The sequence below is a fragment of the Protopterus annectens genome, chromosome 4.part1 (genome assembly GCF_019279795.1).
Source record: "Protopterus annectens isolate FY-2018-M chromosome 4.part1, PAN1.0, whole genome shotgun sequence".
Lineage (NCBI taxonomy): Eukaryota > Metazoa > Chordata > Ceratodontiformes > Protopteridae > Protopterus > Protopterus annectens.
The window spans coordinates 427881003-428025181 of NC_056734.1; positions in this window are offsets into that span (position 1 = coordinate 427881003).

The window sequence follows — 144179 nt, forward strand, 5'->3', positions numbered from 1 at the left end:
GAGAATCGAATGGGGGAACCTCTTGCTGTGAGGCAACAACACTACCGCTGCACCACCATGGCTTTGGAAATAAGCTGTTTATTTCAACCAGCATGTCTGACAGACCATCACCTGATCAAAAAGAAATAAAGTCACCACTGGAGCATATCCAGGACAATTATGTTCAGACCAGGGTCAATTCTAGATTTCAAAACAATTCATGCTTGAGACAAGACACCACTCTGACATTGTTATCTATTTCTTAGTGACAGTATTTGCAAAAGCTGGCTTGCAAAGGTATCATCCAAATGAAAATTTCCAACTCCTGTGCAAATCACTGTGTTCCTGTTTTGTTTCTATGCCCAGTTATAAAATAGATTTCCTTGCAAACAGTCAGGTTAACCATAGCAGTAAAAATTGCAGGTACATACATGATACTTCTGGCATGCCATTTACAGCGTGTTGACTGTATAGGCCTGAATGACACATGTGAATAATACACTGGTTCAACAGTGGACATGCAGCAGAGGTGGTGCTGGTTCATCTCTTTACCAGTGCGTATGAAACATTTATACTCCCCCCCCCACACACACACACACACTGGAAGGTTAGCACAGCTGATGTACCACTGTTTGTTATAAAAGTAGTTTAATTGTACAGAGCCTAAAAGGGTAGTCTCATCAAAATACAAAGTAATAGCTGTGATCTAAACAAAAGTAATATGCAATATCTTGTAAAAACGTGGGTACTTAATGCAAATACAACAAAATACAAAGTCTCTGGTTCTGGTCTTCTTCTAGGAATATAGCAAAAGGCCTCTGTTCTGGCAAGTCATTCTGTGGTAAAATTTCTCTTCTTTAGAACTGACTGTGTGCCTCCATCCATTTGTTCCTTAATGAGAGCAGATTCCTCTGGTTCTTTGACTTCTGATGTGGGCTACACAGCCTCTTCTTTTTATACGTCTTCCTCTGACACCTGTGTTTAATTGCCAGCAACACTTTGAATTCTTGTTAAAATGGATATCTGTTATATACATATTCAATGCAATACTACCAAAAAACATGAAAACAGACATCCATGTACTATACTGTTGACAGCATATATAGATATATATATATGTATATATATATATATATATATAGAGAGAGAGAGAGAGATAGAGGGGAGTGCCACACATAATTTAAAATACACAGCACTGACTGCAATAATAACAACTGCAAAAGGTCAGAAGCAATGTAATAGTATTATGGATGTGCTAGGAAACACCCCAAGTGCATACAAAATCTAGTTTTGAAAAAAAAACAAACACATTGTTTTTTGAAGGAGGGCAAGCCTTTTTGCTTTTGTTTTGTTGGCATTTAAGAGAAAATCTAAGCCTTTTGGATATTATTAATGAATAGTAATTTATGTTCATGAATTTGGATAGTAGACATAAGCTGATCGTGGTTGAAAGGAGATAGCTTAATGTTTACAAACATATGTAGCAGACCTTCAGAGCACAATATAACTGTCTGACTCAGCTAAAGCCATTCCCCTGGATTTTGCAAGCCTTGTATGATGTGCAAGACTAGTGCAGGAGCTCCAGAAGGTAATATGCCTGCCGTGCATTCCAGGAATAAGCTGTACGGATGGGCATGAGCGCTCCTGCATTAGTCCTGCACAGACTCAGCCCCTGTATGCAAATTACCCCATTTTCAGGAGAAATCCATGCAAATGAGGTGAATTTGTGATCCAGGAAGCTGGAAACCGGCAATGCAGGGCTGGTGTAATCTGCAGAAATGTACTCCGCCAGTAACGGAGTACATTTCTCCAACCTACAAAATGGAGCCATGACAGCTCCAAATAAAGGGTGGATATCATATAGAAAGCATGGCAATGGCCAACTATAAGGCCATTGGCATGGAAAACAGTTGCAAAAATTAAAAAAATCAACTATTATTTTTATTTTAGCCGATCTCGGCTGTTTACGCGTAGGGCAGTGGCACGCAAATGGGATCGGGCGGAAAATAAGAAAAAAAAAACCATAAGATATGCATTCTAACCAAAATCACTATTTTTCCATTATAGTCAATGGCAGGTAGAAGACAATATGGACAGTGAATAGTGGTTACTAAGGGGGGAGGCTCATTGTGGGACATATAACTATGCATCAGCAGGCAATCCTATGCAAATGAGGGGAATGATACTGAATCCCAGATTTCCCCTGCATGCTAGTTAACACCCAACAGTGTAAGAGCAGGAATAGCTTGGTGCAAGCTTAGGAGTTAGCTGACATCATAGGGGTGTGTATCAGGCATACTGTAAGTGGATTGGAGTCCTGTGACTTGGGTTTGTCCTTAGCTTAGCAGAGCTAAGCAAGGGTGTGTGTCTGAGACTGCTTAGCACTGTTTACATTGCTTAAGTGGGTGTGAGCGCCGCGCACCGGGTTTTAAAGGAAAAAAAAGTAAACCAGGAAATAGCATCTCTGTGCACATTTGAGCACTGTGCTTGCATGGCACGCCCCTGGGCTTAAACAAGAAAGCAATGGGAAGGGAAAACAGCAGTAGGAAGGTAATCTATGAGAACTAGCATAGCTGGCAGGTGAAATGTATCAGAATCAGCCAATTACACAGGCAGCAGAACAGCCTAGCCCAGAACACTACTATAAACTATGTAAACACCTTTTCCTCTGGTTTTCCCTACATATTCTACACGACCGGTGTATACAAGAGGGGAACTTTTAACAAACAAAACAACAAAATGATAGGGGCTGCAATAGCTATCATACAACAATATGTGGAAGAGGCTGAGGGTGGTGAGGATGTGAATGCTGTCGACCAACCTACAGTGCAGAGATGTAGAAGAGTGTACAGACCCAGGGTAACCTACCAGTGGCTACATGAGCTGGAGATAGTGGAGCACTATAGGGTGGACAGGGACCTTCTACAGCAAATTGTTAAGCTGTGCCGGCCATACCTGACAAACAGAACTAACAGAGGGGAACCCATCCCAGTGGATACCAAGGTATGTGTAGGTCTAAGAACACTAGCTACAGGTACCTTCCAAAGGCCAACTAGGGATATGATGGGGATCTCACAGACATCAGCTTCCAGGGTACTCCACCAGTTCCTGGATGCCATGTCAGCGCATGCCGGTGAGCACGTATATTTCCCCAACACCCATGAGGCATTGGCCAGCAATATGCATCTGTTCCACCAAATAGCAGAATACCCTGAGGTAGTGGGTGCTATAGACTGCATGCACATATGCATCAAAGCACCACCTGGTGAGCAAGGTAGGGTCTACATCAACCGCAAGGGCTTCCTCTCCATCAACTGCCAGGTCGTGTGCGATGCTCAGGGCATAATAATAAATTGTGTGCTGGCTGCCCTGGAAGCTATCACAATTCCCACATCTGGCATTTGATGCAGCTATACCAGAGATTTGCCATTGGGGACATCCCTTATGGTCACCTAGTGGGGGATGCTGATTACGCACTGGAGCCGTGGCTGATGATACCCATCAGAAATGCACACACACCTGAACAAGAACTCCATAATGAGGCACACACACAGACCAGAATTAGAAGCTTATGTTTGGGATGCTCATGTCATGGTTCTGGTGCCTGGACACATCCAGTGAAGCCTTGCAGTACTCACCAGCTACATGTACCCAAATTGTCATTGTATGTGCCACACTACATAATATGATCCTGCGGAAACAGCTGCAGCAGGAACAGCACCGGGCAGGGCCACACAGCCCTCCACCATTGCCAAGGCCTGCATAGGCACAGATTGACTCAGAGAAGGAACAATCTGAGCCTGTCCCAGTGGGCAGAAGGAGGCATGCCCAGTATGCCCTGGCCTTGACAAAGAGGCAATGCATAGCACACACACTGACACAAGAGCGACCCAGGGAATGACACTTCTCTCTGACTCGCACATACAGTAAAAGGGATGCCAAACATGACACTACCTGTGCTCAACCATGTGTAGGGAGTGTACTATGTGCATCCGACATAGGCAGCCCTTCAGCACCACCCTCAATACTGGCAGACCCACAAGGTAAGTCACTCAACTCACCAATTGCCAAATGCAGTAGTATGTGCTGTTACCTGTATCTATGGTATGGATGTGAGCATGCAAGGGAATCAGGTGGCTAAATGTGATGCCAGCAGATAGTAGACAACTACAGTGGCAGCATGAGATCTGTAACAAATACGGGTGTCACCATAGTAGCCAGTACTACACATGGCAACAAAACCCACTGCAGGAAATGTGCTGGGCCACATGTGTCCATATGACACACACATACCAGTCAGGGAGGTTCACATACCCAACAACAGTCGGAGCCAGCAGGACAGGTGTAGACACACACAAACAAAGGCTGTGCTATGGCCACTGAATGATGCCTATGGGTAACCTCCTCCCCCAGGCCTACACAGACAGACTACATCATGTCAGGCAATGGGATGTTAGTTCTGAAGGATAGGAAGTCAGAAACTAATATGTAGGTCAATGAAACATAAGACCTGTAGTACACTGACATGCCTCTAGTCAGCATGATAGGTTAGAAAACATAATGAAATGGAGTACCTGACATACCAGTGCAGTCATAGCAAATGTGTACAAGTGTCAGGTGCACCCTCCCAATCCTGTGTAGCAATGTAGAAACAGTCAGATGTGCCCCCATATCCTATGTAGACAGTAGTAACAGTCAGGTGTGCCCACCCCCCAATCCTATGTAGAAATGTAGTAACAGTCAGATGTGCTCCCCCAATCCCATGTAGACATGTAGTAATAGTCAGGTGTGCCCCCCAACACTACTTAGACATGTAGTAAAAGTCAGGTGTGACCCCTCCAATTCTACGTAGAAATGTAGCACTGGTCTGGTGTGCCCCCCCAATCTGATGTACACACATTGTAAAAGTCAGGTGTGCCCATCCAATACTATGTAGAAATGTTTTAACAGTCAGGTGTGCACCCCCAATCCTGTGGAGCAATGTAGAAACACTCAGGTGTGCCCCCCCATATCCTATGTAGACATGTAGTAGCAGTCAGGTGTGCCCCCACAATCCTAAGTAGAAATGTAGTAACATGTATGTGTATGTAAAATACCAGTGGAGCAGAGATGCCCAGAGGTGGCCAAGGTAGCAGGACAGATTGTAGCATTTGCACAATATGCAAGTATGTGTGTGTTAGGTTGGTATGTGTTTCATATTGTGTGAGAGTGGTCAGTATGTATGCATGATGAGGTATGATCTGGTGGCCATTGCCCACTACTGCTGATGACAGGCCCAAGTCCTCACAACTGCAATGCCAAAGACAATTACCACCAGTATAACACATGTTAGCAGTAAACCATTGTAAATGTATGGTGGTAATATGTGTTGGGCTAGATATACAAGCAGTACACAGGGGAAAGTACCCGAGACATACAGTATATAATGTGTAACTGTGAAATGGACACACCCTTGGAATTGTACATACAGGTATGTATCACATTATCTGGGCCTGTAGTAGGGGATACCGGTGTCGTCTGCCCAAACACTTGCAGATCACAATGGTGGTAGGACTGATGTACTGGGAAACAGCTGATGTATCTGCACATGCCAGCATAACTGGAATGCCCCATGCATATCTGTGCATCAGATGCAAGTAGTGTCCATGGCACACATGCATCCAGATCACCCAAACACCACCCACAGGTACCTCTCTAGTCGTATCCCTGCTGTTGGGAATGGGTACAATATGACCCCACCTGTATATGGCAATAGCGAAAGAATGCAGCATGCAGTGCAAGTGTCCCATGCAGGTGTGTCCCTAGCCATAGGTAACACCCTGCCAGCATCCACATCATCTGATCAAGACTGATAGAAAATATTGGCATGAACACCTAGCACACCTACCCTGTCACCCCAGGGGAATATACTATATGGTGGTCTGAGACTGTAGGACTGACATAATGCAACAACCTGCCACAGCTGGCCTGCATCAATACCAAATGGCCTACAAGCCTCGGCCAAAGGCCTGTGTCTCACATGTACTGCCAATGCATGTTATGTCATGGGCACCCGAATAACAACATAACACACTCCACATAAGCCATATGCAAGGCCATGTGGATAACCCAAGTAACATGTCCACCATGTCCCAGTGCATGAACTGTAGACCAACACCAAAACACAGCTGTGATGAGGTGATAACCTTAGGGGAAGTATGAGAGAATGTATGCATAATGCATGGAAGAGGAGAGAATAATGGGGGTGGGTGGGAGCATGGGCAGCATGGAATGTGCAAGGTCCGACACACTATCCCTGGCTGCAAACACATAAATGGGTGGCTACATACCTGCCCATACACCACAATAGGGGTAATGTCCTGACTCATGGCCCCTGCCTCTGGGTAACCTGTGAGAATCTGTACAGCTATGAGGTATTGCCACAGCAAGATAAAGCCATACTGTCATGTCGATGGATGTACAAGTATGGGATTCTCTGCCAGCACTGCATCAAGGTGCTGAACTGGACACAGACCCAGCAGCAAGTGTCCAGAATGGCATAACTTACCATGAATATTTAGGCATCTGCCCACAATACCAGACACAGCTGCAGTCACCATTGTCCCCCAGGACATCACTGTGAGCAAGAATGTCCACCTGACAGTACATGAGGACATAAAACATCACAGTGTATAACAGTATACATGTCTGAATATCTCTGCTAACACCAGTACCATGCAGCAGAAGCAGCACAGACACAATCACCTAGAGTACACACTATTCCCTGCACAGTTTGTCCCCATATTGCCAAATGATCTACAGATACCCTGCAGAAACAGTTTGCTACATGTAGGTGTACAACACAAAGGTCTACACTGGAATACAAACTACCTGGAATGGATCCACACATTCAATTCAGAAGGGCATACTGGGCATGCTCACACACTTAGAGAACTGAAGGCAATGTCAGACAACATACTGAAAGGTCATACTGGGCATGCTCACACACTTAAATGAAGCCCATGTCTGCAAACAACAGTGGACCAAAAATATCTGACAACTGCAGATGTGCACCAGTCATGCTTTGCACACACAGTGGATAGGAATACAGACATATATCCAAGGACAACACACTATAATAAGCCAAACGTAGACTTACATAGATGTGTGAAGACTGTGACTGTGACAAAGAGCCATCCATCATGAGTCCTGTCCCACCCAGCACACAGCCAAATGGTTGCAACCACATGATGTGTAAATGTCACTCACTGTAGACATTAGCCACCAGTATCCATCAGCATTACAGACTATGTGGTGCAAGTGCCAGCTGTGCAACATGACTGTACAAAGCAGTAGTCATCTAGCAGCTGTATACATGTACCTGCGGAATATAACCCTGTGTGTGCCTGCATGTGGTGTGTCAACCTCTAGATGAATGGGTTATGGCCCATGCACACACACTGCCCTCCCCATAGTCCTACTATGAAAAGCCTACTGATGTCATCCACTTTGAAATGCACCTTTGGGAATGGAGTAGCCCAGTGATCTCTGCGGCACATCCTAAAACTGCACAATGCTGTAGTGTAATAAACTAGTTAGGTAGGAGTTCTAATCCCAGACATGGCAACTGTGTGTGCATTTTTGTGCGTGTGTTTGTGTGTGTGTGTGTGTGTGTGTGTGTGTGTGTGTGTGTGTGTGTGTGTGTGTGTGTGTGTGTGTGTGTGTGTGTGTGTGTGTGTGTATGTGTGTCTCAGTCTGTGTAGGGGGCAATCCTTTTTAGGCTAGTCACGCTCACTACAATTCAAATGCCCTACTTTGGCAAGGCTGCTGATGTCATTGACTGTGAAATACACCTTTGGGAAAGATGTAGCCCAGTAATCTTTGTGGTGCATCATATAACTGTGCATTGCTGTAGTGTGTTAAACTAGTTAGGTAGGAGTTCTAATCCCAGACATGGCAACTGTGTGTGTGTGTGTGTGTGTGTGTGTGTGTGTGTGTGTGTGTGTGTGTGTGTGTGTGTGTGTGTGTGTGTGTGTGTGTGTCTGTGTGTCTGTGTAGGGAGCAATGGTTTTTAGGCTGGTCACACTCACTTCAATTCAAATGCCCTACTTTGGCAAGGCTGCTGATGTCATTCACTGTGAAATACACCTTTGGGAAAGATGCAGCCCAGTAATCTCTGTGGAGCATCCTATAACTGCATACTGCTGTAGTGTGATAAACTAGTTAGGTAGGAGTTCTAATCCCAGACATGGCAACTGTGTGTGTGTTTGTGTGTGTCCAAGAAACAAACAATGAAAATAAGCTAGTAACAAAAAACTCAACTCCAAAGCAACAATGAATTACTTGTGCAGTCCAGTCGACTCAACACAACTCCAACAGACTAAAGCAATTCCAGTAGAATAAAAAAACAGTCACAATTGCTCACAGAGCTTGAAGAATAATTCCACTGGTATAAATGTATCACACTAAGTTAATTGTTAAAACCCAAAAGGTACACAAATAGAAGGTAAGCGCTTTCACCAAACCAAATGTCCGGCTTCCTCAGAATAATATCGCAACTTCGAAATCCTACTAATATAGGTGCTTATTTTCAAATGAGCCAATATTAATGCCTCAATTAACTATTACAGCAATTTTAAAAATACATACCATATTTCACAAGTAAAAAAAAACTCATTTTAAAAGACATATTGCATAATACAGATATGATCTCACTAATACATAAATATTGCAAAGAGATTTTATTTACAAAATATACTAAACATTGTCATAATTTAGTTGATCTCATTTTCAAGACACTGAAAATACTAATGCAATAATTTAAGACAGGGGGGTTTTCCACAATCAAGTTTTATCTACCAGTATAGTTCCCTATACTCCAGCTTACTTTCCCAATTACCACCCCTGGCATCACCTACTATCTGTTCTATAACCATAAACTTAAAATGATAGTTAGGGCACTTTAATGTATGTTTGTTCAGTGCACTCGTTTCCTTTTGTTTAGAAATGTCATAACAATGTTCGTATATCCTTTTCTGGAGATTCCTTTCTGTCTTCCCAAGGTAAAAGCTAGAACATGATCTACACACTACTATATATACCACCCCGGCACTATTATAAGTGTAAAAAACATTACTTCTAATCCTGTAGTTCCTAGATGTTAAAAAATGTCTTCTTTTCCAAGAATAAACCTACATTGATTGCACCTATCACACCTGTACGTGCCCTTCTTACTTTTAGTACCCTTATTGTGTATAATACCTTTCTCAAACCTCTCCTTCAAATTTAAATCTCTTTTTCTAATAAATTGTGGAAAATCTGGAATCCAACACCTAGTTTCCTCATGTATTTTCAATACAGCCCAATGTTTTCTAATAATCCCTTCAGTTTTTGAAGAATTACTAGTAAAGGTGTGCACAAAGGCACTATCATATTCTACTTGGGTGTGTTTATAATTGGTAGAAATAATACTACCCTTACCTAACAATGGAGGGTATTTGGATTCCCTTTCCCTAATAACTTCATCTGCCAAGGTTTCAACCATGACCGTGGCATATCCTCTTTGAATAAAACATTCCTTTATAAATTTCACTTCTTCTTTAAACATCCCATCATCACTATACATCCTCAAGGCCCTGATGATCTGACCCTTAACTATACCCTTTTTTGATAAAATGGGTGACTACTCTCATAATGAAGATATGAGTTAGAAAATGCATGTTTCCTAAAGATGGCAGACTGGAAACATTTCTTGTTTAAATCCTGATATAATATAACATCCAAGTAATTGATCTCCTGGAGGGATATGGTGTGACTGAATTTCAAAAAAGGCGTGGTTTTATTAATGTAACTCAAAAAGGCAGTTAATTTCTCAATAGGTCCATCCCAAAGAATATAGATATCATCTAGGAATCTTGTATAATATATTATGTACCTGAATCAATTAGATTCCATAATATACTTTTTCTCCCAATGGTATAGTACTAGGTTGGCATATAGGGGGCACATGCTGCCCCCATAGCCACACCACTCTCCTGCTTGTAGTACTCACCATTAAAAAACTTATAATTACTTTGCAATGTAGTTTCTAAAAATTCCATGATCAAGTTAATAGCATTGGCATCCAAATATCTGACTTCTGTTAACACTTCCTGGAACCATTCAAGACCTAACCCATGTGGAATGCTAGGGAATAATTCAACCACATTAACTATAACTATAATTACTGTGTCACTGTATTTTTCACCTGTCATATTATGAGAAAATCACATGAATCTTTGGTAATGTGTTTTAATGTACCTACAAATCTCTTCAGATAGTAATCTACAAATATGGCCAATGGTTCCGTGATATACCCTGCCCCAGACACTATTGGTCTAAAGGCTAATTTGTCTATTCCCCCGTGTGTTTTCAGTATCCTGAATATTACCGGAATATGTGGTTTGTCCACATGTAAGAAGTCATACATCTTATCAATTGCTCCCTGTAACAAATGATCCTTTAAGTAATACTGTATCTTTGCACATGCAACATTGATCTCATTTTTGGATGCCAAACTATATTTCTTCTCATCATTTAGAATTTCGAACATTTTTGTTTCATAATCAATCATATACATAAGCACCACCCCTTCCCCCTTGTCGGGTTTCATAATTCTAACCTTATTTTGAACCAATTCCTGAATCAAACTTTTTAACAGTTTTTGATTAGAGTTATTGAAGTTAATGACTAGAAACTATGAAATGCAAAGAGATAATGTTATTAGGGGAGTAAATGTTTTGAATGATAAACTAACATGTGACTGTCTTTTCCAAGTAGAGAAAGTGAAATACAATGCTGTGTTTAGGGATATAGATTCACACTGTGAGAATGTTCTTGCAAGGAAGTTAAGGAAATGACAAAGGGACTTAATTGAATGCAGGGAGGGGAAAGCTTACCCACCCCCAAAGAGGGTATATAACTTTATGAATTTGGAAGGTGAGAACTTGTATGAGGAAAAATTCACTCAGGAAAACAGGAATTCCAATACTGGGCACACTATCCCTTTAGAACCCCCAACCCCAAGGAGAAGCAAGAGAATCGCACAAAAGCAGAGACAATACAGTATGTACAACACATACAATCAGTTTCAGGGGAGAGGGGCAGGGGGAGAGGATGGAACAACAACAACAGAAACTTCATGAGGAAGAACAGTCAAGGGAGAGAACAGTATATGGAAAGGTAGACCAGGGAGATAACCAAGTGAATATGGAGGTCACCTATAATGGTAAGAAAGTGACCCAAAATAATTTTAACATTTTTAATACAGACTTGGAGATAAGAAATGAACATTTTTCATTACTTACCAAGGGTTTCCAGTTTGTACCCAGTAGACCCTTTAATGTGGCCATTACCCTGGTGGACCTCAAGTTATTCTTGAGAAAATTGAACCTTAAAATATTTTTTAAAGGAAATTGTAGGGAAGTGCACGATTTGAGAAGATCCAGTACTTTCAATCCCCCCCAACCATGTTTTGAGAATATTTGAAGAGTTAGTGGAACAAGATATTAGAAAAATTAAGGACTATAAGGAAACAGGGAGAAATTTAACTCCATTGGAAGAAAATTTGATTCAGGAACTGGTTCAAAATAAGGTTAGAATTATGAAACCCGACAAGGGGAGAGGGGTGGTGCTTATGTACATGACTGATTATGAAACAAAAATGTTCGAAATTCTAAATGATGAGGAGAAATATAGTTTGGCATCCAAAAATGAGATCAATGTTGCATGTACAAAGATACTGTATTACTTAAAGGATAATTTGTTACAGGGAGCAATTGATAAGAAGATGTATGACTTCTTACATGTGAACAAACCACATATTCTGGTAATATTCAGGATACCGAAAACACACAGGGGAATAGACAAATTAGCCTTTAGACTAATAGTTTCTGGGGCAGGGTATATCATGGAACCATTGGCCATATTTGTAGATTACCATCTGAAGAGATTTGTAGGTACATTTAAACACATTACCAAAGATTCATGGGATTTTCTCAGTAATATGACAGGTGAAAAATACAGTGATACAGTAATTATGGTTACAGTTAATGTGGTTGAATTATTCCCCAGTATTCCACATGGGTTAGGCATTGAATGGTTCCAGGAAGTATTAACAGAAGTCAGATATTTGGATGCCAATGCTATTAACTTGATCATGGAATTTTTAGAAACTACATTGTGAAATAATTATATGTTTTTTAATGGTGAGTACTACAAGCAGGAGAGTTGTGTGGCTATGGGGGCAGCATGTGCCCCCTATATGCCAACCTAGTACTATATCATTGGGAGAAAAAGTACATTATGGAATCTAATTGATTCAGGTACATAATATATTATACAAGATTCCTAGATGAAATCTGTATTCTTTGGGATGGACTTATTGAGGAATTAACTGCCTTTCTGAGTTACATTAATAATACCACCCCTTTTTTGAAATTCACACCATATCCCTCCAGGAGATCAATTACTTGGATGTTAGATTATATAAGGATTTAAACAAGAAATGTTTTCAGTCTGCCATCTTTAAGAAACATAAATTTTCTAACTCATATCTTCATTATGGGAGTAGTCACCCATTTTATCAAAAAAGGGTATAGTTAAGGGTCAGATCAACAGGGCTCGAGGACGTGTAGTGATGATGGGATGTTTAAAGAAGAAGTGAAATTTATAAAGGAATTATTTCTTCAAAGGGGATACCCCACAATCATGGTTGAAACCTTGGCATATGAAGTTATTAGGGAAAGGGAATCCAAATACCCTCCATTGTCAGGTAAGGGTAGTGTTATTTCTACCAATTATGAACACACCCAAGTAGAATATGATAGTGCTTTTGTACACACATTTACTAGTAATTCTTCGGGAATTGAAGGGATTATTAGAAAACATTGGGCTGTATTGAAAATACATGAGGAAACAAGGTGCTGGATTCCAGATTTTCCACAATTCATTAGAAAAAGAGATTCAAATTTGAAGGAGAGGTTTGAGAAAGGTATTATACACAACAATAAGGGTACTAAAAGTAAGAAGGGTGCGTACAGGTGTGATGGGTGCAATCAGTGTATGTTTCATCTTGGAAAAGAAGAAATTTGTTTAATATCTAGGAACTACAGGGTTAGAAGTAATGTTTTTTACACTTGTAATAATGCCGGGGTAGTATATATAGTAGTGTGTGGATCATGTTCTAGCTTTTATCTTGGGAAGACAGAAAGGAATCTCAAGAGAAGGATATATGAACATTTTTACAACATTTCTGAACAAAAGGAAACTAGTGCACTCTACAAGCATACATTAAACTGCCCTATCATTTCAAGTTTATGGTTATAGAACAGATGGTGGGTGATGCCAGGGGTGGTAATTGGGAAAGTAAGCTGGAGTATAGGGAACTATACTGGCAGATAAAAATGATGCTGGAAAGCTCCCTGGCTTAAATGATTGCATTAGTATTTCCAGTGTCCTGAAAATGAGATCAGCTAAATTATGACAATGTTTAGTATATTTTGTAAATAATAAAATCTCTTTGTAATATTTATATATTAGTGAGATCATACCTGTATTATGTAATATGTCTTTAAAAAAACATGTTTTTTACTTGTGAAATATGGTATGTCTTTTTAAAATTGCTGTCATAGTTAATTGAGGCATTACTATTGGCTCATTTGAAAATATGCACCTATATTAGTAGGACTTAGAAGTTACAATATTGTTCTGAGGAAGCCTGACATCTGGTTAGGTGAAAGCGCTTAGCTTCTATTTGTGTACCTTGTGGATTTTAACAATTAACTTAGTGTGATACATTTATGCCAGTAGAATTATTCTTCAAGCTCTGTGAGGAATTGTGACTGTTTTTTGTTCTACTGGAATTGTTTTACTCTGTTGGAGCTTTTCTGAGTCGAACTGCCTGCACAGGTAATAAACTGCTGCTTTGGAAGCTGTGGTGTCGAGTTCTTCTGTTTGTGTGTATGTTTCTATGTCTGTGTAGGGAACAATGCTTTTTAGCAAAGTACACTCACTACAGATCAAATGTCCTACTTTGGCAAGGCTGCTGATGTCATTCCGTATGGAATACACCTGTGGGAAAGCTGTAGCCTAGTAATCTCCGTGACGCATTCTATCACAGCGTAATGCTGTAGTGTGATGTAGTACTCTGGTAGGGGTTCTATTCCCACACATGGGAAGTGTGGATGCTTGTGTGTTTGTTTCTCTGTCTATGTAGGGAGCAATACTTTTTAGGCTGGTCACACTCACTACAATTTAATTGCCCTACTTTGGCAAGCCTGCTGATGTCATTCACTGTGAAATACACCTTTGGGAAAAGAGTACTCCAGTAATCACCATGGAGTGTCATATAACTGCGTAGTGTAATTAACTAGTTAGGTAGGAGTTTTAATCCCAGACATGGCAGGTGTGTTTGCATGTCTGTGTTTGTCATTTGTATCCTGTGTGGAGGTAGCTGTTAGTGTGTAACAGCTGGACTCATTCTGGAGCTAGTTTTGCAATTTTCTTATGTGAGGGCCCTAGTATATGTCACAATGTCCACCTTACAGGGATAACAAATGTGAAATAGATGAGAGGCTGGGGTGCCAATCCATACCCCTACATGTGACATCAAGGCTTGGTGAACAAAGTTAGCAACCCTTGTATTACCCATAGAACACTCTCAACACGTCTCATACACAAATACACTTGCCTAGGCAAGAACTGCTATGTTGGTAGTACCATGCATATTGCCCACAAATAGTAACCACAGTGTGATTGCAGTGGACTACAGAGGGCATGGTACCCTGTCCATCAGTCCAATAGGCACTTACATGCAGACAGTGCACCTTCCCTATGTTCCCCACTGGACACCGGCAACACCTGTGGTGCCATCACATGTGACCCACAAAGGACATACCATGCCTTAAACACATGCCCTATATGGACAGATGCCACTGACACCAGGGAATACATGTATCATGCTATCAATGTAGGTGCTGGGTCAACCTGCTGTCCATTAACAGTTCCTGCCACATGATGCCAGGACTGGCAAATCTGATGATAACAAACTGTGTACACAACATGGGCCATACACCCCAGGTACAGTTCCACATGTCACTGTACATGCATGTGGGATGTATGTACATCCCAGACACCATCCATGTCATGGACTAAGGAACACATACATGGCAAGCAATGCACAGCAATGGCGACATACAATAGTTACCCAGGTGACTGGATGATGAATACAATACCCACCTGTGTGGTCAAATCCAGACACTATACCCTTGAGCCACACTGCAGACCATTGTCATGTGGACTTATGCCAAGTTATGCCCATCACCTAGCCTTGTATAGCCATCTGGCACAGTTTACCACTACACACCCATGAAGCAATGCACCCATGCATGTCAGTACTGGCACCCTGTGTCTGTGGTGCATGAGGCCTAAGACCAGATTCACACTCACTACAACCCCCATTGGCATACTGAAGCATGATGTCTGATGTCAGACACCTCCACATACCCTTTTCCCATATAACCTTTGGATAGCCCCTGTGGTGCATGTGGTACCTGCACAGAACTGTATTGTGGCAATCTAACTAATGAGGAGTTGTATTCCTGACCCTGCTAAGTGTGTCAATGTGTGTGGGTCCCTGAGAGAGTGTGGCTGTGTTGATGCTGACACCTGTTCATGCGGATAGGCACGTGTACTGCACCTACCATATAGCTGTCATATCACTGTTGCAGATGTCACTCACCATCACATATATGTTTGGAGAGCTCTTCAACATCTAACCTATGTGGTGCATCCAATAACTCCATAGACATGTGATAGCGATACATAGTCAGTCAGGAGTTTGATACCCTATACTGGTAAGTGTGTGATACAAACATGCTTAAGTTTCACTCTCCCACCCCTGCCTGACTCATCTTTGTCTCTGTCTGCCTCTCTCACTCCCTCTCTGGTGGATGTGGAGACTTACACCTGCTTTGCTTAGGCAGCAGCATGTGTTTTGTAAGTGATGCTCATGATCAGCTGATGTTCTCTGCATGAATTGCAGCCCTCCTCTAGCTGAGTGCATGTGGAACAGCTGTGGTAACATTCCCAAAGCCAATTGCATGAAAACACACTCCAATATCTAGGAACATCATGTTGGTGTTGGGCCTTTTCATTTACTGTGAGCAGGATCTAGATCTGTTGTTTGGCAAACAGCATCACAGATGGATTGGGGATTTACCTCAAACAACATACACTGTGGAAACAGGCTAACACACAGGAGGGGGTGTGCCTGGCATGACTACAGAATTTAAGTGTTGCAATTTTGCATTTGGAGTAATGTTTGTTCAACAGGGTGTGTGTGGATATGGCTGTTGTACATGTTTTAATACCTGTCATGACAGTGCTATGTTTCTGAGGAAACCACCATCTGTAGGGTCATCTGCAGACTGGGCAGTGTGTGGTGCCTTTTGTTTCTTGTGTTACCCACAGAGCACCTATCTGTGAACTGCAGAAGCATAGTGTGAGGATTGCAGAAAGTACACGGTGACAAACATGAGAGTTATTTACCTCATATCCCTCATAGGACATATGTTGCAATAAACCCTGTTACAACAGTAAATGTATGAGGTTATCACAGCATGATGTCAATATTGGCCCTGTGTTTGTGCCTCAGCCACAACTCTGTCTACCTGTGTATATATGTCATGCAGTAAGAGGTATATATGTCCTGTACACCATCATTTATTGACATCATATCTGATAACAAGCCAGTGGGATATCAGACTACAACACATGTTATGTATAGTAGGGGTTCTCTTTGAGGACATAACCTGGGCATACTGTGGTTGTGTGTACAGTACTGAGGTCTGTGTACCTATGGTGACTGTCGACAGTGTGTATTGTGAATATGTACCTTTGCCTGTGTACAGACTGTGGTAGATGTCATTGTTCTTGGTCCTGTTCTGTCTGATGTTACATGCTGCTCCACTGTATGTTACCCTATTGGCTTACATGTTTGTAGGGCCAAACACACACATGTCCCATACCACAGACAGACATTGGACTACACTGTGTAGTGGCCCAATATATGTAGGGTTAGTGTGTAAGTGGCACATATGAGGATGGTGTTGATCAGATAGTCCATATACTGTAATATTACGCTAGCTACTATATGTGGCTATGGCTGTATTCACATTGGTTGTGGTTATGCACTTTCACACAGGTGTCTGTTACTCTGTGCTGTGACATGCCTGTAGAGTCTGCTATATATGCAGGTACATGTGTATTCCTCCATAAGAAATGTAGGCCAGTGTTGTGGCAGTTTGCCTGTAGCCTGCACAGTGCTTTGTCACATGCTTAGTAGCTTAGTGTACTTACCCAGTGTGATGTTATGTCCAGATACTTGCCAGATGTACTGCTGCCAGGCCACCATAACAGTCATGTTATGTCAGACAAAGCAGTGGGATGCTGTACAGATGAATGTCACTAACTACTGGGTAGTATGTGGCCATGGCACCGCTGTACCAGCAGTTATTATGTGTCAGGACAGACAGGGGTGTGTGAATGCATAACCGATGGAGGCAAATGTATACCAGTATTTACATGTTATACCCATCTACATGGCTGTTAACATCCACATTGTCAGGCTTGCTCTACATGTCTTGCACTAAGGGGTTCTGTGTATACATCTGGACTGACCAGAGTGTGTCAGACTTTCCACATTTATTGACCATATATCTGCTGTAGTCCACAGGATCATTACTGTGCTAGCAGTGGTACTGTACTATGATGTCCTTAGGATGTCTGTCAGTAGCCAGTGGCACACATGTTCAAAGCAGATGTGACCTCCCACACACAACATGTCCGTGAAGACAACCCCTATCACTGTAGCAATAGTCTACATATATACCTACAATACATACCTGACATCCACTTGCACTAAGAGGTTGGGGCTATTGGGGCTGAGGTAGGGCTCCACTCCATGTTCAGGACATATGGTGGACATATATGTATATATAATTATATATAGATAGATAATTATATATACATATAATTATATATATAGATAGATAATTATATGTATATATAATTATCTATCTATATATATATATATATATATATATATATATATATATATATATATATATTTTATATATATATATATATATATATATATACACACGTATACATATCGACATACATAGATGTATATGTATATATATATATATATATATATATATATATATATATATATATATATATATAAACACTCAGATATATACATATACACAGCAATATATGCCTACACATATACAGATAGAGATACATATGCACATATACTTATGGATATCAACATACAGTGACAGTAGTAGGTATATCAGAATAGATATGTATGCACATATATGTATAGATATATACATATATATCTACATAAATAGACATATCAGTACACATAGGATGTGCATACATATATAGCTATATATACAGATATATATACACACACACACACACATATATATATATATATATATATATATATATATATATATATATATATATATATATATATATATATATATATATATACATATACATATATGTACATAAGAGATGTACACATGGCCATATGTATGTTGCACTATGCAGATGTGTATACAGACATATGCATGAAAATACATGTGTATGTACATGTAGACATATATCAACCTATTATATGTATATATCCATATTCCTGTCGTGTGTAAACCTCACAGTTTTGTATACTCTCCCAGCTGTATCTCACTGTATGTATCTGCTATGTGTACATTATGTCAAAACAACATATGTGATGCAACAGTCATATTAATAACAGGTACTACATGTAAAGGCAATTGTTCAATACTAATCAATATGCGTATTGACAGATATATTGGAAAAACAACAGCTGTCTTCACAGTGGTCATGGTGTAGTGGTTAAGTGTTGTGACTTTAGTGTACATGGTCTTGGGTTCAAGACCTGCAAAGGCTGTTCATTTTGTTGCTGGGCAGAATAAGGGCTGTTGGATACAGAGTGGTTAAGGCAGTTTTGAGCAGCTTTAAGTGCGTTTGCACGGTTTTGCATGAAGCTAAGTGGTGCTAAGCTATGGGTAAATGTACGGGTGCTTACACAGTATAGGCTTTGCTTACCAGTCCACAAATCAGCTTAGCTGTTACATTGGAGCAATGTTGACACCTGTTAAGCATGGCTTAGCCCTGGTAACCAGTTCACACCACCTAGTCTGATAACATACCAGGTAATGACAACTGTAATAAGTGTATGTAATGCCATGTACAATACATGCGCCTATGTGCTGTCATTACAGTAGGAAGGGGTATGAGTGGCATGTCTTGGACACAGACTTATATGAGGCCTGTACAGCACTGTTATCCATGTGACTTTGTTACATACAGGGGTAGTAGCACAGGGTATGTGCTGTCACACTGGAGTGTAGTATATGATGGCAGTACTACTGTTGACAGTGCCTACCCATGCAAGAGTAGAGTGCTAAATGTAGTACTGACAACAGGCACACCTGCAGGCATAGCTGGACTCTGATGCCTCCCTGTTGTATCCCTAGTGTGTGAGCTGTGTCACACTATATAACCCCTACTGGGTAATGATCCAACATGTGGAATGTAACTGTAGACTACCGTCTGTACAGCACATGATAGCATGAGCTCCTGACATGTAGTTATGGCATACATATTGTTGTCAAACATCTATCTGTCAACACATTCATCCTATGGCATAGCTAGTTGCCAAGCAGATGACTGTCAGTCCCTGTACAGATGTGCAGATGGCAGGTATCCCAATGGGATATGTGCAGGCATCCTAAGCTTGATTAACACTGACATGTCTGCCCAGCTGTGTAAGAAATGGCACATTTTGGAGATAATACCCTGTATGCACCACATGCCCCGGGTACCTCCACTACACTACTAAAGTCAATTGAACATGCTTGGGTACAGGTCTCCATCACAGACACTAACCATGTGTTGTAATGCATGTTGCATGCATGTCAAATTCATCACCTCATTGGCCATGTGCAGGAGGCACCTGGCGGAATGGCTGATGCATGTCACTTCCACCCTGAGGGTCACCACAGTAATGTCTGTCATTGGCTTGCCTGCTGCTACATGGCAGGTGGCAGGATACCACTGTACACACAACCCCTACACAAGCCATCACTCCTTGGACAATAGCTAGGTACACAGCTATGACCACCTGCAGGGATGCACCCCAGTACTGAAACATGTGTACATGTGCATGACTGAGTATAGCAGTGTCTGTGTGTTAGCACACCTGTACGTGGGAATTCCATGAGGGCCTTCATAACCACCACAACACTCATTACCATAGCCAGTTGTGGCTGCTGCTGTATGGGACATTACATTTACCTTGTTAAGCTCCTCCCCACACCGGCTACATGAGCCTTGCAGTACCATCACAACAGTGCTGTACAAATGAGTTGATAGGCATGGGATACCCAATGTGTTCTGACAAGTATGTGTGTATGTGTGCATGTCCATTTATCTGTAGGGTACAGCATTCTGAGGCCACATACTCCTATTACAATATTCATTGCCACACAGTAGTACAGATAGTGTAGTTGCTGCCCATCATTGAGGCATAACAATGCAACACCCTGCTATGTGTGTGGCATGTGCTTTAGATGCATATCCCTGTAGTACCACTGTTGGGATCTACAATGGGTTGTATCACAGTTGTGGCCAATGTGTGATGGTGGGTATATCAGAGTGTCATCATGGGTTTCAGGGAGTACAATATCCACTGGGGGATGTGGGTGCTGTGTACACTGTCATTACACCAAGATATACCCGGTATATGTCCCATGTACCACGTTATGGTTACCACTGTCCCCATCAGCCATACAGGTAACTGATACCACATTCCAGGCCAGTTATGTATGTGCTGTGTGCAGCCTACCTGTAACACATTGGACACATGGTCAAGTTAGTTAGCAGCGATAGGCCCTGGTCTCTCAGATGTGTGTCTGCCTGTTGTGTGTCTGTTTATGTGTATATGAAGGTATGTCACACTATGTATTGTCCATATGCACCCATTACACCCCCCATTAGCATACTGTATATGTCTGGGGATGTCCTGCATGTAACATGTAACCTGGGACACACCTCACCCTAAATGCTGTGTGGTGTGTGCAATAAAAGCCACACACTTCAGTATCACTACATATCTAGGTGCGTTTGTATTACACTGTCAAAAACTCAAACTGTCGACAGCGTAATAATCGACATGAAAATGTTGAAACCCCCGAAAATCGAACACACACAAAAAAAACCCCACCCAAACACAACACAAATTGCTCTATGCAGGGGGGCAAGCCCCCTGTGCCCCACCACACACCCACTACTTAAATATACCAACTCTGAGATCGCACTACATTGTAGTAAATGAAAATATCCTCTTAGATTTCCATTTACATGCATGATGACTTTCGCTTTCAACATTTTGGTGCCGACAATATCAGCTTTGATATTGTCAGCCTTCGACAGGGTGAAGTAGACCTACCTAGGTAGGGGTCTAGTCCTAGTGTTGCCAAGTAATAGTGTGCATGTATGTGGATGGGTTTACATCAGGTTGCAGATTATACATGCCCCAGTGGGTCACCTGTCCATGTGGCACAGGCAACAACTGTTATACTAACCTGTGACATGTTCAACTGTACCCCAGATATGACACAGCCATGATGTCACCACAGTGCCATACCCCATTGTGGAATATGACTGCAGACCATCCTCATGCTGACACATGTGCACCTACAACACAAATGGATAATGTTATAGAGACCACAATCAACCAGTGTTACTAACAGCTATAATGCATCATTGCTGGATGGCTACACTACCTGACATATATGCATTACACTTTACTCCTTACAACATGTTACACTGCAGTACTGTGGTACACTGTAGTACAGTCACCATGTGCATCAGAACCATATTAGTTTGTCCCTGCATTGATGGTATGGATGACAGGGATGTGGCACAGGTATCATCATATGCACAGGGTGTGTTGTTGGTTTGCCAGAGGCTAAGGGTGGGCCATACATTTGACACCATGTGTGTGGGTGAGGGGTGTACTGAGGTGAATTGTGTGTGGTGATGTGGTGTGTGTAGGTATGGGGTTGACCTAGGTGTGTTTGTATAGTGTATGGGTATGCATGCACTCAGTTCTGCCATGTGGCTGCCCTACACAGGTGTTTGTGGACAGCTGCAGACCATACCAGGGCAGGGTGTGGAGTTTACTGTTTCCAGCCATGGACACATGGACTGTGCCTGCCAGGGGTTCCATGGCATGTCCAGGTACAGGCCTCAATGTGCTACTCTCACCAGATGATGACAAATGTCCACTGGTACCAGGTCCCTCCTGGGACTGGCCAGGACCATGTGCTTGTGGCCTGCTGTGGTGTGATGTGGACAGCAACCCTCTGCACTGCTGGAGCTGGTACTGCCACTACGGGAAACCCTTGGTGTCCTAACATGTCCACATTGACTGCCAGCTGTTGGTGTTGCTGGCCTGCAGCCAGCTGTTGGTGTTGCTGGCCTGCATCCCTGTGGCCCTCACCACACCCCCACCAAATGTACAAGCATGAACATACCATGGCTGATGAGGGCCATCATCTTACCAGACCATCTATCCATAAGCTCGGTATAAGCACAGATGGCAACATAAAGTTCACGGATGTTGTCACTTGCAGATGTGAGATCAGCTCTCTGCAGACTCAGGCCCTGTCTGGTGTAATGTTCCATACATGCCTGTGCCACCATAACAGCCTGAAACATGCGCCTGCTGGTACCAGCTTTGTTGCCTCTGCCAGGGGCATGATGTCCAGTGGACTACCACGAGCACCCTGGGGCAACTGCCTATGTGATGCCCTGCTAGATATCTGGCTATACTTGCTGCACCAGACACAGTAGGCATGGTTACCACACTTTCCTGTGCACTGCCACCAAACGCCAGCTGTCCCTCTGCTATGGCCACTGGTGATGGGGTATGTATAGGCACTATAACTGTATGCGGGGTTGGGATGGCTAAAAGGGGGATGTCAAATGATGGCGCTGTTTCAGCCCCTGACAACCGCACCTGTGCCTCAATAGTACTATCATCATCTTCAGTGTCTGTATGGACACCAACATCAGATTGCATGCAGGAGGGACCCTGACCCACCTCACCACCTGTGGGGGAAAATAATAAACACACTTTAAAACCTGTACAGCATTGCCTAACAGTACACGTACACACACACACACACACACACACACACACACACACACACACACACACACACACACACACACACACACACACACACACACACACACACACACACACACACACACACACACACACGCACACACCACCGTAATACCTACCTGTCTGTGACTTTACAGACATGTCCCACGTATATTTCCATGTGTTCCTCATCCTGCATCACACTTGGTAACATGCACACATTGATACAACTCATTAACATATCAATCCTCTAAATGCCTAGACAAGTGATCACAGCACAAGACCTGTTACTACATTACCTACCTGACCTGTCTGTAGTGGTTTTAGATGGCCTCACTGCTGTCATTCAGTGTTCACCCTGTGTATATCCAGACATCATGAGCATGGCCCCTATATGTGTGGGCTACTATGTTCACTCCATAATATCACACACTGGTGTGTCATGTGTATGTAATGCTCAGTACATGCCAGATATGCTGCTCAATCAGCCTATCATGTGACAACTGTAATATATGGATACACTCCCTGCTGTTGACTAGTACTCCCCCAAAGCATCTCTAGTGCTGCGTACATGGGTTGTAGGTCACCTCTCTGCTGAATGCGATATTAAGGGTATACCTGGTGTCTACCTTTCCTCTCAATGCCTGTTCCATGCTACAGACCTTATTATACTATCAGCTGTCCTGTGATTACATACATGACAAGTATTCCTGATGTGTAATTTGGTAGTCCATGTCCATGTACTGCATGATCCCAAAGAGAGGTACTGCTGTATGAGTACCCCACAATCACACATGTGCATACATGGTCACCCACACAAACACACACACACATGCACACACACATCCTACATGCATCAACCTCCCTCCACTTCACTAGAGTGACCCTACAGACAAATTAACTACTCACCAGGATGCACACACACACACACACACACACACACACACGCACACACACACACACACACACACACACACACACACACACACACACACACACACACAGGTGAGGTTGTACAATGATAGTACACACAGTCCTCCTAGTACCCATCTGTCAACATGCATGATATATGGTACACAACAGCATGCCGTGCAGCTACAGTCAATCCATGCTAGCAACAGTATACATGTGTGTGATGCATGTGCTGTGTCACAAGGTGATGCCCCTTCCCCTGGATACCACTGCACCCATGTACACGATATTGCTGTGCACCTGTTCTGCATCCTGTCATGTACTGTGCACCACACCTCACAGGTGTACAACCCATTGCTGAATATGTGCTACTGTGTCAGTTATGTCAGCTTTAATGCTATGTTTTTCAGCAAAACATACCTGGGATGATATGTGGACAGATGTCATTTGTGAATGCCTGATGTCTGACTTACAGCTCTCAACATCAGCGAATCATGTATGACCAATCCAATACTCTTACACTGACAGCCATCAGAGCATAGCATGGCTATGTGGGGTGTACACACACTTATTGATATGATGCATTCATCCTTGATCTGCCATGGGACCACATCACCACATATCTTAACAGTACACAAGTCCGATATGTGACATATGTCCTGTACTTTCACATACAGTGTCTACGGAATGTGTTAGGTGTGCAGATGTATACACTCCATGTGGGCATATGTGTGCACACCCTTATCATGATGGTTTGTTGAACCTCTTGCTATGTGTACTACAGCAGTCACTACTTCTGGCAGGGGTATACTAGTCTGGGCCAACTGCATTTGCCAGTGTATGTTCAGTCTGCTCTACACATGTCCCCCTAATCTGCATGATTGCAAGGTCTATTCATGTGCCCATCCCTTGGTGTTCACACACTGCCATCAATATTGCTGTGGGGGTAGGGTTACATCTGTCACAGTTCCTGAACCTGACTATGTGCAGGTACATCCATTCTTAGCATCCTTAGGATCACTGCTGCAGTGCACTGCTGTGTCATGCTTACACCCCCCCTTCTTTAGCCTTTTTGCAGATGCATGACAAGTAAGCCCTACACATGTGTGTCACTTTGCAGTGTCCCATACACTGAACATCACATGTTACAGCCTAGTCCCAGCTGACAATGTGGATCACAGTAATGCCTTATGCCATAATGTAACTCTGCAGCAGTTGCCATTGTCCTACAGGTATATACACTGGTGTTGCACTATATATGGGTGTTGTTCCAAACATGTCTCTACTGTAGGCTATGTCTCCCACCATTATGTTACTCCCTGTGGACACATTCCACAATGACAGGATGTTAGTTATCATGCAGGTGCCTGACATACCTTTCCAATACCCCATCATGGTCACCACTGTGATGCCGTGCATTTAACAGCAACAATACGTGCACATGTACAGCATGCATTTTGGGTAGGTGTGTTAGATGTGTGCATGGAATATACCATTGCCATTACATGTCCAGTGTATTGGCAAGCATCTACATAAACCATACTCACCAGCTACAGGCTGCTGCCTTGGTGGTATCCCGGAGGGACCTACATAAGAGGGTGAGAGATGCAAAGTCAGTGGCCACACCTGTGGCATTGTTACAGGGTGGGTGCAGCATTACAATACATCAACAGTACATGTCCACAGTACTATCACATATACACATCTGTTTATCACTACTATGCAGCAACAAAATATATCTATGACATGTCAGATATGCATGATCTACCTGTACCGATGCGGATGTATACTGAACTGTGGTCTACTGATGTGCCCTGTGGCCTTACCTGCATGCTCCTCAGTCGGTGTGTGGGTGGTATCCACCTCCACAAATGTGTCCGGCAGTTGGTGGCTGGGAAGATGGGCAGGTGCCACGAGGCTGACTAGGAGCTCCTCCACATGAGTCAGGGGGGGTGGATGGCATGGCCCCCCTGTGGTGAGGTGATCCCCCTTGAATGCAGCAGCACACCAACGGGCATTGTGAAGCAGGTCAGAACAATGATACTGGACCTACTCATAACTGCGGTTGTGCAGTCCGACATCATTGACCCTATGGACTAAATCGTTCCACAGGGTGGTCCACTCCTGTCGATCATGGGTGGCCCAGCCAAACAAGATTGCATAGTGCTGTATGAGGTATTTCAGCAGAATTTCATTTTCAGCTGCTGTGTATGCTGGCAACCTTCCATGGGACATTGTGCCTGAAAGACATAAAGATAGACACAGGTGTGAGCAAGTCATGCAGCAAGGTTACCACAGTTCTTAATACACATCACTGTCACCCCCCCCACCATATCAGCAACAACAACAACAAAGTGTACACACAACTCAATAGCTATGGCTACAGCATACCTACCAGTGAGGCAGATATTGTACTGTACCACGCTTTGTGTAATGTGTTTATAGCCATTTTCCCTGTGTGGACACTATCATTGCTGGCCTGTTACAGACTATTCACCTGCATGCCATTGTCAGGGCCACAATGGTTCCATATATGCATGTGGTATGCTTGCTATGTTTTTGCTGCACATCTGACATTCTGTGTTATTGGGGTTATCTATGCATGCTGTTGGACATGTTCCAGGACTGTGTAGACTATTACTACCGACATATCTTTTATAACAATGACACAATAGCATGTATATGTACTATTGGCCAACAGAACCACCTCTCCAAACTCATCTACCCATGTTACCAGGCCACATCACATGTGTGACCCACCCTGGGACCTCCTCATGTACTGGTCCATCAATACCATAAGGTAGAACCAACTCAGAGGATGTTGCCCCCCCCCCCTGGGAGCACACACAGACATGTTCCTGTCCCCTGAGTTCAGGTCCAGAGTTTGTTCCATAACGGGCTCCACAGACACATGTGGGATGTGCTACATCACCTTGAGGCACTCAGTACACATTCACAGGGCCCACATGCTCCTCCTGCTCAGTCTTCAGGCCAGGCATTTTCGGGACGTGGACTGCTGTTGTGAGTACAGTAGGTAGGAGGCTTGTTCCCATTGTGTCCATATTTGGGCCCATGGGGCATCCACATCACAGACCACACACACCATTCAGGGTGTTTACCCACCACATGTGTCACATACCACCCCTGTAGGCTGTCCTCTATATCTACCAACCCTAACCACCTCCACAACTATACCTGCCATACTTCCCCATATTTCCATTCCATACTTCACAGACAAGGGCAATGTGGCCCAGCAAGGGGTTCACATGTGACATACCCATCCATGTTGCACACACTGACAGCTGTAGATATCTGTGTGTATTGCTATGTGTGCTGCTTCCTCACACATAGCATGCAGGACTGTGGTAGTAATATAGGGGACATGCATTTACATACATATATGTTTGTGTGTGTGTTTGTATATATGTAGACATGTGCATATAGGTATACATCTATATATGTGTAGATATATATGATGTTGTATATATGTGTTCATATATATATGTCTACACATGGGTATGTGTATATTTGTGGACATTCATGTATATATGTACTATTGGCCAACAGAACCACCTCACCAAACTCATCTACCCATGTTACCAGGCCACATCACATGTGTGACCCACCCTGGGACCTCCTCATGTACTGGTCCATCAATACCATAAGGTAGAACCAGCTCAGGGGATGTTGTCCCCTCTGAACAGTGTACCTGCACTTTTAAAGTTTGTCCTGTTTGTTGCATATACCTGTTGAGGCTACAAACTCAAGTGCGCTAGCCTGTGTTACATATTTATTGCATTTTCCTGCTGTTTTTTGCAAAAAAGAAAAAAAATGATCCTTGTTTCCCGTCTTTCCTGACCAAGAGTAGTCCAAATACAGGCTTTGCTTTATTCTGGACTTTTGGAAAGTTCCTGTGTTGCCCATTTCCTTTCTTGGATAAAGGGAGGCTTCTTTGTTCACCAGTGGCAATGGGGAGCTTAGAGCAGCCTATCTATCCCTGGAGGAGTGTTCCCAGCACAAGAATCTGATAGTCTATTGGCCGTTTTGGGCCAATTTCTAGCTCTTTCAAGTCCCCCTGTATAAAACCCACTTTGGCACGTTTTTTGCACTTGTTACTACTCAGCCAAGCTCCTCGTGGTCCTGCAGAGTGGTGCTAGCAGCAGAGAGGCTAAAAGAGCGACTGCTAACCTGATAAAAGTGTTTTTTTTCCTGCTACTACCTGGGCGACTGTCCGATCTAGCTAAACTGCAAGTATTTCTGCTTCTTGAACTGTTTTAAACTGTATAAAGCTGTTTTTGCACCTGCACTTTTAAAGCTTGTCCTGTTTGTTGCATTTACCTGTTGAGGCTACACACTCAAGTGTGCTAGCCTGTGTTACATATTTATTGCATTTACTGCTGTTTGTTGCAAAAAAGAAAAAAAAAAAACAAAAAAGAATTATCCTTGTTTCCTGTCTTTCCTGACCTAGAGTAGTCCAAATACAGGCTTTGCTGTATTCTGGACTTTTGGAAAGTTCCTGTGTTGCCCATTTCATTTCTTGGATAAAGGGAGGCTTCTTTGTTCACCAGTGGCAGTGGGGAGCTTAGAGCAGCCTATCCATCCCTGGAGGAGTGTTCCCAGCACAAGAATCTGGAGTCTATTGGCCATTTTGGGCCAATTTCTAGCTCTTTCAAGTCCCCCTATATAAAACCCACTTTGGCGCGGCTTTGCGCGATTTTGCACATAGCGCATCGGGCAGTTCCGCTTAATTGGGTTTAAACCATTCTCGGCTCCACAAAGTCTGCTCTTCACTTTTTCCCTTAGAACTGATCTAGTTCTCATAATATACACCCTATTCCTACTCTAAAGCCTGGCACTTGCTCACTAAAGCAATTATATGTCAGCACTAAAAAATTAAAAGCACTACACCCTCACAGACTCCCCTTGAGTACCTTGTTTCCCATTGGCCCTTTTTTTCAATTATAAAGGAATTCCCAATACTATTCTAGAATGTCCAATGGTCAGTTGTCAATCTCCTCTCCAGTCCGGCTAGTGAATCTGGGAATCTTGAGGCAATGTTACAACTGCCTCATGTAAACAGACAACTCTCTCCTCCTCCCAACAAATTCCAACACATGTGAGAGATGCAACCATATAGCCAAACTGGAGGCTAAGCTCTCTCAACTCAGTACTGGCGTAACCAGTCAGGAGGAGAAGGAAATCACACTCACTACAATTCCAGTCTCACATAGACCTACCACGACAGCAAACCAAACACATAAACACACAAAAACATACTCGGAGGCTCTAAATAAAAATCTGCCTAAAGGCCTCCAAAGCAGACACCCAAGCAACCGCTACCCCAAAACAAAACATGTGCAACACATAGCTCACAAAGCCAGTGTGCCAAACAGTCACAGCCCTTAAGGCTAAACAACACACCTGATACACTTGTAATAGGTGACTCTATCATCAGGCACACTGACGTCCCGCTCACCAGGCTGAACAAGGAGAAGGTCACAGTGAGCTGCCTGTCGGGCGCTAGGATCTGCCACATAACACAAGCACTCAGGTCACTCCAAGGCAAGTACAAATATGACTCAGTCATTGTCCATGCTGGTGTGAATGACCTGAGACGTACCTCCCTGGACTACATGAAAAGAGACATAGAGGAGCTCTCTGAGCATGTAGCCCAGGCCGGTATGACCCTGACCTTGAGTAGCATCTTACCCTCACCAAGAATGATGCCACATTATGAAGACAAGATGATAAATTTCAACAATTGGCTTAAGTATTGGTGTCATTCAAAGGGGATCCAATGCCTATCAGCCTGGGATGATATGCTCGACAAGCCACGATGCTTCGCTAGGGACGGCTTGCACCTGTCTCCCCTGGGCTTTTGGATATTGGCAAAGGCTCTTCCCAACCCCATAGTGCCCTTTTTAGGCAAGGCTCAAAAGACAAACCCACCTCCATAGGTATCACAAGGGATAAGAAACTAAGAGTAATGCTACTCAACGCCAGAAGTCTAAACCTCAAGATGCACGCACCTGAAACTCTCCTTAGCATGGAGAACATTGATATCTGTGCAGTAACAGAAACTTGGTTCAAGGCTCCCAAGAGCACCCCAGCACTACCAGGTTATACCGCATACCATGCTTTTCGGCCCCAAAACTTGGACTGAACCACAAAAGGAAGGGGAGTATCAATATTCATCAAAGATACTCACACCTCCAGGTTGGTGGCACAGCACGAAGCATCAGAGACTATCCATGTGCAACTAACAGTGGGTAAAACTGCCTTCCAGTTTATAGCCTGCTACAGATCACCCTCCCAAATCCAGGAACCCCACTCGGCCTTCCTGAGAACACTGGAAAATATGAAGGTCTCTCCAAACACCATTATATTGGGTGACTTCAACTACCCAAACATAGACTGGGAGCATTACTCTAGCTCCAACACCCTAGCCCAAAGGTTCCTAGAATTTATAAACTCAAATGCTATGGAACAACTTGTTACCACTCCCACAAGAGGGGAAAACATACTGGACCTGATCATCACCAACATGGGGGCTCTATGCTTCAGACCAGAAGTGTATCCCTTACTGGTAAGATCAGACCATAAACTAATCTCACTGGATATTCACATCCCGACTCCATCCCCTGCCCAGAAAACCACAGTGAAAAACTTCTCTAAAGCAAATTTCACACTCCTCAAAACTGAGGTGGAATCCTTCAAAGCCCCCGGGCCTGTGGAAAATACAGCCCAGACCACAGAATCCTTTATAAACGCATTCTATGAACACCTTCAGGAATGCATGGATCATGCAATCCCAAATAAAACCAAGACCCAATCCTCCAAAGGCAGGCGTCCTGTCTGGTGGACCCCAGCCATAAACAAACTATACAATAGAAGGAGGAAGCTACTACATGCTAGAGCAAAATCCCAAAAAGGGAAGGCATCTCTGATCTGTATTAGCAAAAAACTACAGGCACTCATAAAATCGTCTAAGGCCAGCTTTGAGAGAAAAATTGCACAGGATACTAAGGATAATCACAAGGCTTTCTTTAGTTATGTTACAAACCTGGGTGGGAATTCCCAGATATGCTCAGAATTAGTCCAAAATGACAAAAAATACACCGAACCCACAGACATTGCCAACATCCTAGCTGACAGGTTCAGCGCAAAACCCCCCCACACCAAAAGGGCAAATATCTATCCCAGCAGAGTGCTGCCCCCCTGACACCTCAGATGCTCAGGTAAGAGCCGCCCTCTCCAAAACAAAAAACACAGCATCAATGGGACCAGACGGTGTCCCGGGGTGCATCCTACATGAACTCCAAGAAGAGCTAAACCCAAACATAAAACTACTGTTCAATCTCAGCCTTACTACAAGATATGTACCCAAAGAGTGGCGTACAGCAACAGTGGTCCCTCTCCACAAAGGTGGTGCCTCAGTGGATCCTGGAAACTATTGCCCCATAAGCCTGACTAGCTTGGTCTGCAAAGCTATGGAAAGGATCATCATGGACCTCATAAAGATATTGGGGACCTACAGACACTGGATCCTACCCAGTTCGGCTTTGTTAAGGGCAGATCCTGCCTCTTAAACCTGGTTGATTTCTTTGAAACAGTCACCAAGGCCATTGACGAGGGGAAGGTGGTCCACACAGCCTACCTGGACCTCGCAAAAGCCTTCGATACAATACCCCACTCGGGGATTATAGATAAGCTCACCAGCTTAAATATAAACTCCTATGTCACTAGATGGGTTGCAAACTGGCTCAAGGACAGAACCCACATGGTTAGAATTGCTGGAGCCACGTCAGACTCCAAACCAGTTACAAGTGGCATCCCACAAGGCTCAGTCCTGGGACCTCTCTTGTTCGGTATATATATCTCGGAGGTACAGGCCAACACGGAAGGACTGTGGCTGACCAAGTTCACAGATGACTGCAAACTAGGCGCTATAATCGACTCTCCAGCCGTCACAAGCATCCTACAAAAGGGACTCATAGAAACAGACAACTGGTGCCAGAGCCATGGCCTCAAGCTAAATGCCAAAAAGTGTATAGTCATCCCCTTTGGCAAAAACAAAGTGCCCACAAATTACCACATAGGTGGTAATCCATTAAGTAAGGAAGAAGTAATTAGGGACCTGGGGACCCAAGTTGATAGCAATCTCTCATTTGAAAACCACGTGGCCAAAGTGGTTAGAAAAATATTTTATATAGCCCACCTAATCATGAAGGGATTCACATCTAGATCAAGGGAGTTCATTGTGCCTCTTTACTCATCCCTCATCAGGCCCATAATTGAGTACAATGCCCCTTTTGGGATGTACCTTAGCAGACACCTGCAACAACTGGAAAGACCCCAAAAGTATCTCAAGAAGAGGATCAAAGGGCTCAAACAGATGCCACATGCTGCCCGGTTAAAGAAACTCCAGCTCTACTCAGTGGCATACCGCCTGCTCAGAGGTGATCTGTGCCTGATGTATAAAGCCATGTCCAACCCGGAATTAATGGACATGCTGCACCTCAGAAAATCCAAATCCCATCAAGCTACGTGCTCGAGAGACTTGAACCTCAGCACTGAAATAAATAGGACATGCTGGAGGGACAGATTCATAACCCAGAGGCTCCCTTCACTCTGGAATAAAATCCCAGTCCAGGTTAGGCAGAGTCCGTCATTGACTCTCTTCAAGAGGAATCTTGATGAGTGGATGGGAGATCATAGGTTTACCCTGGGTATCACTTCTGTGTCACTGTTAGACAGAGGCACAGTATACTAACCTCAAAAAAGGGCATAGCAAAATTCATTTAAAATGGGTGGTGAAAGCCAAAAACACTCTGGCTAGGCTTATAAATGCCCTAGGGCAGATAGCCTAGTATGAACCTATGAACCTATATATATATATATATATATATATATATATATATATATATGTATATGTATGTGTATATATATATATATATATATATATATATATATATATATATTTATATATATATATTTATATATATTGTATAGTGTATATTTGTGGACATACATGTAGATATAATATATCTTTATATATATATATATATATATATATATATATATATATATATATATATATATATATATATATATATATATATATATATATATGTGTATAGGGAACAACCTGCACTTCCCATCACAAACCAGACAACACATAAAACACAAAATCAGTGTGCCACACAATCACAGCCCTTAAGGCGAAATAACATACCTAATACACTAGTAATAGGTGACTCTATAGTCAGGCACACTGACGTCCCACTCACTAGACTGGGCAAGCAGAAGGTTGCTGTTAGCTGCCTGTCAGGAGCCAGAATCCACCACATAACACAAACACTCAGGTCACTCCAGAATAAGTACAAATTTGACTCTGTCATTGTTCATGTTGGTGTGAATGACCTGAGACATACCTCCCTGGACTACATGAAAAGAGACATGGAAGAGCTCTCTGATCATGCAGCCCAGGCTGGTATGACCCTGACCCTGAGTAGCATCCTGCCCTCACCAAGAATGATACTTCAGTATAAAGAAAACAATGATCAATTTCAACAATTGGCTAAGCTTCTGGTGTCATTCAAAGGGGATCCAGTGTCTGTCAGCCTGGGACGACATGCTCGACAAGCTGCATTGCTTCGCAAGAGAAGGCTTGCATCTGTCACCTCCTAGGCTTTTGCATACTGGCCAAGGCTCTTGCTGTCCCCATAGTGCCTTTTTTTAGGCAAGGCTCAAAAGTCAAACCCACCTCCATAAACAGCACAATTAACAAAAAACTGAGGGTTATGCTACTCAACACCAGGAGTTTAAATCTCAAAATGCACGTGTTCGAAGCACTCCTCAGTATGGAGAACGTCAACATCTGTGCAGTAACTGAAACCTGGTTCAAGGCTCCAGAGACCACCCCAGCACTACCAGGCTACAACTCATACCACACATTTCGGCCACAGAACACTGACCGAAGCACAAAAGGAGGGGGTGTATCCATATTCATCAAGGATACCTACACCTCCAGATTAGTGGCACAGCATGATACCTGAGATCATCAATGTGCAACTAACATCGGGCAAATCTGCAATGCAAATTGTGGCCTGCTACAGATCACATCCATGACCCAGGACCACCACTCCACCTTTCTGGTGACACTGGAAAATATGAAGGTCCTAACAAACACCCTGATATTGGGTGATTTCAATTACCCTACCTTTCACTGGGAAAACTACTCGAGTACAAATTCCCTGGCCCAGCGCTTTCTGGAATTTATCAACTCAAATGACCTGGATCAACTGGTAAACTCCCCTACCAGAGGTGAAAACATATTGGACCTGGTCATCACCAACATGGGTGACAGGTGTTCCACACTGGAGGTCAACCCGTCACTGGTTAGATCAGACCATAAACTAATTACTCTAGTTGTCCACAGGCCATCACTACCCCCAACTAAGGAAACCATAATAAAAACATTTCTACAGCAAACCTCACCTTACTTAAGACAGAGGTGGTAAGATTCACAGCCCCCATGCAAAAGCATAATGCTGCCCAAGATGCAGAAACCTTTACAAATGCACTCTATGAGCACCTACAAGGATGCATGGATTGTGACATCCCTAGCAAAACCAAGACTCACTCCTCTAAGAGAAGGAAACCAGTTTGGTGGACCCCTACAATAAACAGGCTATACAATAGAAGGAGGAAACTAGTTCAGAAAAAAAGTAAATCCCAAGAAGGAAAGACATCCCTGATCAGTAAGAAACTGAGGTCCCTCACGAAATCATCCAAGGCTAACTTCGAAAGAAAAATAGCCAAGGATTCAAAAGATAATCACAAAGCCTTCTTTAGCTATGTTAAGAATCTAAGTGGCAACTCATGGATATGCACTGAACTAGTGAAAAATAGCACAAAATATACTGAACCTGCTGATATTGCCAACATCCTGGCAGATAGATTCAGTGCAAACGTCACCCCCCTCTCGCCTCCAAAAGGGCCCACAACAATACTGGAAAAGTGTAGTGTCCCAAAAATCACAGACACACAGGTGAAAACAGCCCTTTCAAAAGCCAAAAACACAGCATCAATGGGACCAGATGGTGTCCCAGTCTGCGTCTTCACGAACTACAGAATGAACTAACCCCACCACCTAAACACGCTGTTCAACCTCAGCCTCTCCACAGGCTACATGCCCATAGAATGGCGCACGGTAATTGTTATTTCTCTTCACAAAGGAGGAGCCACAGCTGACCCTGGTAACTATCACCTCATAAGCCTGACCAGCCTGGTCTACAAGGCTATGGAGAGCATCATCATGGAACTCATTAATAAAGACATTGGGATCCTCCAAACACTTGAACCAACCCAGTTCGGCTTTGTTAAGGGCAGATCATGCCTACTAAACCTGGTTGACTTCTTTGAGACAGTCACCAAGGCCATAGATGAGGGAAAGGTGGCTCACACAGCCTCCCTTGACCTCACCAAGGCTTTCGACACCATTCTCCACTCGGGTATTACAGAAAAACTCACAAGCCTGAACATAAACCCCTACGTCATGAGATGGGTTGCCAACTGGCTTACAGAAAGAACTCACACTGTAAGAATAGCGGGCTCCAGATCCGACTCTAAACCAGTCACAAGTGGTGTCCCACAAGGCTCGGTCCTGGCACCCCTACTGTTCAGCATATACTTCTCAGAAGTACAGGCAAACACAGGAGGACTACGGCTAACCAAGTTCGCCGATGACTGCAAACTGGGAGCCATAATTGACTCTCCGGCTGACACGGACATCCTCCAAAAGGGCCTTACTGAGACGGACAGCTGGTGTCAAAGTCATGGCCTCAAGCTAAATGCCAAAAAATGTATAGTCATCCTGTTTGGGAAAAAACAAAACACCCATGAATTACCACATAGGTGGCAGCCCTTTTAATACAGAAGTGGTAATAAGAGATCTGGGGACCCAGGTAGATAGTAATCTCTCCTTCGACAATCATATTGCCAAAGTAGTTAGGAAATCCATCTATGTGGCCCATCTAATTACTAAAGGGTTCACATCTAGAAATAAAGAGGTTATAGTGCCCCTCTACTCGTCACTCATTAGACCCATCATAGAGTACAATGCCTCATTTGGGATGTACCTCAAAAGACACTTCCAACAGCTGGAAAGACCACAAAAGTACCTCACCAAGAGGATTACTGGTCTCAGACATATGTCCTATGCAGCCCAACTGAAAAGCTCTGGCTGTACTCAGTGGCATATTGCTTACTCAGAGGTGATCTCTGCCTGACTTACTAAGCCACATCCAACTCAGAATTGATGGACATGCTCCACCTAAAGAAATCCAAGTCACTGTGAGCCATGTGCTCTAGTGAGCTAAACCTCATCACAACAATAAATAGAACATGCTGGAGGGATAGATTCCTGTCACAGAGACTCCCCATGCTTTAGAACAAAATTACAAATTACATCAGACAGAGCCCCTCACTAACACTCTTCAAGAGAAACCTTGATGTGTGGATGGGTAACAGAAAATACACCACTGGGATCACTTCCATGGCTCTGCTTGACAGAGGATCAGTTAATTAATCAATGGGGTGGCAAAAGCCGACACACTCTGGCTAGGCTTATAAATGCCCTCGGGCAGATAGCCTAGTACCAACCTATGAACCTATGAAGCTATGAACCTATGTACACATATGCATACCTATATGTGGGGTACATTCAAACATCAGGTCCACAATCTCACAACACCTTCCTGCACAGCTGCACTGTTCTGCCTTCCTACAACACAGACAGGTGCCACATAAGGACACAGCCTGACATTATGGGGGTATAAGTAGAGCCAGATTACATGTTACCCTATTACACACCTATGGCATTCCTGCATGCTACAATACAGGTTAACCTGAGTATCCTGCAAGAGGTGGGCTATGGAACCCACGTGTCCATCTTTATGGCATTATTTCCACCAACAACTATTGGCCACGTAATATACATACTTCCCATTACACAACACACACTATGATGGCTTACATCTTATCAGTCAGTGCTGCTCTGCGCTGTTGACGAGTATGGCCCACTACCTACAGGGACAGACTCTATTGCCCTTAGCAGTTGTTCAGCTGAACATCATTACGACAACACCTGAAGGCACATATAAATCATTCCACATCATCTATCCCATTATTATGGAACAAGTACTACGGTAAATTACGTAGATATATACTTCACATACCTGTTCTGGGAATGCAGTCGCTTCTGGATGGTTTGCTTTTTTTTTTCTGTGCCTTACACACTCTCTTTATCTCTCTCTCTCTCTCTCTCTCTCTCTCTCACTCTCAGTCTCTCTCCAGTAAATGGAATGAGCTGCTTTGCATAGATTCCAGCATGGAATTTGCAGGTGATACACATGATCAGGTGATGGCCTCTGCACCAATCAGTGTCCTCCCCTTGCTACCTGCATGCAGCATGCTGTGTAGTACTTCCAATTACCACTGTCATGGCAACCAACTACTATAAATCCCTACATCATGTGGGCATGGTCCCATTACCTTTCCTGTATGATGGACATCCTTCCTGTGCGTGGGCAGCATGTTACAGACAGCAGGTAGCAATACCTCTTACAGGAGAACCTGCACACTCAGGCCAGCTACATATTTGTAGGAGGTTCCACAACTACAGACAGAGTGTGAGTAGTGTCATTGTATGCATTGTATAGCACCAGTGTTACAGGGTCTGTGTGTACATATTAGTTTAACTTGGAATGCAGTCTGTCTGCATAGCTCTCAACTGTGGGCATATCCACTTGATAGCCAGAGGTGTGCCTATTATGTTTTGTCTGTCCACCACACAAGTCTTGTGTCAGATATATCACTGGCAGTGTGTGTGTTGAGTTCAATCAGTACATGGCTATTTCATTTATGTTTCTAACTTCATATTCCTGACTACTGGTTTGTTGCAGACTATCCTGTAACACCAGTGACTTGCTTAGTGTATGACAACAGTTTTACACATATGGACCTGTGTTCCAGCCTCTGTCCTCCATCTACATACCAGGCTTTGTACATATGACATGCTTTCAGGGGTTGCTATGTAGTGGGCTGTGAGTATGTCATGCTGACATTCCTGCCATCAGTCCACTGCTGTTGTGTCCCCCACACATACTGTGGGGTTGAGTCCATATATGTGTGGGCTTCACCAACACAATACATGTGTGCCCTTATGCACTCCAGAGGCCAGTGTATGTAACAGTGGTATATGGCCCTGTATTATTGAGTCTGGGGGGATGCACCATAACTAACCTATTCTGTTACATCATGTGGGGGTATCAGGGGTAAGCTGACTTAAGGTATCTGGATGGACATCATACAATTCACCTTGGGTAAATGCAGGCCTACTGTCTCCTGCCATACAGACTGTTCTGTTTGTCAGTGTGATTGTGATGTTGTCAGTTATGCCTTGTTATGTAACAGATACATTCCATTGTGTTGGCTGAGGTCTTTACCCCCTAGGGATTGTGTACAGAGTGTAGATAGAGCCTGCTGGACTATACATCTGCATTACTTACTGTTGATTGAGTGGTATCCTGTGGCCCAGTCTGTCTTTACTATTGTACTACTTGAAGGCCTCGGCCTGGACAGCAACATATGTAAACCCTTCCAGACTACTGTATTGATATAACTGTTTCACAGTTGCATTACTCTGTTTATATGTATGTCAGTGTCTAAACAGCTATATGACATAGCATATACAATTGTAATAGTGCACAAATAAAGCTTTCCCATGTATGCAAACCTGCGTGTGGTGTTATATCCTTTGACGTCTCTGTAGGTATATGTTGCAGGCAACAACTGTCATTTGTATGTGTGGCTCATACATTGTCCAGTTGGTAAGGTGGCAATTGTAGGCATAGTGGCTGTTCTGTATTGTGTGCATCTTCTACATACGTATCTTCCTATACATATCTCTGTGTGAGTATATGTATATATATATATATATATATATATATATATATATATATATATATATATATATATATATATATATCTGTATCTGCATATATGTGTCTGTGTATATGTATCCTAGGAATGTTAATTGCTTCCACATTATACATTCCCTATGGTAGCCAAACTGTACTGCATGATATGTTACTGATACCAGCCTGACGTCATACAGGTGGGATGGAGTACTGTTAACATCTTGTGCCCATGTTCTGTCAGATCCTGGTTATGGGATCTGCAACAGTTGGCAGTGTATTGCAGTGCAGATGTGTTTGTCTGTGGGGGTATCTATACGTACAAGACATATGTTGTTTGGGCCCCCTCAACCCTATTAACTGTGCATGTGGACATACATGTTTTTGTTATGTTCCCATTTTTATCTACAGATATATGTCTGTATATATCTATATAGATATATATTTATGCTTACATATGTATATTGCTGTATATATATATATATATATATATATATATATATATATATATATATATATATATACATATAGATGTAGACATTTATATCTATAGATGTATGCATATGGATGTATATGTGTTTATATATAAATATATACATATATATATATATATATATATATATATATATATATATATATATTTCTATATATAAAGCTATATCTGCATATATAAATATGTTATATCTATTTAGATGTTAATATATATGCACATACACACATACATCTACATGTTGAAATACATTTCCTGTACTGTTGAATGATTGGGCTGGATGATATGTTTGTGCAAACATCAGGGTTATATGTATCTGACATGGCTTAGTGATAAATCACTTTGGCTATGGTGTGCAGGGTCCTGGGTTCGAGACTTGCAAAGACTGTTTATTTTGTTGCTGGGCAGAACAAGGGCCGTTGGATACAGAGTGATTAAGGCACTTTTAAGCAGTTGTAAGTGGGTTTGCATGGGTTTGTGTGAAGATAAGCAGTGCTAACTTTTGGTTACAGTTTTTTTATACTCAGCTTCTAAATTGCTTACCTGTGTAGGCACTGCTTACGCCCATGCAAACACGCTTAAACCCACTTACAGCTGCTTAAAAGTGCTTACTCCTGTGGTAATTTCTTTAAAAGAAAAGAAAAAAGGGTTGATAGGAAAGTGGTGAAAATGGGGCACATAGAGGGAAAGACAGTGGGGAAAATAGCTAGGGATGTGCAGGAGGGTATAGGGAAGGTCCATAGCTGCCCATTTCTTTTACAGCAACAGCTGTGCATATACACTGAATTTAGAGGTAGATTTGGACATTCAAACAACTGAGAGAGGGGTGAGGACAACAATAATATGTTGTGATGCCAGCTGAGGTGGGACAGGTGGGTCTGTTGGGACTCACATTCCCAGATGTGCTATGGTGTTTATGGTGTCTCACCATATGTGGGTCAGTAATAGTCAACATATTCCAGGATTAGGAATAACAGCATGCATATATATTCCCATTAACCCAGACACCAGATATGGAACAGTTGCATAGCAAATGGAACATATGCATATATGGGACCACAGTGGTAATAACACCAGCATGCAGGTACATTGATGGCACCATGCCACCAATGTTGGAGTATTTCAACATAGCGCATGCATAGAAACAGATTTAAATAATTATCAACCGATAGGACATATGTCCCTACATAACAGTGAAGTCATCACGTACCAGCTGAGGTGGGTATTTATTGTATTGTTGGAGATATGGTGGGAAGGAGAAAGATGTCAATTAACAACTAGTATATTACTGTAGTTTGCATTACTTTCCTAGTCACTGCTATCTGTACCTTACAAGTATTACTACACTACCATATTGCCTTAGTTTGGACAGTGATATGGCTGTCAATATCTATATACATGAGCTGGTTTTACCTGCAGTATACACCTCTTACCTGTTATAGCTGTGGGGGAATTGTTTGTTAACACTAACTGTTTCTACACATACTCCCAGATTCCAGGTTGATGTTATACACATACCTGTCCATCTTTTTTTGCTCAGACTCTGGCCATGTCTTGACCACATGCAGGTGAACCGGGACATATGTAGACAGTTGTCCTCTTCAACCTTTAGTGACTTACAACACTCTTATGCAGGATTTTCTACACAGTTATATTATGTAGCACAGTGTGGGTGACAGTAATCAGTGATACCTTATTATTCAGAGCAACTGCAACTCTCACAATTCCATACAATACCAGAGTAAACAGTATCAGTACAGGGTATCGAGCTTTTATTTATCGGCACAGTGTTCGTATCCGATGTACCTGTGGGAGCAATGTTTGTTAGCACTACCTGACTGTTGCCACACAATGTACCAGATTTCACATTATTATTATGCACATACATCTCACTCTGTTACTGTACACACTCTGGTAGCAGCTTGACAACATGGGGGTGTAAATGGGATATACGTGGCTTATTACTCTCATAATATTTTGGGGAGTTGCTAGTGTGACAGGTTTGTTCTCATAGCTGTGTGACATTCAGTTGTACTTCCTGTTTGCTGCCTAAACATCTGGGATCATCCCACTGATTTCCCAGGAGGACAGGGTGACAGGCAGCAGATATGAGCTTGTATACTGGACATTCTGGACTTATCTGTACGGTTGTGGGGTATGATTCTGTATGCAGCCTACTTCCACTCCCAGGATTCAGACCATGGCTGTGTCTGCTAAATCTAAAACACTGTCCATCACAGTTGTGTGTGCTATATAGATATATCTATGTATATCTCCTATCTGATTTCTGTCTTATAATACTCCTGTGGTTTTACATTCTGACCTTGTATTACTACACCCTTATACAGGATTTCCTAGGCAGTTATATTATGTAGTACAGTGTGGGTGACAGTGATGAATAATATCTTATTATTCAGAGCAACTGCATCAGTCAGAATGCCATACAATACCAAAGTAAACAGTACCAGTACAGGGTATCGGTCTTTTATTTCTGGACACAGTGTTTGTATCTGACAGACCTGTGGGAGCAATGTTTGTTAGCACTACCTGTATGTTGACACACAATGTACCAGATTCCACATTACTATTATGCACATACATCTCACTCTGTACTGTACACACTCTGGTCACAGCTTGACAACATGAGGGTGTAAACGGAACATAAGTGGCTTATTACTCTCATAAGATTTTGGAGAGTTGCTAGTGTGACAGCTTTGTTCTTATAGATGTATGACAATCAGTTGTATTTCCTGTTTGCTGCCTATATGTCTGGGATCATCCCACTAATTTGCCAGGGGGACAGGGTGGCAGCAGATATGGGCCAATTTACTGGACATTCTGGACATATCTGTACAGTTGTGGGGTATGATTCTTTATGCAGACTACTACCACTCCCAGGATTCGAACCATGGCTGTGTGTACTAAAAATACAACAGTTCACGTCTCAGTTGTATGTGCTATTCAAATTGTGTTGTCTGTATTTTCACTGTTTTCTGTCTGTGTGTCTCTCAGTTGTACTAAGTGACCTCTGAGGATTACACCAGTCATATACAGACATTCCTACACATTCTATTTATGTTGCACAGTATGGGTAACAGTGCTTAACACAACAGTACTATTAAGTGATTGCAAATCTACATTACTATTTGATACCAGAGTATACACATGCAGTCCAGCAGTTAGACCTTTATTGTCAGGCTATTATGCTTTTATTTACATACAAACTATTTGAGACTCTTCCTGCCATATTCTCCAGTGTATGCAGTACTTGCCTTAAACAATACAGGTTTTATACTGGCAATTAATTTACTAATACATTTAGATTTATTTCGTATGACAGTACATGCAAGAGTATTAGTGACCTGCCTCATGTTGCAACCTCTCCAGGTGACATCCATGGGCCTCCTGGTTCGCGGCCCACTGACTTGCCACTGTGAAGAACATAAGAGGAATATTTAGTCATGCCTATCCATAATATACATGAGCTGGCAATTATTAAACAGATAGTGGAGTGATACTTACACATAGCTGGGGCAGCCTCTGCCATCCTAGCCTCTTGAATCCACTTATCCAAGAGATCCCCCTTTTACTGCTTCAGGTCGTTATAGTGATACCTGACCTGCTCACCAGTTTGGGGTATGCCAGTGGCACTGGTGAGGTCACGGGCAAGACAGTCCCAGGCTTCCGCCTTATATTGGAAACCCTGGTACTGGCCCTGCAGCAGTCTCTGCTCATATCTTTGACAAGGTGTCCTGCCATGACTCTGGACTCCTGGATGCCCCAGCACTGCACCCGGAAGTGCACTCCCTCTTCCATTTCTGCCATGGTGCCTACAAGGAGAACTTACAACCAGTTATGAGATGTATTCCCACCTGTTGGGTTTAAGTAGGGCCGAATTCCTGCACTTTGCCATGATTGGCCGGTTTTGAAAAGGTTAAGCGATGGGCAAACATGCTTACTTAAGGTTGGAATTGTTTAAAGGGGTATACCACTGGGCACATTGAAGCTCGCCTGTGCAATGCTTAGAGTTGCTTAAAATTGACTTTGCATTATATTTGCTTTTTGGCATTGATTTATTATTCATTACATCTTATATATATGTCTGGTATCCATGATTCATGTGTATATACTCTGTATGGGGTCCTTGTGTTTAATAGGGGACTTCAACATTCTATTACAATTACACCTCACATATGGGCTTATTTCAGTACTCCAGTTCACATATTTATGTTATGTAGTAGGTTATAGAGATTATGACTGTATACTGATTCCTTTCACATGTTCAGTTTGATTTTACTATAGTGAGGGTTTTTTTGGTGATACCTCAATCTTATGTACTGCTATGATGGCTTGGTGGTTAACTACTGTGACTATAGGGTCCTGGGTTCAAGATCTGCAAGGCTGTTCATTTTGTTGCTGGGCAGAACAGCAGCTGTTGGATACAGAGTGATTAAGGCACTTTTAAGCACTTGTAAGAGGGTTTGTGCAGGTTTGCACGAGGGTAAGCAATGCTAACCTCTGGTTAAATATGCTTACAGAGAGTTAGCTTCCATATTGCTTAACCTGTGTGCACATTGCTTACCCCTATGCAAACAGGCTTAAACCCGCTTACTAGTGCTTACATATGCTTACTCCTGCTTACTACTGCTTAATAGTACTTACACTTGCTTATTAGTGCTTACTCTCGCTTACCACTGCACTGATTTAGACAGTAATGTCTACTAGTTCTTGGGAAGGTGGGGATTTGGAAGCTGTATGGAGTTATCATTCATTACACATTTTACCTTCCATTTGTATCCATGATTCCTGTGTACATATACTGTATGGAGCATGTGATTATCTATGGACTTTGCAACATTATGACACTGACACCTCACATCTGCATCTAATGCAGTACTCCAGTTCACAAATATGTTATTTAGTAGGTTATGCAACTAAAATATTGGTCATAATGTGATTTGACATGGAAAATGGAATGGGCTGCAGTGGGAGTCAAACTGGGAATGCCTGCTCGTAAGGTGAATGCTGTGCCCACTACACTATTGCTATACTGCTTCATTTGCATATATCTTCCTTTTTATCCTCTTCAGCCATTTAAGCTGCATTAACCGTAGATAAGCGATGGGCAACCCGCGTACCTACGGTTAGATTTAATCAGTTTCATAAAAAAAAGAAAATGGAATATCTTTACATTGTTTGTGTTTACTATTGGTGTTGTACATGTGGGGGGTGTTTTGCTGGGGGTATGCAGACACCTATGAGCGGTCTCACTCATTCTTTTGGGCTTTCTACTGTTCTTCATTGCGGGGGTGTGTATATTCTGACAGCTCTGCTCTCAGACACGCTCCCCTGCACTCATACACACTGCATGTAATATTAGGAGCTCAGGCAGCGCGCCTTCATTAATATGCATGGCCCACTGCTGTCCTGCTTCTAAACAGCCGCTTTCATGCAGGACGAAGCTAGTCTTGCATGGAAGAATAGTAAATCTGGGGGATTGTTTCTGTACAGCGTATAAACTGCATTATGATTAGATAAGCTTGAGAACCATTTAATAATATCAGGTTGACAATGAAGTCATTAAACCTAGTAATGAGGAGAGGATAACTGATTGCCTGAAATGCTTTAGATAAATCTAGAAATGGGGATCTGAAGTCCATTATTATATTTTTTTCTGAGGAGTTTGGTAAAGTAAGCACTGCTACTTTTTCTAGTTGCCTACAAGAAAAGTGTATTATTACTGGACAAAATGTTACAAATATGAAAGTGACATAAGTTACCTAGGTACGTATTTCAGGAATACATTTGTTATCCATCAAATTAAAGCAATTGCCTGTAATTAGAAATACATTTAGGGATCTGTGTTTTCTATCTTCTTATTGGCTCAAAAGTTATCACTTCTAAAAGAATGAGATTTTAAATGTACATTTTCTCTTCATAAAAGTGAAATATTGTCATGGTCATTGTGGCCGGCTACACCCACACCTCTAACTTATATAAGCACACTCTAGATCACCCAGCAGTGATGAAGGGGAGAAACCTTACTTTTAAAAACTCATTATTTTGGTGCGCTGCAGCTGGGAAAACTTGTGATTTCATCACTAGATAGGGTTCTATGAGTTTTTATGTATACATTTCTTGAATATTTTAAACAGCACTCAAAGTAAAGCAATTGCCAAAAATTTGAAACCTCTGAGGATTTGATTCTTTAGTGGAGTGACACACTAATGGTTGCATCCGATCATTTGGTACATAGATTTAACAAGGAGAATGGCTGACCACTGTTGATATTAAATAAATAATGTAGCTGCCTTCTATGGCCAGCCTACAGTACTCTGTAGGCATGTTGTTATAGGTGGAAAATGTATAGAGGTTTAACAGTAAGTTTCAGGAGTAGGGTAGTGAGGATGGGGGACATTATAAAATCTTGGAGCGCTTCTTCTCTAGATGGGATGGTCTGAACTGCACTGAAGATAGCACTTTGTTATAGATTACAGCACGCTATGTGCGCTCTCATTTTTGAGCAAGAAAAAATGTTTTTTTTTTTTTTTTTTTTCTGGAGATAAACAAGGACATAGGCTGTTTCCTAAGATCACAGTAGAAGGTAGGAGACTGAAAAGTATTTTGATTAACTTGTTCCATCCAGTACAGCTCCTTTGGATGTGTACTTTTATCTCTTGGTGGGTGTGGCTTGCATCTTTAAAAAATGAAGTTATCACCTTACAGTTCAAACAAATATTTATATCTCTGGAACTATAAAAGTTACTAGAAAACTGTAAATGGCAAACTATTGAGGATAAATTAATTTTTACATTAGTGGCATTCATTCAGTTTGATGCTTTCAACTGGATTTTATAAGCCAAAATAAAGGCAATGAATATTAACTCTGTAATGTTGTATAAACAGCTTATAATATCTCATTAACTATTCAAGCAAGACACATACTGCCAGCAGGATTTTCTTCATACAGCTCTGAGCTTTCATATGAGACTATGCAGTTCTGTCTGTGTTACCTGAACGCTGAGATATTTAGAGAAATATGAACATTATTACAATGCAAACAAACAGTATACAAATAATATTCAATATTTTTAGCTGCATTAGATAGAGCTCACATTTCAGTATAATTATGTTGGCATCGTGTTTGCTTTAATATGAAACCTTCTGACACCTTGTATGTAGCATGGTTTTGGAATTATTAATGCAACTATGAACAAGCAATATTTGACACCTAAAGGCGTCAGTAGGAGGAAACTTCAGAAATACCTGGAGGCACACTTTGTTGTAATGAGTAAATGTAAGCCATCCACTCTTGATCTCAGAGGGACATCTCTTACTTAATCTCAGAAGTAAACCAGCGACCTAATTTAGTTCTAACTTCTTATTGCTTGACAATAGCCCATCTATTTAGCATATTGTAGAAACTATTAGGAAAGTAATCAACAACACCATCTAAAGTAAATGATTTGGGCTGGAATAAATGGCAACTCTTAAGTAGTAGTATGAAATTTTGTATACCTACATTTTTGTAATCTGTACTGTTGTATATTTTCTTTCTTTCTTTGTGAGTTAATATTTGGTAAGAGATGACTTTTGTTTGTAGGAGTTCTGACAGTTTTAGCTATGTATTTGCATATAATTTTTATTTCTTTTTTTTTTTTGGGTGGTTTGTTTTCTTCCTGCTCTGGTGGTTGTTGGGGTAGATGTTCTTTCAGGTCTCTTTTTCAGATGTCTGAGTATGCAGAAGTTTATATGATTTTTTTGTAATGATTAAGTACATAGTTTTTTTTTTGCCTTTTATTGTTTAATACATTTATGTGATTTTTATTTTACTATTTTCTAAATACTTTGATAGAACTGCATTGTGTTTTCAGGATTTACTCCATGTTTTTCAGTGGTGGTTTATTAAGATCAGCGATTGTATATATGTTTAGTGTAGTTTTAAATTGTCATTTTCTTTTAATATTATTTGCATGAGACTTTTTATGTTGTTCTTTTTTGTGGAGAAAAACTTGTAAATGCTGGTGTTTGCTTTAGATTGTGTTTTAGAGCACAGCTTATGCTAACTGCAGTGTTTGTTCTGTTAATGTTCATTGGCTGATGATGCAGATACCTTGGATATAAATTAGGTATTATGCTTTAAACAGCACATGGGTTATTGATGATATTTACTGAATTCAGTTAAAATAATATTATTTTGGAAAGTTAGTTTGCAAGGTTAGCTTGGAAAGATTACTCAACTTAAGATGAATGCAGCAATAGAAATTGTCCACACACACACACACACACACACACACACACACACACACACACACACACACACACACACACACACACACACAAACATATGCTTTAATATGAAACCTTCTGACACCTTGTATGTAGCATAGTTTTGGAATTATTAATGCAACTATAAAAAAGCAATATTTGACACCTAAAGGCGTCAGTAGGAGGAAACTTCAGAAATACCTGGAGGCACACTTTGTTGTAGCGAGTAAATGTAAGCCATCCGCTCTTGATCTCAGAGGGACATCTCTTACTTAATCTCAGAAGTAAACCAGCGACCTGATTTAGTTCTAACTTCTTATTGCTTGACAATAGCCCATCTATTTAGCATATTGTTGAAACTACTAGTAAAGTAATCAACAACACCATCTAAAGTAAATGATCTGGGTTGGAATAAATAGTAACTCTTAAGTAGTGGCATGAAATTTTGTACACCTACATTTTTGTAAACTATACTGTGTTGTATTTCCTTTCTTTGTTTGTGAGTTAATATTTGATAAGAGTTGGCTTTTGTTTGTAGGATTTTTGACAATTTTAACTTTGCATTTGTATATCATTTTTATTTCTTTTTATCTTGGGTGGTTCAATTTCTTCCTGCTCTGGTGGTTGTAGGGGTAGATTTTCTTTCAGGTTTCTTTTTCAGATTTCTGACTATACAAAGAGTTTATGTGATTTTTTTTTTTTGTAATGATTAGGTACGTAGTTTATTTTACCATTTATTGTTTAATTTGTTTATGTGTTTTTTTTTTTTACTATTTTCTAAATGAAGCAAAAAATTCCAGATGACCACCATGGCTTAAAACAAGTTTAATTAGACAAGCTCTTTCACGTAGAATAAGCTATGCTTTCTCAAGTCTTCAGTAAAACTAACAAATGCCTAAGCATTTATAGTCGAAATACCATCAATTAAAATCAATTAACACATCATTTAAAATCAATTAAAGAATTAGAATACATCAATTAAACCATTATCTAACAATACATCTACTTAAAAGAGTGAGCTTCTAGCTCAGGTTTAATACAAACATAATTATTTAATCCAGGGTGTACATGTGCTTGCAACGTTAATATCCACTTTAACTCAACTTGTTCAATTTGATTATTAAGATTACCCCCTCTCTTATCACTAACAGCAATTTGCTGATATATTCTGTCTCTAAGTCATTTCTGTGTTTTGCCTATATAAAAACATGCAAGAAACGACTTAGAGACAGAATATATCAGCATATGTTTTTGTTGTGTCTTTTGGCTTTTCCCAGTTAGGGGTGGCCACAGCGGAACTCTGGTCCGCTAATGATTGGTAGTTGATTTTTACATGCCGAGTTACCAGCCCCGATGCACAACCTTCAACGGAGGTACGCCCATTCATGCATGTCTCCACGCAGAAGACGCTCTAGCTGAAAATCGAACCAGACAGCATCTTACTGTGGTGACAACGCTACCGCAGCACCACCACCGCGGATTAATATATATCAGCATATGTATGATGTAAAAAATAACAAAAAGTTGAATGCCCTAGCAAAGCATATTATGGAGTTTCCTTTGCATAAGTTCAGGTTTAGAGTTATACAAATTGTTGTTATTGATAAGAGAGGGGGTAATCTTAATAAACAAATTGAACAAGTTGAGTTAAAGTGGATATTAAAGTTGCAAGCACATGTACACCCTGGATTAAATAATTATGTTTGTATTAAACCTGAGCAAGAAACTTGCTCTTTTAAATAGATGCAATGTTGGATAATGGTTTAATTGATGTATTCTAATTCTTTAATTGATTTTAAATGATGTATTAATTGATTTTAATTGATGGTATTTTGACTATAAATGTTTAGGTATTTGCTAGATTTACCAAATCTATGATCACACAACAGTGGGATAAGGGGGAATTCTCATGCATGTAAAACAACCAGCAGGCTGAAAAACAACTGAAAAAAAGAGCTTTTGCTCTTCTAAGCATTCACTCTTATCAACTGCAACCATGTATACATGTATAGATAGGCGCGCGCGTGTGTGTGTGTGTGTGTGTGTGTGTGTGTGTGTGTGTGTGTGTGTGTGTGTGTGTGTGTGTGTGTGTGTGTGTGTGTGTGTGTGTGTGTGTGTGTGCGCGCACCTGTCTGTCTATACATGCGTACATGGTTGCAGTTGGTAAGAGTGAATGCTTTAAAGAGCAAAAGCTCTTTTTCAGTTGTTTTTCAGTCTGCTGGCTGTTTTACATGCATGGGAATTTGCCCTTATCCCACTATTATGTGTTCTCAGAGTTGGTATATCTAATTAGCAGGGTCTGTGAGGTGTTGCCTTCCCCATGTGGGGGAATGCAGGAAAGTTTTCCCTCTGCAATTTTTTTTTTTTTTTTTTATCACAGTTCATTCATTTTAGATTTGCTCTACAACGGTCAGCCTTTTTTCATTCCCTCTTTAAACTGTTCAATGTTTGATAATGTAATATATATATATATATATATATATATATATATATATATATATATATATATATATATATATATATATATATATATATATATATATATATATATATGGGTCTAATTTAGTGCAACAAAATGCTGCTTACCTGAAACCCATATCACCGAGATGAAAACACTGACAACACCAACACATCAATGTCCTGGAAGGAATACTAGCCACTCTAGGTAAGTAAGCACTTAGTTTTGTAGCTGGGGGTTACTGATACAGAGCTTTTTTAGATGGCAGAAAATAATTCAATATTTTGTGATTCACTCTTTTGAGTCATTCAGTATTTTGTGATTTTCTCATTTTTATACCATTCGTGATTTTGTCTTTTGATATGTATATATATATATATATATATATATATATATATATATATATATATATATATATATATTCAAATTATGATGTGATGTACTCGTGTTTTCAAGAACAATGCTTACATGCTCACATCAGCTTTTCAAGGATTAAAAAAAAAACAAAAAAACAAGTGCATTCCCTCAAAGTAAAACATCTTTACATCGAGCCAAACCCAACTAGGAACCTCTGTTTGACATTTTAAAGAGCATGCTAATAAAAAAGTATAGAAGTTACAGAAGAAAAGCACCATTTTCTCCAATGTATGCATGCTTTCTGAACTTGCTGTGCAAATTACACATTTTATTGAATAATAGCCTGCATTATTCAATTCTATTATAATTTTCTGTTGCATTTGCTTGCACCAATGTCCATGGCAAGCATAACATTGCTTTAGCAGCACAAGGCCAAGGTTGTAAATAAATATGACACGACTTTTAAAAACTGTGTTGAGGCATACAGGGTATCAGCAATCTATTCAATATGCCAGGTGAAGCAATGTCACATTAGTCAATGGCATGTTTACCGTTTTCATTTACGGAAGTCATTCCTGATATATAAATAAAGACTATCAGTGACTGTGTGAATGGCAGTGAAGCCCTGTTATATGTCTAGATACTCTACTAGTATGTTGCTTAAAACCCTTTAATAACAAAAATACAATTATTTACCACTTACATTGTTAAATTTGGCCATAATTTTATTCATAGACACATATTTATTACACCTGCAATTGTACTCATCAGCTGTCAAAGTTGGAATCATTTTTATTTCTTGTATTTGTCTCAGGAAGAAAAGCTTTATTTAGGAATGTCCAAATGGGAAGATCTCACTTTCAGTGGCATTCCAAGGAGAAAATCCCAAATAATTTATAAAGAAATGTGAATATCTTAACTGAAATCATCAGTGCAAGAATTAGCAATTAATATGTTGATTAGACAAGTGTATAAGGAAAAATACTTCAGAGTGCAAGAAACAAACTTTCTGGCTAATACGGGCTCATTGATATTAAAAGTATTTAAGTGTATCCAAAGTAATCAATGAGGCTACAGTGCAGAAAAAATAAAGGATTGCACAATAGTTCTATAAACTATTAATCTTTATGAAAATTACATATGTAGTAAAGTAGTCTAATTAGGTTATTAACTACTAATATAGTATGTTAGACATTACTAGGATGTCTATTACTACAATATAAAAGAAAACTTGCAATAAAAAGTTATAAACTTTATATACTTATGATAAAAAGTAATCAGTTCTTCTAATGAGATGCTAAACTCTGATCCCATGACACCTATCAAAAAGAGTAGGGGGAGTTCCCTGATACCCTTGTCAAATTTACCCTGGTAGTATAAATACCACCTCAGGTCTCTCCTGAAAAGAGCCTACTAGCATAGTGTGACTTATCCAGTCAACAAAGGATGGATAAATAAATAAATAAATAAAACAAACAAAAGTAAAAATACTACCACTGAAGGTAGGTAGTGATACTTTTCATAGTGGATTTATTAAAGAAATAAATACATATATACATATAGGGATCTACTTTGACCCATCAAAATTACATTTCAGTGAAACATAATTAGGTGAACTCTTTCGCAAAAGTGCATTTTTTCAAAAATTGTGCATTTTGCCTCTCATTGTCTGTTCTACTGATTTACTTGCTCTGAACTCATTATTTAGCTAGCTGTTGGATAAAGTTGCATATTTTTACACTCTAGAAAGCACTTGTTTTTACATCAAGAGGGCAGTGGATTTATCATCTAGTACACTGGAGTCTATATTATATGTTCTGAAAACTTTGAATCTCATATGATCAACTCCATATGAGTGAAGTTTTCAAACATCGATCATAAAATATAAACAAACTAAAAATAAAAAACCTACCTGAATGCTCTATGCAGGGGGGCAAGCCCCCCTGCACCCCCCACAGCCCCTGCTACTTAAATATACCAACTCTGAGATTGCACTACACCGAAGTTAAGGGAAATACTCTCTACGGCGATCTCCATTGAAACGTCTGATGTTTGAAAACTTTGCTCATATGATGTCGATCATATGAGATTCAAAGTTTTCAAACTTCAAATTTATAATATAGACCCAGTGCACTGGAAGGTTGCCTGGTATGTTTAGATTGGGGAAACACTTGGGATTTTTGCATGTAGTTTTTTAGCTGGAGGGCTTATTAATCAACTTATCTTGTTTTTAGTGCCTTCATAAATTCTGTACAACTGAGTGGCTCTTGGCTCATTTATACAAAGTGAAGACTTTTATTGAATAATCACACTTTTATAAGCTGCTTAAAGTACACTGCTATATCAATATCTTTAAGTTTGTTTGTGGTAGTATTTCCTATCTTTTAAGTTTGTTTGTAGTAGCATTTCACTCCAAACACTCTTTTGCTTTCACATTAAGAAGACTGATTATCCATCCAGTGGCAGTAGGTGTTTACCTGGTCTGTCTGAACTGGGAAGCTTGCAAATGACTCTAAGTATCTTTTTGCATTTCTCTTATATACTATGGCTGTACTTTAACAGTTTCAAAAAATCTGTATTGTCTGCTGCTGCTTTAAGTAGTTAATTGCACTGTATTACATTGTATCTGTTAGTTGTAGGGCTGTTGTAGGTAGTTTGTGTGATCTTGTTATACTTGGGCTCCAAACCAGCTACTCTACATTAAGAAGCTGCTTTTCTTTACCCTTGTGGCAGAAGTATGCTGCTCTAACCTGTCTGAGTTGGGGACTGCTGGTGAAAAGCGTATTGTATGCTTTCCTGATTGGTACTTAGCTTAAAACCTATTTCTCTTTGCTTGCATTTACGCCTCATGTTTGCATGGTGCTACTCTTTGCTTAGCAACAGTGATCAGTTCCCTTGTATTAACACAAAATCCTAGAAGCTCACTTTTTCCCTAAACAGCTGTCAGCGAAATCCTTCCAAGCTTTTCTGCTGCTCTAGGAACAACTTAGTTGTGCATTGAGCAGCATTGCCTTATTGATCAGCCTTAGCCTACACAAAGTATAGGTTGCTCTTGTAGTCTCAGCACTGCCAGTACAGTCATGTCATATTAATTCATTTCCTTCCCTAATAAAACATACAAAGAGATGGGCAGTTTCCCAATATTCTTTCTGATCAGTCTGACAGACACAGGCATCCTGAGGCAATGTAGCAATTGTTTCATGTATACTGACAACCACGTACTCCTGAAACAAACAAATACTTTATGTGAGAGATGCAGTTATACTATGGATTTGTAGACAAGACTCTCACATAAGGACAAATTGAATACTAAACAGGTTGCCAGCACATGCACTTCCCACACTAAATAAGGACACAATGCATAAATCTACATATGTGGAGGTACTGACGAGTAACTTACCAAAAAATCAGGGGCGTCTCAAACAGAAACCACTTACACACATTTGCACACATAGTGCCAAAAACAACCACAACACATAATAACACACACACACACACACACACACACACACACACACACACACACACACACACACACACACACACACACACACACACTCACATCAATGTCTCAACAAATAAGCCCATAAGGCATAACACTGCAATGCCTAATATATTGGTCAAAGGTGACTCCATTGTGAAACACACAGATGCTCCCTTCACCAGGCTGGATAAGGAACAGGTTATGGTTAGCTGCCTGTCAAGTGCTAGGATCCATCAAGTCACTCAAGCACTTAAGTCACTCAACCGCAAGTACTGGTATGACTCTTTTGTAGTCCATGTGTGTGTGTGTGTGTGTATGTGTGTGTGTGTGTGTGTGGGGTGAATGACTTTGAGACATACCTCATTGGGCTATATGAAGATAGACCTGACTGAGCTCTCAGATTATGAGTCACAGGCATAAGCCTAGCCTTAAGGATAATACCACAATACAAAAAAAAAAGGAATGACTTTAACAATTGGCTTAGTTTCTGATGTCAGTCAAAGTGTATCTAATGTCTGTCAAAGACATAGTTGCCAGGCTACGCTGCTTTGCCAGATATGGTCTACACATGTCTCCTGTATGCATTTGGATACTGGCAAAGAGATTAGCCATCCCTATTGTACCTTATTAGGCAGTGTCAAAATAACCAACCTCCTAACATAACAAAATCCTCTCTAGATACATTCAAGTCACTGCTGTGTAATGCTAGGAGTCTAAACAAGAAACTGCACACCCTGGAAGCCCTCCTTACTTTGGAAGATGCTGAAGTCTGTGCAGTCACTGAGACATTATTCAAAGACGTGGAAAGCACCCCAGCTGTGCAGGGCTACAATGCCTTCCTTGCATTCAGACCACAAACTGAGCATGAAAAAAACAGAGGCGGAGGTGTGCCCATCTTCATTAAGGATAAGTACACCTTGAAACTGGTGAAACATGACTATCTTGAGCTACAACATGTCCAATTAACTATAGGTAAAGCCCTGCACTATATCATAGCTAGCTATAAGCCCCCCATCATGAAACAGAAAAAGCATACTGCATACCTGGACTTATTGGAATCACTTGCCATACAGCCCAACACCTTACTCTTGGGTGATTTTAATTATCCTACCATTGACTGGGAAACATACATAATCACAAACATGCTGGCTCAGAGGTTCTTGGACTTTGTCAATGCAAGTGAAAATGCAAAGAAAAGCTAGTCAGCACACCCACAAGAGGCTCAAATGTCCTGGACATAGAACTCACTAGCATGGTAGAGCATTGCTCCCCCCCGATGATGTCTTCCCTGGTAAGATCAGTCCATAAATCAGTCACATGTGATGCAATTATAAGTCCAGATATCCCATTAAGCTCAAAAATACTTGAGAATTTTTCAGACGAATTATCTCCTACTAAGTGATGGTATAAAATGTTTTAAAGCCCCCTTGAATGGAGACAGCTTGGACTCTTATGCAAAGGTGTACACCAATGCCCTGCATAACTAATTAAGCAGTTGTATAGAATTGGCCATACCTGACTGGATTAAAACCAGATATTGCTATAAAAGAAGCCACCCTGGTAGACCCCTAGTATAAACAGGCTATGCAACAAGAGAAAGAAACTAATGTCCAAGAACAAGAGGGAGCTGGTGCAGGAGAGGAAGAAATCCCTCTCTAGCTTAAACAAACAAATAAGAGTTCTTGTCAAGTCCTCCAAAGCTAATTATGAAGCATAACTCGCCCCCAAACTAAGTATAATCACAAAGCATTCTTTAACTATGTCCAGAATCTATATGCACTGAACTGGTATTGGATGGCACAACCCATACTCAACCAGAGGTAATAACCAACCTGCTAGCTGGCAAATTTGGAGAAAACTTCATCCCCTGCCCCCTCCAATTATCTACCAAAATATACCTGTCACCAGACCTTAGCTTATAATCTCAAGAGAGCAAGTCAACTCGCTGCTCTCCAAGGCCAAAGACATTACATCAGTGGGACCAGACAACATCCCAGGTTGCATTTTAAACAACTTACAACATGACTCAGAAGATCTGTGCTTAACCACAGCCTGAGAAATGGCTATGTTCAGGTGAAATAGAGGACAACAACAGTAATCCCTCTGCGCAAAAAGGGACCATCAATTGACCCTGAGAATTATAGGCACATAAGCTGACTAGCCGTATCTGCAAGGCTATGGAAAGTATGATGCCCCCAACACTGGCCCAGTAATCAAAAAGCCTCAATCCTCACCACTGGCAACAGTGGGGGGCATACACACTGGGAAGATGACAAGTACAAACACAGTAAAGTGCAATTTCCCATAACAGCACACAGAGACCATAGTCAGTCTGGGGCTTATTTTTCCCTCTTTCTCCAGAACCCCAATAAGACTCCCCACTGGCACAGCTATACAGCCGAGTCCTTAGCCAGGCTTCCAATCCAAGTCCTCCAACACTCTCTCTGTCCAACCAGTGCTTTGTGTCCCTGCCCAAGTAGCTGACATATAAACACTTTGAGAATTGACTTATATGCACACAGACACATGGGAAAGGCTGGCAGAGGTTTACTAGCTATGCCCCCTTCAGCCCAGACTATAAGGTAGTTACCACTGCCACCAGAACCCCTTATCAGCTATTTTAAGGCTATTAGCAAAGGGGGGCAAATCCTACAGTGTAGTGTTACTATTAATCCAAATGGTAGTTTGACCAATCGCCAAGCTATTATTATTATTAGCTCTGTACCTATACATAGACCCAAAACAATCTTTCCAGTTTCAACCCATCCCTACTAACTATATCAAAAGGCTGCTAACCAAACTTAAACCTACTACACTTGCAGCTGATGGCATCCCTGCTGAATACCTTCAGCTGGCTGCCAATGAAATTGCCTTCCCAGTATCCATCCTTTTAAACAGATCAACACCTGCACCACATCACACGGAACAAATAACCCTCCAGAACATCCATCATTACAGCCCTCACATAAAAACACAAACTACACACTCACCTTCATGGAGGCTCTCAATAGAAATTTACCCAAACAGCAGAGACTTCCAAGGTAGAAACGCAATTGACCACCACAACACAGCACAAACCACAAGACACATAGCTCACCTACACAGTGTGCCCCTCAACCTAAGCCCCTAAGGCAAAACAGCTTGCCAAATACAATAATCATAGGTGACTCAATAGTGAGGCACACTGATGTCCCACTCACTAGGTTGAATAAGGAGTAGGTAACAGTCAGCTGTCTATCAGCTGCCAGAATCCGACACATAACACACGCACTCAGGTCACTCCACAACAAGTACAAGTATGACTCTGTCATTGTCCATGCGCGTGTGAATGACCTGAGATGCACCTCCCTGGACTACATGAAAAGAGACATGTGGAGCTCTTGGATTATGTGGCCCAAGCAGTTATGACCCTAGCCCTGAGCAGCATCCTACAATCACCCAGAATTATACCACAGTACAAACAGAAAATTATTGACTTCAACAATTGGCTAAGTTTCTGGTGTCATTGTAAGGGGATCCAGTATCTGTCTGCTTGGGATGACATGACTGACAGACCTCAATGGTTTTCCAGAGATGATCTGCATCTGTCACCCCTGGGTTTCCAGATACTGGCTAAGGCTCTTGCTCCCCATATAGTTTATTTTTTAGATGGTGTTCCTAAGACCAAATTATCACCATAACAGCTATAAATAAATGCAATCTGAGGGTCATGCTGCTTAGTTCTAGAATTCCATATCTCAAGATGCATTTGCTCGAAGCACTCCTCAAAATGGAGAACATCGACATTTGTGCTGTAACGAACACCTGGTTTAAAGCAGTAGAAAGCACCCCTGCACTACCAGGCTATAACTCATTTCACACCTTTCAGCTCCAGAAGATGGACTGAAGCTCCAAAGGTGGTGGTGTCTTCATATTTATAAAGGATATGCACACCTCCAGACTAGTACCCGAGCATAATGCATCTGAAATATTCCAGGTACAACTAACATTGGGTAAGCTGTATCCAACCATGTCCCAAGAATCTCATTCCACATTCCTAAGCACCCTGGAAACTATTAAGATCCGACTTAGCACTCTCATACTAGGTGAATTCAACTACCCCTCCATCAACTGGGAAAACTACTCATGCACTAATGCACTGGCCCAAAACTTCCTGGAATTCATCATTTACAATGCCCTGGACCAGCTCATTCTTACCCCCACTAGAGGAAGCAACATCCTTGACCTGGTTATTACTAACATGTGTAAAGATTGCTCTACACCAATAGTCAATTCCTCCCTGGTTAGATCCGACCACAAACTAATTACCATGAAAATCCACTTCTTACCCACACCCCCGCAAAGGTATTCACCATGAAAAACTTCTCCAAAGCTGACTTTGAACTTCTAAAAACAGAGGTGGCTAACTTCATGGCACCCATGCCAATGGAAAATAGATGCATGACTGCACTGTACGGACACGTACACATGTACATGGAACTAACAATACCCAACAGAACCAAGACGCTCTCCTCCAAAAAAAGTAAGCCGATCTGGTGGTCCCCTGCCATTACTAAACTCTACAACAGAAGGAAGATACTGTTGGAGAAGTCCCATGACTGGAAAATTCCCTTATTAGCCTCAACAAAAAGTTGAGATCCCTCATCAAAACCAGCTATGAAGGCAGAATTTCGGCAGACACTAAAAACAACCACAAAGCCTTCTATAGTTATATCAAAAATCTCCACGGCAATATCCAGATTTGGTCTGAGTTACTGCACAATGGTGTCTCCTATACTGAGCCAACAGGTATTGCCAACATACTGCCTGACAGATTCAGTACCAACTTTACCACCCCCCCCCAAAGGATCAATCTCAATACTGGAAGAATGTCAGGCACCCAGCATTACTGCAGCACAGGTTAAAGCTGCATTGTCCAAGGCCAAGAATACAGCTTCCATGGGACCCAATAATATCCCTGGCTGTGTTCTACATGAATTACATAGTGAACTGGCACCACATCTGTGTGCCCTGTTCACTCACAGCCTCACCTCAAGCTTTGTTCCTACCCAATGGTGCACTGCTACAGTCATCCCTCTCCATAAAGGAGGAGAGACTACAGACCCTGGAAATGATTGTCTCATTAGCCTGACAAGTCTGATATGTAAGGCTATGGAGTGCATCAACATGGACCTAATTAACAAGGATATAGGGAATCTCCAAACTCTAGATCCCACGTAGTTTGGTTTTGTGAAAGGTAGATCATGCCTGCTCAACCTGGTTGACTTCTTTGAGTCAGTCACCAAAGCTGTGGATGAGGGTAAGGCAGTTCATATCGCCTACCTCGACCTAGCCAAGGCATTTGATACCATTCCTCACTCAGGAATTATTGATAAACTCACCAAACTAGATATCAAACCCTATATCATTAAGTGAGTTGAAAATTGGCTCAGAGACAGAACCCACAGTGTGAAAACAGCGGACTCCAAGTCAAACTGCTGACCAGTCATGAGTGGAGTCCCACAGGGACTGGTCCTGGGTCCTCTCCTATTTGGCATCTACTTCTCAGAAGTCAAGGCCAACATGGTGGGACTCTGGCTGACCAAGTTCACAGATGACTGCAAGCTGGTATCCATTATGAACTCCCCAAGTGATGCAGATATCCTACATAAAGGCCTCACTGAGACCAATGACTGGTGTCAAAACCATGGACTTAAGCTTAATGCCAAAAAATGCGTTGTCATCCCCTTTGGGAAAAACTCAGTTCCCACTAATTACCACATTGATGAGAGCCCACTGAATACTGAAGACATTATAAGAGATCTGAGGACACAAGTTAACAGCAACCTCTCCTTCAACCACCACACTGCCACTGTGGTCAGAAAGTTCTTTTATGTGGCACATCTCATTGCCAAGGGTTTTGCATCCAAGAAGAAAGAGGTCATCATTTCTCTCTACTCTTTCCTCATTAGACCAGTCATAGAGTATAATGCTCCATTTGACATGTACCTCACTAGACACCTGCAACAGCTGGAGAGGCCACAAAAGTACGTCACAAAGAGGATCCTAGGCCTTAAAAACATGTCCTACATAGATAGACTAAAACAACTCCAGCTATTCTCTGTCTCACATCATCTACTAAGAGATGATCTCTGCTTGACTTACAAAGCCATGTCTGACCCATTTCTGTTAGAAATGCTACATCTAAAGATATCCCAATCCCTCCACACCACACACTCTAGAGACCTCACCTTCATTACCACAATCAACAGAACATGCTGGAGGGACAAGTTCATAACCCAGAGACTGCCCATGCTCTGGAATAGACTTCCCATACATGTTAAGCAGAGCACCTCACTGGACCTCTTCAAGAGAAATCTTGATGAGTGGATGGGAAATAGAAAGCTCACCCCAGGGAACACTTCAGTGGCTCTACTTGATAGAGGCACTGGAAACTAACATTGGACGTCACAATGCCAGGGCACTTCTATGGGCTAGGCTTGTAAAGGCTCCAAGGCCATTAGCCCAGTACACACCTATGATCTAGTTCAGAATCCACTATTCCACCTATTTGGAAGATCTCCTATATCATCCCCCTCCACAAAGGCGGTACCTCCACTAACCCCACTAACTATCATCCCATTGCCATCATGTCTCACTAGCTAAAATACATGAAAATTTGTATACCACCAACTCATGCCATACCTACTCAACCTACTTCTCTCCCTCACCCATCATGGATTTCGGCCTGCTCACAGCACCACTATTGCCCTACATTCTTTCACAAACTTCATCAACCAAAACAAGCACACAGGCAACCTAACATCTGACATATTCTTGGTCCTGTCAAATGCACTTGATATGGTCAACCATCCTAAACTACTTCAAGCCCTTACTGACCTGAGACTTAGTAACCATGCATTAGCATGGTTTCAGAATTACCTAGAAGTAAGACAATGAACAGTTTGATGGGACAACAACCTATCCTCACTGCTACCAGTCACCACAGGCATCCCACATGGGTCCTTTCAAGGACCCTCCTATTCTCCATTTTCACCAATAATCTTCACAGCATCTGTCAAGATGCAACTGTTGTTCAATATGCTGATGACTCAATGCTAGTCTGTTCAGCCTGTGATCCTCAGGAACTACTCTCCATCACCCAGAAAGTCTTCCAAACTACTGAAACCTGGTTTCTTAACAAAAACCTAATAATAAATCCCAAAATAACAAACGTCTACTATTTAGTCCAAACAAATCAACCACAATACCCAGCCTATTTAATATTGTGTCCAGAGATGGGACTATTATCTCCCCAGACACTCATAATAAACTGCTAGAAGTGATCATTGATAATAATCTCAAATTTGATCTGCATATAAATCAAACTATTAAAGACATCCACAAAAAGACTTGACAGTCTATATAAAAATAATCCATTTCTAACCCAAGACGCCAGGACAACAATTGTTCAAACTTACCTCCTCTCTATTCTATGCTTCACCAATTTTCACCAACCTACCCAAAACAGAAATTGCCAAACTCAACACCTGCTACAATCAACATTTTCTACCAGTGCCCCCTACTGATCATCACTGCCATTCCCTAAAACAACTTGACTGGCTTGAATTTCCTAATCTCCTAGCCTTTCATCAGCTTTCCTTTGCACAAAAACTGCTACTACTTCCAGATAAAACTTCAGCACTGGCTAGCCTACTAAAACTACAAACTCACCCTAGACACCTATGCTCTAGTGATAAAAAGCTAATCAAGGTCACCAATTAATACTTGGAACTCCCTACCCTCTGCTATTACCTCAACAGACTCAAATGTTACATTTAAAAGTCTACTCAAAGAATACCTAAAACTTATGTTCACCCTCAGGCTAACCTCCCCAACCATATCCACCATATTCTCTAATATCCTGGTCTCTATTTCAGAACTATACCACTAAGAGAAACTGCAGATTTTTTAATTTCCAGCTTCCTCACAGTGTCACCTGTACACTTGGTCTCTCAGTACCTATACATATAGGGGACTAAAACACTGCTAGGCACCATTTTTATAATGTTCTTTTCTTTCTCCATCTTTATACTTTCTTTTATACCTAGTCTAAATATCTCACCACTCAGCTCTGTTGTTTTTACCTACTACTATCAACCTGACTACATCAAACTTGTACACAATCTAACTGTATAAAATTGTAAAATATGCAACTTTCAAGATGCAACTCTCACATTTGTATCTTATTCTGTAATTATTCTTACTTATGTATTGGCTCATTCTAACTTTAAAAAATCGTAACATATGATTTTTTTATTCTATGGATCTAATTTTAATTTTCATGCTTATGTAATGTATATGTAAATATGATTGCTGCTGTTATACTCCTTATAATTGCTTGTAATTGATCTGTGGAGCTTTTCTCCCTGGGCCTCTGCTGAAAATGGACATGTGTCCAGTTGGACTCAACCGGTCAACAAATGTAAAATAAATAAATAAACAAACAAATAAATAAATAAATAAGTAAATAAATATTAGGAGTGGCCTGTACAGTGTCACCAAATAGATATGCAAGTACTCTAAGAGCTTAAATATGTCTCACAAATATCAGCCACAATGATAGGCTTAAATATATCTAATAATAAATAAAAGAATAAGACAATACTCAGTAAGTAATCAGTTACACCAGAGTTCAAAATCACAGGAATTATTTAAAACAACATTGCAGGACAGTCTGAAATAAATAAAGAAAACATCTAAGCTATACTTTACTATATTCCTATCTGAATCTAAAAGAGTTACTATTCCCTAAAAACTTAATTACAGAACAACAAGCAGGCAGGAGTGGTGAGTGGATGTTCTTGTTAGGCCAAACACAAAATACAAAATGCCCTCTCACAGAATACTTAAATTAATATCAATATTACTCCTGGGATACCTGCAGCATTACATCGCTTTTTGTCACCTGACTTCAGTTCCCAAGCTAAACCCCCATTGTTAGAAACTACTAGCATTTAACATCTCCCTGTGAAAAAAATGCAAATCTATCAGATCTTTGCAACTGCTGGAAGACATAAAACAATAAAACACTTGCAAAACAATATAGAAAGCACCACAGTTCCGGACATCCTGTTTCCTTGCTGCATTGAAACTATCTTTTATAGCACAATCATAAAAAAATAATTTCAACTATTTCTTGAACTTTTTCAAATTAACCCTCTATGCTCTAGTTTCCACTGTTAAAACATTTACATTTACACACGTACAATAGTTTATATACATTTCTGCCCTAATCCACCACTACACGCTGTGGTCATACATCCAGGCTCAGCACCATACAAACCCTGTTCAACACTTACTTCTGTACTAGCAGTTCAATATACACAATATACAGCTATAATACATTTGTAAGGCAAACATATGAATCCTGTTAATATTCACAAATGACATACGATTATTTACAAAATAGATAGCTGTGCTGGCAGTATCTCCTTCTGTCACACTTCTACTGTATATAAATCATATTAATATTCACAAATGACTTATGATTATTTACAACATTTCAGCTAGCTGAGCTGGCAGTATTCCCTTTCTCACAGAAAGAATCATTATGGACCATATTAACAAGGACATAGGAAATCACCAAACTCTGGACCCAACCCAGTTCAGATTTGTTAAAGGTAGATCATGCCTGTTAAGCATGGTTGATGTCTTCTGCCTGTCTTTACCTAGCTAAGGCATTTGACACAATCCCCCACTCAGATATTATAGAGAAACTCTCACAACTGGGAATTAACCCCTATGTCACCAGATGGGTAGCTAACTGGTTCACTGACAGGACACATACTGTCAAAAATGGGTGGATTCACCTCTAGCAAAAGACCAGTCACCAGTGACATATGATAGGGTTCTGTGCTGGACCCCCTTACTGTTTGGAATTTATTTCTCAGAAATCTAGGCAAACTTGGATGGCCTGTGGCTGACCAAGTTTGCTAATGATTGAAAATTGGGAGCAATCATCGAGTCCCCCGACAATGTTAATATACTGCAGACAGTTAGCACAGGCAAATGATTGGTACCAAAGCCATGGAGTAAAGCTAAATGCAAAAAAAATGCATTATTATTCCCGTTGGGAAAGCTGGCATCCCTGCTAATTACATTATAGATAGCACCCCCTAAGTGTAGACCCGATGGTACGTGATCAGGGTACTCCGGTTGATAGCAATCTGAACTTTGACCACAACATATCCACAGTAGTAAGGAACTCCTTGTATGTGGCAAATGTTATAAGTAAAGGCATTGCATCTAGATCTAAGGATGTTATAATTCCATTATACTTTGCCCTCATCAGACCAATAATTGAATACAATCCTCCCTTTTGCATGTACCTCACCAGACACCTGGAACACTTGGAGAGACCACAAAGGTTTCTCACCAAGAAATTGCAGGGTACAGAAAACAAGTTTTATGAAGAAAGACTGAAAGCCCTGTCACTGTATTCTGTCTCCTACAGGTTGCTAAGCAGTGACTCGTGCTTGGCTTCAGGGCAGTCTCTGAACCGGCCCTGATGGAAATGCTACCCATTCATAAATCAAACTGCAGGAGGGTCACTCACTCCAGGGATCTTAATCTATCCTCTGATATGAACAGGTCATGCTTGAGAGATTGATACATCTCCCAGGGACTGCCACTTCTCTGGAATAAGCTTCCAATTCACATAAAACAGTGCCCTTCCCTGACCCTCTTCAAATGCAACCTAGAGCAATAGATTGGTGACCACAAATTCACTCCTGGGGTGGTGCCCATGTCCATCCTGGACAGAGGAAGCCAGTATTAACTACCATAGACTGTTACCTCTGCAAACTTCACTCACCTAACCACCGACAATTGGGAAATTCGGGATAAATATGGCAAGGCATGTAACGACTCTAAGGCTGTTAACCTAGTAACCACTTATGAACGTATGAACCTATGATAATAAAACATGTCAAGCCTTTACTGGAAAAGCTCATTCAAATTCTGCCATAGACTGCTGTGAGGGCAAGGTTAGCTTATTTTTCCTTTTTATTGCTTTCTTGTATTTGCATTGTTTTATTGCTTTCTTCTGATTTGTACATTGTGGTGAATTTTCATTAATCTCTTATAATTGCATTCTGTTTTCTACTGCATGTTTAAACTAAGGAAGATGCAAAAGCTGTGTCTCTTGTGAGTCACACAGAAATTAGTATAGATCACTTATAATCACATGCAAACTGAGGGAGGAGCTGGGAACTAATCTGTATTGACAGGGTAAAATAAAACATTTCAAGGGTTTAATGGGAAATCTCACTCAGATTCTGCCTTAGGCTACTTTGAGGGAAAGTTTTGTAGAAGTAGACTTAATGGATGTGATGATAGAATTAATCAGGAAGAGAGATTTACATTCCATTCTGAGAGAGCTGGATCTTACTTTAGCAAAGATATCATATTTGTTTTTCATGAGCATGTGCATCTAGCAGATTTTCAGTGACGGCTTGTTTTTCTGATTAGGATCATAGGAAGACAAACATTTTTCTCAGGGGCTGACCTTCAGAGACACTGGAGACTCCATGTTTATTATTTATCACAGGACTCTTTTAAGGGATGAGTGTGAGATTTACTGAAAGAAAACATCATTCAGGCACACTTCCAGGGAGCATTCAGACCACTGAGGTGTTGGGGATGAGTTTTAAGGAGAAATTGAAGCTCAAGCTTTGGTCATGTACTAAACCACTTTGGGAAGAAGGAGAGTCTAGTCTTCTGAGTTCTAAGAAATGAGAATTAAGCAGGTTGCAAAATCAGAGAAGGCAGGGACTAGGACAAGAATCAGGTTGGTTCACAATATTAAAGAAGGAACTTGAATGAATGGGCAGAAAATGTAATGTTTTGCTCTAAGGGCTGAAATGTCTCTATTTTCAGAAGCCCCTACAATATCAGAGGAGGTTGGCAATACAATTTTGTCAGCAAAGTGTGCAGAGGTTCATTGAAAATTTAAAGGAGATAGCATTCAAAGATGGCCGCCATTCTATAAGCACTGCAGTACTTCAGCTCTCTAAAGACCAGAGAAAAAAATCAACCCTGCGGATGTACATTTGGAGTTAATCAACTAATTGGCAGCAATTAATAAACTACTAGAAGTCAGCGATCTTCTTGAGGGAAAAAAATTGAAAAAAAATACTTGGTGACAACAGGATTGGAACTGATTGCTAGGTTGACTCTGAACAGAGCACCAAACAAAGGACTGAACTACCTCACTTCTGAAACTTTTCCTTGGAAAATATCTTTATCTGCAGCATTACAAAATGTCAAAAGAAGATAAAAATATGGACACTACAACTACTAAAACTAAACTGTCAGCATTACAGTCTCCAGAGAAGGAATCTATAATTAAGAGACAGAAAACAGTTACACAGCAAGAGACTACAAAAACAGGGGCAACAACGAAACCTGATCAACAGGTTACAATGAAAGAAATTAAGTCTGCATTATTACCTATACAGGAAGCTTTAAAAGACCTAACATCCTAAACACAAACATTTAGTGATACATGCAATCGGATTCTTGCAAGAATGGAGAAAGCGGAAACTAGAATAGCAGCAAATGAAGACAATATAACATTGCTCACTAAAAGAACTGAGTCCCATGAGGCTGATATTCAAATGATGCAAAACAAAATTCTGGACTTGGAAGCAAGATCGAGACGTAAAAACATAATCATCAGAGGGATCCCAGAATCAATCCAATATAATGATCTGACCACTTCCATTATACAAATATTTGAAACACTACTTAAGGACTCTGTGGCTGTTCAGCAAATTGTCATTGAAAGAGCGCATAGAGCATACAGGGATTCCCAAGCTTCAAATACACCCAGACCTGTGTATGTCAAAATATTAAACTTCCAGGATGTGAATAAAATACTTCTAACCATTAAAAAATCTGGTGGATCTATAATGTGGCAAAGTTATAAAGTTTCTATAACACAGGATTTACCAACACAAATAAGGCAGTCTAGACAAATGCTGGCTCCATACTGTAAGTTTCTAATTGACAAAAACATTAGATTTCAAATGAAATATCCTAACAGTTTAATTTTTACTCTTGATGGCATTAAATACACTGTAAATACAAAAAAAGAAGCCAGACCTACCTTTTTGAAGCTTTTTAAGGCTTTGCCACCGTCTGAAAACTGAACAGTCTAACTAGGCTTCTTCCAGCATCAGAGTGAATGGGAGCCTTCATTTACGAGGATCCGAGGCTTTAAAATCCTTTGTCTGTTCTTGTTTGTTCAGCAGGCCTGGTAATTCTCCGTTTTATATTCTTATCTCGTCTTCCCAGCTGAAACACGAAGATTCTACGATGTTTTATGGCTCCAACGAGCGCTTCTGACCCACGAGGCAACAGGAAGTAAGGTAAAGGAAGCAAGGGGACAATTTTGAGCGTGGCACAGCTGAGAGGTCCATTCGCGAATTGGTTCCCCCGTCGCGAGCGCGAAGATATGAAAAGAGAACTGCCTGAACTGCTGCAACTGCTGGGAAGAAAGAAGAGCTGGTGAGGAACTAAAACGAAGCTTTTTTGGACTTATTTGATGGTAAAATGACTGTAGGACGATCAATGAGGTCAAGTGTGTCAGGTAAAGACTAAAATGAATGGTTTGGCTGTTGCAGTATGAAATCCTATGGCTTAGTGGTTAATCAAGGTAATGCAGTCTATGTTTTTTATTTCTTTTTTCTTTTTCATGCTTGCCTTCTATTTTACTGTGTTCTGTCTTGTAAATAAATAAGTATCTTTTAAATTTGATCAGATTAGAGAAAAAGCATAATCTGTAACCAGATAGTGATACAGGGACACTGAATTTAATAGAGGTAAGGGATTTGGTGGTAAAAATAAAGAATATGTAATAATATGGTTAAAGATGCCTAAGATAATTTATCTTCCCTCTATTTTATTCTTTTTTTTTTTTTGCCTGCTCTCTTTTGGCTTTTTTTAATCCTTTTTTTTTTCTCTTTCTTTTTTATTTCTTCTTGTTGACTACTTACCAGTACAAGTAGTAAATGTGCATTATAGGTTATGTTTAACTGCAATGATCTACAAAAATTAACATAGAATGTTGTAGGATTGTTTTGGAGAAAAATAGCTGACCAAAATAATTGCATTGTTTTAAACAAAATGTATAACAACTGTGTGCTTATTATGTGAACTGTTAGTTAAAATGTTTTAGAACAAGTAATTACAATGCTAATATGTTATTGCTGAATATAAAGTCTGATAAAAGTGAATTATTTGACATGTCAGGTACAATTAGTTTATATGAATATTGGGGAAAATGTACAGAGCTGTAGTTACTTGAGTGCGGTGTTTAGTAGGGAATGTCTGGGTTAGGCTTTGTAGACGTAGATATAGTTGGTGTAGGTTTTTTGCATGATATTTTATTGTTAGTTATTAGAATTAGTAGATTAGCTACTTGGGGAATTTTAAGCAATGTGAAAAACCTATGTTCATCCTGGTCCGGGGGAATAGTGATAGGCACTGGGTAGGGATGGGATGGCAGTTTTGCTTCCAAAAAATTTACAAAATGCCAACACTTGTCAATTTAAGGTGGAAAACAAAAACTAGATATCATTATTCATCAATGCATAGCTTAGAATGTGGATAATAGATTCCTGGAATGTTAAAGGACTCCAGAACATGAAAAAAAGAAAGCTGTTTTTGCATCTGTTTTTTAAATCAATAGCAGGTTTTATTCTATTACAAGAAACGCATTTGACTAATGACCAGTGGGAAACAATGAAGGACAAGAAATGGATTAGGAAGATTGTGACGGCGGAAGGGACTACGAATAGTGCTGGGGTGGCAATTATAATCAAGAATCATTTTCAAGGAGAAATTTTGGAGGACAAAATAGACAAAGAAGGCAGATGGTGTTTGGTGGTTCTCAAATCTGACAGTCTTGATAAACCAATAGTACTTATATGTGTATATGCCCCTAATGTGAACCAACATCATTTTATAGCTTCAATTTACTCCATTTTACAGTCATATAATAACTGTTACATAGTGATGGGGAGGATTGGAATGCATACCAAGATTCTAAACTTGATAAGTTGGGAGATTCTACAGCTTTTAATAAGCAGGCAATGGTAGCGTTGAAAGAACTGAGAACTGATTTCAAACTGTATGACCCTTTTAAACACACACACATACAAGCAAAGGCAGAGAACTTTACTTTTTATTCTAGCTGCCATAAAATGTGGTCGAGAATTGATTTTTTTTAAATTCCAGAAGTATTCATTTCACTTGACCCTAGGGTTTCTAATCAAGCTAGACAGCTCTCTGACCATTCTAAGATAACTTTAACTTTAAATACCAATATTTTGAAAACTAAAAGTCACTGTGGATATAATTGGTCCTTAAACCCATACCTATTGACCAAAGAAGATATAGTACAGGAAGTTAAGGAGATACTTAAACAATTATTATATAATATTCCCCGTAACAAACATCCAATAGATATAGAATGGGCCACAACTAAAACTTTGTTAAGAGGATTATTTATTCAGAAAGCCACATATTATAAAAAACTGCAAAATAATGAACAACTGGATTTGGAAACCAAAATACAATTACTGGACCAGGAGTTGATGAGGAACTACACTGAACAGACAGAAAATGAGTGGTTAAGATGTCAGAAAGAGCTGTTTCTTATGCATAATAGAAAATTGACACTGTATGAACAAAGAAGTTTAGTTAAATATGCAAATCACATTCAAACTCCCTCGAAAGCATTAGTCCGTATTATTAATCAGATGAAATCGACGCGATTAATTACTGAAATAAATCATAACAATACTTTATATACTGATAAGTCAGATATCATGAAGATTTTTGAATTAATTTTTAATCAGATATATGGTGAGCAACAAATACACGTTCATGATAAAGAGAGAAAAGAGTTCTTACAGAAAATTAATTTTCCCAATATTGACAAAGATTCTCATGGAGAATTAACTGCACTGATTACAGTCGAGGAAGTTTTGGAGGCAATTAAGAAATTGAAGCCCCATAAAGCCCCAGGACCAGATGGTATGACCTCTGAATTCTATAAATCTTTTAGTGTGATTCTGAGCACTGTACTTTCACAGACTTTTAATTATATCATTTTGAATGGCAGCAATGATCTTCACTTTAATGCTTCAAGGACAATCCTGATATTGAAAGAGAATAGTGATCCCAAAAATCCAGACAATTACAGGCCTATATCACTGTTGAATATTGATATGAAAATCATGACATCTATTCTAGCTAGTAGACTGAAAAAAATAATAAATTTGATAATATCAGAGGAACAGGTGGGGTTTATAGATGGGAGACAGACTACGGACAATACATTAACTCTTCATACATTAATATCTTATGCGAAGTATAAAAATATGAACATATATGCTTTAATAATTGATGCTCAAAAAGCATTCGATAGAGTTAATTTGGCATATTTATTTGATATATTATCATATTTCAATATACCTCAGGTCTTTATTTCAACGTTAAGGAAGTTATATAATAATGCATACACTAGTTTATCTATAAATCATGAATGCTCCAAAAGGATTCAAATTAAAAATGGAACTCGACAGGGATGCCCATTATCTCCCATACTGTTTAATCTGTATTTGGAGCCTTTATTTCTTCATATGAAGCAAAATGTTTTTTATAACTTTCCTGTACTTCTTGGGATGAAGGTTAGGATGGCCGCTTTTGCAGACGATCTAAATATATACAGTACTACACCGGTGTCGGATACGGAAAAAATACTAACAGCAATACAAAACTTTGAGAGAATTTCTAATTACAAACTAAATTTAAAAAAAAACAAAATATTCCCTTTAAAGACACCTACACCTTTTTCAATGCTACCATAGATAGGACAAGTAAGGACAGAAGAAAGAATAAAATATTTGGGGATTGATTTCTCAACTGAAAATAGAGTATTCTTTATTAATAATATTAAGGCAACTGGAGACTGAATAACATTGGATTTGAAAAGATGGAGTAAATTGAAGCTACCGATGATGGCAAGAGCAGCGATAATAAAAATGAATGTTCTCCCCAGAATGCTTTATATTTTTAGAGCAGCACAACTCAAAATCATGAAAACATTCTTTAAGCAGTTTCAGATAGGATTGGGGAAATTTCTGTGGGAACCCAGAAAAACGAGAATATCTTATGAGAAACTGATGGCTCCTAAAACTAGGGGTTGGATTTACCGGATTTTGAGATGTATTATACAGTGATTCAGGCCAATAGGATTTTAAGGGTGTCTTACTTGGACAGTGATAATAGAAAATGGACACCCAAATGGGTGCTGCTAAATTCTAAACATATAAAAGGAATGGGAATTAATGTTAAAGCTGTACCATTTTTAAATAAACGAACACTGAGCAAATATGATTTAATGGAGCACATCAAGATATGGGCAACGGCAACTCAAACTCTGTTTGCCTCTTTGAACCTATTAAAATATATGATGATGTTTCAACCGTTTCATGGGAATCCTAACATGACTATTGGTAATCAATTGATAGATTTAAAGAAATTTCCATTTATTAAGGATTTAACTGTAAGTGACTTATACCCCTTCTTAGGAGTAGCGGTACAGGATATCTTAAAAGAGATGAATCTTCCCATTTCTTATTTAATTATAATGAGGCAGATAAAAGATCTTGCCATAAATTATTTTAATAGTTCCGAAATCAAAAAAGAGGAACTAGTTATTTCGCGCCATCTGTGGGAAGCATTGCAACAAGACAGAAAATACATATCCTCAGCGTATAAAATGATAAAAGAGAGAAAATATAATAATCATATTCTTTTATCGAAATACTGGAAAGAGAAATTGGTATCCCTAGACGATAGTATGATAGTAGAGGCATTTAACTTAACATTGAAATCCGTATCACTTCAAAAACTGGTCTTTACTCAACTGATGATATTTAACAATGCGTATTATACCCATCTCACTCTTCATAAATTTGATTCAAAAAATTCACCTAAATGTCCACAGTGTTTAGATCAGACAGCAGACCTGCTACACATGTTCTGGAGTTGCAAGTGCATTTATAAATTGTGGAACTCATTAAAGTTGCAGCTACAAAAAATGATTTACCAAAACTCAACACTCACCTGGGAATTTTTGATTCTACGTATTCCACCGGAGAATTTGGACAAATCAAAAAAGATTGTAATTATGAATATCAGTTTACTAATGAAATTATATATAGCCACAAATTGGTTGAACCCAGCACAGACATCGTGGCAAAAATTCAGGCTGTTAGCGATCAAGCATATTTTAGCGCATAAATTATTAATTAGTAATAATAAGAAAAGTATAAATAGTATAAAAATTTGGGAACAAATCTTTAACATTATATTGGCTTAGAGGTTCCTATCCACTTTCTTTTAGGACATTCTGCAAGTGTACAAACACATTCTTAGACTAGATAGAAGATGTAGAAACAATACAGATTGTTGGCTTGAGTTGGTTTATAATTGTCTATAGTAGATGTTTTTATGTTTATTTTTTACATTCTCCTTTACTTGATTAATACGATATCTATTCTTAATGTATAATGTGGAAATTTGAAATGGAACTGAACATTGGAAGCAATTTTGTATATAATGTAAAGAGTGTGTGAATTGTATTATGGTTTTGAAAAACAATAAAAATGATTATTGAAAAAAAAGAAAATTTAAAGGAGATAGCACTTCTGTTGAGGCAAAAGAAGTTTAGGGTAATGCATGCTAAGAAAGGATGGGGAAGTACTTGAGTGGGTTAAATCTGTCTAACATGGAGGAACAGATGGACTATTCTCTGATAGCTCCATTTTCTTTGGAGGAGGTGGAAGTAGTGATTAAGTAGCAGGTGTTGGGCCAAACTCAAGGATCAGGTGGATTTCCCCTGGACTACTGTTTACAGGATGAACAAGTAATGCTTTCTCTGTTATTTAACCTGTATTTTGAAAGAGGGTAAGAAACCAGAGGTGCTGATCTCCTTGCATCCAATTTCTGTATTGAGCCATTATTACAAATTATTTATGACTTTGTTAGCTAAGCATCAAGCAAAAAGTGTTCTTTTCTTATAGTGCAGATTTGTTGTAGATTGGAAGAAACATTGATAAAATAAAAACTTCTATAGTAATGAAAGATACACAGGATAGCAGAATAAAATCACAGTAGTAAGCACCAAAGAGGCTTTTGATCATATTGAATAGTTCTTTTTTGCCAGGTTCTGGTTTAGTTTGGTTTTCAAGATACTTGGATTAACCTATTTTTTGAAATTTGTAGGGAGGCAATGGTAAGAATAAAAGCAGTTATTGATTGTCAGCTCCATTCTCAGCATTGATGGATACTAGAAAGGGAAGCCGCCTGTCCTCATTAGATGTATCCAGTAGTGGCAGTAATGCATCACTCAAGGTTGCAGGGGTAAAAACTGGCGTACAGGGTGAGGAGAAGGGCTATTTATACACAGATAACATTATGGTACAGCTGGTGAAGCTGGAGAGGGGTGCAATGGCTCATTAAATATCTTGAGGATTTTGGAATTTTCTTAGGTCATGAATTGGGCTAGAATAAAGGTGGTCACTATTAATTAGACTTGTACACCTGAATGATGAGTTTCTTTATTTATGAAAGGTGAAGTTGGTCAAATATTTGGGTGTGTGTTTTAGAAAAAGTTTAACAGATTCAGTAGTAAAAAAATGATTAGTATATTTTGACCTGCTTGAAATGTATGTTAGGCAATGGCAGATTGTCATGCCAGATACAGGTCAAAGGATGAAGCATCACCTTTCTTTGTTCAACAACAAGCATTATATGCCTTTCAGGCATTCTATTCTGAACCAAAGAAGGCTGTAGAAACCATTATTAAGGATTTTCTTTGGGAAAGGAAATACCTGAGAGTGGCAAATTGTAACACATAGTAAGGAGAAGGGGAGCTATATTGCTGATCTCTTAACCTATTATAATGCACCTCATTTGAAGAAACTAAGATTGCTTCAAAGTAAAGAATACCTAGCCCTATGAAAAGACTGTACTCTGGACGTCTGAGTGGATACAGGAGAGATGCACTGTTTCATTTAGTAGCACCTCAAATCAAAGTTTTTCATATATAATGGGACAGGTGGGCCAGCTTTTAAGGATGGTGGTTCAAATGTCTCTTTTTGATAGTATTTAAAAATAAGGTTGGTTAGCATGAAGGGAGGAACTAGATAACTCAATTGGTAGTTTGGGAGCAAATTAAGGACAGCATGATTTAGCTAGACAAGAAAGATGTGAGGGAAAAGTTGCCTAGGCTGGAGTAAATAGGTGTCCTGGAGATTGCTAAAATATTGAGGGCATAGGTTTTGAAAAGAGATTTGCAGCTAAATGACCAGTGCTTCTTTTGAAATTGAAGGATAAAAGCCTGACTTTGTCTGGCTCGATTAGTTAATCATATAAAAGATTGCAAGAAAACTGATACTCTGAACATTGTAAGGGCTTCTTGGACAGGTATAATGGTTAGAGAATTAAACAGAACTGAATGAAAACAAGTGTTTTTGCCTAGATACAAGACTAAGTCAAGAACATTTAAAATATTTTAAACAAATGAAAGAAATATTTTGAATTAAACAACAAAAAAGGCTACAGCCCTAAGTAAAAATCAGTTTATTAAACCCTCTGACACCTCGGCATAGCCTACAGAGGAGGTTCAAAAAAGTACAAACTAGAAAAAACTAAAAGCTAAAAAAAAAAAAATCAAAACAGACCCATAAGAGCAGTAACAGGCACACATCAATCAACAAGTCAATTACTTACAGAATCAGATATTTATAATTGCATTATGTTTATCTCTTGACAATGTAATGCGATATACCTTAAAGTATAAATGGATTTTTTTTTTGTAAAAGTTTTTCTTTTAAGCTAAAAGTAAAATCATCCTTAACCATTACATAAATCTGCTCAAGAAATGCAGCTTTGACACCCATACAAAAAGGAACACATAACAACTCATACAGCATGCACAAACATGCACATCCAATGCTGAAAAAGTCACACACACACACGCACACACACGCACACACACGCACACACACACACACACACACACACACACACACACACACACACACACACACACACACACACACACACACACACACACACTTGCTCTCCTACATTTTTAACAGTTTGGAAGAAGTATTCTATTGCCCTGACCGTGTCTGCTTCATCCTGAGTGTAAGACCATCCTTAATGCCTTGGCGGAATGTTTTATTTTTATTTTAAAGATTTAATATGGTTACATTGCACTCATGTCCAGCATTTTATGTTTTAAGAAGGAATGATACATTGATAGCAGAAACTCAGAAAAAAAGCACACATCTGGTATTAATATTTATCACTTGCTGTCACAGAATGGAAGATTATGTCAGTAGTTTGCCAGCTCACATGACTTTTAAGCCCAGAACTACACTTAACATTGTTCTCCCCATGCTGCCTTAAGCTGACTGCTATTGTGGCATGAATTGTCATTTCTACTTCCTCTGGAAGGTTTGCAGTGGCATTCCCTGTTGCCTCTGGAAGGTTTGTGGTGACATTCCCTATGTTAAAGAGGAGGCACACTTTTAGGAATTCTTGAAATAAATGTGAACTATTGGGCATACTGTTTCAGAATAAATAGTGTTTGCAATAGAACTGCTTATTGTAGTCAGTTTGAAAGGCTGTCTTGAGTCCATAAGGTCTCTACTAGATAGTGTGTCACGGCATGGTGGCTCTCACAACAAAAAAGAAAGAGTTAAATACAAGTGAATAGTACTGTAAATAATATTTGTGATCCCAATGTATGCATAATGGTATAAACAATGTTTGTGATCCCAACACTATCCCAGAATTATGAATGATGTTTCTAATGCAAAATGTGTAGAGTACTGTTTTCTTTAAATATAGTATATGTTTTGTCTAGATGTATGTGTTACTTTAAGAGTAGGGAGAAAACAACCTGTATTAGTAAAAACAGGTTTGCTGAATGAACATTTGGAGATATATAAAAAGAGATCTGAGACAAGCACAGGCAAGAAAATATTTGCCAGTGGTAAAGGGACACAGGATACAAAGCAGTATCTCTAGAAATAACGGAAGTGAAGAACAACTTTGGAAATTAATTTGGAAAATAATCCTTGTAGAAGAAATCCTATGCGAGATTATTTCCCAGCATTATAAGAGTGAATTAAAGGTGTTGATTGAGAGTTTCACATAATTATATTTTGTTTGGAACAGCCTGCCTCATTTGCACTTCTATATAATAAGCTGTGCTGTTTTATAAAATCTGGCAGTTTCAGTTGCATTAATCTTTGGCAGTGATGGAGAATGTGGGCATTTTGGCACCATTTACTAATGCCAGAAAATTAAGATCTATTTTTGTCAATGCAGGTGTAATTCCTGGGTCTGTATCAGCTTATCAAAAGCTAATAACATTGAACACTAATTGATTGACCACAAAAGGTTGGACAACCAAAATAGCGAAGACACGGAACAGAGACTTTTTTCCCAGGGGAAAAAAATCACTGTTCCGCAAAAAATAAATAAATAAATAAATTTTAAAAATAAATAAATAAAACACAACATGAAGTGGGGGGCTTCACCCCCAACAACCCCCAATGTGGGGGGCTGTGCTCCCCACACCCCCTACTTAAATATACTATCTCAGAAATCGCACCACAGTGGAGGAAATGGCAAACTCCCAACAATGGCCCAGCATTTTTTTCCCTGGAAAAAAATCACTGTTCCGTGTCTTTGCTATTTTGGTTGTTCGACTTTTAGAGGTCAATCAACTAGCATTTGATGTTATCAGCTTTCGATAAGCTGATATAGACCTGTAATTTCCCATAGCCAAAATAGAAAGAAAGAGATTTTGCGAGTGTGATAGTGAGAGAGAGATGTGGAATACTGGGAATTTTGTGGCACCTGTGTATGAATCGATGTAGCAAGATAAACACAGCAGAGAAGTTACTACAGACCATATTGGCTGCAGCCAAAGCAATGGTTGCCATAGCCAAGTTTTAGGGTACCAAAGAACTATGCCATTGGTAAAGTAACTTACTTAGGAGGAGGAGGAATTCAAAGCATACCTAACCCCCATTTTAGCAGTATGTCCACAAGAATGGTTGAGATCAAACTAACTTGGTCAGGTCTTATCAGCTCATTTAACTGCAGAACCACTATGAGTCTTAACGGATATGGAGGGGATAGATTATCAGGACTATGATGAAGTCAAAATGTCTCTTCTTCTTAGAGTTGTTGTTACATTTGACACAAAGATTCATAGTTGGGCATTTACTCATAACAAAATAATAAGGTCAAAGTAACATGACTTATAGCATATAATTACTTTATAAATAGATAATAAGGTCAAAGTAACATGACGTGTAGCATATAATTACTTTATAAATAGATCCTGAGAGACACCATGATAAAACTAATAGCATAGAAATAAAAGTAATATTGTTACGCCTATGAACAGCATTGCATCTGAAGAGAATAATGCTAGTGATGATATACTTATGGAGTATGATAAATCATCTGCTCTGATGGTTGGTAATGCATTTATTACTGTTGTACTGTAAAAGTAAGTTAATGCATTTTCTTAACTGATGGCAAAGAGCTGCAGGGACTGTTATATTTCGGCAGTATGATAACAGTTACAGAAGAGCAGTAGCATACCTCTCAACTGTCCAGATTTTTGCAGAATGTCCAGATTTTTGGCTTATATTTTTGGTCTCTTCCTCATAAAATGTGTGGTTTTCTGGAAAAGCATTGATGATTGAAGTCAGTAAATAATGACAATCATTTGAGTTTCAGACTTCATATCCTTCAGAGAATGCACACTAAAACATAACCCTTTATTCTAACAAGTTTCTATGTTTATAGGAGAAATATTAAGAAAATGTCCCTATTTTGGAGCATTTGCCCACCCACCATTATTTTTGGCTTTGTCCTTATTTATTGTGCTACGACATTGGGAGCTATGAGCAGTAGGTATGTAAGAAATAAACTGTCACTAACAAAGCAGTAGAGTAGTATGCATTTATTGTGATGAGAAGCATTATCTTACTAGTCAGATAGAAATATAAATAGTACTTATGAAGGTAATTTGTCCAGTTGCCATCATTCTGAGTTTAACAAATGACATAATGATAGTGAATATTTCCCCACTTTTAAACATTTATGGCAGCAATATGAGGAAGGTACTTCTTTTGGTAGACCATGATATCGGTGCAGGAAGGAAAGGCAGCAAGTAAATAAGCTTACAGATAAACCTCTACCCAAGTTATGGAAAGAGTGGAGCAAACAGTAAAAAATATGGACTAAACAAAAATATAGGTATACTGTTGGAAAGCCCTAAAAGTGCAAATATTCAGCTCAGGACACAGAGGGAGGAAGAGCAAGCACCATTTTATAATATATGTCAACATACCCCTATAAACAAATCATTTTGTATAAAAAGAACCTGCAAAAGGAAAAATCGTTTACATTAAAATACTGCAGCATGCTATGAGACAGCCTTCTACTTACAAGAGCAAAATCAGTAAAAGGAAGACACTCTTACAGCAAGATGTTGCAACCCAGGTTTTTAAAGCAGAAGATGGAAGTATTGTTACAGCCTAAAAATGTTGTAAAGTAGGAAAGGTAAGTGACTAACAGAACTAAAGAGAATGAATTCATCACTGAGAAGGTGCATTCTAAGTCACCAGTGCTAGGAAGTGTGTAGATACACCAGTTTCTGTCAACCTAAAACAGAAAGCTCTAGAACTGAAGAAGTCTGAGCAGTAAGTGAGTGTTAAAAATAACTGCAACAATAAGACAGTTTTTACCGGGATAATTAAAGAGGGTGAAGCAGCACGTGGTCTGTGTTCTAGATCCAATTATGTCAGTACAAAACAGAAAACACAAATAAAGGAAGAATTTTGGTAACAAGTATGGAAAAGTGAGGAAAAGGCTAAAACTGAAGACAAAACATGTCTTTGAAAACCCTTTTCAAAGTGGCAGAAAACCAGAGAAGAAATATATATCAAGGAGGTGGTGCTCAGTCACATTGTGGCAAAGGGAGAGCACTGTACCTCTCAACCATACTGAATTCCTCGGTGTTTACCAGTTTTGAGGTCCAAATAATGGGACGTCATGATTTCCTGAGTGGCCCCCTTAATTCCCGAATTTCTTTTTTGTTTTTTTAATTTAAAAAAAAAAATTTGTGAACTTTTGCTGATGTCATTGCATGTAGGGGCATGTGTGTTGACATCAGCTTTGTGCGCAGTCTGTGCAGCCTGTCAGAATTTGTCTGAGGGCTTCAGGGGTGTGACTGTGCTGGTTTTTATGTTTACCCGGCAAGTTCGGCAAGACGACAACATGTTTCAGCCAGTAATCACAACAGTCGTGAATGACTGAGAGCACTCAGAGCAGCTGACACTGTTTTTGTTTTATATTAATTAATAGACTTTTTTTAGAGCAAGTGAAGCAACTGAACTGACTGAGCGAGCAAGACAAGGCCACCCCCTAAGCCATTTGTTAGTTAGTAGCAGTCTGCACTCTGCAGCAGCAGTCGGACTCGAACAGTCAACTCAGTTGTCATAACAAAATATATCACCACCACCAGTTCTTTCTGTAGCTGTTCCAGCCTCAGTTAAAGGAAAGAAATAGAAAATGCAGTGTGCAATGCTGTGATATTTCAACATTTGGTTGCAAAGGTATGTTGGATAACACATCAGTTTTTTTAAACGTAAATGAAAATGTGGCAGGCAAAACAGTGCAGTACTAGAATGATCTATAATGTTTCAATCAGAATAAAGTATACAGAGACAGAGAGCTATTGGAGAGTTAAATTTCAGTTTATCTGTTAGCTACTGCAAAAAGTTGAATGAAGTAATTTACAGCACTCGGTATTCACTCAGCTCCAAACGTATTAGCGCTTATGATGGAAATGAAGTATCTCCTTATTCCTTGTCAGCAGATAGCAATAAAAGGTAAAATCCAGTAAGGTGTTTGTTTAATGTGTGATATGTATGTGTAATAAGGTAGTGTTGTCTGCACGTTATTTAGTACTTGATTCTTACCACATGGGGAGAGAGGCATTTTGTGTGTGTGTGTGTGTGTGTGTGTGTGTGTGTGTGTGTGTGTGTGTGTATGTGAGAGAGAGATTTTTTTGGACATTGTTGCAGACATTAAACCTTGGAAAGTTTGGTGCCTTAGCAAGCTGCATGCCTCAGTGGCAGTACTGGAACTTCAGAAATAACTCTAAATCACTTTCCTTCTATTTTAAGCCATTATTAGATGCCATTTACTTGATGGCTTTGGCCCATTGGGTGTTAAGGCCACCATATCTGACACTATCATGAAGTTTTTCTTTCTAGTTTGAGATCATGGGCCTTAATAATGGGCAACATGTATTAACAGCCATCTTCATTTGAGACATAAGTGGTGGTCACATTCTTTTGTGTTGTCTGCTAGCAAACACTCAGTTTGTGATGGTGTATTTTAACCATCTAATAAATGGGAATGTTGGCCACTGTGGCATTTAGTATTTCAGGGTATTTTGTTAAAGGTTACAGTGTTTAAAAAAATATTTTTTTAGAATGATGTTCTTGATGGCTTTGTCTTACAAAAACACTCCTGCTTCAGAACAACTGGGTAAGGAGAGGCCCTTTAAGCAGAAATCCATCTTTTTCAATTGCGCTAGGAAAGATTTGTGATCTTCTTTGGAAAATAAAATACTGGCTGCATGGCCTGTCACCTGACTGCAAGTTAGTGAGATGCTGTTAATGTGTGCTGCAGAAAAATAATAGCATTGACCCTTTTAGAGAGAGCCACTTAAAATGGTGACTTTTTCACATCTTCAGTATCCTGTGTATCTGGAGTGGCCATGGTGGTGCACTGGTTAGAGTTGCCACCTCACAGCAAAAGGTTCCTTGGTTTAATTTTCAGCTGGTGTGCCTTCTGTGTGGAGTCTGCATGTACTCCCTATGGTTGAGTGGCTTTCCTCCAGGTGCTCTGGTTTCATCCCACATCCCAAAGACATGCTGTAGGTGGATAAGATTGGACACTGTAAATTGGGTCTAGGTGTGAGTGTGTGCATGTGTGTGCCATGTGTGTGTGTGTGTGTGTGTGTGTGTGTGTGTGTGTGTGTGTGTGTGTGTGTGTGTACCTTCTGTGGAAGGTTAGGTGCCGGGCTGGCATCTCAACACTGTAAAACTCCACTGCCAATCATTCTGCGGACCATTGTTCTGTTGTGGCAACCCCTAACTTGGAAAAAGAAGACGAAGGTTGAACACAAAGATGTACCCATGTTGATTGGGACTTTTTAAATAAAACATAGACTGTGTTCGCGTGTCTGAGTTGTATGTTTAGTGCAAATGTTAGCAGTTATGCAGAAGCAATGGAAATGTGTTAATTTCTTCTGGAAGACATAGAATGAAGAGGTAAATTGATAAAAAAATGTAATAGTGTTTTAAGCTTTTATATTTTTACACTATTTTACAAGACTAGTTAAAATGTACTCCTTTCTGATGTCCTTTAGTGCTGTACATTATTTAAGCAACAGGAGAGGGACTGTCTTGAAGTCCCTGGGGCATCAGTTTGTCTGTGTTTGTGCATCAGTTTAATATTCCAAGAAGGTCATAAGCTACAATGTGTTTGCTGTCATTTTGTGCCAGACTGCTATCTGCAGGCACACAATTTCTCCTCTGCATTATGGAGCCAAGAAGACTAGTTAAAATACTGTATGTGATCTAAATTGCACATAAGATAGTCTTAAAAAAAATCACTGGTTTTAAAGTCTGCAGTCACTTTTTACACAATAGCACATAGACATACAGTACTCTGACGGCAGTCAAAGGATGCCATGCCAACCTGTGGCATAGATATCATTTGCTGAGATGCACAAATACAGTTGCTGTGGCACATCAGACTACATCATACAAATATACATTCCTGGAACCATTTGATGTATTTTCATTCTCTTAGATTTATCTACCTGTGTTGCTAGTCCCTTCCTCCCCACTTTCCTATGATTGTGACACTGTATCCCATTACTGTCGAACAAATACATGATCTAGGCACTGAACGCCTTTCCAGAAACATAACACAGCAGGAGTACATGCTACCTGCTGTGTAATCCACCTGTTTGCAGGCAACTGTTTTCTTAATATGAAAAACACAACATTCCTATATTCTGAAAATAATTTTACGAAAATTATTCTTCTGTTTATTTTGTGTTTCATTATCATATTTTGTCTGTTCTATAGTTTACGTTCAAAAGTTGGTACCCCACAATTCCATCATAGTGGGCGGGGTTGCATAATTATTTATGCAAATTCTATGTTAATCAGTGTACAGATTTGTACCTATTTTTCTGAACCTTTCTCCAGAGTTTTGATGTTTCCAGGTTGAGAGGTATGGAGATCACCCTTGTGAAAAAAAGAAAATTCAGATGGCAGTGTTTAGTCACTCTAAAACAGAAGTTGAGCACATAAAGTACAGAAAATGAGAAAAAAGTGTTAACTTAGAGACAGATTAACATTGAACAAAGCCGTAATGATATTCCTTTTAAATCAAAATGAAGGAGCACTAATCAAGAGTATTTATGCATCAGAGTCATAAAAAAAGAGACAAGAAAATCAAATAAGGCAGAAATAGCAACTGACACTGAATAATGCTGATATGACTTGCCTTTCCAGGAGAAAAGTGGGATACTGAAATTGCACTGCCTGGATTGATAAGAAAAGAGGCAGTATCCTTTTCCTCATGACACAGTGGCATTTAGGAGACCCCAGAGCAGTGGCAGCTCATGATATTGGACTGCAGGACTGCAGGCCCCCAGCTGTAAAACAAACAAACAAAAAATCCCCAGCTGTAAACCAAAAAATAAATAAATAAATAAAATCCCTGAACACTGTGCATGCATGTGTGGAAACTTGAATCTGGACTGCTGTTTAACCAGTCCAGATTTGGAAAGAAGGCAGCAGTCTTCAGATGCCCCAGAAGTCTATGCAGTTACAACCGCATAGACTGGAAAAGGATCAGACTGCAAGGTCTGCAGTCTATGCATACTTGGAATGAGCAGAGCCAGCAGACACATGCGTCAGAGGCAGCACATGCCTGCGTGAGAGCAAACTTTTGAATGGGGAACTGTCCATTGCAGAGAAACAGGAAACTGGCTTGGCTTATTTATTCTGTGGACTATTTATTCCAGTGCCAGGAGGAGGAAATAGCTCAAGTACTCGGGAAAGTGGCTGGGAACTTTGAAACTTATTAACTTTGAACTCCGGTACTTATAGGAAATAGCTCAGGTACTTGGGGAAACTGGCCTGGAACTTTGAAACCATTTGAACTCAGCTCAGGCGGTGTGTGTGTGTGTGTGTGTGTGTGTGTGTGTGTGTGTGTGTGTGTGTGTGTAAAAATAACTGGTGGCTAGAGAGTAACTCAGGCTCAAACCCTCACCCTTGCATGCAAGTAGCAAGAGCTTGAATTCCCTACCCACCGCCACTTGTGAAAAGCATTCAGATCTTTGCCTCATATTTTTGTTCTGTTCTGTTCATCATAAAATCTGTGGTTTTCTGGATTTTGAATTCGCTAAATAATGACAGACATTTGAATTTCAAACTTCATATTCTTCAGAAAGTACATGGTAACACAAAACATTTTATTCTACCAATTTTTTTAAGTTTATAAGATCAATATTTGAAATTTGTCCCTATTTTTGGGGCTGTATTCCCCCATTATTAGCTTTGTGCAAGTTTTTTTGTGCTAAGAGGTAGAGAGCTATGGTGAGAACTGAATTCACTAAATGATAGCTATTGAAGTCTCAGTCTTCCTGCCTTTCAAAGAAGCAGCTCATGTGGCATAGTGGTATGTTGCTTTGACTGTAGTGCATAGGGTCCTGTGTTCAAGTCTTGGCAGAGAAATGCATGGCAGTAGCACAGCATTTTATTCTAGCAACTTTCCAAGGTTATACAAGTAACATTTAAAATGTGTCCCTGGGTTTTTGGCTTTTGTCCCTCCCCTTCCAATAGATTTTGGCTTTTTTCAGATTTCTTGTGCTCATGCATTGCAAAGTTGAGAGATACAGCTGAATGTCGAGTGGATTTTACAAGGAGCTAAGAGCTTCAGGGGAAGAGAAGTTTAGTACTGCTTATGAGAGTCTGCTTGCATTGTTAATAGAACCACATGTAATGCACTTGCTTTTGATGCAGAAGGCTGTAATTTCTACTCCCACAGTATGTAGATGCATTACTGATACTGTACTGTGTTGCACTTTTAAAAGGGATGGATGCTGTAGTTCTGAGAATGCCCTCTTTGGCGAAGATGCATAGTAACTATCAACCTGTTATCAGTTTGCCATCCATTCCCTATTTCAATATTACTAGCTTATAATTGTTTTAATGTAACATGGGTAATTTATTCCTCAAGGGCAACAACACTTTATTTGTAGATGAAATAATAAAATATAAAATTATTTGCTAGCATCAACCTCTTCATTAGTTACAGATCTCTTTAATGTGGAATTATTTAAATGACTTTTACTTCTACAGAGATTGTGCATATTTACTGATACTGGTGGATTGTAGAAATATGAGTAGACTTTTATGATGCAAATGTTCTGAATTGGGCAGTTTTGTCATTATTGATGCATGCAATTTGTTTCATTGTTTACTAGAAAAATGTTCAAAACAATACATTTAAAATGCCCTCTAACAACTGTACTGTATTATGCAAGGAATATAATTTAATACAATCAGGAAGGTGTATCAAATAACACATGTATGTTTCATGTGCAAGGGGCCTATGATTTGAAAACAGACCATAGTTAATCTTTATCTGCCACTGGCCAGATGTATTTTCTTTGAATGTGGGTTTCAATATTGTTTCAATGAATGTGAGTTTCAAGGGCAGAGAAGTTTTAATGCTAAGTCTATTTTCATTGCGGGACTGCATTGCTTTGTTTAGCATATGTCTATTAGTGTTTGTGCTGTAAAATGTAAAATACAACTTTTAAATGAAATCCAAATCATTGTAGAAGTAAAGAAGTATACATATTACAGTGTTTATGGCAAATGGGGTGAAATAGTCTAATGGGACATTGGAATGGCTGCAGGGGGGAGGCCCCATTTGACCCTGATTTTGTGAGGGGGAAGGGAGGTAAACTCAAAGACAGCCCTGGCTGAACTATACCTCTCCACTGTCCAGATTTTCACAGAATGAATAGATTTTTGCTTCTTATTTTTGGTTTGTTCCTCATAAAATTTCTGGTTTTCTGGCTAATCATTTAGGAATTAAGTCACTAAATAATGACAGACATTGAGTTTCAGACTCCATACCCTTCAGAAAAATGCATGCTAAAGCAAGACCTGCTATTCTGTCAACTGTTTAAGTTTATACAAGAGCAATTTTTAGTACTGTCTCTATGCTCCCCCAATATATTTGGCCTTGTCCAGATTTCCTGCAGTAAGAGGTTGAGAGGTACGCACAAATAAATTGCTTTATAGAATTAAGTATATACAAACTTCTCAACTGTCCCCGACTTTGCCTCAAAATGTTGCTCTCCCCCTAACAATCCCTTTGTAAAATGGCAATTTTGGAAGAAAATGTGAAGGGTTTACAATTAAATAATTGTAATGATCAGAGTTATAGATTACTTTTATTTTATAAATGCATGTAGATTCTCTTATTTTGTCAGCTGCTCAAATTAACAGTACTAATATTAAAAAAGTGTCCCTTCTTTGACAGGTTCCCAGCTGTATTGTGTAGCTAGTTTATATTTTTGCATTACATTCTTGGTCCTTTTTTCATAAAATTGTGGTTTTCTGGCAAATTAGTGGCACATCATTAAAGATTGAAGTTAGAAAATAATGACAGTCATTTGAGTTTCAGATTTCATAGTCTTCAGAAAATTCATACTAATGCAAGACCTAGTATTGTACTATCTTTCTAATTTTATAAGAGCAATATTTAAAAATTGTCCTTATTTTGGGCATTTGTCCCACTTCTATTTATGGCTTTGTCCAGATTTCTTGCTCTGAGGTTGAAAGGTATGACAAATGTGTCAGGACCATCACCGTCAGCTAGAGGCATTTCAAATTGTGACATACTTGTTGCACTCCACTCCCTCATGTAGTGACTCTGGATGTTCATAGGTTCATAGGTAGGTACTAGGCTATCAGCCCAAGGGCCTAAGTAAGCCTAGCCAACAAGGTGTCCTGGCTTATGCCACCCAAGAAGGTTAATTCATGTGACCCTGTTGAACAGAGCCACAGAAGTGATCCCCGGGGTGTATTTCCTATTTCCCATCCACTCATCAAGATTTTTCTTGAAGATGCTAATGAGGAACTTTGCTTGACATAGATGGGTAGCTTGTTCCAGAGTATAGGATGTCTCTGGGACAGGAATCTATTCCTCCAGCATGTCCTGTTTATTGTGGTGACAAGGTTTAGGTCCCTAGAGCATGTAGCTTGGAGGGATTGGGATTTCTTAAGATGTAGCATGTTCAACAGCTCTGGGTTTAACATAGCTTTATATGTTAGGCAGAGATCACCTCAGAGTAGGCGATATTGCTACAGAGTAAAGCTGGACTATTTTGAGATGGTCTGTGTAGGGCATCTGTTTGAGGCCTGTAATCCTCTTTGTGTGGTACTTCTGTGACCTTTCCAGCTGCTGGAGATGTCTTGTGAGGTACATTCCAAAAGGGGCATTGTACTTTATAATGGGTCTAATGGGTGCCATGTAGAGGGGAACAATGACCTCTTTTTTCCTGGATGAGAACCCTTTTTTGATGAGGTGTGCCACATAGTAGGATTTCCTGACTACTGTGGTGATGTGATTATCAAAGGAGAGACTACTGTCCACCTGGGTCCCAAGGTCTCTTATCACACATTCGGCATTAAGTAGACTGCCATTTATGTGGTAGTTCATGGGTACAGAGTTTTTACCAAATGGGATGACAATGCACTTTTTGGCACTGAGCTTGAGGCCATGCCTCTGACACCAAGCATCTGTCTCACTGAGGCCCTTCTGCAGGATGTCCATATCATTTGGGGCTCGACTATGGCTCCTAGTTTGCAGTCATATGTGAACTTCGTTAGCCAGAGGCCTTCTGTGTTAGCCTGTACTTCAGAGAAGTAGATACCAAACAGGAGAGGTCTCAGGACTGAACCCTGTGGTACTCCACTTGTCACTGGTTTAAAGTCAGATTTGGAGTCTGCAACTTTTACAGTGTGGGTTCTGTCAGTGAGCCAGTTGGTAACCCATCTTGTGACATAGGGATTTATACCTAGTTTAGTGAGTTTGGCTATAATTCCAGAATAGGGGATGGTGTCAAAAGCCTTGGCGAGGTCAAGATAGACTATGTGAACCACCTTGCCCTCATCTATGGCTTTGGTGACTGCCTCAAAGAAGTTGTTCTGGTTCAGAAGGCATGATCTGCCTTTCACAAACTGAACTGGGTGAGGTCCAGAGTTTGGAGGTTAGCAATGTCTTTGTTTATGAGTTTGATGATGATACGTTCCATGGCCTTGCAGACCAGGCTCGTCAGGCTAATAGGGCGATAGTTCCCAGGATCAGTGGTGGCTCCCCCTTTGTGGAGTAGGATAACTGTTGCTGTGTGCCATTCAGCGGGCACAAAGCCTGACATGAGACTATGATTGAACATGGTGCTTAGGTGGGGAGCCACTTCGTTCTGAAGTTCATGTAAAATGCAGCCTGGCAAGATGTCCGGTCACATGGATGCTGTGTTTTTGGTTTTAGAAAATGCAGCTTTTACCTCCATAGATGTGATTACAGGGACTCTGTATTCTTCCTGTATCAGTTGGTTCTGTAATTTTCATGCCATTGTGCTGTAACTCAGAGCTGTGTCCAAGCAAGACAAGGAGCAGTTATGCAGTGTAAGTGTGCAGAGTATCCCCCCATTCAAGGTAGACACAAGCACTATAGTGGCATTTCATCTGTCCTTGATTTTGCAGAATGTTCTGGTTTTCTGTCATATTTTTATACTGTTGATTTATGCTTCTTATTATTCAGAAAATGCATGTTGTTGCAGTCCCTGTTGCTCTGTGTTTAAGTAGTAATGCTTTAATGACTATCAGGTAAGCTTGTCTGAGATTGTAATTTGCAAGTAAGCTTTAATAAGCATACTGTTAAAAATTACCAAAATTGAAAGCCTTTTTGTTGTTGCCATGCAGAGAATATTTGTATAACTAGATAACGTACAAGCCTTAGGTATTTATTTATTTATTTATTTTTATTTATTTTACATTTGTTAACCGGGCTAGTCTGACTGGATATATTTCCATTTTCAGCAGAGGCCCGAGGAGAAAAGCTCCACATAGACATAGTAACTGTTTCATAAGATACAATTATACTGTGTTAGGAAAATATTATACAAAAAAAAATCAAACTTACTATGGACAGAATAAACAGTTATACAATAGTATACTCATCGTTCTTGGAGGCAGAATACAGACATAACTTTTATAGCATAGGTCAAATATCATAAAAAAATAGATAAGGGTATTTAAAAACAACTATGTAAATAGATTAGAATAGATTAGATTAGAATAGATAGTTTCTTGAAACCTACAGTAAACAAGAAATATAATCAGGAAGGAGAAGGAAAGAGGAGGGGTAAGTAATAGAATGGGGAGGAAGTAAAAACAGAGGGTGGGAGAGATCCCTGAAAATGAAGGGGTAGAGGGGGTAGTGAAATACATAGGTTCAGTCTGGGTTGAGGCAGGGGCAAAGCCAGTGTTTTGTAAGGTAGAGTCTAAGTTTTTGTTTGAAAAGGACAGGAGATGGAATAGAAGTCAGTTCAGTGGGCAATAGGTTCCAGTGTTTACCAATAGAGTTAGAGAACAGGAGTCACCTGCAAGGTTATTGGATTTGAGTTCAGGTTGGAATAAGGGGTGAGGAGGTTAGAAAAAGAAGGAGTGTAGTTTGGTTGGTAAAAAGATCTGTGGATTATGGGAAGTTGAGATAGAAGCAACATGTTTTGTAATTCAAGCCAGTGCAGTTGTTGTAGGTTCAGGCAGTGGTGAGTTCTGAATTGATTCCCAGTAACAAATCTTGCTATACTATTGTAGTGGTTAATTTAGAGAGATTGGTTTTCTTTAGGTTTGTGTAAATTGATGAGGCATAGAGAAGAGTGGAAATGAGATGAGAGTGTGCCATAGTAGCTTTGGCTGCTGGGGATAAGAATGTTTTAATCCTATAGAGGGAGCCCAACTTTCTGTGTACAGTTTTTATAGTATTGTTTATGTGACAATCAAAGGTCAGATTGTTGTCAATCATTCAGTTTAGTAGAAGTGTCAGGTGATATGAGAGTATTATTGATAGAAGAGATAGAGAAGTCCAGAGGGGGGGATCTGGTAGTGGGTTTGAAAAGGAGGAGTTTTGTTTTTTTGGCATTAAGAAGTAGGCAGCGTTTTAAAACCATGCTTCAACCGAATGGAATACCTTTTGAGTAATAGTTTGGAGCTCTGGGGTGGTTTTTGCAGAGCAGATGAGTGTGGAGTCATCTGCATATTGTATGCATGTGCTTGGGGAATAGCTACTTGTAAGTCATTTATGAATAGGGAGAAACGGCAGAGATCGAGAGAAGAGAGGAAAGTTCATTCTCCCAGAGGACAGCTGTTTCTGTTTGTAAAGATAGGAGGAAAACCACTGGATGGTATTTGGTTCCATACCAAGTGATTCCAAGATTTTTAGGAGGAGAGGGTGATTGACCATGTCAAAAGCTTTGATAGGTCAATGAACAGTGCTGAAGATAGGGTATTATTATGGTTTTGTTAATGTAATCAGTGAAGGAAAGGAGAGCAGTAGTAGTGCTATGAAAAGGTCTAAAACCATGTTGACAATGTGATAGTATATTGTGTTTAGTTAATTTTTCCATGATTTTTGCTAGTGGAGAGAGGAGGGCAATGGGTCTATAATTAGAGTATTCTGTAGAGTTTCCTTATAATATGTGAGATTTTCCAGATATCAGGGATGCTTCCTTCTTTAATGGTTCTGTTAATGAGAATAGAAATGGGATAAGCTATTTGTGTGGCTGCTTTTGAAGAAATTCAGATGGAAGTTGGTCAGCTGATGGAGTACATGGCTTAAGCTTTTGAATACATTTTAGGATGAAGGTGGTAGAGATGGGCTGTATAATAAAGCTTGGTAAGCTAGTAGAGGCAAGTTGAGGAATATTAGAGTTGTCTGAAGAGAGGTGAGAGGCTAGTGAGTTGATAGTATCAATGAAAAAGGAGTTGAAAGCATTGGCAGTTTCAAGGGAAGAAATTTTTTGTGATCCAAAGGGGGAGGGAGTGGATGTTTGTCCAGGGTGAAGAAGTTTGTTCAATGTTGCCCAGAATTTTTGGGGATTGTTATGATTAGATTGCTGTAGGTTACAATAGTAGTGTTTTTTATCAGACAGAATAGCTTTTTTGGTAATGTTTCTTAGGTGTCTAAAGGTTTGATGATCTGAGGGTAGTTTACTTGTTCTCCATTTAAGCCAGAGTTTGTTTCTGAGTAATACTTTCTGTCTTGTGTCTTTAGACAGCCAGGGGGCTGGTTTAGATTTTATTCTGATAGTTCCATGGCAATCTAAGATTGTTAAGAATTTGTTATTAAAGTATTGAACTGCTTCATTAAGGGGAAGAGTTTTTAGTGGATTCATTTAGCTCAGATTTAAATAGAGTAAGGTTAAAATATTTCTTGCTACGTATGGTCCTAATTGAAGGGGTATTTGTAGTGATATACTTTTGCCTTATGATATAGGTTATGGTCACTGATATCATCAGGCAGGGTCCCTGCTAGGTAATTAAGTTGGGGTTTGTTTACCAGGATCCAATCAAGTATACTTTCTTTGTTGTTAGGTTTATTAGTTCTAGTCGGGGTGTTTATAGTTTGTGTAAAGCCATGGAGATTAATATGGGAGGCTGGGTTGTTAGAATCTACAGAGGACCAATCAAGGTTAAAGTCTCCAAGTATTATAGTTTCTTGTGGGTAGTTTGTTGAAGCCCAACTAAGAATACTTTCTATGTTATTGGAGTTATTGCCAGGTGGAAGGTAGGTACAGATAATGTAGATGGCTTTATTAGGGTTAAGTTGCAGTTTAGTTAAAAGGAGTTCAGTGTTGGTGTTTTCCGGGGGGTCATAGGGAATTGTGGATATATTAAGTTCGGTTTTAAATATGAGAGCTACTCCTCCGTAAGATGTTGTAACCAGGGGGAATGATTTCAGTATCCTTAGTGTGGGGTTTTAACCAGGTTTCTGTTAAACAGAGGATGTCAAAAGAGTGACATTGCAGAAGAGAGTGTAGTTGAGTAATTTTGTTACTGACACTTGAATATTTAGGTGTCCTAAGAGTAAAGTGTTAGGTTTAGAGATTGGTAGTGGAAGGGGTGAGTTAGAAATAGTTGTGGTGTCTTTGGTAGAGATCTTTGAGGGACCAGGGTTTGGGTGTATATCACCATCTGTTAGGGTAGTAGACTTGTGTACTGAGTGTGGTTTAATAGTTAGGTTAAGTTTATCTTTTTGTTTCCTTGACATAGGATTATTGCATTTGGAGTGGGATAGTCTGTGATATTTCGCTAGAAGATAACAGGAGGTAGATGTAATATTAGAGTGAGTTTAGAGATGGGAGTTCAGAGGTAGTTTGTTTGGAAGAGCCTGTAACGTGGTACTTAAGTTTTATTTCATAAGAAGTCAGAAGGTAGAGTACTAGAGAGATAAATATCAGGGCTGCTAGTTTAGTTAAGATGTTTTTTGTTATAAAGGTTTTGGAAGTAGAAGTGGTAGTTGTTAGAGACATGGTTAGAGGAGGATGGGAAGAGTTAATAGTGCTAAAGGGTGGGGTAGGTGTATTTATAGGAAGAGGAGGCTAGGAGGTAAGTGTTATAGGATAAGTCTGGGTAGGAGAGGGAAGTAAGATATGAAGGCTGGGGAGGGATTAGGAAATAATTCTGAAGGAAGAGTCACCACTAGGGAAGTAGTACCTGATTGGTGAGTTAGGAGGGGGGTGTGGACTGTGAGAGAGACTTTGAGATCAAAGAATTATACAATGCTTGACTTATCAGCTTTCCTCCAGCAGAGTGCAATGTGGTTACATTTTTGAAGTTCAACATTCAACAAAGAGAGTGCAAGCGTAAACTAAACAGACAGTATTTGTAATAAAGGAAAGTATTACAGTATTTTCAGAAGCTCCATTACATTTGTTGAAGACTTGCAGTCATCTTTGCAGGCTTTACCCGTAAACTAAACAGAATGTCAATCTATTGTGTGATCCTTAACCTGTACAGTAATCCTTTAAGCAATTTATCTTGAGGTTATTTCTTGTTTGCTGTTCATTTGTTTTACTTTGATCACATTTTCCCTATGAAACAAGTAGATAGTTTTTGTCAGGCAGCAGGTCTTTTTTGGATAAGAAACATTTTTACAAGTGTGAGTGTGAAGATATGTGAAGGCTGCCAGCCTAGCTAGACAGGATTTTGAAGATAATTCTGTCATTTGTAAATATTAATGCAAGCCACATGCTTGTTCTCTTTGTTGAATGTTGAACTTCAAAAATGTAACCACATTGCACTCTGCTGGAGGAAAGCTGATAAGTCAAGCATTGTATAATTCTTTGATCTCAAACTTGGAGCCGAGATGTCTGGATGAAGGAATTCTTGCTATTCTTTTGAGATCAGAGTCAATTGCTAGAATTTGCATGTATAGTGTCTTTTATTGCTGTAGCTTCCTGACCAGGTGCAAGATCAAAAGGGCTGTTACACTCTGGGTTTCTATTAGCCTGGGAACCAGAGAGAAATGATGTAATATGAAATTAGTCAGTAGTACTGTGTTATCAATTTAAGGACAGAGAGACTCATATTTGTCTTGAGAACATCCAACTCACCAGCACTCTACCTGTGCTCTATATGTAAGTTTATTTTAGATAAACCAAACAAATATGAGCTGTAGGAATCACAAATTCAAGGCTGACGAAATAAATTTAATAAAGTAAGCACACACTTTCAGAGAGCTCAATGGCACTCCTTCCTCAGACAAGGAAAAATCAGGATTCAAAAAATAAAAGCACTTATATATGCACATGTTTACTTTATTAAATTTATTTCGTCAGCCTTGAATTTGTGATTCCTACAGCTCATATTTGTTTGGTTAATCTGGTCCGTTGGTTTGCTCTTGAGTGCTTTTTGTTTATTTATCTTTTTTTAAGTTTATTTTAGAACTGTGTTTTCTCTCAGATATAACTAGGAAACAGGAAGCTTAGACTAGTTGTTTTTTCTGTATTGATGTCAGAACTATTCTACTGTATTATTTTAAGCATTTTCATGTGATCTCTGAGCTCTTGATTAGCACTGTGTAGTAAGAAGTATTGTCTTGTGTTCTTATTTATTATTAAATATTTTTAAACCTTTAAACTGTGGCTGTTTTATGTAGAGATAATTTAAGCTCTAGAGTACATTGCATGTTTATAGTGATACTGTCCAAGTCACCCCAAATAAGCCTTGCTGTTCGGTCACACTTACCAGATGGATAATAATATTGCACAGTAATAATTGGACACCCTTTGATAAGGGCCTTGTTAGTAGCTGATATTAGTGGTTGGTGGTGGTGATTGGTACCTTATAGTCTGGATAGAAGGGGCATAGCTGGAGAACCTGTACCAGCCTCCCCCAGGAGTGTCAGTGTGTTTGTGAATAACTCATATCCCAAAGTATGTGTGTGTCAGCTACTTGGGCAGGGACATGAAGCACTGGTTGGACAGAGAAGGTGCTGGAGGTTTTAGCTTGACCACTAAGCTGAGAGCTGGACCCTATAGCTGTGCCAGTGGGGACTCTTATTGGGTATCTGGAGAGAAAGGGAGAAACCAGCCCCAGACTGACTGTGATCTCCGTGTTCTCTTAAGGGAAATTTTACTTTACTGAGTGTGTATTTATTATCCTCCCCTATGTGGATGCCCTTCACTGTTGTTAGTGGTGAGGATTGAGGCTCCTTGATTGCTGGGCCACTGCATGGGCATCACAAGGGGTATCTCAGAGACGGCTACTTTCAGCATGTTATGTTGTACTTTTATAAAGCTGAATATAAATTATAATTAGAACTGCAGTGCAAGGAGAAGTGGTTTGAGTTGAGTGCTGCTTGTTTTTTTATACTTGATTTTGACTGGCATTCCAGTAATGTATTTAAAAAGTAATTCATTTTTTATGTTTCAAAACCTTTTTGTTTCTATCTAGATATTAAGTAAGCTGTCATGTAGCCAATGCATTGAAATATCTTTTCTTCTGCACTTCATTTTGTCTTGACTGGACTCTCATAATGACGGTTTGGTATCCAGGGCAGTGTATTTAATTAAAGTCCCATTTTTTGTGGTTGTGAGCATAGCTCCACCCCTTTCTAGTTGGCCACACACCTTCCAATTGGCTCCACCCATTCAACTGTCTCCTGCAGCCCCCCTTTGATTTGAAGTCACCAGCTGCCACTGCTCCAGAGTTAACTGACTTGGAGGTATGTAAATCAAATTTTAAGCAGACAGAGTGACAAGATGACATTTTGAGCTGAGCAAGGAAAACTATAACTGAAGTTGTAGGAGAAGATGTAGGGAAGAATTTATAGAGAATCTTCCTACTCCTTGCCTGATTTGAGTTGCAGACTTACTTGGCATAGACAGTAAGTAACCTGCAATTAGAGACAACAGCTGAGTTTTAAAAAAGCTTACATGTTTTGGCCAACCCACTGAAAAGGCAGATTGCTTATGCAGACAGGGTATCATATTCCTCAGTGCAGCAAGCCAACATCAGAATGAGATGGTGGGGGGATCAGAAGAGTGAGAAATCATAGTGCATAACAGCCCTGCGTTTTGTACTGGATGAAATGTAAAAAGTCTAAATGACAAGGCTAATAGAATGAAAACTACAGACATCCACAATATACTTAGGACAGAAGAATGCATTCAACAACAAATGGATTAAATACATTTTAGGCAGTGTATATACATCAGTTATGTAGAGCAATGTCTGTGAGGATAAACATGAAAATGTCAAAGTTACATTTTATGACGTTGATATCACAGCACAAACAATTGATGGGCAATGATAATGCAGTGAGTGTAATAAAAAGTAGTTCAAATGGGCAAGATAGAAGAATTTCACATGCGATAGTTGGTGTCCTAAACAGCACAGTACAGTGAGCTTACTTACAAAAGTATACAGTATGAGTAAGGCAAACATCTGGAAGCAAAGACTTTAGACAAAACATGTACTGAGTGGTATTAGGAAATATCCAGAAACTCTGGAAACATAGCACACAAGGATGTGATCAGATGACAGCAGTGCTTTGCAGCATAAAATGCAGAATGTGTGTACAGTTTTGTCTAGGGAAGAGGGGAATTGTGGTACTATTAAAGTAAGTAGCTATTTTTATTTATCTGCAGACATTAAAGCTGAAAATTATACCTTCTCTGCAGACAAGATATATGATTTAATCAAATGTGCAGCTAAAAGATTTCAGCAACCAAACATGCTTGCCATCTTTTGAAAGGTCCATTAATGAGTACAGTTTTTCAGAGGAAGGGAAGTACTGCCATGTCAAGTTGAAAGTAATTTAAGTTCTCCGCAAAGAATATACAATAGAAACAAAATGGCTAGGAAATTTACAGTTGGAAACCACATGGAAAGAAGCAAAAATCTCTGTAGTTAGTTTAACACCAGAGTTTACTGAATATGATAAATAAAGTAAACTTACCTCTGTGCCTGCAGTTGTGGTAAATAACATCACATCTAAGCCACAGAAATAAGAACTAAGGAAAATTCTGTTATAGAGCAGGGGCACTTTCAGTATTGCCCAACAGAGTAAATCTGATTCAAACCATGCTAAGATTATTTCAGGGGACTATTTTAGGTCACAACCCTAGAGAGTACCAGCACTCTGGAGAAAAGACACAGACTCCTGATCCACATAAAACAAAGTTCAATCCTGTCTATAGTCAAGCACATATTGTGGTACTATTAAAGAAAGTAGCTATTTTTATTTATCTGTAGACATTAAAGCTGAAACTTATACCTTGGAAATTCACCCCAGGACTGCCTCCTGTACTAATAAACAGAGTCAGTTCCTAAATGCTTTATCCCATGCATGGGTCCTCTCAAATTATCTATGTTATGATCCCAGTTATTCTCAACAGGAGTAATATATAATTATTGGCCATGGGATAGGTAAGGCCAATCTCTAACCAAATAGGATAGTTTAATTTGAGCACTAAAAAGGAAACTGGCTAGACTTAAAATGGGCTGCAAGCCAGCTTGCCTAGTACTTACCTATGATCCTATACAAGCAGTAAGAAAATGGCTTAAAGAGATGTAATAGAGGGGACACATGGTGAGTAAAGAAATGCTGTGTTAGTCTCAAGGTCAGAAGGAATGACTGGGAGCTGTGTTGATTGTGGGAAGCAGGACAGAATTGTAGATGGTAATGGTGGTTCATTGCATGGACTGAAATGATTACTAGATTGACTGGAGGGTGCAAGAGTTTTGACTGCTTTAGCCAGATATGGCCAGTCATGGCTGGAAGGCTACACTGGCCAGATTTGGGTGGGAGTAGTCACAGACCATCCATTAGGCATGAACATTATAATGCAAAGTGGGGGAAGTCATTCCTGCTTAGTGTAATGATTTTTATCAAAGAAAAGTGCACAAGTAACTCAAATGTATGCAAATAGTGGAGTGAATTATGTTTGTGGCCCAAACATAAGGACACAGTGACCACAAAACTAGTTCTAAGTGGTGTAAATAATGTCTGTGACCCAAAAATTCTTTTATCACAATATGTGTTTTGTTCAGCTCTTTGAATGAACATTTGAAGATATATGAAAAGAGGACTGTAGCAAGCCCAGAGAGAGAGTGCCTGCAATTGATAGATGGAATTTAATGTCTAGAGCAGTGGGTGTAGGAGAAGAAACTAACCACAGTGAAGAGCAGGCACTGGAGAAGATTATGAGAAATATTCCTGTCAGAAGGAAGCCATAGAGAGATACTATTTGAGAGTGCTCCCATCAATATAAGATTGAACTAAAGGTATTGGTTCTATGTTTTAGTTAAAATTGTTAGAATATTTTGTTTAGAAGTAGCTGTCTTATTTGTGCTTATAGATAATAAACTACCAGGGGCAGCTCATGGTATAGGATTGTTGGGCTGCAGCCCCCCACCAAATGTCAAAACAAAAAAAAAAAAGTTTAAATATTTTTACACCCTAGTAGCAGTGTGAAATGCAAACTAGTGTGTAGTGTGGAAGATGCGATGATTCATGGAACTCAGAGCAGCGTGCATGCGTGCTCGATTTCCGCTTTAAAAAAAAAAAAAACAGTCTGGATTAAGAAGACTGAAGGTATCAATGAAGATCCCCAGAAGTCACTGTGGTTTTAACTGCAGTAAATTGGAATCTGACTGGACTGTTATGTCAGCAGCCACGTCATGTAATCTGACATGACATGGCTGCTGATTAGTCCTGTTGCTCTTTCATTCTGTTCCCATGCTTTAAGTTAACTTAACAGTTAATTTGCAAAGGAGGGAGCGAGAGAGACGGATGGACTATATTAAGATTCAAGAAGAAAAATGATTAAAAACAAAATGTTGACTTAGTCTACTTAGTGGATAACTGGTAAGTAAAGGATCCATTGGCAAGGAAGATGTTTTCTAATCTACTGTGGAAAAAAATCATGAGTTCTGAGTGTTTTTTTTTTTTTGGCAGGGCTAAACAGATACTTTATGATTTTTTTTCCTGACAGGGTCAACCAGATGCTTTCTCTATTTTTTTTTTCCTGGCTGGTTTGACCAGATAATTTATGTATTTAATTATTATTTCCTGACAGGATCAATCAGATACTGTTTAAATGGTGCAGAACTACTTGAATAAATTTTGTTTCTAACATCCTGGGCCTGGAGTCTGGCAGGATCAACCAGATAGTAGTAGGTAGTGTATGTGGTTTGGGGGCTATTGATTGACGACTTTCTTTTTTTTTAAATTTACTATCCTGGTAGGGTTAACCAGATACTAGGGAGACAATGTGTTTTGGGGACTGTTGATTTTTTTAATATAATATGCTGGCATGGTCAACTGGATACTAGTGGTCTATGTGTTTTGGGGGCTGTTGATGACTTTCTTTTTATTTATTTATTTGTTTTTAATATAATATCCTGGGAAAAGTCAAAGAGGTACTAGGTATGCAATGTGTTCTAGAGGGCTGTTTGTGGATGGTATGTTCTTCCTTTAATCTAATATCTTTTTGTAGGATTAGTCAAGATAAATTAGGACTGTTTGTCAATGTTTTGTTGTTGAAACAAACTGTACTCTTAAATGAGTACAGTGTGTATGGGTGAACTGAAGTAAGATCACATACAAGTTCTTGGCTATGTGAGGTTAAAGAAATGCAATAATGTAACCATGGTGTTTTATTTTTGTTATTTAAAACATCGTAGGCTCAAAGCAGATTCTCTGGGTAGGCAGCTGGAATGGGGGCAGTGCCTATGTGTGAATCAAATGACTGCAGTTCTGGCTTGCTTTGCAATAGTAATGTGCATTTGAGTGAAGTAAGATCAGCCATAACTAAGCTCTGAACTCTGGGTATTGTTTATGTGAAAAAAAAATAATACTTACCTTAATAATAGTGTTGCCTTCAGCTGTTGTTGTTGTTTTGGTTTTGGTTTTTAGCCTATGTTTGGGGTTGTCAGTGGAAACTGGGGCAATGTGTGAATGGAACAATTGGCTCTGCTGCTTACTGTTGTTCTAATTCTAGCTTTGCAAAACTACACTACTTTTGTCTGTATTTTAAGATGAATGTAAAATAATTAGCAAGTTGATGAGTAATTCTTAATATATATTATTTCATATCTGTTCATGTATACTGAATGTTTGTTTAAAAATGTTTATAATATGTTGGAGCTTTTCTCCCTGGACATATACTGAAAAGTTTTTTTTTCAACTAAAGCCAGTTACAGAAACCTGGGTAAACAAAAGTAAAATATAGAAAATGAAATGTGTACTTGGCTGGCACACACAAGCTCTGACTAATGTTTCTGTCAACAAAATGAAAGTAATGGAGGTATGCAACTCAACCATTATTATTATTTCTACTTTAATCCTGAGAGGTAAAAAGCAGCTACTTTAGTTAGGTAACGGGGGGTGCGAGGTTGTGAATTAAATTAGTTGACTGGCCTTTCTGTTTACTGTTGTAATTGTGGCTTTGCAAGATTAAGGTGTATTTGGGTAAAGTCAGCTGTCATGCAAGCCTGTGACAACTGTTTCTGTGCAACAGACTAAATTAACACAATCATTGATATTTTTGTTTTAATCCTGGAAGGGTCAAAGCAGATACTTTAGGTTGCCAATTGATATGATGTCTGTTTGTGGATAAAATGTTTGGTATGGTAGCTTTGGTGTAATACCTCTGACTTTGCATGACTAATGTGTATTTGTATAAAATAAGACAGAATGTAAACTCTGACTAGGTAGTACAGTGAGATCTCCAAATCTCCTTATGTTTCATTTGGCATTGTACAAAAGGCAGATTACTTCATACAGTACAGTGTATGTTTACTACATCATGTGTAGTCATAATAGATTCGTGCATGCAATCAAGACCAACCACTTTTTCATTCTTTAGAAAAATTTGCAAATTTGCATCGGACACTACAGTAATTGGCCTTATCAAGAAGGAAGACAAGGGGGCCTACAGGGAATAAGTGAATAAACTCGTTCATTGGTGCACTGACAACAACTTAGCACTAAATGTTGGGAAGCCAAGGAAATCATCATCGATTTTAGGAAGAAGAAAAAGCCACACACCCCTATCATCATCTATGGTGTAGTGGAAAGAGTAAATAGTACAACATTCCTAGGGGTACATATCTCGCAAGACCTAAGTTGGGGCACAAACACTTCCTACCTTATAAAAAGAGCCCAACAATGTCTCCATTTACTTAGGAGACTTCATAGAGCTAACTTCCCCCCACAGGTCCTACTCACCTTCTACAGAGCCATGACTGACAGTGTACTGACAAGCAACATCATTGTCTGGTATGGAAATTTCTCTCAAGCTCATCAGAAGGCACTGGATAAGATTGTTAACCAGGCCACAAAAATCATTGGCTCCAACCTTCAATCCCTACAGGACATATATTTAAACAGATGCCATGACAGAGTCCAAAAACTATTGAGGGAGATACACTATCCGGCTCGTGGACTGTTCAAATTCCTGCCAACAAGGAAGTGCTTCAGAAGTATTAGATGCAGAACATCCAGATTCCATAACAGCTTCTTCCCACACGCTGTCAAACTGTTATATAACAAACCCATAGTCTAATGTTCTACATGAGTAAAACATTTGGGTGCAATATGTCATTGTTGTTTACATAAACTCTCTGAATAGCTCACTTCATACATCTCTCTCTGCACAAGGAAAACTGTGAACTGTAAGTTTATGTATGGTATAAATTGGTGGTGGGTAGGTTTTCATGTGTCCCTCTCTTATTTATTATAGTACTGTTTTTTGCATATCCTTATATTTCTACTGAGTCTATTCTTGCTGTCGTATTTGTTGTGTTTCTGATGTAAATAGAGCTTTCAAATTGGTTTTACTTTATTTAATTTTTGTTTCTTATTTTTTTATTTTTATTTAATTTAATTTACATTTTTTATTAATTTAATCTATCTTCCTTCTGTAAACTGCCATTCCTATGGTACGAGCCTGAGTATTGAAATTTGATGTACACTTTTTCCTGTGTGTTGACAATAAAGTTTACTTTGACTTTGACTTAGAGGTGTTACAGCAAAACCCAAACATGTCATGAACTCTGAAATGTGCTTTAGTCCAGTATTGGTTGGTAGAATATTCAGCATGTGCAATAGTGACTGGATATTTATTTTATGTAAATTGGTAAGCATGGTCAGGTGTTGATCCCACTGTAACTTAGCTCCACCCCTTTCTAGTTGGCCCCACCCATTCAGCTGTCTATTGCAGATCCCCCCCTTTGATTTGAAATCACTGGCCACCACTGTAAATTGCACTTTTTTATGAAGACTGGTGTTCTCAGCTGCATTCATCTTCTACAGTAAGTTTTCACATACTTTAAACTGTACTTTACAAGGCAAGACTATGTGTTTCATTGTGCTGTGCATGCATGGATGCACAGGCAAATTTCATGGCACTTTGACCTTCATTTTCCTTTTCCTGAGGTGCGAAAAGAAATATTCTTACATGGTATTATCATACTGAGGCTGTGCACACAACTATGTAAAGAAACATTTAATAAACTAGGCTTAATGTAAAATTGGTGACAAGACAATGGTATTTAAACAGTTTTAAAATACTCAATTGCGAATGCTGGATCTCTCACTTCAGAGCTTGCAGACGCCACAGGATATGGTATTGAGCTCCACTGTGTGAAACTGAGCAGCAGTATGAGAAAATATGTTTCTCAGAGAGAATTATGTAGAAGCCTGGAATGAACTTTACCAGTGGTTGTGGAGTCTACAGCGGTGTAGGAATTTAAAGAAGTGAGGGATTCACACAGAGCTGTCATTGAGTTCAAAAGCAGTTACTGTGTGTATATATATGTGACAGCATGCCAGAGTACATAAATCGTATGGTTCTCATTTGCCTAAGATGTTATGCTTCTGTGTTTCTTACACACACTCTTTTCTCTACTAAAATATCCTGTGACAGAGTGAGAATTAAAAGTAGTGTGCTTTTAAGCACCTAAACATTTTAACTAGTTTGTCAAAAAATGGTTTCACTACAAAATGGTGCAAGTGACTATGGGAGACAGCAGATCCCAAAAATTGCCAGTGTTTGTGTGTAAGAAAGTTATAATAAGTCTGCTGATAATCACATTCTTATTAGTTGCATTTTATTTTAATGGCATGTTTTCTGCTACTAGCTGCATACATTTTTTTTTTCTTTTTAAACTTGATTCTGCCTTCCCCTTCCTATTCACAACCTCCCAACCTTTATTACAAAAGTATCACTGTTTTATTACTGTATGCAAATCTTAGCAAACCATTTCTCTTGCTGCATGCCTTTCCAACACTGTAGAATGACTTCCCATCATCCATCTTCCCCACTTGTTTGATATTCCATTTTAGTTCTTTTCTTTACATACCAATTAAACATCTGCACAAGCAAACAGCCATTTAGCATTTTTTTGTGTAACCAGCATTATAATCTTTGGTTAAATTTAACATGTTAAAGATGTGAAGCACTAAGTTCTAATTTTGGAGGAGACTAAGGTCTCCAGTAATGTTTGGTAAAGAAAGGAGTCAGTAGTTCACTTTCAGTTTAACTTCTGATTACAGTCCTTAAACTCCCCTTGTGTTTTTTTATATATACTGCCTTTTTACTATGTTGCAGATATAACTAAACAGAAGCTTATAATAACAAATTTCTGAGAAAAGACACTTCTTATGAAAATATGGCATTTAGCCGCACTTTCTGTACCCTCAACCCGTACAGACAATTTGTACTTTTAAAACTCAGTGTAAAGTAATTTATTTTTATTCTTGTATTATGTTCATGTGATTAAACTACAGTTTCATAGTTTTCTGCGAAATTCACAGGAACATCAGATATTTCCTTTGATAAACTAAAAAAGCAATTGTAATTTATGTAGTGGTTTTATTTGACACACCTACAGAAATCAAAAATACAGAATGTGACTGATACAATATTTTCCTGTAAAATTTTCTGTGAGATTTTAAGAACCAATACTTAAGAATACTCAAATATTTGGGTAACCTAAGGGTGGACAAAGTTTGAACTCTTGAGCTCCATTTGCCTGAAATTTACACGACAGAGGATTGTAGTTCTGCCATAGCAAATCACTGTTGGTGAGTTGTGCCATTAGTGAATCTCTTTTTGGAGGTAATTCCTCCATTCTTCCAATAGTTATGACCTTAAAGTTGGTATGTATACATTTGGAGGTGTGGTGAACTTGTCCCTGAAACAAAAAACACTTAAAATAGAGTTATTTTGGATTTTTTTTAGGGAATGTTGTTCAGGGATTTTGATCCTTGGTTGAGATTCTTTTGCTCATAATAGAACCCTAACGTTCACCTTTTCTTTTGTATTTTAAACATTATTACCCCTTATACATTGCTGTTTAATATGTAGTTGAGGTATACTTTTCTACTTCCTTTGACTAGCTGCTCCAAGGTTTTCTTCCACAACCACCATCATTTCTATAAATGAATGACATAGCTGTATATATAATTTTTCCCAGGTTGTTCATTGTTTCTCAACCAGAACAGATTTTATAATCCATATTTATTAAATCACTTGACCATTCTGTATGTTTTTATCATGCATATGTAATGTTTACATTATTTTGATGGGTGGGTGTACTTACTTTGCTTAACAGCCCATTGGGCAGCAATGCATAACTGCCTTAAGTAACATGTGCATGATCACGCACTATGAGGGGAAATTCTTATTTCTCTTAGGTACAACAAACCCCAGAGTTGCAATACAAAGTAAAGGGGTGCAGAAACAAAGCCCAATGTGTAGGAAATGTGTGTTGGATGAAGGCTTTGGCCACCATAGAAACACTTTTTGTAAAGAATGTTCAAACCTCTGCTTTGAAACAATTAAACAATATTCAGGCAATATTTTTTTGCCTGATTGACCTCTGTTTCTTGAAATGCTTCTCATTGATCTTTTCTGTATCTGTTCTGTTCTAATCTTTCAAAGGTGATGTATCTATAACTATTCTAAGTTTTCCATATGTTATCTCACCAATGCTGTCCTTCCTCCTCATTGTAATAATCCCAATTATCTTTCTATTTTCTTATTTTTCTTATCTAAATTGTGTCTGCAGTTACGATCTACACTTACAAAAACATTACTATACAGCTCTTCATATTCTTTAAATAATAAATCATGAGTAATGGCATTATTTAAATGATCTACCTCCTTAAAAAGCCCTTCTGTGATGGAATAATTAAGCTTGATAATCTTTTCTATAAGTTCTAAACCAAATTAATCAAACATATTAAAAAAGAATGTGCGTAGTCACCATGCATGGTAGAAGTGAAACTTCTGTAAAGAAGTGCAAAGGAAAGCAAATGGTACAGATCTGAACAGTTAAGAAGTATAAAGTCTGCTTTCATCCACAGTCTAATATATTTTCTTTTCTCTCACTTTATACATGTATTTAATTATGCATGTGTGTACATATTTATGTATGCATGCATATATTAATTTATGTATTAGTTTGTCTATTTATATAATTATTATTTTATATATTTTTTTCCTTTCTGAAATATTGACTTTCCTTATCAGAGGCATCAGACAACAGAACTTGTTTTCTTCTTTTGTTTTACTTCCACTTTTTTGAATTGGATTTACGTCTCTACAGCCACCAAGCACCAATCATGTCTGTAGTGGTTTAATGGAAGCAGTTAGCAACATATCTCCCAACTGTCACAGATTTTCAGGGATGTCTCTGATTTTAACTCAGATTTTAGGTCTACCCATCTTAATCCATCTTAAAACTGGTGACTGCTGGAAAAAAAGTAGGGAATTGCTGTCAATAAATAATGATAGTAATTAGAGTTACAGACTTTTTTAGTTCAGAAAATGTATATTAATTCATATTCTCTGAACTAAAAAAAGTCTGTAACTCTGATTACTATCATTATTTAGTTCAGAAAATGTATATTAATTCATATTCTCTTATTCTGTCAATGTTCCAAGTTAATAGTGTTAATATTTGAAAAGTGTGCCTGATTGTCCCTGAATATTTCTCGATTTGTTCCTGATTGGTTTATAGGTTCATAGGTTCATAGGTAGATACTAGGCTATCTGCCCTAGGGCATTTATAAGCCTAGCCAGAGTGTATTTGGCTTCCGCCTCCCTCTTAGATTAGCCTACTGTGCCTCTGTAAAGTAGGTCACAGAAGGTACCCTTTTAAGATTAGTTTACTGTGCCTCTGTCTAGCAGGGATGCAGGAGAGATCCCAGGGCTGAATTTGCGATTTCCCATCCACACGTCCAAATTTCACTTGAAGAGGGTCAGCGAGGGGCTATGTCTAACATGAATTGGGATTCTATTCCAGAGTGAGGGGAGCCTCTGGGAAATTAATCTGTCCCTCCAGCATGTCCTATTTATTTTTGTGCTGAGGTTTAGGTCCCTGGAGCGTGTAGCTCTAAGGGACTTGGATTTTTTGAGGTGGAGCATGTCCATTAATACTGGGTTTGACATGACTTTGTACGTCAGGCATAGATCCCCTCTGAGTAGGCGGTAAGCAACTGAATAGAGCTGGAGTTTCTTTAGTCGAGCTGCATAGGACATCTGTTTGTAGCCCATGATCCTCTTGGTGAGGTACTTTTGGGGTCTCTCCTGTTGCTGCAGGTGTCGGGTAAGGTACATCCCAAAAGGGGCATTGTATTCAATTATGGGCCTGATGAGTGACGAGTAGAGGGGCACATTGACCTCTCTTGATCTAGATGCGAACCCTTTCATGATAAGGTGGGCTATATAGAAGGTCTTTCTAACCACTTTGGCAATGTGATTATCAAAGGAGAGATTACTATCTATGTTGGTCCCCAAATCTCTAATTACTTCTTCCGTACTTAATGGATTACCACCTATGTGGTAATTTGTGGGCACCTTGTTTTTCCCAAAGGGGATGACTATGCACTTTTTAGCATTTAGCTTGAGGCCGTGGTTCTAGCACCAAGCATCCGTCTCTGTGAGACCCTTTTGGAGGATGCTTGTGTCAGCTGGAGATTTGATTATGGCCCCCAGTTTGCAGTCATCTGTGAACTTTGTCAGCCATAATCCCCCCCGTGTTAGCCTGAACCTCAGAGAAGTATATACCCAACAAGAGAGGTCCCAGAACTGAGCCCTGTGGGACGCCACTTGTAACTGGTTTGGATTCGGACATGGCACCTGCGATTCTGACCTTGTAGGTTCTATCTCTGAGCCAGTTTGCAACCCATCTTGTGATATAGGGGTTGATATTTAAGCTGGTAAGCTTATTTATGATGCCCGAGTGGGGTATTGTGTCAAAGGCTTTTGTGAGGTCCAGGTAGGCTGTGTGGACTACCTTGCCCTCATCTATGGCTTTGGTAACTGTTTCAAAGAAATCAACTAGGTTTAAGAGGCAAGATCTGCCCTTAACAAAGCCGAATTGGGTAGGGTCCAGAGTCTGGAGGCTCCCAATGTCTTTGTTTATGAGTTCCATGATAATATGCTCCATAGCTTTACAGACCAGACTAGTCAGGCTTATGGGGCAATAGTTTCCGGGGTCCATTGTGGCACCACCTTTGTGGAGTGGGACCACTGTAGCTGTACACCATTCTTTGGGTACATATCCTGTAGTAAAGCTAAGTTTGAACAAAGACTTAATGTGAGGGTTCAGTTCTTCTTGGAGCTCATGTAAGACACAGCCTGGGACACCGTCCGGTCCCATAGATGCTGTGTTTTTTGCTTTGGAGAGGGCAGCTTTCACCTGTGCATCTGTGATGTCAGGGAGGTTACATTCAGCTGGGATAGGCATTTGCTCCTTTGGGGGGGAAGGGTGGGAGAAGTTTGCACTGAATCTGTCTGCCAGGATGTTGGCTATGTCTGTAGGTTCGGTATATTTTGTACCATTATGCAACAATTCAGAGCATATCTGGGAGTTTCCGCCCATGTTTCTGACATAACTAAAGAAGGCCTTGTGATTATATTTAGTGTCTAGGGCAATTTTTCTTTCGAAACTGGCCTTTGATGATTTTATGAGGGATCGAAGTTTCTTGCTAATACTGATCAGAGATGCCTTCCCTTTTTGGGATTTTGCTCTGTCATGTAGTAGCTTCCTCCTTCTGTTGTATAGCTTATTTATGGCCGGGGTCCACCAGACCGGTCTCCTGTTTTTGGAGGAGTGAGTCTTGGTTTTATTTGGGATAGCACGATCCATGCATTCCTGCAGGTGCTCATAGAATGCATTTGTAAAGGATTATGCGGATTGGGCTGTATTATCCTCTGGCCCAGGGGCTTTGAAGGATTCCACCTCAGTCTTAAGAAGTGCAAAGTTGGCTTTGGAGAAATTCTTTACAGTGATTTCCTTGGCTGGGGGTGGGGACGGGATATGGATGTCCAGGGAAATTTGTTTATGGTCTGATCTTACCAATGAGGGGTTTACCTCTGGTGTGGAACATAGAGTCCCCATGTTGGTGATGACCAGGTCCAATATGTTGTTCCCTCTTGTGTGAGTGGTGACCAGTTGTTCCATTGTGTTAGAGTTTATAAATTCAAGGAACCGTTGAGCGAGGATGTTTGGGCTTGAGTAGTCTTCCCAGTCAATGTTTGGGTAGTTGAAGTCACCCAATAACATAGTGTTTGGAGAGACCTTCATATTCTCTAGTGTTCTCAGGAATGCCAAGTGGGGTTCCTGTAATAGGGAGGGTGTTCTGTAGCAGGCTACAAACTGAAAGGCAGTTTTGCCCACTGTTAGTTGCACATGGATGGTTTCCGATGCTTCGTGCAGTGCCACTAACCTGGAGGTGTAGGTATCTTTGATGAATATAGATACTCCCCCTCCTTTTGTGCTTCAGTCTGAGTTTTGGGGCCGAAATGCATGGTATGAGTTATAACCTGGTAGTGCTGGGGTGCTCTCAGGAGCCTTGAACCAGGTTTCTGTTACTGCACAGACATCGATTTTCTCCATATTGAGGAGAGTCTCGAGTGCATGCATCTTGAGGTTTAGACTTTTGGCATTGAGTAGCATTACCTTTAGTTTTTTTATCTTTGGGTTGTCTATGAAGGTGGGTTTGTCCTTTGAGCCTTGCCTAAAAAAGGCACTATGGGGGTGGCAAGAGCCTTGGCCAGTATACAAAAGCCTAAGGGTGAAAGGTGCAAGCCATCCCTAGCGAAGCAATGTGGCTTGTCGAGCATGTCATCCCAGGCTGACAGACGCTTGATCCCCTTTGAATGACACCAATACTTTAGCCAATTGTTGAAACTGATCATTTTGTCTTTATACTGTGGCATCATTCTTGGTGAGGGCAAGATGCTACTCAAGGTCAGGGACATACCAGCCTGGGCTACATAGTCAGAGAGCTCCTCTATGTCTCTTTTCATGTAGTCCAGGGAGGTACATCTCAGGTCATTCACACCAGCATGGACAATGACGGAGTCATACTTGTACTTGCTTTGGAGTGACCTGAGTGCTTGCATTATGTGGTGGATCCTGTCACCCGACAGGCAGCTTACAGTGACCTTCTCCTTGTTCAGTCTGGTGAGTGGGATGTCAGTGTGTCGGACAATAGAGACCCCTATAACAAGTGTATTTGGTGTGTTGTTTGGCCTTATGGGCTGTGACTGTGAGGCACACTGATTTTGTGAGATATGTGATTTGTGGGTATTGTTGAGGGGTGGCTGTTGCTTGGATATCTGCTTAGGAGGTCTTTGCTGTTTAGGCAGATTTTTATTTAGAGCCTCCAAGTATGTTTCTGTGTGTTTATGTGTTGGGTATGCAGATGCAATAGGTCTGTGTGAGACTGGATTTGTGGTGTGGGTGGTTACCTTTTCCTACTGACTGACTGTGCCAGTCTTGGGTTGAGAGAGCTCTGCCTCCAGTTTGGCTGTGTAACTGCATCTCTCACATGTATTAGAGTTTGTTGGAAGGAGGAGAGGGTTGTCTGTGTACATAAGGCAATTGTAACATTGCCTCAAAATTCCCAGATTCACCAGCTGGACTGGAGAGTAACCTTGAAAGTGACCCTTGGACATACCAGATTAGTATAGGGAACTGTTTTTTTACTGATCAGATTAGGGAAGGGAACTGATTTTTCACTTGATCAGGAAGGACCAATCGGGAGTCTAATACTTATGAGAAGTCAAGGAAGGTGTAGTGCTTTAGTTAGTTGGTGTTTCCTAATAAGAACTGAGCAAGTGCAGGGCTTTAGAAAGAGAATAGAGTGATTACTTTGAGAATTTGAACAGTTCTAAGGGACAAAGTGAAGAGCAGACTTTGTGGAGCCTGGAATAGTTTAAACCTGTTTAGGCGGCGCTGCCCAACGCTGCTCAGTGCGCAAAACCACGCAAAAAATTAGTTGTAGGGTTTTAAGAGAGAGAGAGAGATCAAGGAGTTTAGAATTGACCCAAAATGGACAATAAAACTATAGCTTCTAGGTAGTAACCACTCCTCCAGGGACAGGCAGGCTGTTCAGTGTTTACCACTCCCACTGGTGAACACAGAGACTTCCCTTTAGCCCAAGCAAGCACTGGCCTTCTAGAAACTTCCAAACAGTTCAGAACAGCAAATCTGTAACTGAACTTTCGTAACTTTCAGAAAGTGGGAAACAAGCAAGATTTTTTTTTTCTTTTTGTTGTAGTTTAAAGGTAGCAGAGATACACAGGCAGCAAAATAATCACAACAGTGCAATAAATGACCCCACACTTGAGTGCTAGGCCAAAATTAGGTAAAATGCAGTTTTTAGAGAAAAAAAATGATTTTACATTAAGTGCAACACAGGAAATGCAGTAAACAGGCTCTAGATGTATTCCAAGTACTGTTACTGTTACAGATATAAACTTTAGCAAGCCGGAAAATGCCAAAAAGTAGGTGGCAAAGCAGTAAAACTTAACAAAAAATCAGAAGAAAATACATAAAATCACAAAAGTGGCTCCTTTTCTTCTCTCAGCATTTTCTCCTCTTGGTAGGTGCTTCAGCAACAACTAGCAAGCCTGAAAAGATGTCAAAACCACGAGGCAGCCTGGTTTTAAGAGAGAGAGAGATGAAGGAGTTTAGAACTGACCCAAAATGGCCAATAAAACTACAGCTTCTAGGTAGTAACCACTCCTCCAGGGACAGGCAGACTGTTCAGTGTTTACCACTCCCACTGGTGAACACAGAGACTTCCCTTTAGCCCAAGCAAGCACTGGCCTTCTAGAAACTTCCAAACAGTTCAGAACAGCAAATATGTAACTGAACTTTCTTAACTTTCAGAAAGTGGTAAAAAAGCAATATTTTTTTTTTCTTTTTGTTGTAGTTTAAAGGTAGCAGAGATACACAGGCAGCAAAATAATCACAACAGTGCAATAAATGACCCCACACTTGAGTGCTAGGCCAAAATCAGGAAAAATGCAGTTTTTAGAGAAAAAACAATTTTAAATTAAGTGCAACACAGGAGATGCAGTAAACAGGCTCTAGATGTGTTCCAAGTACTATTACTGTTACAGATATAAACTTTAGCAAGCCAGAAAATGCCAAAAAGTAGGCGGCAAAGCAGTAAAACTTAACAAAAAATCAGAAGAAAATACTTAAAATCACAAAAGTGGCTCCTTTTCTTCTCTCAGCATTTTCTCCTCTTGGTAGGTACTTCAGCAACAACTAGCAAGCCTGAAAAGATGCCAAAACCACGAGGCAGCCTGGTTTTAACAGAGAGAGATCAAGGAGTTTAGAATTGACCCAAAATGGCCAATAAAACTACAGCTTCTAGGTAGTAACTACTCCTCCGGGGACAGGCAGGCTGTTCAGTGTTTACCACTCCCACTGGTGAACACAGAGACTTCCCTTTAGCCCAAGCAAGCACTGGCCTTCTAGAAACTTCCAAAAAGTTCAGAACAGCAAATCTGTAACTGAACTTTCCCAACGACTGTAACCACAAAATAATTCCAAGAAGAAAAAAACTGTGACAGGATCCAATCTTTGAATAAAACCACTTGTTTATTAACTAGTAAAAACAACAGGTTGTTGAGCGCTTTCACCTACAAAACGTAGGTTTCATCAGAACAACCAGTGATCAATTAAACACACTTATATACCTTAATTTCCTGCCCTTTATATCAATTAATCACTTGGACATTCCCATAAACATAGAAACAACCATGAATATTAAAAGGATCTTATCCTATTATAAAAATTCCTTCTTATTAAATACATGAATACATAAAATAGCAATGCACCTTATTATTGTGCTGGCTTCCCCACAATTCAAGCATTTCCATTTTATACCTAAAGGGAATATCCAGCTATTCTGTATACAAAATTGATTACTATAAATTGTACAATTTATATATACATATAAATAGTTCCAACATTATAATCAAAATACTAAATAAAATTCATTCAATAATTGTCTTAAAATTGTTTTAAAAATTGTCTTTAAAAATAACACAGACTGCTTTGTGAACTGTGACTAAATCCTAATAAGAGGTTTGGTGGGAATGTATTTATTGATACCAGGGGCACTACCAGCATTCAATCTGATCTGCCATTTGATTTCTCTTTCCCCCAGTATTGCCTTGACATCCCCTCCCCTTGGGTTACTCTTGATCACCTCCAATATTGCAAATCTAAATGAGTCACATCCAGCACTTCCTTCTAGGTGCCTATATAATGCATTGTTCCTATCTTTCTTTTTTATACAGTATAAATAGTCATAAATTCTATTCCGCAATCTTCTGTCTGTCTTTCCAACATAGAAACTTGAACATGTAGTACATTTCCCTAAATATACTACATGTTGTTTTTGACAATTTCCCTTACTAAAGGTTATTCTACTTCCCAAATTATTATCTAAAGATATCTGCTCTTCCTCCATTATATATGAACACTGATTACAGTGTCCACATTTTTAGTACCTACCTTACTAATATTGTTCCTTCCACATTTATTGGTACTTCTAGTTTTTATCATTCTTTTAATGTTTCTCCCAGTTTTATAGAAAAATGATGGTTTCTCCCCTATTTTACCACACAACATTTCATCACTTGTTAGAATAATCCAATTCTTGTCTATTATATTTCTTATTTCTCCAGCATATTGACTATATTCTAATATATAAGCCCTTTGGAAACCATCATTTGTTCCACTTTTGTTGTTGTTATTGGGCATAATGATACCAGTGCCCACAAGAGGTACATATTTCTTCCCCCATTCACTCGAAACATATTCCGTGATGTCCTTTACTAGGTGTCCTGGGTATCCTCTTCCTAGAAATAAGTCACCAATAAATTTAATTTCATTGATCATGTCCTCCATGCGGGATGTCATTCTAGCCGCCCTTATACATTGCCCCTTCAAAATACTTTTTTTCTGTGTATAAGGGTGGTTGCTAGAATATTCCAAGTAGGAATTACAGAATGTATCTTTCCTGTAAATTTTTGATTGAAACCTGCTTCCATCATTAAAGATATAAGTATCCAAATAATTGATGCCGTCCTACTGAAATTATGTGTAAATTTCAAGAATGGACTGCATCCGTTAATATATTCTATAAATTGTTTCAACAATACTTGTGTCCCTTTCCATAGAATGAACAAATCGTCCAAGAATCTAACATAACAACCTATATATTCCATCCAGGGGCTACTAATAATATATTAATTTTTCCAATCTAATAAAACAAGATTGGCATAAATGGGGGCACATGCTGCCCCCATAGCTACTCCTGAAATTTGCTTATAATATTCTCCTTTGAAATATATATAGTTATTGTCCAGGACTATATTTATAAATTCTTCTATAAGTTCAATTCTATCCCATTCATATTGAGAATATTTCCTAACACTATTTGTAAATCTGGTAACACCCTCACTACGAGGTATACAGGAGAATAGGTCTTTTATATCAATGGTCACAAACATCATGTTAATATCCCATACATCTTGTTTAAATCTACCCAAAAAGACCCAAGAATCTTTAATAAGGTGTGGTACTTTTACATATATATGTTTCAGCCACTGATCTATAACCTTACCAAAGGGAAAGGTTTTGCTCCTACTTCCAGATATTATGGGTCGGAATGGGGGATTAGATACATTTTTATGTATTTTTGGAATACCTACAATGGTTGACAACACTGGATATTCCACTTTCAAAAATCTATACAGTTCCACTTCAGTACGTTCATCTAATAAAAACTCTTCTAGGAACAAATCTATTCTCCTGTGTGCAATACTAATTTGATTCAGAGAAGATACCTCATATTGTTCTGATACATTCAGTATTTCAAACATTTTCTGAATGTATTCTTCATTGTCAAACCATACCACTCTTCCACCCTTGTCAGGTGTCATAATTCTAATGTTGTTGGCATCACATAGGTTACCCAAAATTCTATCCTCATCCTAACTCCAGTTACTTTTTATTTTGTAATTATTAATCCTGTTGTATAATCCATAAATCTGTTTAGTCACTACCTTCTCAAATGCAGTCAATGTGTTGTGCATGGGTGGTGTAAAATTACTTTTCTTCTTTAAACTTCCATGTCTTATTTCACTTTCTCTATTATTCTGAAAAAATACCCCCAAGTTCAATTTCCTTAAATTTCCTTCCTGAAAGCACTCTACAACCTGTCGTTTTTACTAGTTAATAAACAAGTGGTTTTATTCAAAGATTGGATCCTGTCACAGTTTTTTTCTTCTTGGAATTATTTTGTGGTTACAGTCGTTGGGATAGTGTTTGGATTCCTGTAACTGAACTTTCTTAACTTTCAGAAAGTGGGAAAAAAGCAAGATTTTTTTGTTTTTTTTCTTTTTGTAGTTTAAAGGTAGCAGAGATACACAGGCAGCAAAATAATCACAACAGTGCAATAAATGACCCCACACTTGAGTGCTAGGCAAAATCAGGTAAAATGCAGTTTTTAGAGAAAAAAACGATTTTAAATTAAGTGCAACACAGGAAATGCAGTAAACAGGCTCTAGATGTGTTCCAAGTACTGTTACTGTTACAGATATAAACTTTAGCAAGCCAGAAAATGCCAAAAAGTAGGCGGCAATACAGTAAAACTTAACAAAAAATCAGAAGAAAATACTTAAAATCACAAAAGTGGCTCCTTTTCTTCTCTCAGCATTTTCTCCTCTTGGTAGGTGCTTCAGCAACAACTAGCAAGCCTGAAAAGATGCCAAAACCACGAGGCAGCCTGGTTTTAAGAGAGAGGGATCAAGGAGTTTAGAATTGACCCAAAATGGCCAATAAAACTACAGCTTCTAGGTAGTAACCACTCCTCCAGGGACAGGCAGGCTGTTCAGTGTTTACCACTCCCACTGGTGAACACAGAGACTTCCCTTTAGCCCAAGTAAGCACTGGCCTTCTAGAAACTTCCAAACAGTTCAGAACAGCAAATCTGTAACTGAACTTTCTTAACTTTGAGAAAGTGGGAAAAAAGCAAGATTTTTTTGTTTTTTTTCTTTTTGTTGTAGTTTAAAGGTAGCAGAGATACACAGGCAGCAAAATAATCACAACAGTGCAATAAATGACCCCACACTTGAGTGCTAGGCCAAAATCAGGAAAAATGCAGTTTTTAGAGAAAAAAACGATTTTAAATTAAGTGCAACACAGGAAATGCAGTAAACAGGCTCTAGATGTGTTCCAAGTACTGTTACAGATATAAACTTTAGCAAGCCAGAAAATGCCAAAAAGTAGACGGCAAAGCAGTAAAACTTAACAAAAAATCAGAAGAAAATACTTAAAATCACAAAAGTGGCTCCTTTTCTTCTCTCAGCGTTTTCTCCTCTTGGTATGTGCTTCAGCAACAACTAGCAAGCCTGAAAAGATGCCAAAACCACAAGGCAGCCTGGTTTTAAGAGAGAGAGATCAAGGAGTTTAGAATTGACCCAAAATGGCCAATAAAACTACAGCTTCTAGGTAGTAACCACTCCTCCAGGTACAGGCAGGCTGTTCAGTGTTTACCACTCCCTCTGGTGAACACAGAGACTTCCCTTTAGCCCAAGCAAGCACTGGCCTTCTAGAAACTTCCAAACAGTTCAGAACAGCAAATCTGTAACTGAACTTTCTTAACTTTCAGAAAGTGGGAAAAAAGCAAGATTTTTTTTTTTTTTTCTTTTTGTTGTAGTTTAAAGGTAGCAGAGATACACAGGCAGCAAAATAATCACAACAGTGCAATAAATAACCCCACACTTGAGTGCTAGGCCAAAATCAGGTAAAATGCAGTTTTTAGAGAAAAAAAATGATTTTAAATTAAGTGCAACACAGGAAATGCAGTAAACAGGCTCTAGATGTGTTCCAAGTACTGTTGCTGTTACAGATATAAAATTTAGCAAGCCGGAAAATGCCAAAAAGTAGGCGGCAAAGCAGTAAAACTTAACAAAAAATCAGAAGAAAATACTTAAAATCACAAAAGTGGCTCCTTTTCTTCTCTCAGCATTTTCTCCTCTTGGTAGGTGCTTCAGCAACAACTAGCAAGCGTGAAAAGATGCGAAAACCATGAGGCAGCCTGGTTTTAAAACAGAGAGCAGGATCACAGCTTGCAGAGTACATTTCTTCTGTGCGTGTCTCATTAAGGGCCCGTTGCATCGTAAAGCTTCATTTCACTTTTCTCTATTTTCATCTGAGAGTGGAGTGATCCCGGTCCTACCTAACACATTCCTGACTTTTAGCTACCACATTTCCATTTACATTCATGGTATAAATTTGTTTTCTTTCTTAAGTGTCCACATCTTTGCCTTTATTTCAGATGTTCATGTCTCAATATTCAGGAAATGGGTTCAGTGTAGGGCTGGACTCCCCGCATTCATTTAAGTAGCCTTTTTTTCCCGTTTCTGACTTTTTGAATTTTCTTCTTAACAATGGCCCAGATGCCCATTTCCATAATCATATTGTTTGTTACTCTTTGATAAGACATTTGATTCTCTGCAGGTAGACTTGTATTTGTATTTCAACATTTACACACACCCTATAAGCACACATAGATACTAACTACAGCTACCTATCATTTGACCAGATCTTTGCAGAGTGTCCAGATTTTTGCCTAACATTTTTATTTTTTGTCTGTCCCTCAGAAAAATTGTGGTCGTTTAGCAAAACATTGAAGGTTGCAGTCACCAAATAATGGGAAGACATTTCATTTGCATACTTCCTATCCTTCAGAAAATATATGTTAATGCAAAAAACTGTTATTGTAGCAGCTTTCAGACTAACAGTAAGTGTTTTAGCTGTATCCTTATTTTTGAGGGATCTGTTCTAAATGATGCAGAGTAGCCCCTTTCTCTTAATGATGTGTGGTGTATGTGTGTGTGTGTGTGTGTGTGTGTGTGTGTGTGTGTGTGTGTGTGTGAGTGTGTGTGTGTGTGTGTCTGTGTGTGTGCCTGTGTGTCTGTGTTTGTGCATGTGATACAAGATTCTCACACTCCAGTTGTATATGAGGGATGGGGAAGGGGGAGGGAGAGAGTTTTGTGTATAGTTTAAGTCAGGTAGTGGGACTTTGGACATTAATGGGTTAATTGGCTTGGGGAGTTAAGGGAAGTGAAGTAGGTTTAGGGAGGGGCTTAGTTTTTATATTATTGTAGCAGAGGACATGGTACACATTTAGGCGTGAGTTGGTGAAGCTAATCCACATCCAGGACAACCTGTAGGTACTTCAGTGACAGGTAGGCCTTGGATGATGTTTGTGTGGGATGGAGTGCATCAGAGACAGGTTGGTAAGGTGAGTGAGGTGTATATTTAAATGTTTTTTTTTCTCTCTCCTTCACGTGGTTGTGGTTAGGTTTAGCAGCATATAGGTGAGTTTGGGGAACATGGAGAGAGTTCTAGGATGAGTGAATGAGGGCTGTATGAGTGGGAGCAGGGAGAGGATGTTGCTATTGAGTGACTGAGGGTTGCAGGAGTGGAGGGTAGGTAGTAGCAGGTAGCATAGAAGAGCACTGTATGGGTAACAGATTGCTGAATGGGAGTTCAGGGAGCAGGAATGGCCTTGTGCTGCTCGTTGCTTGCACTAGTGGGGGAGTAGGGCTATCATGGTTGGCTAATGGGTTTTGTTTATGAGATCCCTTGGGTTCCCCATCTTACCTTGTGTTCCACATGGTCGTAGGGCCGATCATCTCAGAAGTCAGTTGGTTGGGGTCGTTTACACTAAGTGAGATTTCCTCACTTTTAATCTACCCTCTCTTACTCCCAGTAGCCTTGTGGTGCTCGTTACTGGGGTAGTTTTTGCTGTTCCAGGCCTTTGAGTGAGGTCTTTTCATTTCCTGGGTTTGTAATAGTCTTCTTGTGTTCCTGGTGGTTTCACACATGTGCAGTGAGGTGCTGTGCCTTTGGTCACACCTCGAAACAACAGAGAGCTCCTGTGTTTTCACTTTCCTTTCCCCCAGCTCCCTTAGAGCTTTCCAATTACTAAAAGAGAAGCTTTTGGGGTGGATGGGTGGTGGAGTCACGAAATGCTTGAATAGGGCAACATTCATGCCTTTGTTTAATGGGGAGGGGGTGGGCAGTGCTAGGGGGTCCGTATCAGGTTTACAGTGCTATTTGCTAGTTATTGGTCTGACAAGGGTCAGGTGAATCAGACCTCTCAACTGTTCGGTGTGGATGTCTTGAGTTAATTCTTTTTGATGAATATGTAGCATTTTGCTGCACCTGATGGTCTGTTACTTGGAATGCTGTGGTTTAAGGGCAGATTGCAGGTGGGAGATGGTTATGGACATCTCGGTTCCATGTTTCGTGCCCTTCAGTGCATGCAAGCTAGTGCAAGTTGCAGTTAAGTTGCAGGAGTAGTAATTAATGTGGGTCCATGTGTGTGTTGTTTTTTTTCTTTTGTTCAGATCTTGTGCTAAGACGTTGATAATTGGGTGTTGAAGCTTGCTGGATCTCTGTTTAATGGGGGGGGGGTTAGTTACAATACCATGAGTCTTGCTAGTTGTTGTAATCACTGGTTAATGGTGTTTTTTTATCTCTCTCTCACTTTCCAGATAGCCAACATGCAGAGACTTTGGCAGCATTAGGAGGCGATAGTGGCACAGGCAGAAGAACTGTTTCAAGGGGTGTCTAATGCTGATGTGAAGTGGACAGAGCAGGTGGAAGAATCCAGCCAAAAGAGGCGGTGCTCCACCCCCAGGGCTACGTCGACAGCTCATGGCAAGTGACAGCGAGTATTGAAGGAGGTGGTTCCAGCTGGCCCATCAGTTCCTGGTGAGACTAAAGATGGAGGATTAGGTAATGATCTTTCTTCAACTGTTTTGATAGGCAGGGTAGATGCTGGGGATGTCAGGGTAGTTGGGGAGAACACGGAGTCAATGGGGATGGAATTTGGTAGCGAATGGAATAGCATGGGGGTGCTACCATGGTGGTTGCAGGGAGTTATGGGTCAAGTGAGGAGGAAACAATTAGGGACAACAGTGCAGGGTCAGTGGGTAGCCCTGGATTGGGTTCAGAACTAGATTCTGATTTTGACCTTCACCCAGGTGGCTGGCTAACTACGCAGTCCTTGGGTCAAGGATCAGGTGCAGTTTTTTTTTTTACCCTGATCATTCCTTCTTCAGTTAAGGAGAAGATTAGGAATAGGGGAATATGTGGATGTCTTTGAGTTAATTGATGAGGAAGGGGTACAGCAGCTAGTAGAGGCTGAGTTGGCTAACAGTAAAGATGTGTTGGCTGCCTTGGCTGCATTGGGGAGGAAGAGGGTAGGTATAATTCGCCGTAGGACATGGAACAATTGGGGAGAAGTTTTGGTTATTACATGGTGGTGTTGCCTGAAAAGGACGTTACATTGGGTTATTTTCTCACAATTCTGTAGGCGCAGTGTTTACAGCCAGGGAACGCTTGGTTATGGTATGACCACCGGAAGTGGAAAGCAATGGATCATTCTCATCACTGCGAGTTTCGTCATTCTGACATATGGTTGGCTACAATGATGGACAGTTATGGTGGGATTAATAGAGGGGAAAAAGGGGGAGAAGGGTTTGATGTGTGTTGGACCTTTAATGGTAGAAGTTGTTTGTGGGGAGGGTGCAAGTTTTTGCACATTTGTTCAAGGTGTGGGGGGAATCATCCAGCTGTCCACTGTGGGTCCCATGAGGTAAATTCTATGACTGTGAACTTCACATCAGTGGAGGGTGGCTTTCCTTCTTCTCAGGTTTTTTAGAACTTTAGGGGCAGAGGTAATTTTTGTGGATTACAGAGTGGAGGGCTCATCAGGGGGGTTAGGGGAAGAGAAGTGGTCACATTTTACCATTAAGGTGGAGGTTTTATGACAAATGCTCCAAGGCTTTCTCAATCTTGTGCTTAAGGAAGAGATATTCGATGTTTTTTATCAGGGGATCTCTATTAAAATTAAATCTAGAGTGGTGGGAGATGGGATGGTTTGCAAGAATCTGTGATCGGTGTGGGGAAAGGAGAACATTCAGTGTAGAAAAAAAAAATAATACCAGGCGCTTCTTTCTTGTCTGTGTGATCAACATACCATACGTGCTGCACACACCACCACATGGCGAATCTGATAATCGGAGCTAAAGACCTCTTTCTGATCACAAAAATCTTTCACTCTATCTGCCCCCACTGTCAATCTGGATAACTCTACAGAACTGTTAACGGTCGGAAACAGAGATGCAGTTTGAGGAGGAAATGAGGCTCGTCATATGCATCATGTGACTGAAACCTCCAATAGCATCTCCTCTTCTGAACCTCCGAACGATGCAGGTTTCACAGAAAAAAAAAAGTAAGTTGAAATCGAAAAATGTACGGTTTTGCCAGTACATTTTTTTTATTTAAAAAAATCATCACTCATAAATTAAGAAAATCCAGGGGGGGTGCAATTCCACCTGCCTGCGGGTGCCCTTGGTTGGTAATGGCATCCCCTTCACACACACACACACACACACACACACACACACACACACACACACACACACACACACACACACACACACACACACACACACTCTAAACTCTGTGCTGAAGAGTTTGACATTTACACTTCTTTAGTAACAATTATGATTCCAGAGATGTGAGCATCTTTTTGAAATGTGATGACATAATTTGATTCCATCAAAAAGCTTTGGCTCCACCCCTTGGAAGTTACAATGTAAACTTCCAGAGCTTCATTGGAAGGAATAAGTATGACTGCAAATGCTGTCAGAATGGTCTTACAGTTAGAGCTAATACTCTTTACCAAACCGTTTTTGCTTGTGGATGGTAGAGGTAGTTTTTAACAATTTTACTCCATAAATTTTCCACGAGCAGATCATTAGATATGACATGAATTTAGCCACTCTGTCTATCAATATTTGCAAGGGGAACCCATCTTGATGAAAATATCTACAGATAATTTATGTTTTCTGTCTCAAATGGAGACAAAGCTGCTGCTTTGTGGTACTTAGTCTACCACCACCAAGATATGGCTTTTCGCCATGCATCTTGGGAAACTAAGAGGACAAACAAGATGTGTGGCTACTGTTTGGAATAGTTCTTCAATAAAGAGAAATGATGTGAAAGTAGTTCCCATGCCTTGCAGCCCACTCACCTGTCTTTTTGCATTGTCTGGTCAATACAAATTTTGCAAAACATCCTTTTTGTGTGCTTCTGCCCACATGTGCTGAAAAATGAAAATCGTTGGCTATGGCCAGGAGTGCCTGTCAGGAGACACAAGAACTACTGGCTGCCATATCTCTTCTCCCTTGAGCCCTCATTCAGGAGTCCAATCACTATTCATTCTCCCCCTTGCCCATGAGAGTCAGGAGCTTCCTTTACTATCTCCTTTAAGTCCTGTAAGGTGATATCTGAGAGCTGTGATTGCTACAAGTCTTTTGTTGTAATTGACTCCAGTTTCCCTTCCAGGAAAGGTTTTAGTATCCTTTTACAACTGTGTCAAAGATTTAGACTTACTGCTACCACCCAACTTTTGGACAGCTGCAGCCCAAGTTTATTCCTAGTGCTATGCTAGTAGCTAATTCTTCCCCTGAACTAACAGCATTGCATCCACTGCCAGTAGGATGGGCAATGGCCAGATCTTCATCAGTAGTATGCTCACTGGTGAGATCTCCCATAGTAGTACGGGCAATGGCCAGATCTCCCTCAGTAGCAAGGGCAATGGTGAGGTCTTCCTCTTCTCCCTTCCCCACAGACCTGTTTCTATGTCTGTCTGAATTTTATTGCATATACACATGGTACTGTATCATCAAAGTAATTTATTTTTAAAATGTCTTGCTGGGCTGTTATAAATATTACTACCTGCTTGTTTCTCCACCCAACATTTGCAGTTTAAGTGATCTCAGGTCAGTTGGAAAAGTTGTTCTTTTCATGGTGCTAGCAGGAATGTACTACCTGGGCAAGTGATGTTTCTCTAAGACAAATGCAGGCTTAACAACAGCTATATTTAATGCAGTATTCCTCCTAGCAGGAGTGTCTTTGCCATCTACCAGGACATGGCACAGGACCTTGTGGTAATCTGGAGTAGCTGCACTCTCAGGGCAATCTGACACTACTGGGGTTCTATCTCTATTAGATAACGTATGAGATTTTTGCTCTCCTCTCTGTCAGTGGGGAAATTTGGATGGTACATGCCATAGTTGATCTTGCCAAACTTTATTACTGCTCCCATGTCTTGCAGTACACTCTCCTGTCATTTTGCATTATCTGGTCAATATAAATTTTGCAAAGCATCCTTTTTGTGTGCTTCTGCCCACATGTGCTGAAAAAATGGCAATCTTTGGGTATAGCCAAGAATGCCTGTTAGTAGGCACACTGCTGTGTGAACATCAGCTGTAGATGGTCACTGTTGATGTGACACCTCATATCCATGTGTAAAAATGAGAAAATGGGGCTGTGGATCGGTAGATGGATATGTTACTCTTAGTTACTCAGGAAACATCTGACTTCAAGACTTTTGACATGCACTTAAACCAGCAGCTTTACCTGTTGCTTGTGAAAGTTGTTATGGTTTAGACTACCTGTGTAGTGCTATAGGCTACCTTCTTGTACAGTTATACTCTGCTGGCTAGATAGTTGTATCCCTTTCTACCTATCTCTTCAACAGTTTCTTAAGCGCTCAGGCAAAGTACTGCATACCTGTTTTCCTGTCACAAGCTCTTCCAACAGGTCAGAAGTAGTAATCTGATAGCTACTCAGTCATCTGTTAGGGTAAGTGCTTACCTCTGCAACTAAATCACTGACACTGCTTCTGTTCTTCTCTTATATTCCCTATTTTTTATAAGCTACAAGAATGAGTGTGAAACATTCCAAAAGAACACTCTTTACTTTGCTATTGTCAAATCAGTCAAGAGTTAGACATTTTATTCATTGCATTCATACCTTTGTCCATAGGCACAATGGTTAAAATCCTTAAAATCCTTACCATTTGCCTCAGTGTCTTTTTTCATTATCTCAGATTATTCACCCTCCAGGCACTTCATCTCTAGCTCCATCTCCAATTCAATCTGCACCCTTTTTGGCATGCTACACTCCTACAGCCCTTGTCAGGCTGTGTCCAGCTTTTAGTGGGACAAACCTAAAAGCAAACAAAGATGCTATCATCTCATCCTTGGACAAACTAGCATGCAAGAGACCATTTCATTTGGACTTTTTAACCAGTTGTGCCACTGGTACCATGGCATATTCTTCAGAGCTCATTTTGTCTGTTTCTTAATTACTTTGTGCAAAAAAATAAAATAACTGCTATGCAAGGTATACGTCTATATATTTATCTTAAGACACACACACACACACACACACACACACACACACACACACACACACACACACACACACACACTCACACACACACACACACACACACACACAAACCATGTTTTCCAGAGGGTCTACTGATACTTTTTAGTACCAGTGCTCCTTGTCCTGATTTTTTGGTAATATATTAACTAGCCAAAAGGTGTTGAAAATGAATAATGGAATAAGGAAATAATGTAATTTGTACTTTGTAATATTAAATATACAGTACAGTAGACAGATAGATAGATAGATAAATAGATAGATAGATAGATAGATAGATAGATAGATAGATAGATAGACAGATAGATAGACAGATAATAGAAACAGATATAGAAATGAAAAACAAAAGAGCTTAAACAGAAAGTTGGCTATGGTGTTTTTGCAGATGATGAACAAGGTGTAATATAGGAAAATGAATTGTTAAAGTAGAGCAAAGCAGTTAAAGGGTGCACTGTTGAATCACAACGTGATTTGCAGTAAAGAAAGTTGGTATATCAATACAAACTGAAAAGACTGTGACGGTTGGAATGAGTCTTGAGAAGCTAAAAAACGAGTCTTGCAAGACTGATGGAGTAGCCACTTTTATAGGGCACAGTCTTACTGAGGGCTGCAGGCAAAAACAGGAACCATCCTTGGTGGGAGCAGTTAATATGGCTGGTGAAGGGAATACATTAGCAAATCAAAAATGAAAATCAGATGGACTGGCAGGGAGAGGAGAAATCTTGGCTGTGCAGCAGGAAATCATGTGGGAAGAAACTCAAAGAATACAGACTGCAGTGAAACCAACTTTTAGACAATGAACAGTGGCAAAAATAAAAGCAAAAGTGATGATTCTGTTAACAGGTTCCTATTGATATTATATTACGTTTTACTATAAAAAATACAAGAGATTCAATTCATTAAGGTAATGAATCATTTTGTGAGTTAAGTTGATAATCTTTTTGTTAGCTAAAAGTTGTGTCAATGTATAAGCAAAGTTGTGTTAGTCAGTGGAAAGATGTATTACATAATTTAAGCCTGTAGTTAAAAATAAACTTACTAGTATAGTCCAGAACAAATGAAGTGAAGAAGGAAAACATTTTGAATGGTTATGCCAAAACATGCATGAAGTAGGAAAATTAGTCGATGACAGGAAAGTGTGGACGGGTGCATGAGAGTTTTAGGTTACTGAAGAAAACAAAACATGTTTGGGATGTAATAATGGTACACAAGAAAAAAAGTGAACGCATTTCTGTAGGACAGTGGTTGCATTGAGTGCAAAGGTGTAATAAGAGAAGGTGTGGACAGTGTAGGGAATATGGGCATGCAGTTAGGAACAGTAAACCAGTGTGCAGGCAATGTGGATATGGTGGGGTACATTTAGTTTTATTGCCCTACATTAATTGTGGTTATGGCTGTGATGGGAGATACAAATGAAGAGTAACATGAAGAGAATTAGTGGACGAGCAGACTGAAGTAGCTGAATTTAAGACTGAGTAGAGGGAAGATCTGGAAGAAGATATGCATGAAAGTGATAGGCGTGAAGGAGAAGGGGATGTAAAGAAGATGTCAAGAAAAGAAACAGTTTATGGGAGTCGTGGAAAAAGTTTGCTTGGTTTTAGATAGTAAGAAAGGAAAGAAAATATGGAGAGAGAGAAACAATATTGCATAAATATATAGGTAGTTAGTAGTTGCAGTGTAAGTCAAAGAAAAAGCTAGCAAAGAATGGAGTGGAAAAAGATGCAAAAATGGAAAAAGTTGATGTGAATATAGGGTACGTAATAGTATGAGGACTGATGTGAGAAGGGTGGTTATATATGCATGGTGTAAGAGTGAATGCTGATATAGTTTTTTTTTTTTTTTTTTTTTTCGGATATGAAGTTTGTACAAAAAGATAAGAAAGAGAAGTCTGAAGTGTTGTGGGGGAAGCAAATAGTGTGTATGATAGGTAAAGGAGAATATTCTGTGACTTTAGTACTAACGAAAATATGTGGATATTAAAATATTTCATGTTATGTTTCTTATATCAGAGAGAGTGTTATTGTGTGATATCAGAGTGAATATGAAGTCAGCAAGATTAATTGTCATGTATTATTATACAAATGTAGTGTATAGAAAAAAAATACTTAAGGATTATATGATTGTAAGTATGTCTGGTGTAGTTGTAGGAGATATTACTTGTGGTTTCTATAAAGAAAGAGATTCAAGAACATAATAATTCAAGATGTGATAAGGGAGATTGTAAAACTAAATATTAAAGATAGAGAAGGAGATGAACATGTATGTTAATGTGTGTGTGTGTGTAAATATATATATATATATAATTATAAATATGCATACACACACACACACACACACATATGTATGTATCATTTCACTGGAGTTAGCTTTGACTGAAAAACAAATGGTCAAAAAATGACTGAAATGAAGGTACTTTTGAATGAAAAGTCTATAGATGGTATTTATAATGTTGTTTTTGCTCATGAAAGTAGTTAGGTGGAATAATTTAGAAGATTTTGTATTGACTGGCAATGTTCACTGTCATGTTGTACCTCTAGATTTGTGTTTGTCAGCCAGCACTAATTCACTGCATTTGGTCTTTTTTTAATTTACTCTACTAGTGTCTGACTGTGTAATTAGAATATGCAAATTAGGAGGTGTGGGGGAGGGGTACATGGAGCTTGCCTCCTAAAAAAGCTTTCTGTGGCATATATGTAGTGTAGAATGTTTTCAATAAAATGACTTTTCATTCAAATGAGAAACTTTCAAGGAAATTATATTTCAAAGAAATGATGCACGCACACACATAACACACATATACAAACACACACACACACACATATATATATATATATATATATATATATATATATATATATATATATATATATATATATATATATATATATAAAAGCACATTTGAAATCTGAAATAGTTTTTTTTAAACATTTTATTAACATTGTGACACTGCTTGCCCAAGTATCTGGAATTTTGTAAATAATCATATGTCATTTGTGAATATCAACATGATTCTTATGCTGGTCTTGCAAATGTAAGAGAACTATATGTTATGTTTGTATTAAACTACTGGTATAGAAGGGTGTGTTGAACAGGGTTTGTACAGTACTGAGCTTCAAGAATGTAACCACAGCATACCCTGCTGGGACATAGAAGATTAACTTACAAAACTTCAAGAAAATAAGTTGATATAAAGTGCTTTATGATGTGCTATAAAAGTTAGTTTCAATGCAGCAAGCAGACACAATATCTAGAGCTAGAAGTTTTTCTATTGTCTGAAAAGAAAAGTAATTATTAGGTTTAAAATGTAAAGTGTGTTATCGTTTTACGACTTCCAGTTCTGAGCGAAGATTTGAGAGAGATGTATTAATCACACAGAGATGTTAAAATTCTATTAGTTACTGTTTTAGTCTGGGAACTGAAGTCAGGTGACAAAGAGTGATGTCATCTAGGCTATTATGTGATATTAATTTAAGAACTCTCTCAGTGAAAGAGACTAGGCATTTTATATTTTATCTTTGACCTGGAAACATGCATCATCATCACCATCTGCACTTGTCATGCTGATAGTAAGTAACTAGGGAAAAGTAATTTATTTTAGATATAGTTATGAATATAGTAAAGATTAGTTTAGATGTTTTCTGTATTTATTTGAGACTGTCCTGTAATGTTGTTTTAAAATATTTCCTGTGATTTTAAACTCTGAAGTAACTGTGTTTGTTTTCTGAGTATTGTCTTGTTCTTTTATTATTTATTATTAAATATATTTAAATCTATATATGTGGGTGATATTTGTGAGACATATGTAAGCTCTTAGAGTATTTGCATATGCATTTGGTGAAACTGTACAGGCCACTCCTAAACAGCCTTGCAAGTCTTGGTCAAAACTACAATTTGGATTAATAGTAACATTACACAGTAGAATTGGACACCCTTTGTAAGGGCCTTATAGTAATTGATAAGTAAGGGTGGCTGGTGGCAGCTGGTACTACCTTATAGTCTGGCAAAAGGGGGCATATCTAGTAAACCTGTGCCAGCCTTTCCCAGGTGTGTGTGTGTGTGTGTGTGTGTGTGTGTGTGTGTTTGTATATCAATCAAATCTCAAAGTGTGTGTGTGTGTGTGTGTGTGTGTGTGTGTGTGTGTGTGTGTGTGTGTGTGTCAGTATTTGGTCAGGGACATGAAGTACTGGCTGACAGAGAGGGTGCTGGAGGTCTTAGACTGGCCACTCAGCTGAGATCTCAATCTAATAGCTGTGCAGTGGGGAGTCTTACTGGGGAACTGTAGAAAGAGGGAGAAACCAACCTCAGACTGACTGTGATCTCTGTGTGCTCTTAATGGAAATTGTACTTTACTGTGTGTGTACTTGTCATCCTCCCATTGTGTGCATCCCTCACTGTTGCCAGTGGTGAGGATTGAGGCTCCTTGATGATTGGACCAGTGCAGGGGAATCACAACCATTTTCAAGATGAACAAGACAATGTAAGCAAAAAGAATAGAACATGCTAAGAAACAATAACAATAACCCAAAAAACCCTCCCTGTGAAAGCTATGTGCAATATTTACACATATGTAATAAACAGGAAATGTTACTTGTGAAGATTGATCAAGATCCCAAAACTTATGATTTGATAGAAAAATGCAATAGTATTTATAAACCGGTCAGCATTAAAGATGAAAACACTTGTATACTGGTAAACGACTTGTTGGCGACAGGATGTTATTTGAAAGCGTTTTGTTTTTATTATATGGATTAACATTAAGTACTATTTGCTAGTTTGAGGTGTTGTTATCCTCTTTTGTAATTTTAAAATGTTTAGGTATTATTTTAAAGGATGCCAAATATTTATGAGACATATTACAAAATGGAATTCCAATTTAATGTTTTTAGGTTAAGCCAATTCTGTGAAATGTAAAATTTTAATAGGGAAAATGTTATTAGAATTAACATATATATTTTTTCTGAATATTGGTAGAGGGAATATAGAGAATTGTTAACATCCAGGTCATAATACCTCATGAAACTTCCAAACAAACAAATAAAATAGCCGTAAAAAGACAAAATAATAAAAAACGAATGGTTAAAAACACAATTGACTTTATTACACAAAAATCCAACAGGTAAGCACTTTCATTCCCTTCATGGAACTTCTTCAGACCAAGTTGTATAATGAATACACTTATTTAAATACTTAATAACAATAACATGTGACCCAAAGCACTTAATGCCTTAACCCTTTCCTTCTAAGAACAACTTTAAAGTTTTGCCTATCATTTAAACCAGGGTATACGCATGCATTCAGCCTGATTTGCCAGCAATATTCTCTCCAGTCCATTTCATCTTCTGCATCAAACCTATGATCAAAACCATTAACTTCATCAATCATTACAAATTTGAAGCATGCCTTATTTTTTTCTAACAAATGTTTTTGGTTAACATGTTTTGCCAAGCCATTGCATCAATCGTGTCTACTGCTCTTATATGTTAATTCACTTGAATGTAGAATTCTCTGGTGGTTCTTCCTATATAGAATGTTGGACATAATTCACACAGAGCCATGTATACCACATATTTGGACCTGCAATTATACAAATTACTCAACCTAATTTCAAAACTTCTTGCTGTCACTACAAAATTCTTAACTTCTTTGATATATTAACATAACTTACAACTGGTACATCTTTTCATCCCCACTTCCAATGCATCAGGCATACTTGAGCATAAATTCCTTTTCTTAAAAAAATCTTTTAAACTCTTTCCTCTTTTAGAGACAAAGAAAGGGTCTCCTCCTATAACATTTTTAATTTCTTGAAAATTCATTAAGAATCTCCAATTATTCTTGATTATTCCTTTGATTTTACTTTCATCTACTGAATTGTCTAAAACACATGGTAGGGAGAAATCTTTTTCATGTTCTTTTGACTTGGTATTTAGATTTGCTACCTTATGTTCCCTTATATTTTTTTACTTCCATCCAAGAACTGTTAATAATGTCCTTGGGGTACCCTCTTTTTTGAAATTACCTTTTAAGTTCTTCACATTCTTTTTCAAAAAATACTGCCTCATCTTTTAACTTGTTTATTCTAGTGAATTGCCCCTTCACTATGTTTTTATTTTTCAGGCTAAACTTATGTATACTATTGTAGTGGAGATAGCTGTTACTTTGCACTTCCTTTTTATAAATCTTAACTTTTAACTCATTAACCCTGAGTACCTTCTCATGGTGCCTCTGTGCTTAACACCGAGCATGCCATAAGAAGATACTAATTGCAAGCTGTTACCCCCGAGTGCCTTCAACAAGCGCGAGAAACTGTAGTGCAGTTTTTTAGTTGAGCTTAATGTAAAACACACTAAATTCGTAACTGAACTTGTAATTTACCTTAAATAGTTACGATTCTCTGTGTTTTTACATTAAGTTCACATTAAACTTTTAATACAAATTCCGTTTAAAAGGTTCTTGATAAAGTAAGTGGTGGCAGCCAATTGGATTCTTGCAATCCAAGCCACCACCTGTGTAACAGCTCCACCCCAACCTAATTTTCTTTTGTTTTCCCCAAATAAATAGAGGGTCCAGCAGCAGGTATTTCTTTTCTTTTTGCTAATATTTAGAGATTTTGCCTTCTACTGGATCCCTCTATTTTATTTGGGCACTCACGGCTGGCCAGAGATAGTCATTGAGCCACACTGGCAGTTGCTACAAGGAGTTCCCAGTTTGATTCCCCAAAGAACTGCTTTTTTTCCCTTCAGGTAAGCTGTTGCTGAAGAAGGTTGAACAGAATAATGGAGTCATAGGATTTAATAGTTTTTATTCTGGCATCTTTTTTTTTTGTGTATGTATGTTCACAGTCACAGCTCTTAACTGAGCAGGCAGGTTTGATTTTTATTTTATTGTTAGTTTGTAGTGGGTGACTGTGTAAACGTTTTTTGTCAGCATTTAACGTGTACAAGGTTTTCGGCATGGCCTGGAGTAGAATATGATAATTTAGCTAGGTTACAGTTAGAGAAAGCCACTGGTATGCATGTGTAACCAGGCAACTGTAACAATACAAGTGAATGCTCAAAATGTAGAATGTGGTACTGAGATAAGTACTTTCTCATTTGCTGACAATGTTGATTTTTCCTCCTGTTATTTGTGTGTGTCAGTTAAATATGCCCATTGGATGCTTCTATTTATAAGCAACCTGTTAGAGTCTTGGAATTGTGTTTTCCACGCTGGTCCACATTGAAAAGATTTGGCACACATTAATTGTAAGTGTGTTTTTTTAGCCACTGGAAATAGTACTGACTCATTCATCAAATGCAGAAATCTTTTTGGTGCCTTTGTCACTTGTTAAATTCATTTCTCCATGGTTGTGCAATAAAAGTTGACAGTTATGTTTGCATGTGGTTGAGTTGTGTTGGTGAAGTACAACAAACAGAAAAATGTTTAATTTTCTTGTATTGTTAATGTCTTTTTTGTGCCGCCAGATTACTAGCTGTAGTGCCTAAAACTGGACAAACGGTACAAATATTAATAAATCTGCTTCCAGGTGCAAAATAAAAATATAGCGTTTTTTATTTCTTATAGTAAGCTATTTGGTGGAAGTCAATATATCCCACAGTGAACAGTATATCCCACAGCGAACAGCCCGTAAAACGACAACAACATATGCATGTATACATTTGGGCAAGCTTTTCTTATATTGCAGCACAAAATAATAGATAGGGCAAGCAAACATGTTGGTTGCTTCATAAATATCTCATTACTGGCAGTTTATGAAGTGAGCATATGCACTTAGAGAATTTGTTAGAAAATTAAATTTAAAATGCTTATTTAAAGACTGTAACAACTCTAATAAGGTTCAGGAAAAAGCATTATTCAGAAAACCTAGCATCTTTAATCCAATTCTTAGGCCAGAATTGGAAGCTATTTTGGTAACGTGAGAATGATGTGAGAACATTACTGTATGACAAAAGTGAACCTGTATTTTATAATTTAAACAAAAAAGAAAAAATGCATTGTTTGAGTTAAACAATGACACTAAGCTGTAGATTACGAAAGCAGATAAAGACAATGCAGTTGTCATGCTTAATATGACATATTATGTAGAAAAAATATCTTGATGCTAAATGATGACAAGTTTTACCAAATAACAATGTGGGCATCTTTTAAAAAAGCATATGGAGTTGTTGATGTTTGTATAGAAGAATGGTTTTTACATAATTTGATTGACAAAGAAACAGCGGAGTTTTTTTACAGTAGAAAAACCCAAACTAGGAAGGTTTTTTGGACTTCCTAAAATCCATAAAAACTTGAATTGCCCTGATTTTAGGTTGATAGTAGCCAGTTAAGGCAGTAAGATGGAACCTCTAGCCATCTTCATAGAAAAATATTTACAGAAGTTAGTCGTACAAAGTAAATCTTATATTAAAGATTAATTTGAATTTAAAATTTTAGTGAAGAATGTTAAAATAGATGATTCCACATGGTTGGTTACAGCAGATATTGCCTCATTATATACAGTCATACCAAATGTAGAAAGGTTGGAAATGGTAAATAGGGAGCTTCATACTTCAGCATTATTTAACACTAGACAAGTGAGATTGTTCACAGAAATGTTGGATGCTATTTTATCTTATAATTTTTTTGAGTATAATTATGAAATATACAGACAGAAAAATAGTGTAGCTATGGGGCCTGCTATGGCCCCCAGCTATGCAAATATAGTCCTGATAAACTGGGAAAAAGAAGTTATTTTAGAATCAGTTTTTGCAAAACATATCATCATGTACAGACATTTTATTGATGATTTGTTTTTTTATTTGGGAGGGTTTGAAAAAAAACTCTTAGATTTTATTAAACATGTGAATGAATCCACAAGTTACCTTCGGTTGACATTTAATTATAGGGAGGACAACATTAATTTTTTGGACCTGAATGTGTATAGATCTAACAATGCTTAAAAGTTAAGATTTATAAAAAGGAAGTGCAAAGCAGCAGCTATCTCCACTACAATAGTATACAAAAGTTTTAGCCTGAAAAAAAAAACATAGTGAAAAAAAAGAATATGAAGAACTTAAAAGGAAATTTCCAGAAAGAGGGTACCCCAAGGATATTATTAACAATTCTTGGATGGAAGTAAAAAAATGTAAGGGAACATAATGTAGTAAATCTAAATACCAAGTCAAAAGAACATGAAAATGATTTTTCCCTAGCATGTGTTTTAGACAATTCAGTAGATGAAAGTAAAATCAAAGGAATAATCAAGAATAATTGGAGATTCTTAATGAATTTTCAAGAAATTAAAAATGTTATAGGGGAGACCCTCCCCAGGATTCATGAAGCTTGTGCCAGGCGCAGGTGTAGTGTAGGTGTTCTAATGCCAAATATGGCCGCCAAGCGATTTAGGTACAATCCAATTCCATGTGCACTACCAGCGTATGCCAGAGCTGCGCAGCTCTCGGTGCATGTATGGTAATCACCCCATGCACAGTAGTGCAGCATGCAAATGAAGATACATAGGGATTCATGAAGTGGTGCAGGCGTAGCATAAGCATACAGAAATGTAAACCAAAAAAAACGGTTTACATTTTTTCAAACAGAACATTGGAGCCATGAAAGAGGACAAAACGTACGTATTACAAAGTTAACATATGCCAGTGGCTAAATATACAGCCAATGGCATAAAAAAACATGCACAACACATAAAAAATAACATTTAATGTCATGGCCACATTAACGCAAAGTACAACCGCAGTGCATGTGTGAACAAATGTGAACACAAGGAAAATATATATAGATGTCATAAAACTGCAATGTAACACAAATCATTATTTTGCCATAATAGTCAATGGTATGTATGCTACACCACAACCAAGGCGCAAGGGTTGCTAAGGGTCTGTGACAGTGTTCGGCGTGGTAACTATGAATTAGTAGTCAATGCCATGCAAATGAGGCAAGTAATACTGAATCGCTGGCATAAGGCTGTACCACATGCCATAGCAGTATAACACCGAGGAGTGGCCTGGAGGTATACATGACATCAGGAGAGGGGTGTGTCACCGTAGCTGTAAGCACATTGGAGCATTACTAATCCGGGTTGCCCATTGCTAAACAAAGCCGCAGGATAGGGGTGTGAATGTAGCCATGGCTTTGCTTAGCTGAGAGCACACAAGGTGACCGAAAGCGCATGTGTATGCAGATGACAACAAGCTCGAAACCCGGTAAACGGCTGACCGCAACACGCACCACAGCTGAAACAGGAAGGTTATGGGATGACAATAAGGAAATGCCGCAGCAGGGTAATTGGAGTACAACTGAGTAATTAACACCTATTAACTCACAGTGGGCCATTGACGGTAGCTAACAAGGCTGCAAGCAGCAACCTGCAGAACAGGAAAGGGGAGGTGCCGGACTGCAAAGAAAAGAGAACTGTCACAGCAGAACAAAACAAACCTGCAGTAGATTGGCTATAGAACACATTTTGCAACACAATCCTGGGCTGGGGAAGTACAAAACAAGAAAGCAGGCTGCTGGATGCATGCCTGACAATGGGAGGGGAATCAGTTTGAAAAATGAAGGCAAGGGCAAGAGGTGATCCACTGCAGCCAAATGTAATTCAACACCAAAGGCCCCACAATAGCAGTACCTGCGGTAAAACCAATAAGTAAGATACCCTGCAGCTCGGATTGTACATACACACCCTATGACATCATCAGCTTCCAAAGCACAATAGTATAAAGTGTGAAGGCACCTCACATACACTTGTGTATTCCCAAACACTGCACCATTGGTATAAACAGATGGGGAACTTTTAAAATTTACATGTTGGGAGCTGCCATAGCTGTGATTCATCAGTATGTGTTGGAGACTGAAGGTGGTGTTGAGGATGATGCTGACAACCACCTCAGGCACCGGAGGAGGAGAAGAGTGTTCGGACCAAGGGTAACCTACCAGAGGCTAGATATTCTGGAGATAGTAGAGCATTACAGGGTGGACAGGGCCATCATACAGCAAATCATTTAGCTGTGCCGGCCATACCTCAGAGCCAGAAACAACAGAGGGGAACCCATCCCAGTGGACATGAAGGTATGTGTAAGCTTGAGAATACTAGCCACAGGTACCTTTCAAAGGCCAACTGGAGATATCATAAGGATCTCACAGGCATCAGCATCCAGGGTACTCCACCAGTTCCTGGATGCCATGTTACCACATGCCAATGAGCATATATACTTCACCCGAACTCAGGAGGAGTTGGCCAGATATATACGCCTCTTCCACCATGTGGCAGACTACCTGGAGGTACTGGGTGCAATAGACTGCATGCACATACACATCAAGTCACCACCTGGTGAGCATGGTAGGCACTACATAAACCGCAAGGGATACCAATCCATCAACTGCCATGTCGTGTGCAATGCCCAGGGCATTATCATGGATGTGTGTGATGGCAGCCCTGGAAGTTACCACAACTCCCACATCTGGCATGCCTCACAGCTGTACCAGGTATTTATCAGGGGGGACATTCCATATGGCCACCTTGTGGGGGATGCTGGCTATGCACTTGAGCCGTGGATGATGACTCCCATCAGAAATGCACACACACCCATGCAAGAACGCCATAATGAGGCACACACACAAACCAGAATCATTATAGAGCGTGTGTCTGGGATGCTGAAATCATGGTTCCATTGCTTGGACATATCTGGTGGAGTCTTGCAGTACTCTCCAGGCACATGTGCCCACATCTTCATAGTATGTGCCATGCTACATAATATGATCCTGCAGAAACAGCTGCAGCAGGGACATAATGGTGAAGGCCCTCACAGCCCACTGCAATTGCCAAGGGCACCGCAGGCACAGAGGGATTCAGACCACAAACACCCTGTGCCAGCACCAGTAGGCAGATGGAGGCGTGCCCAGTATGTCCATGCCTTGGCAAAGAGGGAACGTATAGCACATACACTGACAGTTTAGGCCTCTACAGACTGACATATTTCTCCACCTGTAAACATGGATGACACACACACATGACTACCTGTAAATTGTCATGTATAGGTGGTCTTCTGTGTGCATCCTACATAGACAGCTCTCAACTATTGCACACACAACTGCTATTGGCACAAGGTAAGTCAATACCTGAACAGTAAATTAAGCTAACAGCATGTGTTGATACTGTATATATAGGTTCCTAGGTACATCGGTTGGTACATGCCTAACTGTTAGAGGCCATTCATAAGCCTAGCCAAAATGTGTCTGCTGTCGCCACCCCATTGATTAATTAACTGTCCCTCTGTGGAGCAGAGCCAATTGCAGGATCCCTGAGGTGTAACCACGGTTCCCCACCCACTCTGCAAGGATTCCCTGGTGTGTTAATGAGGGGCTCCATATAATGTAATCAGGGATGTAGTTCCAAAGCATGGGGAGTACCCATGACAGGTATCTGTCACCCCAGCATTCTCCAGTTATGGCTGTGGAAAGGTGTAGCTCATTACAGTATGTGGCTCACTGTGACATGGATTCCTATAGCTGGAGCATATCCATTATGCCTCACTTGGACATACCATTAACAGGTATCATCCATATGTACACCAACTGAGTTACACATTTGTTTGCAGTATGGTGGAACAGCTGTAATACACATCACATACTAAACACCATAACACTTGTACATATCCCAGATTCCTCAGTATAAAGCCACTGACTGTGTCGTTCATGGTCCCAGTTCCACGACCTGCAAGGGCTGTTACGTAACTCTGATGTCCCAAATAATGGATGTCAAATGCAGGTCATTAGAGCATGTTTAAGCACATGTTAGCAGGTTTTTGCGCCAGTAAGCAGTGTTTAAACATGACTACATGGATATGCACAACACAGGTCTAACCTTTGCTGAATATCACGCAGATCATGGGCAAAGCTGCCCAGAACCGCTGAAATGTGCATTATTTACCCTTGTACTAATAGTGCCTGCTCTGAGAGGTAAAACAACCACTGCCAGGAGTAGAAAATGCAACCATGTACACAATCTTTGTAATAACCTACCACTAAGCTACCTGAGATATACCAATGGCAGGTGTGTATTGTGACAGGTTAAAACACAAAAGGGCGGAGTTCGGGAAATAGTATATACCGCCATGTACCCAATGAAAGGTGTATTCTCTCTCTCTCTCTCTCTCTCTCTCTCTCTCTCTATATATATATATATATATATATATATATATATAAAATATAGAGCGAAAAAGGGTGATAGAGAGTTATATGTCGATATATATGGATATACATATATATGCAAATATATAGATGGGTTAACAACATATACACAACCATGGAGGTACATATAAATAGGATACTACCCAATACTGAATGCTTTACATACCGACGCGCGTAATCACGAGGCTTAAAGACCGAAAGACCACAGTACCGGAACACCAGAACTGTGAGTACAGTTATCACGATGTTAAGGGACATTTAGTTAGTGCTTCTGGTGCTGCAGTTCAGGTAGGTACTGTGTGTAAGTGTGTTTATGATTGCTATAGTGTGTGTAAGTGTGTGTTCTGAGTGTGGTGTGTGTTTCCAGGGGACTATAATGTGTGTGTGTGGGTTTGCTTCATGTGTCTGTTTGTGCTATCTCTGAGGTAGATTATTAAAGTAGGTGTGGTGTGGTGGGTAAAGCCACCCACATGGGGGGTGTATGGGGGCATGACCACCTGGCCATGTGTAGTGTAGGATGGTATGTTTGGATGTGATGGGTAGCAGTGTGTTTGTGTGTGCATGTGTGTGTTCTGTGTTTGTGTTAGTTCCGGGAGTTTGACTGTTGCGAGTTTGAGTGTTCGCTATTGTGGGGTTTGGGAGTCTATGAATGGTAATGTGGTCATTGGAAGTGTGTGCGTTCCTGAATCTATGGGTATGCCGTATACAGTGGTTGAAGTCTTCAAATATGTGCATGACATGGACCATAGCAATCACACATTCCACCACGACCGAACGTATATGTCTATACACTATTACAAATATGTGCTATGGACATGAGCCAAAGATAGGGTTACCACCTGGCCCACTTTGCGAGGGGCTGTCCCTCTATGTGCGGTAGTGTCCTGACCAAAATGAGTACAAATACTAATGTCCTACAATCTCGGGACATTTGGCATGTTCCATATTTAATGTAACTGTTGCATAAAATAGTCATCTGTATCTAAAATACCTACATGTAACAAGAAACAGGATAAGCAAGCAAACCGCTACAAGAATATAAGCTTTTATATAGGCATATATGTAAAGTTCTATACTTTGTACTGACCATGGGTATGCGTCGGCCTCTAAAATCTGATGTGTGTCCTGCAAATGTCCCACTATGGCCATTTGAAAAGGTGGCAACCCAAGCCAAAGAGGTTCAGTCACCAACACAACTTCAATGAGTGCAAATATCCGTGACAGAAATACACGAGACAGCTTTCATGTAGCAACATTTCATTACATACCGATGTATTTCCAAAGGGATTGAAGGACCATCATCATCTGCATGCTATACAGGAACCAATTAACAATGGCTTTATGAATCAGCCTGCAATTACCATAGTATTAGTCCACTAAAGGATAGGTCTTCAAATAGGGATGGAGCCCTCACACACATATCTAATATGTATAAATGCAGTTCCTACACACCTGCATCTGCTAAGTACACCCACCTACATCTCCCCCACACCCAAAACAATTGCAATACAGACTGTAATAATATCACAAACATCCACTCACTCTATGAATCTGTGGAAGCCTTAACATACCTTGTCAGAGACACACTATAATGGCCTATGTGAAATCATTGCTGTTGTACAATGGAACAGATGCTGATGTTACAGGGTTTGGTTGCAATAATCCATTATCACATGGCTGTGTATACACCAGGAAGTGTTACCAATTACTGATTAACAGCACAGTGTGATACTCATGTACAGTATACTAAAGATGTTAGGTGAGCACAGTTCAAAACACCTAACGTTCTATGCATAGCCACACAGCCTTGAGCTGCCCAAACATCCTTGCCACACCTAAACATTTGCAGATGTATCAGGTACAAACCCTGCAGAAGTAGCAATGTTCAGAAATATAACAGCTAGACTCACATGTAGAACTACATCCTCTAGCCATTACAGACAATCCACGGGGGCTATGAAGTTAATATATCTTTGTGTGTCTCCATATAGCTGTTGCAATTCATCACAAACAACACATCCAGGCCATCTTCCTCGAAGGTGGGGCAAAGGGACAACACCAAAGTGGAGTATTCAATTATATCCCACTGTTGCCATGTCATTGGCTAATGGAGTAGCTGCACAGCTGATGTGCATGTAATCATCTACTCCGGAACACCAATTGGTGGCAGGATACCACATGTTACTGATATCTAAGTATAAAAGGATGGCTTGTCATACATTCAAACCATATGTAAATACCAGAAAAATGTTACAACAAGGATTGCAACACAAAACGAATAGGATTTATATTACCGTCAACTCGGGTTACTAATAAGGTATGTAGAACACTCAGTATGTCAGTGCATGTAGTACCTGTTCTGTAATAATTAAAGTGTACGCAATGCATATAGTGGGAAAAGGTATTATGTAGTGATGTATTGTTGAGCATAGTAATGCTCGTAGAAATTGTGTTTACTGCTGTAGGCCACAAGGTAAACACCTCATACACCACAAGGGATGCTATATAAGGACTTTGAATACAACAATTCCACTCCAGTCACTGTCAGTGGCAGGGTTGGTCCAACAAGTACGTGCCATAACAGGGAATAGTATATGTTGATATACTGTAACAGTAGGCATATGTATGGGCGTATAACTGAGAATAACATGTCTAAGGTGGTCCTGCTTTGCAATTATGATTTGCATTGTGGGATATTGTGGCAAAAATGTGAAATGTACAATATTGTAGGTAGATATGTCTAACATTTTACATAGCATTACTGTTATGTTATGCAAACATCAGGTATGTCTATTGGCATGTACAATACACAATAACAGGATACATATAACTTGTAGTCACCAGACAGTGTATCAGCATGATAGCTAATTGAAATGGAAGAGCTAGTCAATTATCCATGCACAAAGGACATGTAATAGCTTCATAGGTTCATAGTTAGTACTATGCTGTCTGGCCAAGGCCATTCGTAAGCCTAGTTACAGTGTTTTGATTTGCGGCACCTCCCTAGGTTAGTGTCCTGTGCCTGTGAACAGCAGAGCCATTCGTTTCCTGCTCCTCTGTATAGCAGAGCCACTGCAGTGATCCCTGGTGTACATGTCTGTCTCCCATCCACCCATCGAGGTATCTCTTGAAGACTGCTAGTGAGGGTCCCTGCCTGATGTACATAGGAATCATGTTCCAAAGCATGGGGAGTGTCCGGGTCAGGAATGGATCCCTCCAGCACATCCTAGTCGTTGCTGCATTTAGGTACATATCCCAGAGCATGTGGCTCTCAGGGGCTTTTGCTTATGTGGAGCATATCCATCAATACTGTTTTGGACATGGGCTTTGTATGTTCAGCAGAGATCACCTCTGAGTATGTGGTATGCAAACGAGTACAGTTGGGGTTTCTGTAGTTGGGCTGCATACATCATCCTTCAGAGGTCAGTATTCCTCTTGGTGTGGTAATGTTGTGGTATTTCAAGCCGTTGCTGTTGTCTCGTAAGGTACATCCCAAATGGGGTGTTGTACCCTTTAATGTGTTTCATAAGTCATGAGTAGAGAGACACAATGGCTGCCTTTGTTCTGGCTACAAACCCATTAGAGATTAGGGGGGCCACGTAGAAGGATATCCACACTACCTTGTCAATATGGTTATCAAAGGAGTGCATGCTATCTACTTGGGTTCTAAGATCCCTTATTATGTCTTATGTATGTAGGGGACTACCACTTATGTGATAGTCCACGGGTGATTGGTGTAATCCAAAGGGGATGTCTATGCACCTTGTGGCATGCAGCTTGAAGCCATGTTATTGACACCAGGTATCCGTCCCAGTGACACCCTTATGGAGGGTGTCTGTATCAGCTGGGGAATCAATCATGGCCCCTAGTTTGCAGTCATCTGCAAACCTTTTCAGGGTAAGTCCTCCTGTGCTAGCCTGTACCTCAGAGAAGCATATACCGAACATGAGGGGCCCTATGACTGAGCCCTGGAGGATGCCAATTGTAACTGATTTACAGTAGGACTTAGGGCATGCTACCCTCACTGTGTGGGTTCTGTCCATGAGCCACTTTGCATAACATCTCGTGACGTAGGGGTTAATGGGCAGGTGGATATGTATGTTGACAATACCAGAATAGGGAACAGTGTTGAAAGCCTTTGAGAGGTCAAGGTAGGATGTGTGAACCTCCTTACCCTCATCTACTGCCTTGGTAACTGTCTCAAAGGACTCCACCAGGTTTATGAGGCATGGTCTGGCCTTAACAAATCCAAACTGGGTGGGATCAAAGATTTTGAGGCCACCAATGCCTCTGTGAATGAGATCCATGATGATGTGCTCCATAGCCTTGCAGAACAGTCTAGTCAGGTGTATAGGGCAATAGTTCCCCTGGACCATTGTGGCACCACCTTTATGGAGTGTGATAACTGTTGCTGTGTGCCATTCAGGGGCCACAATGCCTGATGCAAGGCTATTATTGAATATGGTGCCCAAGTGGGGAGCCAGTTCATTCTGAAGTTCATGAAAATCACAGCCTGGGATGTTGTATGGTCACATGGATGCTGTGTTCCTGGCTTTAGAGAGTGCAGCTTTGAACTGCATAGTTGTGATCACAGGGACTCTGCATCGTTCCTGTATAGATATGGGCCCCTTAGGGTGTGAGAGGGGTGTAAAGTTAGCACTGAAGCTATCTGTCAGGATGTTGTCAATATCAGTTGGTTCTGTAATGTTCATGTCTTACTGCTGTATGTCAGAGCAGATGTGGGTATCGCCATCGAGAATAGTGACATACCTCTAGAATGCTTTGTGGTAGTCCTTGGGATTAGTTGTAGTTATGTTTACATAGCTAGCTTTGGAGGATGTGATAAGGGATCTCAGATTCTTACTGAGGCTGACCTGGGAGCTCCTCCACTCATGGGATTGTACTCTACTTTGCAACAGTCTCCTCCTTCTGTTGTACATTATGTCCATGGCAGTGGACCACCAGAGTGGCCTCTGTTTTCTGGTGGGTACCGTCATGGTTCTGTTTGGGATAGCATGATCCATGCAGTCGTGTAAGTGCTAATTAAGTGCAGTTGTGTATGATTCAGCAGTTGTAACTGTATTGTCCATCTGCACGGGTGTCATGACATTTACTACTGCTGTCATAAGAAGCCTGAAGTTGGCTTTGTAGAAATATTGTACTGTGTTTTCCATAAAGGGTGTGGTGCTGGGATGTGGATAACAAGGGTGACTAGCATACATTCGGATCTGACCAACGAGGAGATAACCCCAGATGTGGAACACCAGTCACACATGTTGGTAATGACCGGGTCTAGGATATTGTTGGCCCTGGTGGTGGTGTGGTTAGGTTGATCCAGGTGATTGGAGGTTATGAATCCCAGAAAGTGTTGGCCTAATGTGTCGGTACATGAGTAGGTATCCCAGTTAATGGTGGGGTAGTGTCAGTCGCACATCAGTAGTGTGTCTGTTTGAACCCTACTTTCCAGTACACCAAGAAGTGAGGACCTTTAACTGTGGAGTATGGTGGGGGATCTGTAGTAAGCTGCAATTTGTATAGCAGTTATGGCCAGAGTTAGTAGCACTTGGATAACCTCTGATGCATTGTGCTAAGCAACTAGCCTGGAGGTGTGGATATCCTTAGGAAATATGGACACACCTCCACCGTGGGTGTTCCGGTCCTGGTTACATGACTGAAAGGTGTGGTATGAGTAATAGACTGGTAGTGCAGGGGTGCTCTCAGGAGCCTAGAAGTAGGTCCTAGTCACTGCACAGATATCGAAGTGGTCCATTACAAGGAGTATCTCAGGTGAGTGCATTTGAGATGAAGACGTCAAGCATTGAGTAGCATTACCCTCAGGTTTTGCTTGCCTGTTCCTGTTAAGGTGGTGAATATGTTATTTGAACCGTGCCTAAAACAGGCACTATAGGAGCAGCAAGAGCCTTAGCCATTATCCGGAATCCCAGGGCCGACAGGTGCAGACCATCTGTGCCAAAGCATTGTGTTCTGTCCTCCATGTCATTCAAAGCAGACAGATACTGGATACCCTTGGAATGACACCAGAAGCATAGCCAATTGTTGAAGTAAATAATTTTGTCCTTGTACTGCATTATCAGTCTGGACGATGGCAGAATGCTACTCAGGGCTAGGGTGATACCTGCCTGGGCTACAAGATTGGAGAGCTATTCCATGTCTCTTTACATGTAGTCCAGGAAGGTACATCTCAGGGCATTCACGCTAACATGGAGAATGACACAGTCGTATTGTACCTGTTGAGGAGTGACCTGAGTGCATAGGTTATTTTGCAGATCCTCTTACCCGACAGGCAGCTGACAGTAACTATCTCCTTGTGTAGCCTGCTGAGTGGACATCAGTGTGACTGCCTATAGAGTCATCAATGACTAGTGTGTTGGGTACGTTATTTTGCCCTATTGGCTGTGGTTGATGGGGACACTGAGTCTCTCGGCTATAAGTAATTGGTGTTGTGTTGGGGGATGGGTGCTGCCTGCATTTCTGCTTTGGAGTTCTCTGTTGCCTAGACAGAGTAGTATTGAGAGGCTCCACAAATGTTGTAGTCTTACTATGTGTGGCCTGTGGTGGTGGACATCTAGTGAGACTATGGGATGATTGTGGTGTGGTGCAAACGTTTAACATCCCCACATGATTGTCAGGTTCAGTCTGCATTGGAGAGAGCTTTACCTTCAGCTTGGCTAGATATGTGCATCTCCCACAGGTTGTAGTGTTGTATGTTAGGAGGGGAGTATTGACTGTGTACACGAGACAATTTCTATATTGCCTCATGATGCCCATATTCATCATATAGACAGGCGAGAAGACTGGGAATTGACACTTGGACATGCCTGAATATTTAACTATTTCCCACTAGATAAGTGAGGAAAGTGTGTACAAGAGCTGTTTTACTCTAAGCAAGTGGGAAATGTAAGTACAAATAGTGTTTACCTGTAGGTAATGAGGAAGATTGAGTGCTATAGTAATTAGTAGCTCATGCAGTGCTTACATGTTCTGAACAAGTGCTAAGCATGAATAAGCAATACAGATAGGGTGTTGGGTAACATAAACACACTGCCCCCCCAACAGGTACACAATCACATATCCATGTACACTACAGAGCCCCTGTAACCATAACTATGATGGTACAAGGTGCACTCAGGCTGCATGGGACCTGTCCACATCCCTGGTTGTATCATACACATATGGCAAAACAGTTTGCTCTACACATACACATCATGTAAAACATAGCTTCATGTCAGTCTGTGAAAACACTGAATGGTGCACACCAACAGTTATCACAACCCACAAAGTGGAGACACCACTCATAATGGGAGTCACTGCACTACTACCCTGATGAGTCTGGTCTGAAGGTCCATGAACCTTATTCAACGTATATATTGTTAGCAGTACAGATGTAGATGACAGTACAGATGATTTCACACTGCATATCATACCTGTGACAGGTCATAGGACATCATCACCCATACTGTGATCCACCTACACTCAGTATACTAGATGTACATTTGTATGTAACAGGAGTGTTTTGCCAGTGGACCGTTGACAGAACCAACACTACAGAAGGTGTCTTATTAATATGTGCATATCTCACCAGTGCCAGCTACAGTAAAACAGGGTTAATTCATTGTACTCCCCCTTATTGTAGCCCATACCACACAGACAAATGGGAGGCATCTGCCTATGTAAGTATGTGAATGGCTATGACCTAGGAGCAATAGCTGACTCAGTGTTGTGGACAACATACAGAAGGGGCTTTGTGTGTGCACAATCTGACAGTTGCATATTGCATTGTCACTGCTAGGTTAATATCCCTGTACCCATGAACTACCACCTAGGCAGTAGTCAACATAATGGACACTGTGTGTAAGGGATGCTGCTGTGCAGTTTACCTCCCTGAGCTAGTGACATCACCAAGCCTATTAGGTAGTCATAAGAGGCAACCCTAGTCATGACAGGGTGCCATCCATGAATATAGAGATCATTGTACAGCCATACTCATCACTCAAGTGACCAATATTGGATCACATATCACCTTTAAGGGGTATTGGCCATGTTTGGATGGCCGACACCAGTCTTCACAATCCTCATCTCCACTATGTAGCATGATGCCTACCCTGCATAAAGACATGTTCAACACTGTGATGTTGGACATGTTACACGTACATATCCTGATCTCAAATACATATGTCATGGACATCCACCTTCCTAGTACAAGGATCGCCACATGCTGGACAGATCCTTGTGCCATACACGTTACATATTCCTGCCATACTA